This window comes from Manis pentadactyla, chromosome 5 (genome assembly GCF_030020395.1).
Source record: "Manis pentadactyla isolate mManPen7 chromosome 5, mManPen7.hap1, whole genome shotgun sequence".
Taxonomy (NCBI): Eukaryota; Metazoa; Chordata; class Mammalia; order Pholidota; family Manidae; genus Manis; species Manis pentadactyla.
Window position 1 is genome coordinate 62,274,127 of NC_080023.1, and position 113,160 is coordinate 62,387,286.

The 113,160-nt window shown below is 38.7% G+C and overlaps 2 protein-coding genes and 1 long non-coding RNA gene across 28 annotated transcripts; 2 read left to right on the forward strand and 1 right to left on the reverse strand.

The window, feature by feature from the left end:
- The first annotated feature begins 31,622 nt into the window (after positions 1-31,622).
- On the forward strand, positions 31,623-66,991 carry ART3 (ADP-ribosyltransferase 3 (inactive)). Of its 20 annotated transcripts, XM_036927486.2 has the most exons (12): positions 31,623-31,767; positions 32,959-33,036; positions 40,720-41,431; positions 57,436-57,468; positions 58,292-58,324; positions 59,305-59,334; positions 61,071-61,103; positions 61,639-61,671; positions 62,290-62,322; positions 63,615-63,647; positions 64,966-64,998; positions 66,605-66,991. In XM_036927486.2, the coding sequence occupies exons 1-12, from the start codon at positions 31,687-31,689 to the stop codon at positions 66,736-66,738; spliced, it is 1,266 nt and encodes a 421-aa protein (XP_036783381.2). In that variant the 5' UTR covers positions 31,623-31,686; the 3' UTR covers positions 66,739-66,991. The 20 variants fall into 20 exon arrangements, with proteins under 20 accessions (XP_036783381.2, XP_036783382.2, XP_057358307.1 ...); XM_036927487.2 differs by lacking the exon at positions 63,615-63,647; XM_057502324.1 differs by lacking the exon at positions 61,071-61,103.
- Positions 62,329-96,464, reverse strand: NUP54 (nucleoporin 54). 7 transcript variants are annotated; one of them, XM_057502319.1, is made up of 14 exons: positions 96,288-96,464; positions 95,443-95,604; positions 92,484-92,567; positions 92,252-92,389; positions 88,987-89,213; positions 86,855-87,042; positions 85,657-85,853; positions 84,373-84,427; positions 83,856-83,949; positions 75,663-75,770; positions 71,791-71,910; positions 71,374-71,484; positions 70,746-70,862; positions 68,764-69,564 (listed from the first exon to the last, which is right to left on the reverse strand). In XM_057502319.1, the coding sequence occupies exons 1-13, from the start codon at positions 96,352-96,354 to the stop codon at positions 70,794-70,796; spliced, it is 1,620 nt and encodes a 539-aa protein (XP_057358302.1). In that variant the 5' UTR covers positions 96,355-96,464; the 3' UTR covers positions 68,764-69,564; positions 70,746-70,793. The 7 variants fall into 7 exon arrangements, 6 of the variants coding, with proteins under 6 accessions (XP_057358303.1, XP_057358302.1, XP_057358301.1 ...); XM_057502320.1 differs by lacking the exons at positions 68,764-69,564; positions 70,746-70,862 and adding an exon at positions 62,329-63,482; XM_057502318.1 differs by lacking the exon at positions 70,746-70,862 and having other exon boundaries at positions 96,288-96,461.
- Positions 77,151-95,436, forward strand: LOC118933327 (uncharacterized). Its single transcript, XR_005033084.2, has 3 exons — positions 77,151-77,944; positions 92,490-92,619; positions 93,310-95,436. It is a non-coding gene; the product is annotated as an uncharacterized LOC118933327 (long non-coding RNA).
- Positions 96,465-113,160: the final 16,696 nt, after the last annotated feature.

Consider the following 113,160-nt stretch of genomic DNA (forward strand, 5'->3'; position numbering starts at 1 on the left):
TGGAAAGGATTCACCATTCTAGAATGGTCCCATTAAGCACATTCATGTTTCATTGAGAGAGGTCAAAATATTAACATTAACAGGAGTTTGGAAGAAGATTCCTGTCCTCATAGATGACTTGGAGGGGTTCAAGACATCTGTGGAGGAAGTAACTGCAGATGAGGTAGAAATAGCAAGAGAACTAGTATTAGAAGTGGAGCTTGAAGATATAACCGAATTGCTGCAGTCTTATGATAAAACTTTAATGGAGGAGGAATTCCTTCTTATGAATGAGCAAAGAAAGTGATTTCTTGAGAAAATATCTACTCCTGGTGAAGATGCTGTGAAGATTGTTGAAATGACAACAAAGGATTTTAGATTATTGCATAAGCTTAGTTGGTAAAGCAGCAGCAGGGTTTGAGAGGACTGACTCCAATTTGAAAAGAAGTTCTGTGGGTAAAATGCTATCAAATAGCATCACAGAGAAATCATTGGTGAAAGGAGCATTTGAATTGATGTTGCAAACTTCATTGTTTTGTATGTGAAGAACTTGCCACAGCCACCCTAACCTTCAGCAGGCACCACCGTGATCAGTCAGCAACCATCAACGTCAAGGCAAGACCCTCCACCAGCAAAAAGGTTACAACTCTGTGAAAGCCGAGATGATAGTATTTTTTAACAATAAAGTGATTTTAGTTAACATATGCACATTGCTTTTTTTTTTAGACTTAATGCTGTTGCACACTTAATATACTACAGTATAGTGTAAACATAAACATATGTACTGGGAAACCAAAAAATTCATTTGACACACTTTTTTGTAATATTTGCTTCATTGTGGTAGTCTGGAACTGAACCAGTAGTATCTCTAAGGTATGACTATACATGGAAAATCTTCATTTATTCTAGTCCTACAAAAATTTAGGAAGGCAGCCTCTTAAATAAAAAATCTTAATTAACCATTTACCTCAGAGACTGGTGTACACAGTGTGAAACAACTAGGCTGTTTAAAAATGTAAAAAACACCCCCAAAACACCAAAACAAAAAAATACCCAGCAGCTGAGTTGAGATAATGCTTCAGTTTGAAAGGTGGCGTTATTCATTGGGAGCATGGAGTGAAGAGCAGGGTTTGGGTGGAAACTATAGAGATCTTCCCAGCCTATCTTGAGATGTCTTGACAGGATAGTTCTTCATGTAAAGTATTATGAGTCCCTAGATTATCAAATGAAATTCAGTTGTTAAAGTTATTTTCAAAATACTACTATTACTCCAACTATTGAAATAACACTCCAAAAACAAATGAGTTTTGTATTATCTACTATTGATTTTTTATGGAATATGTTTCCCTCCATTCAAAACACAATTTAGAATTGACTGCAGGGTACTCATAATAATTACCGTTACTGTCTCTGCCATGTAAAATCATGAATAAAGGAAGGGAAAGAGACTGTGTCCAATGTTCCTATCTTTCTACTAACTCTCCCTCCTTGTTTCTTTAATTTATCCTTCCCTCCATCCCTCTCTGTGGCTAAACTTTTATTTTTACCATGGCAGGAGGGGATGAATGAATATGCCAACTTGACAGTCAAATGTTCCAGGTGTTTCTTCCAATTTACTTCCTAGTTAAGCAGTTTTTCCCTTCAGTGCAAAGAGTGTAGGATGCTTGACTGAGATCCTGACGCTACAGCCATGGCTCAGGGTGGTGGAAGTGCAGGGGAGGGTGGCGGGTGGGGGAGTCAGGAGTGAGTGGTTTTCTTGTTTTCTGGCTGCAGCTCCAGATCAATCAGAAGCCTCATTTAGAGTTTGGTGAAGGCTTCTCTTAGAAGGGGAATATGACTGAAGGACTCTAGAGTCATAATGAAGAAGCTGCAGAAGTACGGCATTAAAATAGCCCTAGATTTGGTGAAAAACTGTGAAAGATGAAAGGAATAAAGCTGGTTTCATTTAAGAAGGAAAAGTTGAGTCAAGTACTAGTCATCAGACAAATGACTGTATGAAAAAAGTATTGGTTTATGCATTAGGAATTACATGTTTAATCTAGATTCTGCAGGCGAACTAGGGTATTCCCTGAATTTTTAATTCCATAATTTGGGAAATAATGGGACCCTGAATCCGGTGGTTTCAAAGGTCCTTTAAACTCTAATAGTCTGTGTGTTGGTGTTTGTCAACAGTATCCATTCTGTTAAACCCCCTTCTTGAAATTCTCTTCCTTTGGTTTCTGTGAAATTATGCTCATGGGTTTCCTCCTGCCTCCTCTGGCTGTTGCTTTTATGCAGACCCATCTTCCTTTCCCCATGAATTAAATGTTTATTTATTTTAAGGATTCAGATGTAGGCAGTTGTACTTTCTATACTATGTCCTCTATCACTAGCTATATCTTAGGCAGTGTAGCCAGTGATCATGCTTCAGTAATTATATATACATCAGTGGTTCCCAAATTATATTTCTAATCTAGACCTTTTCTCTGTGTCTGTGTATATATATATATACACATACACACATATATGTCTTTTGTGGTTCCATATGAAATTTAGAACTATTCTAGTTCATTGAAAAATGCCATTGGAATTTTTATAGAGATTGCATTGAATCTGTAGATTCCTTGGGGCAGGATGGTCATTTTGACAATATTAATTCTTCCTATACATGAGCACAGGATAGATTTCCATTTATTGGTGTCTTCTTTAATTTATCTCATGAGTATCTTACAGTTTTCAGAGTACAGGTCTTTTACTTCCTTGGTTAGGTTTCTTACTAGGTATTTTATTCTTCTTAATGCAATTGGAAATGGAAATTTTTTCCTGGTCTCTCTTTCTGCTAGTTCATCGTTAGTGTATAGGAATGCAACAGATTTCTGTGTATTAATTTTGTATCCTGCAACTTTGCTGAATCCAATTATTAGTTCTTATAGTTTTTTGGTAAAGTCTTTAGGGTTTTCTATGTATAATATCATGTCATCTGCAAATAGTGACAGTTTAATTTCTTCCTAATCAATTTGGATGCTTTTTATCTCTTTGTGTTGTCCGATTGCCGTGGCTAGGACCTCCAGTACTATGTTGAATAAAAGTGGGAAGATTGGACATCCTTGTCTTGTTCCTGAAACTTAGAGGAAAAGCTTTTGCTTTTCACAGTTGAATATGATGTTGGCTGGTGGTTTGTCATATATGGCCTTTATTATATTGAGGTGTGTACCCTCTGCCCATTTTGTTGAGAGTTTTTAATCATAAATAGATGTTGAATTTTGTCAAATGCTTTTTCAGCATCTATGGAGATGGTCATGTGGTTTTTACCCTTCTTTTTGTTGATGTGGTGTATCATATTGATTGAGTTACAAATATTGTACCATCCTTGCATCCCTGGAATAAATTCCACTTGGTTGTGTTGATGATCCTTTTCATGTATTTTTGGATTTGGTTTGTTAAAATTTTGTTGAGGATTTTTGCATCTACGTTCATCAGGGATATTGGTCTGTGATTTTCTTTTTTTGTAGTGTCTTTGCCTGGTTTTGGCATTAGAGTGATGCTGACTTAATAGACAGAGTTTGAAAGTATTCCCTCCTCTTCTTCTTTTTGGAATACATTAAGAAGGATGAGTATTAGCTCCTCTTTAAATATTTGGTAGAATTCAGCTGTGAAGCTATTTGGACCTGGTATTTTGTTTTGGGGGAGTTTTTGATTATCAATTCAATTTCATTGCTGGTGATTGCTCTATTCAGATTTTCTGTTTCTTCCTGGGTCAATCTTGGAAGGTTGTGTTTTTCTAGGAATTTGTCCATTTCTTCTAAACTGCCCAATTTTTTGTAGTAGCCTCTAATTTTTTGTATTTCTGTGGTATCCATTGTGATTATTTCTTCTTTGTTTCTTTGTTTCTGATTTTGTTCTTGTACTCTCTTCTTTTTTTCTTGGTAAGTCTGGCTAGGTGTTTATCTATTTTATTTTCTCAAAGGACCAGCTGTTGGTTTTGTTAACTTTTTTCTATTGTTTTATTCTTCTCGATTTCATTTCTTTCTGCTCTGATCTTTATTATGACCCTCCTTCTACTAACTTTGGGTTTCACTTGTTCTTCCATTTCTAGTTTCTTTAATTGTGACTTTAGACTGTTTATTTGGGATTGCTCTTGTTTCTTGATGTAGGCCTATATTGCAATGTACTCCCCTCTAGAACAGCCTTTGCAGCATCCCATATATATATTAGACTGTTGTATTTTTGTTTTCATTTATTTCCATGTATTGTTTGATTTCTGTTTTAATTTGTTCATTGATCCACTGATTATTTAGAAGCATGTTGTTTAGCCTCCATGTGTTTGTAAGCTTTTTTGTTTTCTTAATGTAACTTATTTCTAGTTTCATACCATTGTGGTCTGAGAAGCTGCTTGATGCAATTTAAATCTTTTTGAACTTACTTAGGCTCTTTTTGTGGCCTAGTATGTGATCTATCCTGGAGAACATTCCATGTACACTTGAGAAAAATGTTTATCCTGCTGCTTTTGGGTGGAGATTCTGTAGGTGTCTGTTAAGTCCATCTCATCTAATGTATTGTTCAGTGCCTCTGTTTGTTAATTTTCTGTGTGGTTGATCTGTTGATGTGAGTGATATGTTGAAATCTCCTACAATGAATGTGTTGTAATCTCTTTCCCCCTTTAATTCTGTTAGTATTTGTTTTACATATTTAGGTGTACCTATGTTGGATATGTAGATATTTATAATGGTTCTATCCTTTTCTTAGACTGACCCTTTTATTATTATATAATGTCCTTCTTTGTCTCTTGCTACTTTCTTTGATTTGAAGTCTACTTTGTCTCATATAAACTGCTATGCCTGCTTTTTTCTCCCTATTGTTTGCATTAAGTATCTTTTTCCATCCCTTCACCTTTAGTCTGTGTATGTCTTTGGGTCTGAAGTGAGTCTCCTATAGGCAGCATATGGTTGATTTTTGTTTCCGTAGCCATCCTGCCATCTTATGTCTTTTGATTGGTGCATTTAGTCCATTTGCATTTTAAGGTAATTATTGATAGATATGTACTTATTGCCAGTTTATTATTTTCTGGTTGTTTTTGTAGTTCTTCTCTTAACTCTTCTGTTGTTATTGATGGTTTTCTTTAGTGTTGTGGTTGTATTTCTCTATTTAAATTTTTTGTATGTATATTATAGGCTATAGATTTGTGGTTACCAAAGGTTCAACGATAGCTTCCTGACTATATAACAGTCTACTTATAAAAAAATAAAGTTGCTGATTATTCTATTTCAAACACAATCTAAAAGTACTTTTTTTCTTCTTCCTTCTCCTCCACACTTTATGTATTAGATGTCATAATCTGCACTTTTTATGTATCCCTTGATTGTTTTTGTGTGTAGTTGGTTTTGCTACTTTTGTTTTAATTTTGAAGTTGCTTGGTAATTGATTGGCCTAATACCTTTACTATGGGTTTATTTTCACTGGTGAAAACTATTTAGACTTAGGAACATTTCCATCTTCAGCAGTCCCTTTAACATCTCCTGTAATGCTGGTTTAGTTGTTATAAATTCTTTGAGCCTCCATTTATCTGGAAATTGTTTAATCCCTGCTTCAGATTTGAATGATAATCTTTCTGGGTAAAGGATCTTGGTTGAAGGTCCTTCTGTTTCAGTATATTAAATATCTCATGCCACTCTATTCTGGCCTGTAAAAGCTTCTGCTGAGAAGCCTGATGGGGTTTCCCTTAGAAATAATCCTTTTTCTCTCTCTGGCTGCTTTCAGTACTCTCCCCTTATCCTTTTTATTTTCCACTTTAATTATTATATCTCTTGGTGTTGTCTTGCTGGGGTTCCTCTTGTTAGGGGCTTCCTTGATGTGTGTGGGGGGGAGGCGGTTTCCATTTTGCCTTAGCCTCTCCCCTCTGCAGTAGTCTTTCAAATGAGCACCCTGCATCCATTGTTTTTTCCTCTAATCTAGTCTCCACAGTTGAGCCAGGGGGATCTTTTAAAAAGGCAACTCCAATCTTGTTTCTCTGTGGTATTCATAAAATTTTCCAACAGCCTGTAAGATTAAGATCAAATTCATTATCATGGTTGCCTCCCCATTCTGTTTTCCATCACTCTTCCCCTTGTTATCTGAGCATCAGGCACACTAAGCTTTTAGTTCCCCAAATCCGCTATAGTGCCCCCTGTTCCCCATCCCACAGGGCCTTTGTCTTGCTCTTCCCTATGCCCAGAATATTTCCCATCCCCTTCCTCATTGCACATATTACTCATCCTTCTGCTTTAAGCTCAGTGGTAAACTTTCTTTTAGAGTAGACTTCCTAACCCCTTCTAGTCTAGATGAAGTTTCTCTATTAAACATTTATTAAATGTTCTCATAAAAGTATGTTCTTTTGTTTCATACCACTTATGTCAGTTTGTTATTATATACTCCTTTATGATTACTTAATTAGTATGTATCTCTGCCATTAGACTGTAAATGTTATAAGTTTCTGCTTTTTGCTCACTGTCAAATGATCAGATTCTTGTACAGTGCCTGTCACATGATAAGTAGTTTAAAATGATTTGTAGAGAGAATGGTTTAAATAACTCTGCAATGCAATTTTTTCCCCCCAGTTTTCATCTAGATCAGGGCAGAAGCTTAAAATAAACTAGTAGAATCAATTTTCAATGTCCCTTTTCTGTGAGTTTTTTCCATTCAGGGTGTTAACTTGTTCAAGACATTTCTAGCTTTAGACTTATAAAATAAAGACAAAACCAGAGCAAAGAAAAAAACAACCCCAAAAAACAAAAAACTTCCTCATCTCTGTATTTCTCATCTGGCTGCTCTTTTGTTTCCTTTACATTACAACCGTTGAAAAAGTAGAGATAGCATAGTGGTTTGAGAACATGGGTTCAAGCTAAAAGGCTAAGATTCACATTTCAGCTCTTCTGCTTCCAGATGTATAAACTTGCTTCAACTCTTCAGGTGATTAATTGTGAAAAGGAATAGTGATAAGGTTTTTGAGGATCAAATGACACTATGTGTGAAGTGCGCTGCACTGTGCCTGGCATATATTTAGTGCTCAGTGAATGTTGGCAGTGATCATTGTTATTTTCTTATTGTCATCATCTTTGTTATAAACTGAATTGTATCCCCCTTAATTCATAGGTTGCAACCCTGATCCCCAATGTGGCTATATTTGGAGATGGGGCATTTAAGGATATAATTAAGATTAAATAAAGTCACAAGAGTGGCACCATAATCCAGTAAGACCGGTGTCCTTACAAGAGAGGAAGAGAGAGACCAGGGGCATGTACGTAGAAGAAAAAGGCCCTGTGAGGACAAGGTGGCCATCTGCAAGCCAAGGAGAGAGGCCTCAGGAGAAACCACATCTGCTGGCACCTTGCTCCAGCCTCTAGGACTGTGAGAAAATAAATTTCTGTAGTTTAAGACACTTAACCTGTAGTATTTGTTATGGCAGCCCTAGTGGACTAACACAACCATTATCATCACCATCATCTTCCTCCTCTTCCTCATCATCCTATCCTTTTAGTAATCTCTCTGCATAGTCTTTTCACAGTCTTTTACTTTACATAGTCCTATTTTCTCCTTAACCTACTGATGTCAGATGTTTTTTCTGTCATGGAATTATCATAAATTACTGATTATTCTTACATAACAAAGTTCAAAGGATTCTTTTTGTTTCTTATCTAGCTTAACTACTTTGCGTAGTCCTTGACAATTAACTGTTCTCTCTCTCATGAGAATCTCTTCTGAAATTTCTGCCTAGTCGCCTTCTTAATTTACTTATTGAACTTGTCTCCCTGTGTGCCTAAGTGCCAGTGTTCTCCAGGACACTATTACTCTGCATTCAAGCCCACCACACCTACTGGGTAATATGGCAGGCAGAATAATGGCCCCCCAAGGATGCCCATGCCCTAATCCCTGGGTCCACGGGAAAAGAAACCTTGCAAATGCAGTGAAGATGTTATGGACCTTAGAATTCATACATACATTAAGTGGAATCAGTGTGATCACATGGGCACTTAAGAGTGGAAGAGGAAGCCAGAGTAGTCAGAGAGAGAATAAAAGAAAAGGATTCGAGTGTGAGAAGAACTCTACCTGCAGTTACTGTCTTGGAAGATGGGAGAAGGGGACCACAAACCAAGGAATGTGCTGTCTTCTAGAATCTGTGAATACTTCTAAGCTGACAGCCAACAAGAAAGCAGGGATCTCAGTCCGACATCTTCAAGGAATTGTGTCAACAACCTGAATGCGTAAAGAAATGGTTTCTTCCCAAGAGTCCCTAGAGAAGAATTAGTTGTGCCAACACCTTGATTTTAGCCTTTGGAGACCTATGTGGGGCCTCTGACCTAGGAACTCAAAGATAATTTGTGTTGTTTTAAGTGTATGATAATTTGTTACAGCAACAATAGAAAACAACAATAGAAAACTAATGTAGTTAATGACTCCTAAATTTGAATCACTGTCTCAGATTTCTCTCTGAACCATAAATCCAACTGCCTACAGGATATCTTCTCTTTGATGTCCTGTAGGGACCTGAAATTCATTACATTGAAATGAAACTTCTCTTCTCCCTAAAGTCTGCTTCTTTTTCTTACCTTCATTGCTATTGCTCTTTTCCATGAAGTGCCTCAGTCAGAATCTGGGAATTGGCTTAAATTCGTTCCTTTCTCATATGCTGCTGCCTGTACATCCATTCCTACTCCATTTAATTTGTTACCAGACCTTTTTGGTTCTAAGTCTGTTTTATTGATTTAGATCAGGCTCCTGTCACTTCTCACTTGAAATTCTCAGATCTACCAGTGCATTTCCTTGCCTCTAGCTAAAATTTCTTGCTAATCCATATTCTTACTCTATGAAGATACAGGACCTTTCTGATATTGGATCATGTTCCTCCACTACTTGCATTGCCACTTCAGAAAAGTCCCAACTTCTAAGTGTTACACACAGGGCTTTTTTATGCTCATGGCCCCTGCTTTTCTCCCTAGCCTTGAACTTCTCTGTTTCTTAACACAAATAACGCTCTCCAGCTGTACTAAAGATCTTGCATTTTTTTCGAATATGTGTTACCTTTTTAGGCCATCAGTACTTTCTACATACTTTTAAATCCACCTGGAATCTTGTCTTTGTTTTCCTGACCACCTCCTATTTCCTCTCATTCATCTGAATTCTCACTCCCTTTCAGCATCGCTCTCCCATCCCAAGCTGAAGCCATCCATAGTCCTCCTTTGTTCACCTACAGCATCCTATGTGTATTTCTGACAAAGAATTTACCTCACTACTATAATTTTTGTTTATATGGTATCTTCTCCCTATAACTGTAAGTTCTTTGAAGATGGGGACTCTTTTTAATTTTTGTGTCTTAAGCACCTGTTTTAGTGTCTGATACTTAGGACCTTAGTAAGTGTTGGTTTAGAGAGTGAATGAGAAGAATGTGAAAGCCTAAGGATTGGGAGCCACAGAGGTGGGTTTCCACATGAATTTTTAGTTTCCCTGGATATTCTGAGGGCAGTGTTTCTGAGATACTTTAATGGTAGCCTTTACTAGTTTTATGTACAAGCTAATAGGAGAACATTTGAATTTGGCATTTGGGGTAGAAGTAGGCAGGAACTTACTAAAAAATTACTTTAGGAGAGAAAGCCTTTATGGATGACTGACACATGTCAAAAGTTACCATACCAATTCATATAGTCAGCTCCTCTCATCTACAAAGGGACTGTCCCTTTTAATTTTGCTTCCTTTTCTTTTTAAAGCAAAGATTTCCTGTTCCAGAAGGGAGTAAGCTTAAATTAAAAAGCATTAAGTTGTCTTCAGTTTTGTTTTAGGTTTGAATGATGTTCTGACTAGTTACCTCATGGGGATTTCCACCTTGAGAAAAGAGTTAATAATTTAACTATTGATTACCTTAGCCATGCCTAGAGACAGAGTTTTGATATATTCTTCATGTTACATAAAATGTTCAACTTTGTAATAGTGTTCTTCTATATATTTAAAAAAAAATGTACAGGGCTAAAAGTAAAAATTATTTTTCCTTCCCCCCTTACTTAGGAAGGCATAATTTCCACAGGGCTTTCCAATCAGTGTATCAGATCCTGCTTATTCTTGTTTTGTGCCCTTAATCCACAAGGCCTCATACAATTTTATACATCTTAAAAAAGCTTTTTTTCCATCCTATTTAAAGTCTTTTTTTCCCCTAAATCTATGTTAATTTTGTAGGAAGGAAAATGCAGATGAAAATATAGCTATTGCTTCAGCTGCTCTTAAAAAATAGTCTTAATAAAAATACATATATATGGCTATTGCATAAGATGATAATGATGGTAATTAAATTATCCAAGAAAATACAGGGAGCAGTTTTCTTGCTACCTGAAGAGAAACAACCTTGGACAGAAGGAGATAATGAACTAGAGGGGTGTGGGGAATAAATGAACAAAGGGTTGGGGGACTTGATCTCGCTTGACACTGCTAGAGTCTGTCTATAGGCCTGGCCTCACAGGAATTGGTTAACCTGTTCTGTAAAGGCTGAGCAGTCCTGCTTACTGCCAAGACCTTTAGGATGTTTAACTGGAACCCCCTTCTTAACCACCATCCTACCTTGTGGCATGTTATAGTGCATCAGCACTATAGGGCCCAATTGTAGAGCCAAATGATTTTCTAGAAATTTCTAACAAAAGAGGCAGTGGTTTCAGGTGTCAATTCCAACTTCAATCTTGCAATTTTAGTCATTGTCACTATTATAGAAAGGTTTAAGGGTTTGTGAGGACCTACATGACATGGATCTTTACCACTTCGACCTCATCTTTTCCATTCTCTTAGCCTCAGCCATATTTAACCTCTGAGCCATCCTCGTTTTCCTCACACGTAATGGGAAGGCTCCCTGTTCTACTCAGTGTTGTCCAGAAGAAATATAAAGCAATCCACATATGTAATTTAAAATTTTCTAGTAGTCACAGTAAAGAAGATAAAAAGAAACAAGTGAAATTAATTTCATTAATGTATCTTTCACCCAACATAACTAAATATGTTTTACTTTTTTTCCCCCTTACTGTGTGCTTGAAATCTGTGAGCATTTTACACTGACAACACACCTCACTGGATGCTGAATTTTCATTACAGATACTTGATCTGTATTTAGGTTTTATAAAATTTGCAGTTGAAATGTAGGTTCACATACCTGAGTTGCTCATAAATACTTCAAATTTTTCAAAATGAAATATCAGTTTTTAAATTTAAATTTAACTAAAATGTAATACAATTAAAAATTCAGTTTCTTATTCACCAAGTCACATCTTAGGTGCTCAGGAGCCCTAGGTGTTACTGGACAATGCAATTCTAGCTATTCCCTCTGTAAGGAATGCTTTCCTACAGTTAAGCACTTGGCTAACTCCCTTCAAGCTTTTGCTCACATCTCCCACTCTCGGTGAGGCCTATCTTGACTACTCTAGTTAATACTATAACTGCCCATAACTCCCTACACTCCATTCTTGTAGTCTGCCTTATTTCACTCTACTTCATCTCTCTTCAATGGAGAGTTGATAATTTATTCTTTTAACTGTCAGTTGCCTCCCTCCCGTTTCTCTACTGCTAGCTAAATGGAAGTGTCCTGAAGGCAAGGGTTTGTGTTTTGTTCACTGATATATCACAACACCTAGAGTAGTGCTTGGCTTGTAGCAGGTCCTCAATAAACATTTAGATTAAAATTATTAAATGAATGAATCACTACAAAAACCTGTTGAAATTATTAATAAATAGAAGATCCTAGATGTAATTCAGACAGTTAAAAGCACCATTGACCAAATCCTTCTTGAATGCATTCTCTGTACCTTATACTTGTTTTAATCTGGGAGTAGTGGGGAGAGAAAGGAGGAGTACAACAGAAGCTTATAATCTGGTTAGAAAGGCAAGAATCACAAAAAGAAGGGAAAATATGAAAAATGTTGACTTCTGTTGCAAACGCTAGAGAATTTTAACTTAAAATATGGTACATTGGTTGTACTGCATATATCCTTTGAGAATTTCACTTTTTAAGAATTATGTTAATCATTAACTATTTGACAGAGACTTATGGAACACAACAAGTAAGAAAACAAAATATTATGTATCCTGTACTTGAAAAATAGTTTAAAACAATGACATTGAGAGAGAATAATTTCAGTTCTGAGAAGTGAATTTAGCAAAAATAATCTTTAAGAAATGGTGCTGGAGCAACTGGACCTCCCCATGCAAAAGAATGAATCTAGTCACAGACTTTACACCCTTTGCAAAAATTAACTCAAACTATATCATAGACTTAAATGTAAAGTACAAAACTATAAAACTCTTAGAAGATAATGTAAGATAAAAAACATAAATGACCTTGGGTATAGTGATGATTTTTTTAGATAAAACACTAAAGACATTCATGAGAGACAATTTGGTAAGCTGGACTTCATTAAAATTAACCTGCTTTACAAAAGACATTGTTAAGAGAATGAGAAGACAAGCCACAGGCTGGGAGAAGATATTTGCAAAGACACATCTGATAAGGGACTATTATCCAGAATATACAAAGAACTTTTGAAACTCAGCAATAAGAAAGCAACAACATGATTTAAAAAATGGGCCAATGACCTGAACAGACATCTTACCAAAGAAGATATACAGATGGCAAATAAGGCATATGAAAAGATGTGCCACATCATATGTTATCATGAAAATGCCAACTAAAACAATAAAATTCCATTATACACCCATTAGAACAGCCCAATCCAGAACACTGTGACACCAAATTTTGTCATGAAAATATGGAGTAACAGGAACTCTCATTCAATGCTGGCAGGAATGCAAAATGGTGTAACTATTTTGGAAGAAAATTTTGGGGTTTCTTACAAAACTAAGTATACTCTTACCATGGTTGATCAGTCACACTTCTTGGTATTTACCGAAAGGAGCCAAAAACTTATGTCCATACCAAAACCTGCTTATGGATATTTGTAGCAGCTTTATTCATAACTGCCAAAAACTTGGAAGCAACCAAAATGTCCTTCAGTAGGTGATGAATCAGTAAACTGTGGTACATCCAGACAATGGAATGTTACTCAGCACTAAAAAGAAAGAACCTATCAAGCCATAAAAAGACATGGGGGAATCTTTTGTGCATATTACTAAGTGAAAGAAAGAAGTCTGAAAGAGCTACATACTGTATGATTCAACTCTGTGAGAGTCTGGAAACACAAAACTATGGAGACAGTAAGAGGGAGAGAGGAAGCACAGAGGAATTTTTTTTATTAAGGTATCATTGATATACACTCTTAAGAAGGTTTCACATGAAAAACTTTGTGGTTGCTACATTCACCCATATTATCGTGTCACCCCCATACTCCATTGCAGTCACTGTCCATCAGTGTAGTAAGATGCCACAGAGTCACTAAAGCATAGAGGATTTTTAAGGCAGGGAAACTATTCTGTATGATATTATAATGATGGATACATGTCATTATGCATTTGTCCAAACATTGAATGTACATCAAGATTGAGCCCAAATGTAAACGCTTCGGATAATTGTGATGGGTCAATGGAGGTTCACCAGTTGTAACAAATGTAATACTCTGGTGGGAGATATTGATACTGGGGGAGGCTATGCATGTATTGGAGCAGAGGATATATGGGAAATCTCTCCACCTTCCTCCCGGTGTTACTGTGAACCTAAAACTGCTCTCCAAAAAGAGTCTTTTTAAAAAGTTAAATTTATACAAATCTTCAAGAGATTCATCTACTATACAAAATTATGATGGAGAACTATTTTGAACCTAGAATTATATACCAGCCAAACTGTTAATTGTATTTGCATTTCAAAAATGAAACACTAAAAATGTTTTCTTCCATGCATCCATTCTGAGAAAATTATTTCAGAATGTATTGCCACAAAACAGAGATAAATTTGAAGAAAGAAGTTGTATAATACAGGAAATGGGAAAAATACCCAGGGATACATTTAAAAGATTTTCTAGTGTGGCATTTGGCCTGGAAAAAACAATTGGTTCAGATTGAAACTGGGCTTCAAGAATAAGCATTAAATGGATTCCAAACAATAGAATTGGAAATAAGAATACATTAGGGATATAATGGAGAAACATTTTTTCTTTTAACAGCAACAAAGGCACTTGGAAACTCAAGGAAATATAAAAAATCACAATGATCTAAATATGAGACAGACCTAAATGGAGCAAATTTCAAATAATTATTATAGTATATTCCACTAGGAAGGATTATTCATTTGATCTTGACATAAGAATGCTTTTCTTTGAGTGTGATAGTGATCATGACTTGGAAGAATAGAGATGAAATAGAATCCTAGCTTGCTTCTTGACTTCATACTAAACAGTATTTACATGGTTGCAGTATTAGAAGCCATATTTTTGGTATTTAATTTTAGAATAGACTTATATGCAAAACATGGGAGATTTTATTATGGCTGTAGAACAAAAAGCAAATGTTACTAAATTTTAACAATATAAAGAACTGACAGAAGTTGGAAGGAATAAAGCAGAAAGGAGTAAAAGGGAAGGGTGAGAGGGCTAATGCCCTCTTATTCCAAAATGAGTGCCGCAGAGAATGGTGAAAGCTGAGTCTTTTAAATAATACTTTTAAATAATACTGAAAACACTGTTATGATTGTCAATATTGGGAGGAAGAAGGGAATTGGAATAGTATGAGTAAAATCTTCATCTATAATAGTAAAAAGTCAGATTTGTTCTCAACTTGATATATGAGTACTATAGTGGTAGTATAAGCAAACACTAATAGTATCAACAAAACAACTTAAAATAGTTTAAAGTGATTATTTCTGGGAATGAATGGAGCAAGAGCCGTTGTTTATCATTGAAAGCCCTCTGAAATGCTTGATGTTTAAGCTATATGTAGTTTCACCTGTGTGACATAATTTAAAAAGTTAACTTTATGAGGTCTTCTAATAGACACTTTGGAATTAATGTATTCAGAAGACAGGACAGTTATATATGCCAATATCCTTTGAGGAAAATCAAAATTATGTATTTGTAAGAAAAGATTCCTATCAGGAATTCTCTACTCCTTCCTAGCAGTATCATGATGCCCAAACTTCCTCATCTTAAATCTGCCACCATCACCACACAGTATCTTGTGGCCAAGGACTCTGACTCTGTCTTAAGATTTTTAATATCCCTCACCAGACTTAACACATAGCACTCAATAAATGCTTGTGAGTTGCCTGTGTGAATCTTGTGGGCACTTACAGTTCAGGTTACCCTATTGAGATGAGAGTCCAGCTGAGTGCAGAGGTGTCACATTCACTTGGCCTTTAGTTTCCATCCAGCCCCTCAGAAAATAGCCACTGGATATAACTCAGTGCTTCCCACTTGTAAGTGTTCATATCACAATAGTGAAGAAAAGTTAATTTACAAATATTAGAACATTGGCATTGAACTCTATGGTCTGACACATAGTAGTCAACTAAAATTTTTTTTTTAATTATTTGAGTCAATGAATAAATGAAGGAATGAATTACTACCTTTGCAGAATCATACAGATACAGAGAATCCCACAAAAACCTAATCTCTGGAGTTGTCCAAATAATCAGCCACTCGAGAATTGGCCTTTGCCTGGAGAATTCTGATGTTGTTCATTCCTGCTTGCTGTGTTCTTGCATCTCTTTTTTCTAGGGAGTATCTTTTAAGTATCTTTTCTTAGATTATTGATACCTTTCCTTACTCTTTTAAAGTAATTCATTAGCACAAGGGAACCTCTGATTTTACTAATGGCATGTTTCAGTTTGTGTTTTCTACCTTATATAGTGTCAGTATTGTCCTCAGTCAGAAGTTCTGTTAACAGTCCACCATCCCAGAATCTTGGTTTGCAAGTTTTGAAAGTCTCCTTCTGAAAGGATGGAGTGCGAGGGGGAGTTACTTGTCATATGCTCTTCTTTGTTTCCCTCACAGGTGGTTTATTAGCCAGATCAATGATTAATGTATGAGAAACCAAATCCTCAACAGTTACCGTATCTCATTCAGATTTGGTTGAGTGGATGTCTGCCTGGAACCTTTTGGGTACTCAAGAAATGCTTCTCTAAGTAGTTTTTTTAGTTGAGCCACAGTAGTATGAGTGACTCAGTTTCAGTGGTGAATGTTCGTGGGTTGTACTCTGGAACTCTACTCCACAGAAAAGAGAATTGCTAATTTCATGGTCTTGGCCTAGATCTTGACAACCAATCAAATGATCTGATCTAAATATTAATATAAGGGCTGACTGTAGATTTCAAAGTAGTAAAAAATTTCTGGAGTGAAATATACAGCTGCAAAAGAGATTTGTAATACTGTGGTAGGTTAGCTAAAAACAGTTACAATTCATTTGGCTTTAGCCTGTGTCCACCATATAGGAAAGTAGTTACTGGATAACGTAGTGCTTCCCACCTACAAGAGCTCCTGTCATAGAGGTGAAGAAAATAAAATCAGTTTACAAATATTAGAACATTGACATTGAACACCATGGTCTGACACATAGTATATGTGACTTGTGACTGTGTCTGTGACTACAGAGTCCAAGAATAAAAAATTGCTGAGTCATAGAGGAATATGATTTCAAGTCATAGTTCATCTATGGGCAAGTTTGTTGTTCAGTGAGGCCAGAATTATACATCCAGGTGACCAGAAACGGGGAAAGTCACCACTTCCACTGGAAAGTCCCTCTGAGTAAACTTCTTCCCTACAAAGCGGACACATTAAATCTAGCTGCAAAAACTAAATTGTAAGGATGCTGATACTGTTCCTGCCAATGTTTATCCTGGAACTCTCAAGCCTAGTAAGACTACTGACTTTTTTACTCCCTCTTTCCATCCCTTCTTATTTCATAAACATTTATGAAGTGATTATAGTATGAAAGACATATATTAAGCATCATAAGGCATATGAAGATACACTGACATATGTGATGAAGAACATATGAGAAATTTCTGGAGTTTCTTTTGAAATATAACTTCTGCACTCTCATGTAACTCACTCCCCATATACACACACATGCTTTGAAATCATTGCAATGGAAACCATTGTCCTTGGTAAGAATGTGTGTTTATTGATGCAGTAGGAAAAAAGATGGCAATTAAAGCTTAAAGGCTTAAAATCTACCAACAGAGACATGTCCACAAATATAATAATATATTAGATCCTAATCATTATGTATTGAATATTATACAGACAATATTCTGAATTATTTTGAAAATACTAAGTAGATATGTTTTCCATTCTCTCTATAAAGTCTGTTCTGTCTGTACTCCAATTACCTTTAAGATTTAAGTAATTGGTAGTCCAAGGAAAGAAAAAGAGGTAGTCCAAGGAAAGAAAAAGAGGTAGTGCCAGAAAAAGGAGGTTCATAGGATAATGGAGGAGAAAATAGCATATAGGAAGTACCCCTAACAGGAATTGGGAGTAGAAGAGCTGATTCCAAAACAGAAAAGGAGAACGGGAAAGGATTAGACTCCTGTGTCCTGGTTTCTCTGCATTGAAACCATAGAAGGAATTTAGAAACAAGCTGATTTTCAGGGAATCCTTGAACACTGGAATTGTTTTCTTGCTTCTCCTTGGACAGACTGGTCCATTTTCAAGTTCTCTTAGAAATGCACCGTGTCTCCCATGGGACTACCCAAGCAATAAGTTGGAAATAGCAGGGTAGCAGAATGAGTTGGGATCAGACAAAGGTTCCTCTCTGGTTTTCTGCAAAATCAATGTTGTTGTGATAGAATTCCTAGGTTTCCCTTTGGGCCTAGTGAGGCTGGGGCAAAAACCAGCTGTGCTCTTCTGTGAGAAGATGCCAAGTAAGGCTAAGGAAGCCCTTCTAGGGTTTGTGGGAGGACTGTCTAATAAGGTTTGAGGACATAGAAATTGTTCTTTAGAATATCCAATACCAGGAGGCTGTGATGGGGGATTTACAAATGAGCACCCAAAATCTGTAGAAGATATTAAGTACTGAACCAGCAATTGGTGTTACCGTTGCCGGAAACCAGACTATCAGCTACAGCCAGCTGAGAACAGACTACAGGTTCCCCAACAGAGTGCCACAATGTAGATGGGGAACCATGTGCAAAAAGGAAACTGTATTTCTCTATACTGGGTTGGAAATCAGCTTAGTTCACAAACCTTCATGTCAACTAATGGTAGAAATAATTAAAATTTAGTCACTAATGAGTTGAAACTGTCTTCTTTGAATAAATACTTAGATTCAGAATTCTTTTCTCCCCTTCTCCCCTTCTTTCCCCCATTAAGTCCTGCCATTGGAGGGCAGTCATATTAGCTTATGCTGGTGCTGACCTCTAGTGGTCACTGACCTTCACCGAGGTGTCTGATCCTGCTTGGTCTTTGGAAGACGGTAACTTACAGTCACTGCTGTAATATCCTGCCTTCACCTGCAGCCTCTAGGACCATTACCTGATCACAACCCTACGTTCTTCTGGGAGCTTTCAACCTCTTCCATGGGCCACTGCACCATTACAGATGCTTTGTAGTAGTTGTCTTCAAACTGGGAAACATGTAGGGGGGTACATGAGGACATTCCAACGAATACATGACAAGTTTTTGTTGTTTGTTCTTTTAAAAAAACAGCTGTATTTAGGTACGATTTATATAAATAAAATACATACGTTTTAAGTGTACAATTCTATAACATTGACAAATGTGTATTGCCATGTAACCACCCACATAGTCCTAATAAAAAGCACTTCATCACCCCAGGAAAGTTCCTTCATGCCCTTTTTAGTTAGTCTGTTCCCTCTACCCAAGACCCTGAAAATCACTAATCTGCTTTCTGTCACTACAGTTTTGCCTTTTCTAGAATGTTGTTAAAGTATTATTATATAGTATGTAGTCTTTTGTGATTGGCTTCTCTGTTTAATGATTTTGAGATAGATGCATGTTGTTGTATGTTTCATTCCTTTAAAAAAATAGCTTGATTGGAATGTAATTCAGATACCACACAATTTATCCAGTTAAACTGTACAAACTATTGGCTTTTTGTATATTTGCAGAAACATACAACCATCACTGCAGTCAGTTTTAGAACTACTGATAACAGCACGGATGGATTTCAAAGTATTATGTCAAGTCAAGTCATCACAATCTTCCACCTTGGGGAGATTAGCCATCCTGGTTTGAGCCACCACAATCTCTGCTTGCATTATTATAATAACCTGTAGACTGGTCTTCCTACTTACACTCTACAGACTGTTTTCAGCACAACAGGGAGGGTGGATCTTATTTAAAAATAAGTTAGGTGGGGATTGGATTAAAGATGGTGGTGTGATAGGTGAGACAGAGGCTTCCTCCTAAAACTGCATATAATACGAAAATATAATTAATACAACTAATCCTGAAAAAGCAACAGGAAAGAGGACTGTGCCAGACTGCATATACCTGGAGAAAAGAGCAGATCTCACAGAACAGGGTAATGTACCAAAGCTGCAGCACGGTGGGATCCAAGCCCTTCCCCCAAACCAGCTCAATGGCTGGAAGAAGAGAAACAGAGCAGGGAGGGAGTGGAGGCCTGGAACTACTGAATACCTAACTCCAGAGATCTGCTCTGGGAACACAAACCTACATTTCATGGTGCTTTCATGATACTCTTGTGATTAGGGAATTGGAAAGCTAAGACAGCCAGAATTCCTGGAGAGACTGAGAGTTCCAGCCACTTGTGGAAAGCAGGGATCCATATCCGGCTGCTCTGGGACAAAAGAAACGCATGCAGTCTGAGAGACTTCCTAACAAGGAAGCCCTTAGTAAAAGGGCTGCTAAAGGGGCAAGGACTGCACAGAGCTTACTGCTCAGGAGAAAGGACAGGTAGACAAAATTTTCCAGGAGCACTCTGCCCAGCAGGTTGTGAGCTTTCATGATTTCCAGGTGCTCCAGCTTCCTGGCTGGCTACACAGCTCCAAGAATCCCTCCGTGATAGGCAACCTACTGCACCTTTCTTCTGACCAGCCCCACCTGGCTCGCAAACCGGCAAACCCTACCCTGGAGTTAGGCCAGCCATAGGGAAGATCTGTCTACAGCAACTACAAACACAAAGCATAGAGGCTTATACTTGTGTGCTTGGCCCACTGGTTTAGGCAGTTGAGACAGGCATAGTGACCGGGAAGCAGGAAACAGCTCTTTCCTCCCCCCAGGCACCAATACCACTCCCCTGCGATCCCCAACATTGCTTCAGGGGCTGGGCAGCTCCGGAGAGTAGAGCTTCTGGACACTAGAAGGCACCATATACAAATACAAAACACCAAAGGAACCTGATTCAGAGTAAAATTAATATAACTCCGGAGAAAGATGACATGGGCCTCATGACTCTTCCTGAAAGGGAGTTCAAAATAAAAATCATTAACATGCTCATGGAGGTACGGAAAGATATTCAAGAACTCAGGAATGAATTCTGGTCAAAGTTCCAATCATTGAAGGGCACAATGGAGAGTATTAAAAGAAGATTGAGTACGGTGGAGGAGACAATAAATGAAATAGAAACTAGAGAGGAGGAATACAAAGAAGCTGAGGCACAGAGAGAAAAAAGGATCTTTAAGAATGAAAGAATACTGAGAGAACTCTGTGACCAATCCAAAAGGAACAATATTCGCATTATAGGGGTACCAGAAGAAGAAGAGAGAGAAGAAGGGATAGAAAGTGTCTTTGAGGAGGTAATTGCTGAAAACTTCCCCAATCTAGGGACGGAGATAGTCTCTCAAGCCATGGAGGTGCACAGATCTCCTAACACAAGGGACCCAAGGAAGACAACACCAAGACATATAGTAATAAAATTGGCAAAGATCAAGGATAAGGACAGACTATTAAAAGCAGCCAGAGAGAGAAATAAGATCACATACAAAGGAAAGCCCATCAGGCTAACATCAGACTTCTCAGCAGAAACCTTACAGGCCAGAAGGGAGTGGCATGATGTATTTAATGCAATGAAGCAGAAGGGCCTGGAACCAAGATTACTTTACCATGCAAGATTATCATTTAAATTTGAAGGAGAGATTAAACAATTCCTAGATAAGCAAAAGCTGAGAGAATTTACCTCCCACAAACCATCTCTACAGTCTATTTTGGAGGGACTGCTGTAGATGGAAGTGTTCCTGAAGTTTAATAGCTGTCACCACAGGTAATAAAACCACAGGAAAGAAAGTACAACAGCCAATCACTAAGCAAATGCAAAATTAATTTAACTATCCCCAAAATCAATCAAGGGACAAAGAGTACAGAATATGATACCTAATATATAAAGAATGGAGGAGGAAGAAAAAGGAGGAGAAAGGAAAAGAACCTTTGATTGTGTTGGTAACAGCATATTAAGTGAGTTAAGTTAGACTCTTAGATAGGAAATTAACCTTGAACCTTTGGTAACCACAAATCTAAACTCTGCAATGGCAATAAGTACATACCTATCGATAATCACCCTAAATGTAAATGAACTGAATGCACCAATCAAAAGACATAGAGTCACTGAATGGATAAAAAAACAAGACCCATCTATATGATGCCTACAACAGACTCACTTTAAACCCAAAGACATACACAGACAAAAAGAGAAGGGATGGAAAAAGATATTTCATGCAACTAATAGATAGAAAAAAGCAGGAGTTTCAGTACTTGTATCAGACAAAATAGACTTCAAAACAAAGAGAGTCACAAGAGATAAAGAAGTACATTACATAATGATAAAGGGGTCAATCCAATAAGAAGATATAACCATTATAAATATCTATGCTCCCAACATAGGAGCACCTACATATGTGAAACAAATACTAACTAAATTAAAAGGGGAAATAGAATACAATACATTTATTCTAGGAAACTTCAACACTCCACTCACTCTGAAGGACAGATCAACCAGACAGAAAATAAGTAAGGAGACAGAGGCACTGAACAACACATTAGAACAGATGGACCTTACAGACATCTACAGAACTCTACACCCAAAAGCAGCAGAATACACCTTCTTCTCAAGTGCACATGGAACATTTTCAAGAATAGATCATATACTAGGCCACAAAAAGAGCCTCATTAAATTCAAAAAGATTGAAATTGTACCAACCAGTTTCTCAGTCCACAAAGGTATGTAACTAGAAATAAATTACCCAAAGAAAATGAAAAATCCCACAAACACATGGAGGCTTCACAACATGCTCCTAAATAACCAATGGATCAAAGACCAAATAAAAACAGAGATCAAGCAATATATGGAAACAAATGACAACAATAATTCGACACCACAAAATCTGTGGGACACAGCCAAGGCCATGCTAAGAAGAAAGTATATTGCAATACAGGCCTACCTCAGGAAAGAAGAACAATCCCATAAAAGTAGTCTAAACTCAAAACTAATGAAAGTAGAAAAAGAAGAAAAAATGAGGCCTAAAGTCAGTAGAAGGTGGGACATAATAAAGATTAGAGCAGAGATAAATAAAATTGAGAAGAATAAAACAATAGAAAGAATCAGTGAAAGCAAAAGCTGGTTCTTCAAGAAAATAAACAAAATAGATAAAACTCTAGCCAGACTTATCAAGAAAAAAGGAGAGTCTACACACATAAATAAAATCAGAAATGAGAAAGGAAAAATCACTACAGACACCACAGAAATACAAATAATTATGAGAGAATAATGTGAAAAATTATATGCTAACAAACTGAATAACCTAGAAGAAATGGACTTTCTAGGAAAATACAACCTTCCAAGGCTGACCAAGGAAGAAACAGAAAATCTGAACAGACCAATTACAACCTACAAAATTGAACTGGTAGTCAAAAACCTACCTAAGAACAAAATCCCAGAACCAGATGGCTTCACCACTGAATCTTATCAAACATTTAGTGAAGACCTAATACCCATCTTCCTTAAAGTTTTCTAAAGAGTAGAAGAAGAGGGAATACTTCTAAATTCATTCTATGAGGCCATCATCACTCTAATACCAAAACTAGGCAAAGACACCACAAAAAAGAAAATTACACACCTATATCCCTGATGAACATAGATGCAAAAATACTCAACAAAGTATTAGCAAACCGAATTCAAAAATACATCAAAAAGATAATCCATCATGATCAAGTAGGATTTATTCCAGGGATGCAAGGATGGTACAACATTCGAAAATCCATCAACATCATCCACCTCATCAACAAAAAGAAGGACAAAAACCACATGATCATCTCTATAGATGCTGAAAAAGCATTCGACAAAATTCAAAATCCATTCATGATAAAAATTCTCAACAAAATGGGTATAGAAGGCAAGTACCTCAACATAATAAAGACCATATATGACAAACCCATGGCCAACATTATTCTTAACAGCGAGAAGCTGAAAGCGTTTCCTTTAAGATCGGGAACAAGACAAGGATGCCCACTCTCCCCACTTCTATTCAACATAGTTATGAAGGTCCTAGCCATGGCAATCAGACAACACAAAGAAATAAAAGGCATCCAGATAGGCAAGGAAGAAGTTAAAGTGTCCCTGCATGCAGATGACATGATATTGTACATAAAAAACCCTAAGGAGTCCATTACAAAACTACTAGATGTAATATCTGAATTCAGCAAAGTTGCAGGATACAAAATTAATACACAGAAATCTGTGGCATTCCTATACACTAACAAGGAACTATCAAGGAGAGAAATCAGGAAACCAATTCCATTCACAATTGCATCAAAAAAATTAAATACCTAGGAATAAACCTAACCAAGGAAGTGAAAGATCTATACTCTGAAAACTGCAAGACACTCACGAGAGAAATTAAAGAAGATACCAGTAAATGGAAACACATCCCATGCTCATGGATAGGAAGAACTAATATTGTCTGAATGGCCATCCTGCCTAAAGCAATCTATAGACTCAATGCAATTCCTATCAAGATACCAACAGCATTCTTCAATGAACTAGAGAAAACTGTCCTAAAATTCATATGGAGTCACAGAAGACCCTGAATAGCCAAAGCAATCCTGAGAAGGAAGAATAAAGCAGGGGGATTGTGCTCCCCAACTTGAAGCTCTACTACAAAGCCACAGTAATCAAGACAATTTGGTACTGGCACAAGAACAGACCTATAGACTAATGGAACAGACTAGAGAGCCCTGATATAAACCAGACCATATATGGTCAATTAATATATGATAAAGGAGCCATGGATATACAATGGGGAAATGACAGCCTTTTCAGCAGCTGGTGTTGGCAAAACTGTACAGCTATATGCAAGAGAATGAAACTGAATTATTGTTTAACCCCATACACAAAAGTAAACTCAAAATGGATTAAAGACTTGAATGTAAGTTATGAAACCATAAAACTCATAGAAGACAACATAGGCAAACATCTCCTGAATATAAGCATGAGCAACTTCTTCCTGAATGCATCTCCCCAAGCAAGGGAAACAAAAGCAAAAATGAACTCATGGGACTACATCAAACTAAAAAGTTTCTTTACAGCAAAGGACACCATCAACAGAACAAAACGGCATCCTACAGTATGGGAGAATATATTTGTAAATGACATATCTGACAAGGGGTTAACATACAATACATATAAAGAACTTACACGCCTCAACACCCAAAAAGCAAATAACCCGATTAACAAATGGGCACAGGATATGAAGGGACAGTTCTCCAAAGAAAAATTCAGATGGCCAACAGACACATAAAAAGATACTCCACATCACTAATCATCAGGGAAGTGCAAATTAAAATCATGATGAGATATCAACTCATACCGGTAAGGATGGCCAGCATCGAAAAGCCTAAGAACAACAAAAGCTGGCGAGGATGTGGAGAAAGGGAAACCCTCCTACACTGTTGGTGGGAATGTAAACTAGTTCAACCATTGTGGAAAGCAGTATGGAGGTTCCTCAAAAAACTAAAAATAGAAATACCATTTGACCCGGGAATCCCACTCCTTGGAATTTACCCAAAGAGTACAACTTCTCAGATTCAAAATGACATATGCACTGCTATGTTTATCGCAGCACTTTTTACAATAGCCAAGATATGGAAGCAACCTAAGTGTCCATCTGTAGATGAATGGATAAAGAAGATGTACAGATACACAATAGAATACTATTCAGCCATAAGAAAGAAAGAAAGAAATCCTATCATTTGCAGCAGCATGGATGGAGCTGGAGGACATTATGCTCAGTGAAATAAGCCAGGCAGAGAAAGACAAATGCCAAATGATTTCCCTCATTTGTGGAGTATAACAATGAAGCAAAAGTGAAGGAACAAAACGGCAGCAGACTCAGAAACTCCAAGAATGAACTAGTGGTTTCCAAAGGGGAGGGGTGTGGGAGGGCGGGTGGGGAGGGAGGGAGAAGGGGATTGAGGGGTATTATGTTTAGTACACATGGTGTGGGACATCACATGGAGAACAGTGTAGCACAGAGAAGGTGCATAGTGGATCTGTGGCATCTTGCTGCACTGATGGACAGTGACTGCAATGGGGTATGGGTGGGGACTTGATAATATGGGTAAATGTAGTAACCACATTGTTTTTTCATGTGAAATCTTCATAAGAGTGTATATCAATCATACCTTAATAAAAAATTCAATAAATAAATAAATAAATAAATAAATAAAAATAAGTTAGATCATGCCATACCTTTGCTCAAACCTCATAGTATGTTCCCTTTCTTTTAGAGTAAATTCCAGCAAACATTCTTACACTGGCCTACAATGACTTACACTGTCTTCCCACCACCTCCTTTACTTCACTGACCTTATCTCCTTCTACTGTTCCCTTACCTACTACTCTTCTGTTCCAGTTAATATTGGCCTCATACTCCCTTGGACTGATCACTCTTCCACTATAACCTTCATGGCTCAATCTCCTTCAAGTCTTTGCTCAATTATTATCTTTTCAGTGAGTCTTTCCTAACCATCCAATTTAATTTGCAAACTCTTCCAGGATCTGGAAAGATAGGAGCAACAGGGAGAATCTTTACTGTCTGCTTTTTTTCCCCCCAATTTAATTAATCTTTATTTTTATTTTTTATTATTTTTATTTTGGTATCATTAATATACAATTACATGAGCAACACTGTGGTTATTAGATTCCCACCATTATCAAGTCCCCACTACATACCCCATTACAGTCACTGTCCATCAGCGTAGTAAGATGCTATAGAATCACTACTTGTCTTCTCTGTACTATACTGCCTTCCCCGTGCCCCCGCTCATTATGTGTACTAATCGTAATGCCCCTTATTCCCCTTCTCCCTCCCTTCCCCCCACCCTCCACAGTCCCTTTCCCTTTGGCAACTGTTAGTTCATTTTTGGGTTCTGTGAGTCTGCTGCTGTTTTGTTCCTTCAGTTTTTGCTTTGTTCTTATGCTCCACAGATGAGTGAAATAATTTGGTACTTGTCTTTCTCCACCTGGCTTATTTCACTGAGCATAACACCCTCTAGCTCCATCCATGTTGTTGCAAATGGTAGGATTTGTTTTCTTCTTATGACTGAATAGTATTCCATTATGTATATGTACCACATCATCTTTATCCATTATGTATATGTACCATTCATCTACAGATGGACACTTAGGTTGCTTCCATTTCTTGGCTATTGTAAACAGTGCTGCGATAAACATAGGGGTGCATACATCTTTTTCAAACTGGGATGATGCATTCTTAGAGTAAATTCCTAGGAGTGAAAATCCTGGGTCAAATGTTATTTCTATTTTTCATTTTTTGAGGAACCTCCATACTGCTTTCCACAATGGTTGAACTAGTTTACATTCCCACCAGTAGTGTAGGAGGGTTCCCCTTTCTCCACATCCTCACCAACATTTGTTGTTCCTTACTGTCTGCTTTGTCATACTTATGTTTAATTTTTTTGTATGATGTGAGTGTATTGACAATTCAAAAATGTAAATAAAAGAGGGCTTTGAAATAAATAAATTGTAATCTCTCCATGCATTCCCAATCTCCTCTGTAGTACTTTTTTAAAAAAACTGCAGTGCTTACTGTTTTCTAATATACTTACATAATTTACTTATATGAGTTGTTACTCTTCCTACAATAATATAAATTTGACAAGGGTAAGATACTTATCTATTTTGTTCACTGATGTGCCTAAAGCAGTGTCTGGAACATGGTATAGACTCAAGTATTTGCTGATTGAATGGATGGATGAAATCATGAGTTAAAAACTGGAGGTCCAGTTCAATGTGGTGATGTAGGAAGATCCTGAACTCATCTCCCTCTGTGGACACACCAGATCTCTGCATGAAACAGTTTCCTCTAAAAAAAAACCCTTAAAACTGGTAGAACAACCACTTCAAATTGGGCAAATGAGAGGGAAGCATCAGAGCAGGTAGAAAAGGCGGGGATACAATTTCACCATAAACCCCATCCCTGGCATTGCGGCCCACAATTTAAGAGAACTCAAAACCTGGAGCTTCCCTCTAAGGAACAAAGGGTTCATACCACATGTCAGCAGCCTAATTTTTAAGATTTCCACCTGAAAGACAAGCCCCCCCAAATTTTTGGTTTTGAAGAGCAGTGGGTCTTTTGCCCAACAGATCCATGGGGCTGTGGAAAACGGAGGTATACCTCTTAGCAGACCTCTGCACAGGCACCAGCTCCAGAGTGTAATGCAGAAGCAGCTTTCTGAAAAGCACCCAGATGTTATGTGAAAAAGATGTATTTGCTCATCTTAAAGTGTTGGTCTGAGATGCAGGGGCCTGCTAGTATACGTTCCAGGGATGGAAGCTCTGGGCTTCAAATAAAGTGGTATAGAGGGAATGCATTGCAACTTAATAAAGGCCATATATGACAGATCCACAGCCAACATCATACTCAGTGGTGTAAACTAAGAGCTTTTCCTTTAAGGAACAAGACAAGGATGCCCACTCTCACCACTTTTATTCAACATAGTATTGGAAGTCCTGGCCAGGGCAGTTAAGCAAAGAAAAGAAATAAATCCATCCAGATTGGAAAGGAATAAGTAAAGTTGTCACTATTTGCAGATGACATATATAGACAATGATAATTATGCCACCAAAAGAACCCAAAAACAAACCTATTAGAATATATGAATCCAGTAAAGTTGAAGGATACAAAATTAGTTTACAGAAATCTGTGTCATTTATATGCACTAATAATGACTTAGAGAAAGAAATCCCATATATGACTGCCTCAAAAAGAACACAATACCTAGGAATAAATTTAACCAAGGAGGTGAAAGATCTGTACACTGAACACTATAAGACACTGATGAAAGAAATTGCAGAAGACACAAATAAATACAAAGATATTCCATGTTTATGGATTGGATGAAATAGTATCTTTGAACTGTCCCATATAATGCAACAATCTACAGATTCAACACATTCCCTACCAAAATTCCAAAGGCATTTTTCACAGAAATAGAACAAACAATCCTAAAATTTGTATAGAACCACAAAAGGCCCCACATAGCCAACCCAATCTTAAGAAAGAAGAACAAAGCCAGATGTATCACAATCCCTAGTTCCAAACTATATTACAAAGCTATAATAATCAAAACAGTGTGATACTGACATTAAACAAACAGATCAATGGAACAGAACTGGCCAGAAATAAACCTGTGCTAGTATGATAAAATTTACAACAAAGGAACTAAGATTATACAACGAAAGAAAGGATAGTCTCTTCAATAAATGGTGGTGTTGAAAACTGGACAGCTACATGTAAAAGAATGAAACTCAATTACTGCCTTACACCATACACATAAAAAAAGACATAAATGTAAGACCTGAGACCATAAAGCTCCTAGAAGAAAACATAGGCTATAAGTTCCTTGCCATCAGTCTTGGCCATGAGTTTTTGAGTCTGACTCCAAAAGTAAAGGCAACAAAATAAAAATAAACAAGTGGGACTAAATCAAACTAAAAAATTTCTGTACAGCAACAAAATGGAAAGGCAACTTAATATATGGAAGAAAATGCTTGCAAATCATATATCTGGAGTTAATATCTAAAATACATAAAGGACTCATATAGTTCAATTACAAAAAATAAACAATCCAATTAAAAAATGAGCAGAGGATTTGAATTGACATTTTTTCCAAAGAAAGACATGCAGAAGGTCAGCAGGCACATGAAGTGATGCTCAACATCACTGATCGTCAGGGAAATGTGAATCAGAACCACGATGAGATATCACCTTACACCTCTTAGAATGGCTATAATAAAAAAGACAAGAAATAAAACGTGATGAAGAGGATGTAGAAAAAGGGAACCCTTGTGCACTGTTTGTGGGAATATAAATTGGTACAGCCACTAAAGAAAATAGTTTGGGGACTGCTAAAAAAATTAAAAGTGGAATTACCATATGATCCAGCAGTTCTACTTCTAGGTATTTATCTGAAGAAAATGAGAACACTTAACTGCAAGAGACAGGCGCACCCCCATGTTTACTGTAGCAGCATCTATAGTAGCCAAGATATGGAAACAACCTAAAAGTCTTTGATGAACGAATGAAGAAAATGTGGAGTATACATAGACATACACATACTGGAATGTCATTAAGCCATAAAAAAATGAAATATTGACATTTGCAACAATATGGAGGGACTTGGGGACATTATACTAAGCAAAGTAAGTCAAACAAATATGTTTATTTCACTTTTATATGGAATCTAAAAACAACAACAAAAAAAACCAAGTTCATAGATTCATAGATACAGATGATAGACTGGTGGCTGCCAAATGGCAGAGGGTGGAGGGAGTCAAAAGGGGCAAATTTACAGTTATAAAATAAATAAGTCATGGGGATGTAATGTACAGCATGGAGACTATAGTTAATAATACCGTATTGCATATTTGAACATTGCTGAGAGAATAAGTCTTAAAATTTCTCATCACCAAAATAAATTGTGTATATGTATGGTGATAGAAGTCAACTAGACTTATCATGGTGATCATTCTGTTGTACACCTGAAACTAATATAATGTATGTTAATTTTACCTCAATTTAAAAAAGTTAACTGGAAGGAAACAGTAATGGATCAAAAACATTGGGAATAAACAAGCCAAACTTGCCTTGAATTGCATGCAGCTAAATTCTTCTTGTTAGACTCCGTTTTTTGTGTGACATGTAGATGAATCTGGTAGGCTTTTAGAGAGCCAAAGACAGGAAAACCCCTCTACTGCATTCCTTGTAGACCAACATGCCTGGGATGTAAAAGCAGGTCATAGTGTGCATAAGGTCTGAAACCATGGGTAAATCCTTTTTTTCTTTTCTAACCAACTCGTTTTTATAAAATGATACTATTGTTGAGAGTCTGTCCACTACTGTATTTAATCATAAATTGCTTAGCTAATGAGGTGGGAAGGAGTTAGGAGAGGTTGAATAGTCTGAAGAGTAGAGATGAGTTTTATAAAAGTGGATGAACTTCATGATAAAATGTTCCAGTGAGTAATTATGTATGTACACACACACACAGGGAAGCACACATAAGTATATAGCTTGGTGAATTTTCACAAACCAAATACATCAGTGTAATTAACACCCACAACCAAAAACAGAACCTAGCATCCCAGAGGCTCCCTTTGTGTCTCTTTTGATTCGTCCCACTCAGAGTAACCACTATTCTGGCATCTAATGCCATAGATTTGCTTTGCTTGATTTTGTACTCCATATAAATTAAATCATGTAGTATATACATTTTGTGTCTCTTCTTTTGCTCAATATTTTTTTGAGACTTATCCACAATTGTTATATATGGTTAGAACTTACTCATTTTCAATGCTGTATAAAATTCCATTGTATGGTTACTCATGTGAAACCTTCTTAAGATTGTATATCAATGATACCTTAATAAAAAAAAAAAGATCATATATCAGTGATACCTTAAAAAAAAATTCCTTTGTGTGAATATACCACAATTTATCCATTCTACCTTTGCTAGGCATTTGCCTGGTTTCCAGGTTTTAGCTATTATGAATAGTGCTACTATCTAATACATTCTATTATTTTGATGTACATTTGCATAATATGTTCTAGTGTTTTGATGTGCATATGTATGAATTTCCTAGGACATTTCATTTTTCTATCCATGATTTCTGGTGAACTTGAACCCCGCACTTGTTTGGTGAGCTGTTACTCAGCCTTGCAGTCAGTGTATTGACTCCGTGTCCCTTATACCTGTGAGAGCTGGAGTTGCAGGTATTCCCAGATCCCTCCATTCTTAGTGTTCTCACTGGACTTTGTCTGCCCTTCAGATTCTTCACATGTATTCTGGCTAAGTATGCACATTCATGTTTTTTCTTAAATTGTGTGCTTTTCAATGCCTTGTTTTACCTGCTGTGTATTCCAGCCGCTGGCACATTCCCTGAAATACAGTAAGCTGGGTGAGTGAATGGCGAGAGCTGTCACCCTGCCAGCGATTAGCACAGCAAGTCCCTTAGCTATGTGCACCATGAAGCTCGGGTAAAATCCTTGCTTTAGTCTGCCATCTCAGAGTCAAAGGGTTAGGAATGGGAACTGATTGCTCTGTGAGAAGCCCAGAGCTGAGGGCTCAGAACTGAACATGCTGTGTGGTTAGAGGGAAGTGCTGTGGCTTTACAGGCCTCTTGGTGATTTCATGTGCTAACAGCAATGATTCCAAGGGATAGCGTGGGGGCCAGATATAAATAGCAGAACACAAATGGGGTAATGTGCCACTGCCAAGCTACTGCTGGGGGTGTTTATAAAAAGAAAAGCATTCCCTTCTTTGCTCTCACTGTCAACAACCTCCTGAAGACATGCTTACCACAACTGAGAGAGTGGGGAAACAGTTTGAGACCTGGCATCATTTAAACCTCCTCCACAGGCAGAAAAGCCAGGTAAATATTTTGACTTACTTACAATTAGACTACAAAAGTGAAGAATTTTCAAGAAAACCCTGATTCAGAGCTTGCTTGGCACATGCTGCCTTGTACAATTATCTGTTAAGTATTGAATTCCAAATCTTTTTAGAGAGGGAAGTTTAACACAAAAATGCCATTTTGGTACTGTATTTTAATATCTCTCATGAAAGACACTGTTCCTGAATAAAGGTGGGAATCTGGGTCCAAGGGAAGACTACCTCCTTTCCCCTCTACTGTTCATTCCCATTTTCAAATGCCAGAATACGGTGATTGGTAAGATAAAATAGAGATTTTAGTTCAGTTCCAGTAATGTCAGCTTTGTTGTAGGTATGTGGAAGGGACTATAGACCAACCTTTAATTGATTCCATTAATGGCTCTGGGACAGCTTCAGCCCTTGAGAGCCTCTTTCCCTCTTGTTTACTCCTTTCAGCCTCAAACATCGGGATGAATACTGGGCCTCCAGACAATAATGTTGTATAATGTTATTTCAATAGCTGCCTAAGCAGTTCTTTGTTATCCCCATTCCTACTGTCAGAAAGGTATGCAGGACATTTGTTTTATTCTTGGGCTTCTCTTGAATGTGAATATTTGGGGGAAGGAAGCCCTCTAGGATGACCTGGTTTATACCACTCCTGGCTTCATCATCTCCTCCAACCTGTCCAAATGGTCATGAGTCATGACTTGGTTTACAAAGAGGGTAGAAGAATGGGTGATGTGTGTGGAAATAACTTCTGGAGAATTATTGTAAACTAGGAGATAGGGGACCAATTTGAAATGGTTGCTTTTTAGTTTGTGTTATTTCCTGTGTATATTGAGGGGAAATTGAGATAGGAAGAAAATATGACTAGTAGAAAATATGACTACTAGTGACAATGGGTGGAGAAATAACAAGTCTGGGGAAGAATGGAAATGGGTAGATTTAATCTTAGCAAATTGCTGAAGTTCTGTGAGCTTTTGTTTCCTCATCAGTAGAATGAGGGTATTAGACCACCAAATAAAATCTAATGGCCCTTCCAGCCATAGGAAATTTATTGATAATCACTTCCTGACCATCATGATACCCACTCTCACCCAATGTGAAAATACATATAGCGTGTCATCCTACTCTACTTCCCTAAACCTCTTTTTTTAGTCTGCTAACTTGCAATTTCTTCCTTTTAATTTAGAAGAGAAAAATGAAGACAGGTCATTCTGATAAGGTCGCCATGCTGCTAGCAGCTGTGATTCTAATGGACATCTTCCAGGTAATGTTGGGAATGGGAAGCATGTGGTCTTTGGAATGGGAGCTCTTGATATAATTTTTTCTGAAGTATCTGTGTGGGTTGATGCTGGCAACGAGAGCAGATGAATAGGTAAATCCACTTCTTACAAGTAGCTTTCATCTTTTTGTTTTACGTGTTTGATACATGTTAACTGTAGAAACTTGAAAAATTAAAATTAAGCAAAAAGGAGAAAGTAAAAATCATCAGTGCACAATCCTTCCACTCAGAGGGAGACTCGTAATCTGTGGTCATATAGTGTTCTCTGCTTTTTTCCGTGTGTGTGTTTTTAATTTACAAAAATGGGTTCACACTATACAGAGTATTTTTTTTATCTTGCTTTTAAATTTAACACTGTGCTACAAATGTTCCTCCAGTCATTAGATATTCTTAAAATATCTATTTTTCTGCAAATAAGATGACATTGCAGTGTTCAGTTACCTGTTTTCTATTAAACTATGTAATGACCATTTTCACACATTCAGTATTTTTTTCTGATAGAACTTCTATGAGTTTATTTATTGAAGTTGAAGTTTTAAACATCCTGTAACATATGTAAAATGGAAGTCAGGTATGTCACTTGATTTCTCCCCTCTCCTTGTTAGCTATATCATCACTACTGGGTTAGTATTGTCCACTGATTTGAAGTGCTTTCGTTAAAGTACATTAAATTCTTAAAATTAAATCTGCTTTTGAATTTAATATTCTGATCCTAGAATGTCTCTAGAATTATTATGTATTCTGTTGCCTGTACTGCAGTTTGATTTTTGTTTACATTGAGGTATAATTCACATATAAAAATTCACTATTTTAAAGTGCATAATTCAGTGGTTTTGTACATCCACTATGTTGTGCAACCATCACCACTATGTCATTATAGAACATTCCCACCACCTCAAAAAGAAACCCTGTAGCTATCAACAGGGTGCCCCGGTTGCCTCTTTCCTGCATTCCCTGGTAATCACTAATCTATTTTCTGTCCTTGTGGATTTGCCTTTTCTAGATATTTCATCTGAATGGAACCATACAACATCTGGCCTTCTGTGTAGCTTCTTTCACTTAGCATTTTCACTTAGTCGTTTTCAAGGCTCACCCATATTGGAGCATTTATTAGTACTTCATCCTTTTTTCTTTTTTTTTTATTAAGGCATCCGTATACAATCTTATGAAGGTTTCACATGAGCAATATTGAATTGACAATGTTTTAAGCACTTAATATGTTAATACATTTAATGTTCATGACAAAGCTAAGTATGTATAATTATAATCTCTATTTACACAGGATAAAACTTAAGGCACCCTTAAGTTTAAGAAATATCCCAAAATCAAAAAGTCAGTCAGAGCAAATAGGCTCTTGCCTACATTCTTACATTCTTCACCACTCCAAAATTGTAATACAGGTTTCAAGGTTTGCTTAGAGTCCGTTTTTTTTTCCCTCTCTTAATATGGTGAATATGTCACACATTTAGCTATATATCTTCATCCCCATATATTTTTTTTAGTATCATTAATCTAAAATTACATGAGGAACATTATGTTTACTAGACTCCCCCATCACCAAGTCCCCCCCACATACCCCATTATAGTCACTGTCCATCAGTGTAGTAAGATGCTATAGAGTCACTACTTGTCTTCTCTGTGTTGTACAGCCCTCCCCGTACCCCTCCCCACATTATGTCTGCTAATAGTAATGCCCCTCTTTTTTCCCCCCTTATCCCTCTGTTCCCACCCATCCTCCCCAGTCCCTTTTCCTTTGGTAACTGTTAGTCCATTCTTGGGTTCTGTGAGTCTGCTGCTGTTTTGTTCCTTCAGTTTTTGCTTTGTTCTTATGCTCCACAGATGAGTGAAATCATTTGGTACTTGTCTTTTTCCACCTGTCTTTTTTCACTGAGCATAATACCCTCTAGCTCCATCCATGTTGTTGCAAATGGTAGGATTTGTTTTCTTCTTATGGCTGAATAATATTCCATTGTCTGTATGTACCACATCTTCATTACCCATTCATCTACTGATGGAAACTTAGGTTGCTTCCATTTCCTTGCTATTGTAAATGGTGCTGCGATAAACATAGGGGTACATATGTTTTTTCAAACTGGGCTGCTGCATTCTTAGGGTAAATTCCTAGGAGTGGAATTCCTGGGTCAAATGGTATTTCTATTTTTAGGTTTTTGAGGAACCTCCATACAGCTTTCCACAATGGTTGAATTAATTTACATTCCAACCAGCAGTGTAGGAGGGTTCCCCTTTCTCCACAACCTCGCCAACATTTGTTTTTGTTTGTCTTTTGGATGGTGGCGATCCTTACTGGTGTGAGGTGATATCTCATTGTGGTTTTAATTTGCATTTCTATGATGATTAGTGATGTGGAGCATCTTTTCATGTGCCTGTTGGCCGTCTGAATTTCTTCTTTGGAGAAGTGTCTGTTCAAATCCTGTGCCCATTTTTTAATTGGATTATTTGTTTTTTGTTTGTTGAGGTGTGTGAGCTCTTTATATATTTTGGATGTCAACCCTTTATCAAATCTATCATTTATGAATATATTCTCCCATATTGTAGGATGCCTTTTTGTTCTATTGGTGGTGTTCTTTGCTGTACAGAAGCTTTACAGTTTGATATAGTCCCAGTTGCTCATTTTTGCTTTTGTTTCCCTTGCCCGGGGAGATATGATCATGAAGAATTTGCTCATGTTACTTCATCTTTTTTAATTAAATAATGTTCCATCATATGGTTATGCCACATTTTGTTTATCCATTCACTAATTGATGGACATTTGGGTTGATCCCACTTTTCGGCTCTTATGAATGAATAGTCCTGCTCAGAACTCTCATGTGCCAGTTTTTGTATGAACATGTTGTCAGTTCTCTTGGGTGTATATCTATGAGTAGAACTGCTAGGTCACACAGTACTTTATGTTTAGCTTTTTGAGCAACTGCCTGTTTTCCACAGAGGCTACACCATTTTACATTCCTTCCAGCAATATATGAGGGTTCAATTTCCCTACATCCTTGCCAACACTTGTGTGTTTCTTTTTTTTAAATCATTATAGCCATCCTAAATGGCTTGTGTGTGAAGTGGTAGTTCACTGTGGTTTTGATTTGCATTTTTAATACTCTTTTGCACAATAATTTTAATGTGTTTGTTCTATGAATGTTCCATATTCTGTTTAACCAATTTCTTTTCTTAACATTTAGGTCATGTCCATAGTTTTGTAATTAATTGTTTGGTAATTGAACTTGTCAGTATGGACTTTGTTTTAGTAGATAAATCAGGAGAAGAAAATATCAATCAGTGTGTTCACTAACCTTTTGTACCTGTCCCTTAGTGTCCATTTAGTTGTCCCTGAATTGTAGTTACATTTGTGAGCTTTTGCACTGCTCGAGGTACTCACTGCACAGAACACACAATCATGATGTCCTTGGGCCAGAGAGACTTGATGTCTAAAATTGGACATGTGGAGAGTGGTTAGAGGCACAGTGAGAGGACAGGAACATATTGGCTCAACTCTGATATGATGTGAGGAATGTGGGAGGTGGTTTCAGGGTAGGATGTGTTATACTCTGTTAAAGTCTTGAAGATAAGTAGGTATTAGTGCTCAAGATGCACTCTGGTACATTCTGTGCTGCAGAGGAAAGTGCATTTCTTGGCCAGGAGACAGCAGTGATTCGATCTCCTGAGGCTCAAATTCACACTTCAGGGAACTGACCTACAGACCCAGGAGGTCAGGGGTCTCAATGACTTCCCCAAATTACCGGCAAAATATTCTGCGGCTGGTAATCAGGGCAGTTTCTGATGCTGGCACCATTCCTTCACTTGTAAAATGGTGGTATGAATTGTCTGCCCAGGCTTTCATAAAGGTTGTTATGAGGGCAAAATTAAATTCTTTTAAAAATGCTATGTAAGTATCAGAGATCTTCATCATTGGAAAGAGAACATTTTGATTATGAGGACAGACTCTGGAGCCAGATTGCCTGGGCTCAAATGTTAATTTCGGACAAGTTACTCAGTCTAATCTCTCTGTGTCTTAGTTTCCTCATCCTTAAAAACAGAGACTAATAGTAGAACCTACTGCATAGTGTTGCCATGATTAAATGAGTTAAGATATATAACCACTTAGTGCATGGTAAACAGAAAACACTCTGGAGAAGTTTGTTAGGCCTTAGTGATGGAGTGCTCACAGAGGATTATTGAGAAGGAGATATCTAGGAAAACTTCATAAATGAATAGATGTTTTATGTAAGGGCCAGGTTGTTGGGCATTGTAGGCAGTGATTATAAGTTTGGTCTTAAGACTGTTAACATTTGAAGGTTCTTTAAGCAATTCAAGTGGAGTTATTAAGTTAGGCAGTTGATACACTTACAGGATAGGTCAGAGGTATTTAGATGATAACTGAAACTATGGGCAGGTGTTAATTACCTACGGGTAGAGGGAAGAATTAGAAAGTAAGTAACTTTGAGAAACTCCAACATTTGATGACCAACTAGAAGTTGTTGAATCTGCAAAGGAGTCTAAGAAGAAATGTTCCCTTAGAACTGCTTGAGTGGAGGAAGGGGTTGGAAACCAGACTGAAGAGGCTTGAGATGTGAGTGGAAATGAGATGAAGGCAAGTACAGGCATCTCTTTCAGGAAGCTTGGGAGAGGAAGAGTGGTGGGAAGGCCATAGCTGGTGTGGTAAGTGGAATGAAGACTTACCCTGCTTTCTTACATTGGTTCTCTCTCTTCCTCTCCCTCTCCCCACCCCTCCCATATTCACACACACACACACTTTTGAAGAATCATTCAAATGGAGCCTTCAAGTTTGACAGCTCCTGGCTAAGTCTCTCTATAAAGTCTCCAACTGAGGTTGCAGCTTACTAGGCCAGTGGATACCATACAAGTATAGAATAGTGGAAAGACAGAATGATATGGAAGGCGCTATCCTTTTGTTTGTAGAAACCCTTAATGGTGTCCCTGGGCAGATTTGCTCATTGCATTTTTTGATCCATAGGTCAGAGTGCAGGGTTCTTATTTAGTTCATTTTACTATTTTTGCCAGTGGCTATGCTAGATGCTTGGAATTCAAAAAATAAATATGATACAGATTTTGCCCTTTAGGAACTTACAGTAAAATTCATATATTCCTATCATGAAATAATAGAAATAACAAGTTTGATGAAGACTTGATAGGTGCTAGGCATGGGGCTGAGGGCTCTGCATATATTTATTTATTTATTTATTTTAAAAAATTAAGATATCATTGATATACCGTCTTGTGAAGATTTCACACTAGCAACATTGTGGTTACTACATTCACCCATATTATCAAGGCCCCCTCCCACCCCATTGCAGTCACTGTCCATCAGTGTAGTAAGATTCTATAGAGTCACCACTTGTCTTCTCTGTGCTATACTGCCTTCCCCGTGACCCCCCTACATTATGTGTATTCATAATGCCCCTTAATACCCTTCTCCCTCCCTCCCCACGCCCCACCCCCACTCCTCCCCTTCGGTAACCGCTCATTCCTTCTTGGAGTCTGTGAGTCTGCTGCTGTTTTGTTCCTTCAGTTTTGCTTCGTTGTTATACTCCACAAATGAATAAAATCATTTGGTATTTGTCTTTCTCCTACTGGCTTATTTTACTGGACACAATACCCTTTAGCTCCATCCATGTTGTTGCAAATGGTAGGATTTGTTTTTTTCTTATGGCTGAATAATATCCCACTGTATATATGTCTTTATCCTTTCATCTACTGATGGACACTTAGGTTACTTCTATAGCTTGGCTATTGTAAATATTGCTGCGATAAACATCGGGGTGCATATGTCTTTATGAATCAGGTATCTTGTTTTCTTTGGGTGAATTCCTAGGAGTGGAATTCCTGGGTCAAACAGTATTTCTATGTTTATTTTTTTGAGGAACCTCCATACTGCTTTCCACAATGGTAGAACTAGTTTACATTCCCACCAGCAGTACAGGAGGGTTCCCCTTTCTCCACATCCTCACCAACATTTGTTGTTTCTAGTTTTTTCTATGTTGACCATCCTAACTGGTGTGAGGTGATATCTCATTGTGGTTTTAATTTGCATTTCCCTGATAATTAGTGATGTGGAGCATCTTTTCATGTGCCTGTTGGCCATCTGAATTTCTTCTTTGGAGAATTGTCTGTTCAGCTCCTTTTTAATTGGGTTATTTGTTTTTTGGTTGTTGAGGTATGTGAGTTCTTTATATATTTTGGATGTTAAATTAACCCCTTGTCAGATATATCATTTACAAATATATTCTCCCATACTGTAGGATGCCTTTTTGTTCTGATGATGGTGTCCTTTGCTGTACAGAAGCTTTTCAATTTGATGTAGTCCCCTCTGTTCATTTTTGCTTTTGTTTCCCTTGCCTGAGGAGATGTGTTCATGAAAAAGTTGCTCAAGTTTATATTCAAGATATGTTTGCCTATGTTTTCTTCTATGAGTTTTATGGTTTCATGACTTACATTCAGGTCTTTGATCCATTTTGAGTTTACTTTTGTGTATGGAGTTTGACAGTAATCCAGTTCCATTCTCTTACATGTAGCTGTCCAGGGCTCTGCATATATTTATTAATCCTCACAACATATGTTTATTAATCCTCACAATTAAGATATTGTATCTTCACTTCATTCTCATTTTTAGATGAAAACATTGAAACTCAGAACAACTAACTTCTCCATACCTTATTAGTAATTAACACCTACTTAATAACAGATGGAATTTGAACCCAGCTCTGTCGGCCTCCCAGCTGTTGATTACTTTATTCCATCTTGCTGCTTATGTTCTGTGTATCATTTAAAGATGCTTTAGGCTTTTTTCAGTTGTAAATGATAGAAGCACAATTCAAACTAGCTCAAGTAAATAGGAAATTTACTGATATAATAATATTATTGAGATAAGCTACAGTTTACAGGTACAGCCAGCCCCAGGGCCTTAAGCAATGTTATCAGGGCCTCAGCTCCTTCTCCACTTAGCTCTGCCAGGTTCTCTTTGTTGGCTTTATTTGCAGACAGGATTCTCCATGGGACTAAAAGAATAATAACTATTGGCTGTTCCAAACCAGTATAATCCTTAAAGCTTATGGTTGTAGAGGAAGAAATAGCCTTTCTTTTTTTTTTTTCGGGGAGTCCCCTGGTTTTTAAGCCTGTGTCATTGCTTATCATGGGGGCTGAAGGTACAGAGGAAGTCCTACGTAAGTCACATGGACCAGGGGGGGAGGCATCCTCAAAGAAAAAGGGGTGATACTTGCCATTGTGTGTTTGTCTATCAGGTAAAGTATTTCACACATGATACTTCAAATTAATTCAACAGTTGAGGGGTTGAGGAAATCTAGCTAAGAATATTGTTCAATGCCAAGACCACTACCCATTTCTTCAATTTCACATTCATTATTCTTTCCTCTGTACCACAGTTTCTGGTGAATGAGTTACAGGCATAATCATAATTCTCACCCATACTTCTCACCAACTAACATTTAGTCTTTCATACAAATAGGTCACAGCTGAGAAAAGTTATCAGTAGCAATGGGCTATGCTTCCAACATCCAGAGTTGGTTGCAAGCAAGGGAGAGATTCTTGGCAGGCACAAGGGGTGTGGAGGCAGTAATGTGTGAGAAAATGATATACGCCAAGTGTCTTATTTCAAAGCATTAATTTCCTTTTCCTTTGAAGGTGAAGGCTGAAATATTAGACATGGCAGATGATGCATTTGATGATGAATACCTGAAATGCATTGACAAGATGGAAATCAAGTATGTTCCCCAACTGCTCAAGGAGGAAAAAGCAAGCCATCAGCTCTTGAAGGATGTGTGGGAAAATGCAAAAGCCAAATGGGAAGCCCAGAAGACGCAGCTCTCTGTCCCTGTAAATTTTAAGGATAACCACGGAATAGCCCTGATGGCATACATTTCTGAAGCCCAAGCGCAAACTCCCTTCTACCATATGTTCAGTGAAGCGGTGAAGGTGGCCGGCCAGTCTCGAAAGGATTATATCTATGGCTTCCAGTTCAAAGCTCTTCATTTCTACTTGAGCACAGCCCTGCAGCTGCTGAGAAGACCTTGTGAGGACAGTCACAAGAATGTGGTGTACAGCCTGAGCCAGCGTGCTTCATTTCCCCCTGGAAAGCCAGCCCAAGCCCGATTTGGCCACTTCGCCCTGGCATATACAGTCCAACCTCAAACTGCCAGCGACCAAGACATTCTGTTAACTATCCACACGTGCTTTGCAGTTGCCGTTGATAACTTTTTTGATAAAGAAAGTGAAAGAATTGTTTTAATACCTCTAAATGAGGTTTTTCATGTGTCACAGGGTGGGACTGGCAACAATCTTATCCTTCAGAGCACGAACAAGACCTGCAGTCATTACGACTGTGCATTTCTAGGTGGTAAGTGTCTCTGTGCCATCTGTGCTTGTCTGGAGGGGAGGAGTGGCATTATGAGGCCCAGGGAGTTGTCAAGGAAGAACCTCAGAGGTGTGTGAGATGAGAAATGACATTGGAGATCTCCAGTCCAGCTCCTTTCATACTGTTACTTTCTTCTTCCATAATTTAATTTTATTAAATAATACATTTACAATAGTATTGTAACGATTGTATTGTAAATAGTATTGTTTTCTTTTAAAAAAAAAAAAAACCTCTCTAGAAGACAATGATTTTCAACCAGGGGCAATTTTGCCCTGTAGGGTCATTTGGCAGCAGCTAAAAACATTTTCAGTTGTCACAACTATCCCTAGTCGCTACTAGCATCCAGTGGTAGAGGCCGAAGACACCACTAAGTAATGCACAGGAGGGCCTCCGTAACGAACCCTATTCCAAGGCTTACAATGAAAAATAGCACTCCCTGCCCCACCCCTTCCCATGCCCAATTCCCACTCCTCAGTGGCATCCATTGTATTTTTTTTTTCAGGTACTTACTGTTGAGTTTCTAAGTAAACAACATGTCCTTGGTTTTTAAATTTTTAGATATCATCTGTTGACTTCTCTCTATAGAGAATGAGTATTTAGCTCTCATGTACCCTGTGTTAGGAATTCTTTATTGCGTTCAGCTATAATGGGAAACCTGCCTGATAGCTCTTGACGGAATTTAAGTCTAGGCTGTCCCAAATTGGTACAGTGGCTCCACCACACCATCAGTAACTCAGGCTCTTTCTGTCTTTCTGTCCCACCAGTCTTAGTGTGTGTTTTGCTGATGCACGTCTGCAGGGTGACTGTTGCAGCTGTAGGCAATCAGTCTGCATTCAAGACAAAAGAAGGGGAAGGGGAAAGGCCACTAAATCTGCCCATTTAATCAGGAAACTAAAAGCTTTCCCAAATCTCGTATTAGACTTGTGATTTACATATCATTGGCTGGAACCTACTTGTCATAACTACAAGAAAAGCTTGGAAAGGGGGTGATTAGCTCTTCTAGTCTCTATAGTGTATGGAGGCAAGGGAGAAGGGAACTAGAGAGTTGTTAGGTCAGAAACCAGAAGTACCTGATAACCACCACTCTCCTCCTCAATGCTTGCACATTTCCCCCTGCCCACTCTCCCACTGGAATAAAGACTGGTGCCTTTTCTATCCCAGGGTTATTAGTTCTAGTATGGTTTTTTTTGTTTCCTTAGTTTTTATATATCATCAGTATTCCAGCCCCAAATCCATAGAAACATAAATCTCCTTTAATACATTCAGACATGTCAGATACATTTCTTTTTCTGGATGTACTCCTGGATTCCCCCATCACCTGCTTTATGCTCTGCTCTCTAGGTCTGCTGAATGTCCTGAAATCGCTCCTCTGAAGCTTTCTTTTCCTTTCTCCCTGTGAGGAATCTCCTATATCTTGGATTTCCTCCTCTTACTTGAATTACTTCATTGTTGGCAGTGGGGGTGGGGGTGGGGGGTGGGGTAAGGGTAGTCAGATGTTTTGTGAGAAAAGGAACATTGAGGCATATTTTCTAAGACTTTGTCTGAAAATCTACCTTTAGGCTTGAATGATAGTTTATAAAGATTTGTATTTGTTTTGGCAGTTATTTTCCTTGGAATTTTGGAGATACTGCTCCACTGTCTTCTGGTTTCTAGCATTGCTGAAAAGGGTGAAGCCTTTCTAGTTACTAAAACTTTGAATGAGACCTGTTTTTTTTCTCTGCAAGATTTTATGATGTTTTCTTTATCCCCAACTTTCCGAAATTTTACAATGTTGTGCCTTAGTTATGTGAGTAAAGAGTTAACAAAACCCTTTCTCTTTCCTCCTATGAGAATGGCCTCCTGTTGATCTTCTAGCACTGTTTCTATGTAATCTATCAAAGGTGGAAGGACAACTGTGTAACCATGCAACGCTGCCTATGGTAAACATAACCCTGGCATGGTAAAGTGCATCTGAGCTGGGAGGATTGTGAATGAACTATAAATACTTGGGAGGAAGCTGTAGCGTGGACATTCCAAATGTGCTGTGTTCTTCCTGCTGAGCTCTGGACTGGTTGGTGTAAGAGATGGACTAGTATAAGAGATGGTGGCATGAGGATGATGGCATAAGCTAGGATGGTTCCTGCACCCCCTGTGTCCTCTTGTTTCTTTGTACCCGTGTTGTAATTCTGGGGGCTAGAAAACAGCTTTGCGTTGAAGGGATTTATCTGATGCTGCCCTGTTGCTGGACAGTATGCTATATTCCCTGCCTTGCATTCTCAGCAAAACTGAGGCAACTGGTAAGGGGATGGCCTTTTTGGATCTTGTGAGTGTGAATGTCTAGCTCTAGATCCCAAAATGCGTGACTGCTGGTCAAGCAGAGTAAGTATTGCAGTAGGGCTTCAGCAAAGTGAGATAGACTTTTCAACCTTGACTCACTGCGGTCAATGCACGATAAGACAAAACAAGAACAGGTGGGGAAGTGCTCATGAGGCATCTTGCCTGGGTGGGGGCTGATCCACTAATGACTTCATGGCAGAGGCTTTATGGCCCTTGAGGTGCCTGGGACACAGAATTGAAGGAAGTCCTCACTCTCAGAGTAGTACACTTGCACCATCTCCACTTACGTAATCCTAAGAGTGAGGGCCACCTTATATTTTGTGCTCTAGACACTTCAGTTGCCTCAGTCTAGTCCTGGCCCAGAGGTGCAAGTGGGTGAGACTAACCACCTTGAGGGGGCAGATGAAGACTGAGTGGTAAATTTGTGTTGAGGGGGAAAATGCACATTCCCCTCGCAACCATATGTTGGACTTGACCAAAAACCAAGTCATTTGGAGCTGGTTAATACCAGCTCATGGGAGCTGATCGTGGATATGCATCTTTCAATTTCCTTGTATAGTAGCTTGAAATTGGCCATGGTTGAGAGTTACACCATGGAAATCATCAAACACCACAGCAGGTCAGGAGACCTACTCCCCCAAACCCATTCAGCTTTACCCGCACGTAACAGCCAGAAACCCAGGTGCAGCTGGGCTGGCAGTGATACCACTTTTGGCACTCCTAATGCATTTAGCCAAACACTGAATTCTGGGTTATACCAAAACCCAGTCTGCAGTCCAGGCCAAATCAATCACTGGTATCTGGCTGATGGACAGAATGGGCAGGGGAGCCCACAGAGTCCATGTTTGTGAGTGTGATTATGATGAACAAAAGGGGTGGAGCCATTGGGTTGATAGAGCAGGAGCCAGGACTCAGACCTGCACGGAGGCGTGGCATTGGGAGCCGGGGTGAGGAAGTAGGGGAGGGAATGGGCACACCTCTGTGGGCCTCTTTCAGGTCAGGCAGAAGCTCCACAGCAGGTTACCGTGGAGACCAGCCACAAGGGGAAATCTCTTTGTGAGCTCTCGTGTGCTCTTTGTTTGGCAAGCTCTGACCGGTTAACGCCACACGCTTCGTGTTGAATCAGCGCCACTACAGGGACTAACCAATGTCCTCTGCTGCCATCTAGTGATGACTAATGGGGACTCAGGGTCAAAAATTCCCTGCAGTGAGCATTAAAAGCTAGGCTGTTAGAAACACTGTGAAGGATAGTAAGCAGGGGTTTTAAAAGCTCAAAATAATCAGAACCTTGATGCATTGTGACTGAATATAACTCTGGATGAAAAAAAGGCTTTTTCTAAAGGGGATAAAAAAATTATACTGTGCTAAATTTAATCCTAACACAGACCTGTTTTACTGTTTCAAACTTGCTTATGATATCCAAGATAAAAAATTGGGGATCTTATAAAAAAACTAGTTAGCTAAAAAAAATAGTTCAGTTGGTTAGGAAGTAGAGAGAGATCAATGTCCCATTAGAAAATACAATCCTTTAATTGTGGTGGTCTAAGATACTAGTGTTGGTATTAATTCAAGATCATGTAAACGAACTGTGAGTAAATGGTAACAAAATCCTTTTTCCTTCCTCATGGGAAAATTACCACAGGCTCATCTTCTTCTGTGCTCTTTTTCTAGGAAATTTGATTAAGGTGGAATGTCAGCTGGTAATCAGGCTACATTCTTTATCTTTAAAAATGACCCCATAGGAAAACTGTACCTGGATTGGGAAGACCATAGATGAATTATAAATACCTGATGGGAAGCCATACCTTTGGGGTTCCTTGAACCTTATAGTGCAGATATGATAGAAGGTTTATTGGAAGAAAACTTGTAAATAGAGAAACGGTAAAGCAGACATCATCCCCTGAACTCTCATTATTTCACTGAGCTGGCTGGGCATTGATCTTCTGGCATTTTGGACAGTGTTCCTGTAGAGAGGGGCCAGGCAGTGTATAAGTAAATATGCTCTACATATTAATTAATAGAGTCATGGAGGCAGGGAATATCAAGGTTCCCTGGTTGGAAAATGACCTTGTTAGAAAGGAGGAGCCCCTGAACTCCAGTGGCTGGTATTAGTCTTTTTTGTTGAGCTTACATAGAACTGTTGAGCCAGGTTTCTGCTAAGCTTAATCAAAAGGGAGAAAGAAGATGAACCTACAAAACTATATTTTTTAAAGATAAATCTATCCCTAGACCTTGAGGGCTCATTAAATATAAGTATCTCCACTGGTTCTGACTGACACTCTTTTTTAGCCTTCCCTGGCAGGAGCTAAGTTCCTGTGCTGTTGGAATTGTCTGGGACTATGGGGCACTGGTAAGACACTATATGTACATAGGCCAGATAGGAAGTGACATATCCATCACCATGAGAAATTCACATTATGAGTCAATGCCTAGAACAATTCGGAAGGCTGTTCAGACTGTTCATCCATATTTGTAGGAAAAGGGAGAACACTTTACCACCAACTCCTTCCAAACTTTCACCCACCAGACTCGTTCATCTCTATTGTATCAGTCAGCATTCAGCCAGAGAAATAGAATCAGCAGGAAATACATATTAAGTCACTAATGGCAAGGCATTGGCTTACGCAATTGTGGCTGGCAAGGCAAGTCTGGAATCGGTAGAGCAGGAAGGGCAGGCTGCAGCTCATGGCCATGAGTTGAAGCTACTGTCCACAGGCAGAATTTCTTCCTCTGGAAAGCCCCAATTATCCTCTTATGGCCTTTCAACTGATTCAGTCAGGTCAACTAGATTATTTTATATAATCTCCCGTAATTAAAGTTTGCTGATTATATACTTTAATCACACCTACAAAATACCTTCAAGGCAACAGCTAGATCAGTATTTGGTTTGAATCATTGGGGCCTGTATCCTGGATAAGCTGACACATAAAACTGACCCTCACGCCTGTATTAGTTATCCACCACAGCATAACAAATTACTCCAGAATATAGTAACTTCAAATAACGTTTATTATCTCACAGTTGCTGTGGGTCAGGAATCTGGGTGTGGTGTCGCTGGGTCTCCTGATGCTGGGTCTCTTACAAGGCTGCAGCCATCCTAAGACTTGGCAGAAAAAGATCTGTTTCCTGGCTCACTCTCATGGCTGTTGGCAGGATGCGGCTCCTTGTGGGTTGCTGGCGGGAGGCCTCCCTTGTTTCTAGCCACAGTAGGTCTCGCCATAGACTGTCCCACAGCATGGCAGCTTGCTTTATCAAAAGGCAAGAGAGCACACCAGCAAGTCAATCTTTTGCAGCCTAATCACAGAACTGAACATCGCATCACTTCTGCTGTATTTGTTTGCTAGAAGCAAATCACTAGGTTAAATCCACACTCAAGAGGAGATGATCACATCTGGAGGTGGGATCCAGGGAGCCATGTTAGAAGCTGCCTACCATAATCCCACCCATTATAGTCTGTCACCTCCTCTTGGGAATGATCTACACTGGCTCTCCTTTTTGCACGATGATGATGAATTCCATGGTGATGTCTGTGGGCAGAGGAGAAGAGCCACAGAACCACTGGAAGCAAAGTCAGCATCCAGTGATTCATTATCGCTGCTTTGGATGTGACCAATGTGAACTGTCTGTTTGCCAAGGTGGTATGAAATACATGTTCATATACTCAAGTAAAAACAGGTATTACATGAATGTCCATACATCCACTGAAGTCAGAACGAGCAAACACACACAAAGGAGAGGAATATATCCTTCCTCCCATTCCCCTTATCCTCCAACCCCAAATTCCTTGGTGTTTGGCAGCTCAGCTAGGGCAGAAGTTAGTACAGTTGTGTGCAATTTATAAACAGCTGAAGACAGCCGGGTCAGTCAGCCCTACAGAAATCTTCATCAGGGAGACTGGTAGAATTTTTCATTTGAAGTCCTATTAAATTCCTTACTGAGGTAGATTTGCTTATAGAGCCAGAAGCTATAGTAGAGACCATGGCCACAAGTTTGGTTTGTTTTGTCAGTCTCCAGATACTTTTCTTTAGGTGCAGTTGCTTCACATGAGCACATGTGTGTGTGACATAGGAAGACTGAATGCATGGGTTGTATTGACTGTATTCTTTCCAAGAAGAGGGACCATATATAGGCTTATCTTTAGTAATCCAGTTCTAGGTGTCTCAGTGGGCTGAACACACAACTGGGGCATTAGTGTGTGCACATCAGTGTAGTAAAGGTGTATTTCAGTCAGTACCAAGGTGGTGTGCTCCCTGCCAGGATCACAGTGGAAGTTCGGCTTCTCACGTGTAGCAATGAACAGGTTATAGCACTGTTACAGTGGATGGATGCAGCATTCTATTCGGTTGGCCAACCTGGGGCAGGCTGTTTTATTCAAGAATTGTACTCTCTTTCAGATGAAGTCTTATAAATAAAACCCCCCATCGAGTTAGTGGATGGGTAAAGTAGTGGGAAAGGCTTTTGTGTGTCTAATGCAGGGGTTCTCAGGCTTTCTTGATTCATGGTGTCCTTAGTGTTGTCATCACTTTTTCCAGTGTCCCTAAGCTAAAACAAATGCCTAAAAGTTCCATTTTTTAAGTAAAGTCAAACAACTCAATAAATGTTTATGTCCTAACATCTTAGTAGCTTTTAAAAAAAGTAATACACATACATTTTTAAGTACTATTATTTCATTCTTAACCACAATAACTTGCTAATGGGATGTTTGTGCCTATTGGACATTGCACAGCTTCTCAAAGCTTGGAATGAATTAGACACCACCTCATTTCCTGATTCACATTGATTTTCACACTTTTGGTTTTATGGCAACAATTGGTGAAAACACAGCTTTGCAAATGTATGATCTCATCAAACAGAATGTACTGTGATACAACTTGAAACTGCATTCCGCCTCAGGCTCCTTGTAGTCAGTCATGTGCTGTCTGGGAGATAGTGGGTGTGGCTGTGTTTGTCCTGAAATTTTTAAACACCCCTTAGCGCCCCTGTGAATTTGCCACAGCATTCAGGGACGCCTCTGCACTGTGTGGAAACTGCAGATCTATTCGATGGACAGCCACTTGTTGGTGCAAGTGGATAATAAGGCCTTTGGAGCCAGGTTTGGCCCTTAATTGGAGGTAAATTTCCATGTGACAATGGAACTTCTGGGGGTTTATCCTGCCTCATGGTAATTTAGTTCTGTGAGAACCCATTATATAATAAGGTACTGGGTGGGAGAGTCATGACTTCCTTTCAGTAAGACAGGCCCAGCATGGACTAGCAGCATCCTCCCCGCAGATCTGGGATGTCCTTGTGTTCAAATGCCCAGAGGCCGCAAATACTGCTGGACTGTTCTTGCCAGGAATTCCAGTCAACCAGGAGTTTGGTCAAAGCTGTCTGTAATTTCTTGGGACCTGAAGGAGAAAGGGAAGTCCTGGAAGGGCTTTATTTACTCTTGGCTAGACTGCTTCTTGGGCTTCCTTCCGGAGAGTTCCCTGCTAAAGTTACAGCTTTCACAAGGTTTTCCAGTGTAGCTGATGGGAATAGGCCCTCGTCTTGATCCTGTGCGTTCTGTCTGGGGCCTTGGGTAGCTAGCTTCCTAACACATAGAAGCTGATCAGTACTTTGCTGAATTCTTGAGGGAAACCCTTTGAAGATCTCTAGAGTTCTCCATGCAGCTCCCTTTCTTCAGTACTCTGGAAAAAACTAGTTGTCCTGGAATTTTCTTTGTGGGAAAAATTTTAATTACTCAGTTAAAATACCACTTGAGTTTTCTGTTTATTCTTGTTATTTTTGATAAGTTATATTTTTCTAGGCATTTGTCTTACATTTCAAATTTACAGGAATAAAGTTAGTCATAGTAATCTCATGTCTTTTTACACCTGCTGAACCTGCAGGTATATTCTCTTTTCTCATTCCATATATACGTGCACCTTCTGCCATTATTTCCAGATCAGTATCCTATCCATGTCCAATTGTGCTACTTCTTTAGTGACTCAAAATAGTTTTGATACTTTCCTGCTGAAAAGCTAATGGAAAATTAAGTCCAGAGTCAAATAGGGTGGAGAAATGCAGTCTTGAATAAATGGATTGATGTTAGCATTAAAAAAGATACCTCAGAGGGAGCCAAGATGGCGGCATGAGTAGAGCAGCAGAAATCTCCTCCCAAAACCATATATATATTTTGAAAATACAACAAAAACAACTATCTCTAAAAGAGAGACAAGAAGATACAGGACAATAGCCAGGCTACATCTACACCTGCAAGGACCCAGCACCTCGCAAAGGGGGTAAGATACAAGGCCCGGCCCCGCGGGAGCCGAGCGCCCCTCCCCCCAGCTCCCGGCGGGAGGAGAGGAGTCAGAGCGGGAGGGAGACGGAGCCCAGGACTGCCGAACACCCAGCCCCAGCCATACGCACCGGAGCGCAGACACACAGTGCGTGGACTGCTGGATACTAGGGAAATGGGAAAGTAAAATCTGCGAGTGGGTCCCTGCAGCCGGTGCCCCTGGGACAAAGAAAAGAGAGCAGGGACCCCACAGCTGGACAGAAACATCCCAGAACACTTAGCCCAGCATCTGGGAATCCTGGGGAACTCCAGGTGCCCTAACCCCCTGGGTGGCAGCGCGGCACTGAGGCCCCTCATGGAGATAAATAGTCTCCTACCCGTTTCCCCTCGGATGCCGCTCCGCCATAGTGGAGCAGCAGCCTGAGGCTGGCCATGCCCACAGCAGCAGGGTAGAGATTATTTCACAGCAGCCAGGCAAGATTTAGAACCCTGTCTGTGCACAGCTGCTCAGCACAAGCCGCTAGGGGTCGCCGTTCTCCCAGGAGAGGAAGGCCACAAACCAACAAGAAGGGATGTTCCCCCAGCCAACACATGCGCCAGCTCCGCACAACCACATCTATCGCCGTGAGAAGGCAGAAGAATTTGATACAAACCAGACTAACGCAGACATCCTCTCCTGAGAAGAAATCTGGGGAGATAGACCTAACCAATCTCCCTAAAAAAGAATTCAAAATAAAGGTCATAACCATGCTGATGGATCTTCAGAGAAATATGCAAGAGCTAAGGGATGAATTCTGGAAGGAGATTACAGAAATGAAACAATCTCTGGAAGGATTTATAAGCAGAATGGATAAGATGCAACAGGCCATTGATGGAATAGAAACCAGAGAACAGGAAATCATAGAAGCTGAAGCAGAGAGAGATAAAAAGATCTCCAGGAATGAAACAATGTTAAGAGAACTTTGTGACCAATCCAAAAGGAACAATATCTGCATTGTAGGGGTACCAGAAGAAGAAGAGAGAGAAAAAGGGATAGAAAGTGTATTTGAAGAAATAATTGCTGAAAACTTCCCCAAACTGGGGGAGGAAATAATGGAAAAGACCACTGAAGTACACAGAACTCCCAACAGAAGGGACCCAAGGAGGACAACACCAAGACACATAATAATTAAAATGGCAAAGATCAAGGACAAGGACAGAGTTTTAAAGGCAGCTAGAGAGAGGAAAATGGTCACCTACAAAGGAAAACCCATCAGGCTGTATCATTAAACTTCTCAACAGAAATCTTATAGGCCAGAAGAGAATGGCATGATATATTTAATGCAATGAAACAGAAGGGCCTTGAGCCAAGAATACTGTATCCAGCACGATTATCATTTAAATATGAAGGAGGGATTAAACAATTCCCAAGCAAGCAAAAGTTGAGGGAATTTGCCTCCCACAAACCACCTCTACAGGGTATTTTAGAGGGACTGCTCTAGATGGAAGCACTTCTAAGGCTAAACAGATGTCAACAGAGAAAATAAAATCACAGCGAAGAAAGCAGACCAACCAAATACTAATTAAAGGCAAAAAATAAAATCAAATACCCACAAAAGCAGTTAAAGGAAATACAAAAGAGCACAGAATAAAACACCCAACATATAAAGAATGGAGGAGGAGGAATAAGAAGGGAGAGAAATAAAGAATCACCACACAGTGTCTATAATAGCAAGTTAAGTTAGGCAGTAAGATACTAAAGAAGCTAACCTTGAACCTTTGGTAACCATGAATCTAAAGCCTGCAATGGCAATAAGTAGATATCTTTCAATAATCACCCTAAATGTAAATGGACTGAATGCACCAATCAAAAGACACAGAGTAAGAGAATGTATAAAAAAGCCAGACCCATCTATGTGCTGCTTACAAGAGACCTATCTCAAACCAAAAGACATGCACAGACTAAAAGTCAAGGGATGGAAAAAGATATTCCATGCAAACAACAGGGAGAAAAAAGCGGGTGTTGCAGTACTAGTATCAGACAAAATAGACTTCAAAACAAAGAAAGTAACAAGAGATAAAGAAGGACATTACATAATGATAAAGGGCTCAGACCAACAAGAGGATATAACCATTCTAAATATATATGCACCCAACACAGGAGCACCAGCATATGTGAAACAAATACGAACAGAATTAAAGGAGGAAATACAATGCAATGCATTCATTTTAGGAGACTTCAACACACCACTAACTCCAAAGGATAGATCCACCAGACAGAAAATTGGTAAGGACACAGAGGCACCGAACAACACACTAGAACAGATGGACCTAATAGACATCTATAGAACTCTACATCCAAAAGCAACAGGATACGCATTCTTCTCAAGTGCACATGGAACATTCTCCAGAATAGACCACATACTAGGCCACAAAAAGACCTCAGTAAATTCAAAAAGATTGAAATTCTACCAACCAACTTTTCAGACCACAAAGATATAAAACTAGAACTAAATTGTACAAAGAAAGCAAAAAGGCTCACAAACACATGGAGGCTTAACAACATGCTCCTAAATAATCAATGGATCAATGACCAAATCAAAATAGAGATCAAGCAATATATGGAAACAAATGACAAAACAACACAAAGCCCCAACTTCTGTGGGACACAGCAAAATCAGTCTTAAGAGGAAAGTATGTAGCAATCCAGGCATATTTAAAGGAGGAAGAACAAACCCAAATGAATAGTCTAACATCACAATTATCAAAATTGGAAAAAGATGAACAAATGAGGCCTAAAGTCAGCAGAAGGAGGGACATAATAAAGACCAGAGAAGAAATAAATAAAATTGAGAAGAATAAAACAATAGAATAAATCAATGAAACCAAGAGCTGGCTTTTGAGAAAATAAACAATATAGATAAGCCTCTAGCCAGACTTATTAAGACAAAAAGAGAATCAACACACATCAACAGAATCAGAAATGAGAAAAGAAAAATCACGATGGAACCCATAGAAATACAAAGAGTTATTAGAGAATAAAATGAAAACCTATATGCTAACAAACTGGAAAACCTAGAAGAAATGGACAACTTCTTACAAAAATACAACCTTACAAGACTGACCAAGGAAGAAACATAAAATCTAAACAAACCAATTACCAGCAAAGAAATTGAAGTGGTAATCAAAAAACTACCCAGGAACAAAACCACCAGGCCAGATGGATTTACCTCAGAATTTTATCAGACATACAGAGAAGACATAATACCCATTCTCCTTAAAGTTTTCCAAAAAATAGAAGAGGAGGGAATACTCCCAAACTCATTCTATGAAGCCAACATTACCCTAAGACCAAAACCAGGCAAAAAACCCACCAAAAAAGAAAATTACAGACAGATATCCCTGATGAACCTAGATGCAACAATACTCAACAAAATATTAGCAAACTGAATTCAAAAATATATCAAAAGGATCATACACCATGACCAAGTGAGATTCATCCCAGGGATGCAAGGATGGCACAACATTCGAAAATCAATCAACATCAGCCACCACATCAACAAAAAGAAGGACAAAAACCACATGATCATCTCCATAGATGCTGAAAAAGCATTCGACAAACTTCAACATCCCTTCATGATAAAAACTCTCAGCAAAATGGGTATAAAGGGCAAGTATCCTCAACATAATAAAGGCCATATATGATAAGCCCACAGCCAATATCACACTGAACAGTGAGAAGCTGAAAGCTTTTCTTCTGAGATCGGGAACAAGACAGGGATGCCCACTCTCCCCACTGTTATTCAACATAGTACTGGAGGTCCTAGCCATGGCAATTAGACAAAACAAAGAAATACAACCAATCCAAATTGGCAAAAAAAGAAGTTAAACTGGCACTATTTGCAGATGACATGATATTGTACATAAAAAACCCTAAAGACTCCACTCCAAAACTACTAGAACTGATATCAGAATACAGCAAAGTTGCAGGATACAAAATTAACACACAGAAATCTGTGGCTTTCCTATACACTAACAATGAACTAATAGAAAGAGAAATCAGGAAAATAATTCCATTCACAATTGCATCAAAAAGAATAAAATACCTAGGAATAAACCTAACCAAGGAATGAAAGGCCTATACCCTGAAAACTATAAGACACTCTTAAAAGAAATTAAAAAGGACACTAACAAATGTAAACACATCCCATGCTCTTGGCTAGGAAGAATTAATATCATCAAAATGGCCATCCTGCCCAAAGCAATATACAGATTTGATGCAATCCCTATCAAATTACCAGCAACATTCTTCCACGAACTGGAACAAATAGTTCAAAAATTCATATGGAACAACCAAAGACCCCGAATAGCCAAAGCAATCCTGAGAAAGAATAATAAAGTGGGGGGGGTTCGTGCTCCTCAACTTTAAGCTCTACTACAAAGCCACAGTAATCAAGACAATTTGGTACTGGCACAAGAACAAAGCCACAGACCAGTGGAACAGAATAGAGACTCCAGACATTAACCCAAACATATATGGCCAATTAATATACGATAAAGGAGCCATGGACATACAATGGGGAAATGACAGTCTCTTCAACAGATGGTGCTGGCAAAACTGGACAGCTACATGTGAGAGAATGAAACTGGATCACTGTCTAACCCCATACACAAAAGTAAATTTAAAATGGATCAAAGACCTGAATGTAAGCCATGAAACCATAAAACTCCTAGAAAAATCATAGACAAAAATCTTTTGGACACAAACTTGAGCGACTTCTTCATGAACATACCTCCCCGGGCAAGGGAAACAAAAGCAAAAATGAACAAGTGGGACTATATCAAGCTGAAAAGCTTCTGTACAGCAAAGGACACCATCAATAGAACAAAAAGGTACCCTACAGTATGTATTCATAAATGACAGATCCGATAAAGGGTTGACATCCAAAATATATAAAGAGCTCATGCACCTCAACAAACAAAAACTAAATAATCCAATCAAAAAATGGGCAGAGGAGCTGAACAGACAGTTCTCCAAAGAAGAAATTCAGATGGCAAACAGACACATGAAAAGATGCTCCACATCGCTAGTCATCAGAGAAATGCAAATTAAAACCACAACGGGATATCACCTCACACCAGTAAGGATCGCCACCATCCAAAAGACAAAACAACAACACATGCTGGTGAGATTGGGGAGAAAGAGGAACCCTCCAACACTGCTGGTGGGAATGTAAATTATTTCAACCATTGTGGAAAGCAGTTTGGAGTTTCCTCAAAAAGCTCAAAATAGACATACCATTTGACCCAGGAATTCCACTTCTAGGAATTTACCCTAAGAATGCAGCAGCCCTGTTTGAAAAAGACAGATGCACCCCTGTTTATCGCAGCACTATATACAATAGCCAAGAAATGGAAGCAACCTAAATGTCCATCATTAAATGAATGGATAAAGAAGATGTGGTACATATACACAATGGAATATTATTCAGCCATAAAAAGAAAACAAATCCTGCCATTTGCAACAACATGGATGGAGCTAGAGGGTATTATGCTCAGTGAAATAAGCCAGGCAGAGAAAGACAAGTATCAAATGATTTCACTCATCTGTGGAGTATAAGAACAAAGAAAAACTGAAGGAACAAAACAGCAGCAGAATCACAGAACCCAAGAATGGACTAACAGTTACCATAGGGAAAGTGACTGGGGAGGATGGGTGGGAAGGGAGGGATAAGGGCAGGTAAACAGAAAGGGGGCATTACGATTAGCATGTATAACGTAGGGGGGGGGCATGGGGAGAGCTGTGCAACACAGTGAAGAGAAGTAGTGATTCTACAGCATCTTACTACGCTGATGGACAGTGACTCTAATGGTGTGGGGGGGGGGACTTGTTGAAGGGGGGAGCCTAGTAAACATAGTGTTCTTCATGTAATTGTAGATTAATGATAACAAAATAAAATAAAAATTAAAAAAAAGATATCTATCCCCTACTTCTGGGGAGTTGGTCAAAAATTTTGTGCATAAAGATCACTTAGAGTCTTTGCTTAAAATGCATATTACCAGGCATGAGCCCCCAGAAATTCTCTATCAATAGTCCTGGCAGGGTCCTGGAATCTGCAATTTTAATAAATACCCAGGTGATTCTGAAGTATGTGATTGTAAGACTACACTTTAAGAACCATGCTCTAATTTGTGCTATAGACAAAAGATAAAGGCTTTTAAAATCCCCCTTTCTGGTCACCAGGCTAAATCTCTCTATTACACTGTAGCTCTTCATCCCAACTCCCCTCACCCTCATGTAAGCCCTTCGGGTGAGGCTTGCGCTCACTCATCAGCTGCTGAGGCAGTATTGTGTATTAGTTTCTAGAACTGTTTTTTACATATTTAGCCCAGCCAAACACCTGAGGTTAGCCTCAGGGTACCACCCCGAGTCTAACAGATCTTTACCATTTCCTGAACTAGTAGAAACTGGAGCAAGTTATCTGGATTCTTGGTTCAAAGTTCACAAATAGAATAAGATTAGAGAGCAGCTTACAAAAGAGCACATCTGTCATAGTGAAGCCAGGCCCCCATCTTAGATGGAGTGGTTCATCCTCAGGTAGTTGAACATCCAGATTGGGCCAGTGAGTTAGCAGGACATGGAGAAGAGATCATAGGACACTAGGCCTTCAGGTGGCATTCTGAGAAGCCCTCCCTGGCTCAGGCTGGCCCCAAATCTAAACACCCTCTCGCTGCCGTTTTTGCCTTACTTGCTGTGGGCTGGCTAGCAGACCTTCCTTTTTATTAAGCCTCAGGGGAATCACTGCGCCCCTGATGACTCTAGGGCATCACCAGGAGGAGGATCTAGGGCCTTACTGTTAGGTGCCCTGTTCCTGTTCTCCAGAAGTTGTGGATTTCTTTACATCTAGAACAGTTTTCTGGGGCAGCCCATCTCTGTTTCTCTATATGAATATGAAGGGTCTTTATTTATATGGTCAAGGATGCCAGAGATGTGATTAGAATTCTTTCTCCAGTGCATAGGAATTGTCATAGTAAAGGAGATTTGCTCAAGGACATTTAGTATCTGAATAGAGGATTAATTGAACAGACAGGTAAATTTTCCCTTGACTTACACAGACTAATCACAGAACAGAGTCATAAAGTGTAACTTTGGATGGGCCTATGTCGGTCATTTGAAGCAGTCTCCCAGTAAAAGACACAGATGAGGAAATTAAGTTCTAGAAATGTTAGCTGTCTTACCTAAGGTCATACCTCCTTTGTACAATGAATACAAAAATGTAGTTGTTCTGCAGTTTGAATCCCACTAAAGTATGGGTCTGATAGGTGAGGAGTTTGCCGATTAGGTTACTGAGTAGCCACAGGCCAATCTGAAATCTTTACTAGGGTAGATTGTGTCTGACTAATAAAGCTTTCTGTCTTTATGTTTCAGGACTAAAGACTGCACATTGTGTTGAGAACACAGGTAAGCTATGCTTTAAAGTATTCTCTGTAGTGGGAGTTTTACCAGCATTATTTCTCACAGCTCTGGGCTGGGGCCCCCCACCAGGGTCCCACTGTCAGTCAGCATTCTCTCAAGGAGGAGCACTGCTGCCACTTGCTTGTTACCTCAGCCCCAGGCAGGGATGCGCATCTCTCGCTCCAGCCTGTTCACGCCCCTATATGACCCTTCTGCATGGAGTTAGACTTGTGGCCTGTGTTTTGATACCTTAGGAAATAACATTCGGGAGACTAATGAAGGAATAGAGTGACTATGGCTCAGGGGGCTGAGGGGAGACTGGCAGGGACGGAATGGTAGGTAATTCGGTCTATCTCAGCTTCTTCAGAGAAGAACAGAAGGATGTGACAAAAAAACGATTCTTTCTTAGAAAACCATAGGAAAGATTTGGGAAGGTGAACAGGAACTCTTAGTGTATTCAGGAACAGCAAAATCACACAAGCCCAGCAGATTTGAACCAAAGTTGCCAGAATATGCCTTGGGCTCATGCATACTTTGAGTGGATCTTTTTGAAGACATCCTTATTTAAAAGTTTGAAAATAAGGGTCTGTTTCTAGCTGTCTTCCTGACTAGTTTTTCTATGAATTTTTCTTCATATAATTAAAATAAATCCACATCCATTTGTTTTTGAGACTGAAATCTTATATTTTTCATATTACCATATTTTCTATTATCTTAAATGTAAGCCAACTCAAATCTTTATTATTAATAAGCATTTAAAAATAAGCTGAACCTGACATTCACATCTGAGCATATAGTACTGTGTAACAAAAACATGTTTGTGTTTCAGAATATTTTCAACCCATCTATATCTACAAGCCTGGTAAGAGTTATAATTTAAGAAAATAATCCTTAATGGATGTTTTGTAGCTCTTTCCTATTTAGTAAATTGAATTCTTAGCTGAAGAGAAGGAGTACTCTGTAGCTGTGAATGAGTAACATGGCAGATACAAGGAGTGGGGAATGGGTGGGGAGGAATCTATTCTGGGGAAATTTACCTCCCTGCATATGAGAGGGTTGGCTATCTGGGTTCTGAATAATATGGGAACATTCTTAGGAACAGGTTGGTGGCACTTGAAGAGCTAGTTGCCCCTGACAGGTCTGAGAGTCTCTGTGTTCGGTCATGAGATTAGCCTGTGTGATACCAAACATCCAGATGAAAGCAGAAGTTGGTCATTTGTAAATCTCAAATATGCTGACGTTTGGCATCAATTTGACTAAAATATATGAGTAATTAGATGCTTTTTCCCCAAGTTTCCATTTATGATGATGTGGCCCAAATCACTTCTTTGCATTTAACTTCCTTATTAGGTGTTTGGCTCACGAAGCTACAGTAAGTTTTTCTTTATTGAAGAGATAAGAGTACCTGGCCCTTCCTTAAGTATGCAGTTTCTGATGTTTGGAAGATATTACTAGTCTTGGTGGGAGTATTTGATGACCCAGAGGAGCTGCTTAACAACACTTCTGATTGGCCCATTACAGTCAGAAATTTTATGGGCCACTTCACAGGGACCTCAGCTGACTCTTCAAGACAGACATTTTTCTAGCTCAGTGAGATCCCCAGGAGAATTGCTAGATGTGATGGTTTTTCTTAGTAGGGTGGGCCAGAAGAATGTTCCAGCCCAGTTAGCCAAGGTGCATTTAAACTCTGGTTGACATTTAAATTTAGTAGCATTCACTTATTGGATATACCAAATCATTCTTCATGGCCATAGTACCTGAAAATAGTTTTGCTATAACAATAGTAACTCCCAATTATTTTGTCCAGTCGTTAAAACTGACAAGTTTCTTATTGTAACTTAGGTGAGAAAAATCAGAAGCTTGAAGACCCTGGTAAGGCGTTGTCATAAACTCTGGGGCTTTACATTTGCAAGGCCACACCCTCAGGGATGGGAGCAGGTGGGCATGGCGTGGTAAAGGAAACTGAGAAGGCAGAACCCATCTTAGCTTACTAGTTGGTGTATCAGAGCCTCCTAAGTTTCAGATATACTTCATTATAATGATGACACAGCAGCTTTCTGAGCCTATCTGACAACTCTTAGGTCCTCCTGCTGAGTGGTTAGACATGACATGGGGAACCAGTTCTAGAGAACGTATTTTCTGCATTATGCTGGCTGTTTATATAGATAGAGGAAGGTGTGACTAATTATTTCACAGACTCTTGGGACCTAAAGTGTTGAGAGGGGCATTAAACAATGGCAGTATCTTTTTTCAAATTCAGGTGATGATTTTGTATATTTATTTCTGCTTCTAGCAATCTGAGTAACAGATGGTATTAGCTATATCCATTTGATTATTAAATATATTTCAAAGTTCAACTTATTCCCAAGTTTCTGTTTTTGTCTTTTTTTTTAAAATGGTATTAATTAAATGTCCTTGAAGGTGCTGGGATAGGAACACTCTCATGAATTACTGGGGAGATTATAAACTGGAACTTTTCTGGAGGACAATTTGATAGTATGTATTACCAGCCTTAAAAGTGTCCATACCTTTTAACCCAGTAAAAACACTTTGTTATTTGTCCTAAGGACATAAACATAAAGATTTGTGTACAAAAATGTTTACACAGTATTATGGTAGCTAAAATTTGTAAGTAACCTTAGTGTCCAATAGTTGGGTATTGTTAAAGAAGTTAAATTATATCCATATTATGAAACACTAAACAACTTAAAAGTCCTATTTTTGTATTTAAAGATATGAGAAAGTACTTAAAATACAGTGGCAAATAGGATCTAAACAACATGTAGAATAAAATACCAACTTTATTATAAAATATCAAAAGGTTCAAACTTTTAGTTACAAGATAAGTAGGTACTGGATGTAATGTGCAGCTTGGTGATGATACTTACACTGCCCTAAGACTGTATTTAAAAGTTGTTAATAGACTAGATCCTAAGAGTTCTCAAAACAAGAAAAAGAACATTTTTCTTGTTTATATGTGTCTATGTGAGATCCAGGATGTTAACTAATTGTGGTAATCTTTTCACAATATATGTAAGTCCAATCGGTATGCTACATACTATAAACTTATACAGTGCTGTATGTCAGTTATATCTCAATAAAACTGGAAACAATTTAAAAAAATGTATACACGCATACAGACACACATACACAGCAAAGAGATTAAAAGGAAATATGCCAAAAATGTTAAGAATGAGTAGTTTTGAGATCTGGGATTATGAGCAATTTTTAATAATTTCCTGTATTTTTCCAAAGTATCTGTAATTATAATGGATTACTTAGATAATCTTATTTTTACAAAGAAATGTTTTTGAAAATATATTATGACATATGTTGGTCTGTCTTTGGACTGAATAAAACCAAATCAACAAGAGCTGTTTTGCTTTTAGGAGGATCCTGGATCAGAGGCCATTGTTTCACATAAGTCAGTCATGCTCCCGTGGATCAGACTGTCTCCCCTTTTACCTTGTCCCTTGCCATCTTCCAAAGCTTTTAGAGTTTTCCACTGTAAATAGCCATGTAAATATAAAGTTAAATTAATTTTCAAGCCAGTTGCATTTTTAATAGTTCTTACTGCATAATTTCATAGTTTCTATTCTCACCTTTAGGAGTGAAAAGCCAGGAGTTCACTGTCTTACCCAGTGAGTGATCTTTTTACTTACTCTTTGAAACTAGCTACAAGATTACGAAGAGACGTGAGGACTCCTAGGACTAAGCACATTACCTGGCATGTAGCAGTTGAAGAATGAGTTAAATCGGAATAGAGGGACTCCTTCCATTGAGTGCTTATTACCTTCCACATAATGTACTAAACATTTTTATATGTACCTCCTTTAATCATCACTTACTACAAATCTACAAAGTATTTTTTTTACATAAATAAGGAATTGAAGCTCAGAGGGATTAAGAAGGCTGCCCAATCATAGAGCTAAAAGTAGAACTAAACCAAGCAAAGTCTTAACCCACTACTGTTTCATGTAAAAACCGACATACTAGGACTACCTTAAGATAAGGTTGGAGAGATATGGGCCAGATCATGGAAATTCTTGAAGTCTAGGCTACAGAGTTTGGGCTTTGTCCAGTTAGAGAATGAAGTGCCATTGAATGAGCAAAAGGGAGCATTAACAATGCATGATAATTGAGTTAATACTAACCAATGTTCATTTCTGTCTTTAGGTGTGGAGAACCATGAACCCACTCAAATACCTGGTAAGATAGCTTTCTGTTTACTTTCTATGTCCAAGTGTAAGGTGAGGAGGATTCCCCCAGGCATTAAAGAGAATACTGTCATGAAACTGTTTTTCATTAATATTTCCCTTAGAGCTGCCTGCCAGCCATTCTACAAAGAGTTAGCTGAAGAGAGTCGAGAAAGTGCCTTTTTTTCCTAGTGCCATGCATTCCTGGTGCAGAAAAGTTAGCTTCACTGGGGCATAGCTGAAGGCAAGGCTGCTGGGCCCTGAAGGCAGGCAGTCCAGCACATTCCAAGTTCTACAGTTGAAGTTATTCAGGGGAAACTTTAACTTTATGCAAAAGCTGACCGTTAGCTTTCACTAGTATCTCAGCATCTGGGACTCCAAGCATAGTATTTTCCTGGCATGGAGACAGGCTTGGAGGGTAACGATGACAGAAGGCTCTCTTAGGCTCCCTTAAGCTTGGTGGGGATTTGCACAGTGAGGGTTCATGTAGCCAGAATTTTCACATAAAAAGTCAGAAACCACAGTGCAGTGGGACCTCTGGCGCATGTGTCACTTGAGCTAATGACAAGAATTTGGAAATTGTACTCACTGGAACAAATTGCAAGTCACTGAAAACTTCTTTCTCATTTAGGAATGAAAATTCCAGAACCTTTTTCACTACCTGGTAAGCAATGGTAGGCATGTCAGAGAGGAAGCTGCCACTTTGGAGGTTATCGATGTAATTGGCACCATTAGACATGCAGGGGAGCCTATGTACTTACCACAAGATCTCATAAGTTAGTGAAGGACCAGGTGTCTTTAACTAAGGATCAAGTACCTGTTCCTTAAGACTTGGGGTTCCTCAAGTGTTTTTCCAGTATATTTACATTGGCAGATGTAACCTACCTCTAAGATATGACCATGAAAATGGACATTTAAAAAGTGTGAGGCTATTGCTCTGAGGCCAAGGCCATCGCGGGGCCATGGGTTTCTGAGACCAGAGAAACTTCACAGTGTGCTGCTCCTGTCAGGTGCCTCAGAAAGGGTTCGGAACCTATTCTTACAGAAGAAGAAGAAAATAGAAACTTAATTTTAAAATACTTTTTTCCAGAGACAAGGAGGAAAAATAAATTAAAAAACAAAAAGTGGACATGATATTTTGCCAGAGAGCTATGGACAATAAGACTTCTCTAGGCCTCCAAACTGCCATATTTCAAATGTGGCTAATGCTTGTCATGTTTACCTTGTGCAGATATCTGTAAAGACTATAAAACACAAAACCTCAGCGTGCATGTCTTGAATCCTTTCTTCTGAGCTCATGTAGTGTTTTGAAACAATTTTTGGTCAGTTTTGTTATTATGGAATGATCATTTGTTAAAGAAATTAGATTTTTAGCCTCTTTACAGCCATCCACACAGTACTGAGCTTTTGCCTAACATTGCTGTTTATGGAAACTGCATGCTGTGTACAGGAACAGCATGCTCACAGTTAATCACTGAAAGCACAGACATAGGCCTGGAGAGATGGTCCAGCAACTTTCATATTCACCCAGATTTTCGGTGTTGGATTTATTTGGCCACAACTTTGAAATGAACCTCTAATGACACTATGACACACCTGTGTGTCCTCAACTCTTCAGCTTGCTGGACCTGAGTTTGCACAGTCCCCTTGTTGGCGCCTTACTAGGCACACTGCTTACATGAAAGGCAGCCACTGTGCTGGGTGTGGGATGAACATGGGCTGTGTAGACACACAGACCCAGCTTCATTGAGTCTTTCCTCTGCCATTTCTCTCTGGGTAATTTTGTGCAAGTTACTTCATTTTTCTGCACCTCTCTTTTCACATCTGTAAAATGAAGAAAATATCAGCAGGACTAATTAAAGCCCTAATAAGATAAAGTACAGGCAAAATGAATGAGAATTTTATAATAGTAGTAAATGGTAGCTGTTGTCTGTTACCTGAAAATCTCTCATTTAGGAATAAAAATGTTACAACCGGAAAGAAGACCTGGTAATAAACTCTTGACTGGGGGTAGAGGCCTCATGGGGCTCTGAGTCCTTTCCCATAATCATCCAGTTCAATTTTAAGGGGTTTGGGGAGGACACCTGGACTCCCCAGCTTCTGACATCTCAGTCTGCAAGCCAGACGGGGAAAATGTTGAGAACGCTTTTCAGTGTAAACAGAAGGCTGCTGTTAAGGCTTTCTGGGCCAAGCAGAGGGAAAGGTGCTTGACCTAACGCCAGAACAGTTGGCTTCCAGCTCCTCCTGTCTGTTCCCTAATGGGGTCAGAGGCTTCCCATGGTGGGTTGGCTACTGTGATGGAATCTGTAATCACAGGAATAGCATCATCCACGTGTGTATGAGAGCCATACAGCATGAGGCCAGTCATTCTGTGCTCCTCACTACTCTCACCATGTCCTCCAACAGGCTGCTAGGTCCTGCTGGGACTGTTTGTATAGTGCCCTCTCCTGGAAGGCTTGTATAGTGCAGGCATTTTTAAAGGCAGTGTGAAAACATTTACACAGATCTCATTTAAATCCAGGACAATAAATACTGTTACTGCCATTTCAGAGATAAAAACACATGGAACATAGGAAGGTTAAGAAACCTGTAGAAGGCTATAAGGAGAAAACCAGGACTCAAACTTTTCAAATTTTGTTCATTTTCTATAAAATGACACGTCTTGCAGCCAGATTTAATTATAGAAAATACACCTCTGTGCTGGACTCCTAGAATTGGCATTTGGCATCTTAAGCCATCCAAATATGGCAACATTGTAATATATCAATGCTTCCAACACATTTGGAGTTAGCACAGCATAGTAATAAAGAGCAAAGGCTTTGCAATCAGGCAGTGTTGCACTGATGACCTCTGTGGCTTCGTGCAAGTCTTGAGGAACATCTGTATAATACCAGTAACTATGCCTACCTTCTCGGACTCTAATAAACATGAGTGTATGCAAAGCATTTGCACAGTATGTTGACACATAGTAAGCATTCAGTGAATGGTAGGTATTAATGTTGTTCTTGGGAATCTTAGGTCAGAGTGTAGAATAAATACTTTTTTGTAAACATAATTTTAATCTTTTTTTAATGGAAACATAAAATTTAATCTTTTAATGGAAACACATGGTTGAAAAATTCAGAACACAAAAGTTAGTAAAAAATAAACCTTTCTCCCAACTCCACACATACCTCTATATCTAACACCCTGCCCCTCAGACCCACTCCCAGAGACAGCCAAGTTTGCTTAATTATTTAGTCAGACTTTTCTCTTGGGGATAAATAAGTGTACAATGCAACTAACTCAAAATCTCTTTATATTTTAGAATACAAAAGTCAAGAAGATATCGACAATCCTAGTAAGAAATATCTCATTTTGTTAATTGATAAATATCTGATCTGCAGTGTAGAAAAGTAAATTTTTTTCCTCAATAATTAAGGAACAATTTAAAGAGTTTGAGATATCACAATAGAATAAAATGTCATATGCTTATATGTGCATATGTGGTGGGGATAATTTGGGGTAATCAATCATTTTCAACTGTCTGTACACACCCTGTGCTGTTTACAACAGTGGTTCTCAACCCTATCAACCTAGTTTTTGCTTTTTTAACTAACACTTTATAAAGCCCTTATACTATCCTGAAGATTCAGATAAAACCCACCCACACCCATAAAAACCAATATAATGTCCTATGATTTATAACAAAATTATATTTCAATATATAAATGCCTAGATTATATGAGAAGACATAATGAGGTGAACAGATGATTGTATTTACTTATGCAAATAAATTTGGATTTAGAAGACTGGAAGCTGCTCTATGCAAGTATAAGAAAATCAGAGTGAAGAAATAAAGCAGGTACTAGGTAGAAACTAATGTTTATTAAAACTATCCAGAAATATTTTGTTGATATGTAAAACTGACTCAGGTTCTGGGTTTGAACATCTGAAATAGATTTTTAACTTATGTCTAGCAGCACATTTAAGATTTGTGCAGAAGTGGGGTCAACTTTTCATTGTGAAAAACTGTCTAGAGCATTGCAGCATATCTAGCTCTCTACTTCCACTCTGCTGTTGTGACCATCAACAAGTAGCTGGACAGATTCCTAGACTCCCTCTAATGGGGCGGTACTGTCCCCTTGAGAACCATGCTCTGTAGTAATAAATGTGTCAGTGCACTTCATTTGCCTATCCATTTCCTCATCTGTATACCTGTAACTGTATCCCCAGTTATGGCAAGCAAATTGATATGCATTGAAGGCTTTTAGATAATTTACTATTTCTGTTTCACTTATGAAACCTGAATGGTAATCCCATTTGGATACTTCTAGTCAAGGCTCCTTTGTGCAGCCCAAACCAAAACACAGCTGTCAGTCAGTTATCTCAGTTAAGGGCAGAGTGAGACAGTTCATCTGAGATGAATTCAACTGTTCTCCACTAGTTTAGATGAAAGGGTAACAGTTCCAGAGCAGTGTTTTGGATGGAGGAAAACAGTCATTTTTTTGTATATATGGAGGAAGAGATTCATTTTTTACATTAGCTTACAGGACTTGGTGTTTAAAAATGAAGCTATATTCAGTTTGTATATTGGTAGCTATTCAAGTATGTATATGAAAACTTGAAATAGAAGATACTGAATTAAAACTTTACATGAACATACAGAAAATGAAAAAAAAAATGCTAAAGTAATTCTAGAGAACTTGAACAAAAATTTTCTTTGTACTTATTTAAAAAACTGTGGAATTCCAGCTAAAACCTAGATCAGTACACCCTGAGGACATTTATGAAAATATAGTTTGGTATCTGTAATGAACTCTTTGAAAATTGTTCTCAGTTACAGAAGTATCTCAGGAAAGTTTCTAACTCAACCTGAATGTTCACATACTCACAAAGTATGGTATAGGTGGATGAAACTTGGTATCAAAAATGGTATGTCAGTAACTGTGTGTTCTCATTAACAGGTCCAGGTCCTGTGCCAGTTCCAGGTCCCAAAACCCATCCCTCTGCATCCTCTGGCACAATGCTCCTTCCACCGTTTGGGACATTTATCATTTCAATTGGTGCTTCTGCTATTAATCTCTTTGTGGCTCTGTAACCTGACATTCTTTATTACCTGAAATATTCTTATATGGATCGCAAAAGGAATGTTTTTTTCCACTTGTTAGCCAAAAGTCACTTGATAAAATGAAAACTGCATTTTTGTTATGTACTTTCCAAATCCAGAAAGTTAATCTTTTAATGGAAACACATGGTTGAAAAGTTGGTCCAGAAATGTCATACATTGATTTTGCACTTATTTCTGTATTCATCTTACGATTGCAAAAAAAAAACCCACAAAAAAAACCAAACTGTATACTTCTGACTGAATTCAATTAAACATTTTAAGATTAGATAAAATATCTGAATTGCCCATTACCAAACAATGTTAGTGGGTATCATGAATTCCTGAATTAGAATTTTAAAGATGTTCTGGTTGTCTCTTAAGGATTTAACTTTGGCTTCAAATAGGATCATTCTTCAGTCTCATCTTCCCTTGATACATGAATTTTATATTTTTTGTAAACACAGTTTACCAAGTTTCACATAGACCCCCTAACTTGAATCTTTATTTTTACCCAGTAGACAGTACTGAATATACATATCTAAATAAGCAGGGAAAAACAAGATTCTACTTTATATATAGTACCCTTTTCCTGAAGTACTGTGACGGTTGATTAATGACTAATTTAGTCTTTGGTAACTGACACTTTTGCCATGTTTCGAGAAGGGTTTAAGGCCACTTACAAAGATACAAAAAAAGTAAATCTAAATTAGGCATTAGGGGTTCAGTGTGCTTTAATTCTGCTTACCTCATTTCATGTTTAGAATTTTAGACTATCCACAAGAACTGTGGCCAGATAAAGATTAAACACAGAACTTATGTAAATTATGCTGGAGAACATAACTTAGTTCTGAGGCCACTGTGGGTCTTTCCTTCTCCTTCTCGCCCAGATCTAGAACTTGGTCATTGTTTGTGTGGACCGAGTCCACTTATCTATCCAGCTGCATGAACAAGGACCACAGGCCCTCACAGCTGCAGTCACCAGCAGGATCAAACTTAGGAAGCTGACTGGACCTGGCTTTAAAAGGCAGACCTAGGCCCAACCTAGGGATATTTTATCTTGTGAATTTAGGAACCTGATAATATCAGAGCACAAAAAAATGAAAGGCTAGGCAACAGAGCATAGTATGTATGATTAGAGAACCGTCTACTAGATAATGTGGCTCAATGAGTAACAATTCTCATCAGATCAACAACTCTGCCTACTGTTAGAGAATATACAGAGGGACAGAAACTCCTTCCACACTCAACAATATGGATGAAAGTGCCTATCTTCTAGCCCAAGGAGAAAACAGACAAGAGAAATTCTTCTGACGCTGCTGGAAGTGTGACAAGTAGGAAAGTGCTGAAGGGGGGTGGCGGGATAGGGAATAGAGTAACAAGTTTCTGGGCCATCAACTTGGCAGAAGTGACTGCGAGCTTCTAGTGCTAGTTTGGAAAGAAACAGTTTCAAAGTTCCAAGTCTCCTATACAATTAACAACTGGGGAGAAAGTCCTTCAGTGGGATCTGAGGATAGCCTTTGAACACAGAGCGCACCACACGCCTCACCATGCCCCATAATATGCACAGTGGCAGGCATCTCCCACCACAGGCCAAAGCACCCACAGAAACAGAGGCGAAGCGGTCCGGGAGGGGCCAATGTGACACAGCCCGGGTGTGCATTTATAGTCAGAAAAATGTACAATTACCTGCTTAAAAGAATCACTGTTCCATACTGCTGTCAATTCAGATTTTCTAGTGTTTTCAGATACTGATGCTGTATTGGGGAATTCTTTATTCTAGATGATATCTGAAATGAGTTTATTTGCCATACCCTACTCAAAATATATTAGCACTGATATATTTTTCTTAGGAGGGAAAAATCAGATGTTAGAAAAAACTGAAATGCTTGAATTATGATTTAATACTTGTGTTGGCATGAGTAGTCATTCTGCCCAAGACAAAGCATCAGACAAAATTCTCTCAAAGTAATGACAATCAAGAATTTATTTAAAGCATCAGACAAAATTCTCTCAAAGTAATGAAAATCAAGAATTTATTTAGTTTTCATCTTTAAGAAATGAAAAGGTTTAAACAAAAAAATTGCTAAAATGATAAAATGTAATTTTGTTATACCCTAATTGCTTAGATGTATTCAGTAAGTTCAAATAAGTAAAATAATATAAAAATATATTCTCAAATCTTTTAGAATGGAAACAAAACCACATTAATCATTAAATACTCTTGGATTATCTTTACTCCTCCCACAGATGAATTCACAAATATAAAACTGACATACATTTACATTTTGAAGTACAAACCTCGAACAGCCAAGTAGTTTATTCATTAGGTGCAAAGTAGATAATTTGTGTTTGCTATGGAAAGCAGAACACAGGCTCAATGGAGAATAATCATTAAACACTGATTTCTGAGAACAATGCTGTCATACAATAGTACATATTTTTGGTAATTATGTACTCCCTTTAAAGAAGTAACAGCTTTTAGATATAAATCTTTTAAAAGCTATCTTTGAAGAGCTGTGAAATGACTTATTTCAGATATGATGAACAATAACTGGTCAGTAACCTCCTCAAAAAAAAGCCAGGAGAACATTTTTCTTTTTCCTCCATGTAGTCAGTTTCATTCTTAAGGAAGGCCTGATGTAGCAAGAAGACATATTTTTCAAACCTTTGACAGAAGTTTGTGAAATGTCAACTAAATACACCACCTCTGATGTGGATAGTTTCATTCAATCCATGTTCTACCAACTTTATATCTTCTAAATCATCTTTTATGATGCTAATCAAGTGGCTAAGGCCTTCCTGTTGTTGTTTCAAATGCTAGAAGGAATTTAAAAATTCATGTGTTACTCTACTGAAGCACAAGTAAATCATAGGTAAAATTACTTTTTCATTACTTTACTAGCAATAGAGCATTTAGTAGCTGCTCTAAATACACAGCAGACATGCATATTTAAGCACTGTTGGTCTATGTTCTGCTAACACTTTTATATGACCTATAGTAAAATATACAAAGCAATCAAATAAATACAATGAAATAAATATTTCATCTTTAAAAGAAATTTTACGTAAGATGAAGATGCTTTATCGATGCCTTTTATAAATCTTTGATAAAAAAGGGTATTACATTAAAACAATGTAAGAAAGTACTCAAAATATAGAGGATCAGCAGAATCATTCTGAAAATAGAATTTTCATGTTTTGAAGTTTAAAGTATATGGTGATGACAGTGATAACTCCAACTGCTAACATTTTTAAGAGTCCTTCCCAGGGGTTAAGGCAGTTTTAACAGCTCATGAATATAAACTAACAATGCATTTAAAAATCCTCTTGAGCACGTTTTGGGGTACCACTATTATCTCTTTATAGATAAAGAAACTGATACACAAGTAAGTGATCTACAATAGGTCATATGGTAGGTGGTAAGAGCTGAGATTAAATCCCAAAACAATATATTGCTAACACAGAGAAGACAAGTAGTAATTCTATAGCATCTTACTACGCTGATGGACAGTGACTGTAATGGAGTATGTGGTAGGGACTTGATAATGGGGGGAGTGTAGTAACCATAATGTTGCTCATGTAATTGCACATTAATGATACCAAAATTCAAAAAAAAAAGAAAAGCATTGGTGGTATAGTGGTGAGTATAGCTGCCTTCCAAAACAATATACTGCTTTTCATTTTTTTAGGTTGGTGTTAATATTATTCCCAATTTCATTGCATAAACTTTTAATATAGTTCTTTATTACGTTAGAACCTTATCTTCTAGTTATGTTAGAACTTTAGTTAATTTTGTTGCAGATATTTACAATAATGTAAAGTATATGTATGCCCTCCAAGAACCAAGGAGAGCCAAACTAGTTTTTAGTTCCATTAAATGGCAATATCCACTCTAATAAAAACGGATTTGTTGATGACATTTATAACCATCTAAAATCCTCAGGGCCATCCCAGCAGTCCTTTCTAGTATGTTCCACAAAGTTTACCATATCACTTACTTTAGGCACAGTCCGTAGTTGGACAGCTTTCATTAAATCAATCTGCATTTACATCAGTGACAGTAAGCAAAAGCAGTGAGCCTTAGACAAGTGGTTGGAGGTTCTGGCCACCACAAACTCCATCCAGGTCCCAGTTAAAATTTGTATGTGACATGCAGGTTGGGAAGATAGGATACAGAGCAGTTACTTCTCAAGCTTTGCTGTGCAAACAAATTACTGTGTGACCCTGGCAAAATGTAGTTAGGTAGTCTGGACAGAGTGGGACTGAGGTCCTACATCCTAGTGACCTCCCAGGTGCTGCTGCAGCCTTCATGCTGAAGGCAGGGTCCAGGGAACTTTGGTGCCTCTACTACCTCTGAATTCATCTTTTTTGGGGGTGAGAGGAGAGAATGGTTTTTTTTCTGGTAAAATAACTGCTGGATTATACAGTAATTCTATGTTTAATTTTTCTTGGAACTGTTTTCCACAGCAGCTGTACCACTTTACATTGCCACCAGCAATGTACAAGGGTTCCATTTTCTTCACATCCTAGTCAACACTTGTTGTTATCTGGCTTTTTTTTGTATAATAGATGGATGTGAAGTGGTGAATTCATCTTTTTAGAAGTGCACTCCAGTGCAATACTTACCTGCTTGATTTCTTGTAACAGATCTGCATCTATGTAGTATCTTTCTTCCGATTTGACTGCTCCAAAATGATTCTGCATTCTGATTTGAGACATCAGTTCATTTAGTCGGCCCTAAAAATAAGACGAGTCAAATTACAATTGCTAACAGCAACATTCTAAAAGAGAATGTTTTCTTTTAAAAGGATGTATATACTACTCTATTCAAATGTCTAGTTCTCCCTCTGTACATTATTTGAAACATTAATACAAGCCAAAAAACATCATGATGAAGAATCTACCTTAGAAAGGAAGTTTGATTAAAGAGAACAAAATGCTTAAAAACAAGTATACAAAATTCCTCTTTTTGAAGACCAAGTAACATTTTTCTGCAGACCCACCAGAAACAAATTCTAGCTTTATGGCCTTAAAAGCATTTACCTTAAACTGAGTAGGTGCATTTAGTTCACACTGAATTGTATCTAGTTGAACTCGCAACTGCTCTTCATCAGCTTGGATAGCATACCCACTCTTCCTCTGAATTTCCTGTTTGATTAGGACCTAAACAGAGAAAACCCACTAATACCAACAGAATCATCTCTTTTTAGTTATGCAAGTAATTTTATTACAATTGATTGTTGAAAGAAATCAGCTGAAAAATAATATTGTAGGAATCTTAACAGTTCAAGATTTGATTGTCCATTTTTATTAGGCAAATTATATTAGTACATTGATAAGACTCCTCTATTTTTTTTTAATGGCCACATATTTTTCATGCAATTAACCAATAATTTATACAATTAGTTCACTACTGAGAGTCATATGTTTTTAGTTTTGATATTATGAACAATGCTTTAATAAGCATTTTTGTGTATATATCTTTACTGGTACAGGCCCCTAAGAAGGACTGGGTTTAAGTGTTTACATTGTTAACAGAAGCTGCTAGACTGTTTTCCTAAAAGACTTTAACAATTTAAATTCATAAGCCACATATGATAGTACCCATTTCCCCACATTCCTATCGGCAGTAGGTGGTGCTGGTGAAATTTTTCCCAATCTGATGAGTGTAAAGGGAGCTCACATTTTTACTTTAGTCTGCATTTCTCTTACAGTTAAAGGAGCACCTTTTAATGGTTAAGAACTACTTTGCATTTGCTGTGCCTCCACACATTCTTTGCCCATATTTTAGTTGGGGTTTGTCAAATTATAGATCTCTGTATATTATGAACATTAATGCTACAGCTAAAAACAGTGCTGTTTGAAAACTCAAATTCTTTTTTTTTAATCTACCACTTGACTATTGACAAATGGCTTCTGGTATCTTTTGCTATACAAAATTTTCTAATTTTTATGTAGCCAATTTTATTTTATAGTTACCACTTTTCCTGCTGAAAGTCTCTTCAGTCCTTTGGTTGTACATGTAGCCTTTTAAGTTTCTTAAAGCCTTTAATTCACTTTTGTATGTGGTATGATACAGTGGTCCAATTTTGTTTTTTTCCACATAGCCAGTTAATCCAGCCTCACTAAATAAACCCACTGAATTGAAATACCACCTCTGTCATATTAAAATTTAAGATACACTTGCATCTATTTCTGGATTCTCTGTTCTATTCAGTGGATTTTTATGTCCAATCCTATGCCAATTCCAAATTGATTTGATTATAAGAGCTTTAAAAAAGGTTCTAAAATTTGGTGAGGCAAGTCTCCATCACTCTTTTGTTCTCTCAGAAGCCATTCTCAAAATGTTTATCCTTTATGAACTGAAAGATACTAATTTTTTTAAACTTCTAATTTTTAAATTTCATAAAATGGATATTGTCTTCTCATGTAAGACTATGGCTTATTTGTTAAGACCTTGATTCAGATGTTATACTTTCTTCATAAACTTATTCTGAACTACTTAGTTTTTTCATCATAGTAAATGGAATATTGCCCTATTTCCATTAATACAGTATAAAGAAATGTTTATTTTTGTACTTTTATCTTGTATCTAACCATCTTACCACATTAATTCTAGAGCTTATTCCCTTGGGTTTTCTAGATATACAATCATGTCAGTAAAGAGAGAGAATTTAATCTCTTTTTCAATGTTTCTATTAGTATTAGTTACTTAATGACCTTGCACATTATATATATGAGGTAACCTCCAAGACAGCATTGTAGTAATACTATAGTAGATCAGGGGCTAGTTTCTGAATTTGATTTCAGTGCTTTGCTCCTTTGTGTACTTGCTGTTTGTTTTTGGTAACAGCTTTTATTATACATTTTTCCTTGAATGTGCTGACATAAATTATGTTGATAGATTTCCTGTAGAATTTGTGTGGTTTTTTTTTTTTTTTGGTCAGATTTATTGAGGTATAATCCACATAACAAAATGCACTGTTTAGCTGTATAGTTCCGTGAATTTTGACAAACACAGTAATGTTACCATCACACAATCAAGATATAGAACATTTCTATCAGCCCAAAAAGTTCCTTCCTGCCCCCTGCAGTCATTCCTCTCTTCTCCCTAGCAAGTGACCTGTTACCTGTTCCTAGTTTTGGCTTTTGCATAATGTCATATAAATGGAATCATGCCATATGTAGCATTCAAGTCTGGCTTTTTTTCACATCACAATTTGCATCTCTATTTCTAATATCTGTCTGCAGATACTGTTTAGGGGTGCTAAAAAGCAAATATAAAATGGTACAGCTGCTTTGGAAAACAGGCAGTTTCTCAAAACACTAAACAGAGTTATCATATGACCAAGTAATTCCAATTCTAGGTTTATATACTCAAGAGAAATGAAGGCGTTCATCCAAACACACACTTGTATACAAGTGTTAACAGCAAGACTCATAATAACTGGAAAGTGGGAAAACCAAAATATTCACCAATAAATAAAACTCTGCTTTTCTCATACAATGGAATATTACTCAGCAATAAAAAGGAATGAAATACTCTCCATGCTACAACATGCATGAACTTTGAAAATATTAAGGTTCATGAAGGAAGCCTGTCACGTAAGACCTCATACTAAATGAAGTACCCAAAACAGGAAAACTGAGAGACAGAAAGTGGTTGTGTTACGGCTGGGGAGGATTTGGGATGAAATAGAAAATGATAGTTAATGGGCATGGAGTCTCTTTATGAAAATGTTCTGAAATTGAGTGTGGTAATGGTTGCATAAGACTGAATTGTACACTTTAAATGGGTGAATTGTATAGGATATGAATTATATCTCAATCTGTTTTTGAAAAAATGGGGAGGCTATCTATATTTTTCCCTTTGGGATGATTTAACTTTGGAATTAGCTCTTCAGTAGTCAGAATTCAGCAATGAAACTATCTGGGCTTCATGCTTTTTCCGTGGTTGATCTTTAATAACTTTCTAAAGTGTTCCTATGGTTATTTGTCTATTTAAGATTTTTACTTCTCTGCAGATTAATTTTGATAATTTCAGTTTGACTGGAAAACCATCTGTTCTGCTAGCTTCCAAATTTGTTGTCCTCCATTGCATGCAGTATTTTCTTAGTCCATTTTGTGTATCAGTGGTAATCTCTCTTTTCATTGCCAGTTTTCTTTCCATTCTTCAGACTCATGATGTAAGTCTCTTTTTTCTTTCTCAATAGATGTTCCGGCATTTTTATGGTCTTTTCAAAGAAACAGCTTTTCAATTTATTTATGATTTTTTTTCTTTCACTCATTTCACATCATCTCTATTTCTCTCATTGGTTTCTTTTGGCAAATCTAATCTTTTAAGATGAGTATTAAGTTATTTACTTTTGCATTTGTATTTTAGAAGTGAAGGTTTTTTTTAAGGATATAAATTTTTCCTGAGTACAGATTTTGCTATTTCCTACTGACTCTGGTATATAGTATTTCTATTTTTCATGATAGTTTATCACTTCAGTTTTTGTTGCTATTCTTTTATTTCTTCTTGTTAATTTTGAAGTTCTATTGTTCTTCATCCCTTAAAGATTACCCACTCCTTTACTAGTATTCAACATAAAAAATGTATTTTTCTACTGTTTTTATGAAAACCAGGTATTAATTATCTGACACATGCTTTTCGTGCACCAAGATGACTTATTTCTTCACTGCTTCCCCCACCACGCTCTCATTAAGATGTGAATTTTAGAATATTTTAACGTTTTCCACCCAATCCTGGAAGACCTCTCTTCCAACTTCTAGATTTTACTGAGAAAGTTTGGTACTTTCAGTTTCAGGCTTTTATTTCCTTTTAGTCTGTTTGTGGTATTGCAAAAATCCCTATTTAGAGTTACTATGACATATAGTCTTACAAATATTGAAAAAAAATTCCAAACTACCACCTGTAAGGTTCTGTGGGAAAGGTCCATGAGTTTCCTCTTGTATTGTGCAATTTTGGCCATAGTTGTAGTTTGATTCTTCTGCAGTTCACTAATATCTTCAGATATGATCTGTTAAAAAAAAATCTTAAGGTAAATCAAGAATAGCTATCACAACTATTTATCAGTTTTGCCTACATACCAAGTCTAATTGTAAGATGGCCTCTACAGTCATCTCTCAAAATAGAAACTTCCCCTTTAAATCTGGCTTTGTATTTCTTCCCTTGGAAACACCTAAAAATTATGAAGACCATTTAAAGATTTCTTTGGAGCTCTAGAACCAACAACCAGGCCATGAATGGAAAAAGTTAAGATCTATAAAGTGACTCCAGGAGGGGCTTTTGTAGACAATTAAATGTAACTACATCTGGAAAGTACAGTATGATTCAGTATTAATTATTACAGAATATTTTGGAATGACCAGAGTGGAGGGAAAAATGAAGGACATTAATTATACAATCGAATACATTTTTAAGCTACTGGATCTTTGACTTGCTTTTTGCCTGACCTGAAGTGCCACTGTTCTGCCTTATGAAGTTAACCTTATAGACTGTGAGATAATATCCCATTTTATTAAAGCTTCCCAATCAGAATTCTATCATAGTTCCTTTCCTAATTCTATGGCATTGGCTTCTGTTGAGATGTTATAAGAAAGAGTATAAAGAAGATGGTACAAGACATTTCAACATGCCCATTTGCACATGCTATCTTTTAAAAGGAAGTTTCCAGTGGCAGGCCATGCTGATGGGACAAAATTATGTGGCCATGTTTTTTACATTATGTAACCTAGGCACTACCCCATTCCAGTCTGTGAAGAGTCAGAAGGGCTTCCAGGTACAATAATTATATAGTGTTCTTCTATACCAGCAATAGCTAAGAAAAAAAGAAACATTACTATTCACAGTACTACTTATGAACACTAAAACAACATAGGAATTAAAATCCAAGAAAACAAGATTTTAAAACTTACAGAGGATATAAAAGATCTAAATGAGTAAAGAAACATAACACATTGTGAAGACTTCAATATTAAGATGTAATTCTCTACAAGTTATACATTTAATGGACTTGCAACTAAAATTCTAGCATTTGGGCAACCTGACTCTCAAACTACATTACAGAAGAGTAAAGATCCATAAAGAGCTTAAAAACTCTGAAAAGAACAACAAAGACTGGCAATTCTTTCTCTCTACCATATATTAAGATATAAAGTCATGAAAGTAAAAAACTGATTTAAAGAATAGACTATACCATCATATATATATGGGAACTTGGATTAATAAATGTTTTGATAAATCATTAAGGAAAATACCAGTATTTTTGTGGATGACTTTAGAAAAATTGACCCACTATTTAGAGAAGAATAAAATTGGGTTCATACCACTTACAATATACAAAGTTGAATTCCATGAGGACAGAAGATCCAAATGTGAAAGGTTATACTCTAAAATATTAGAAAAATAATGCATGCAGACCTTGGGCTGAAAAATGGCTTCTTGAGTAAATTCCCAAAAAGAAAACACAAGGCAAAAAAACTGATGGAATATCATTACATTAAAATTAAAATGTATTTTTCTATTGTTTTTATGAAAACATACCTTAATATATGGTTTCTGTTCAACTAAGGACACCAAAGACAGAGTTAGCAGACAGATGAGGAGGTAAATATTTGTAATAAAAAGTAGGGATTAAAATCTAGAGTAAATAATGAACTCTTGAAATTCAATGAAGAAAAGATATGGAACCCAATAGGAAAACTGGCAAAAGATATAAACAATTTTGTAAAGGGTCAAAAGTACAGCTGACCCTGGAACAAAGTGGGGATGAAGGGACAGCAAACCCCAACATGCTAAAAAACCCACCTATTAGCTTTGACTCCTCAAAAACTAGACTAATAGCCTACCGTTGACTGAAGCCTTAACTGTAACAGTTGATTAACACATATTTTGTATATTATATGTATTATATACTGTATTCTTACAGTCAAATAACCTAGAGAATAGAGAATGTTTTTTCAAATTGTCATAAACCTCTAAAAATTTTTCAAATATATTTACTGCAAAGACTCTCTGACTAAGTGTACCCACACAGTTTAGACCCATGCTCAAGGGTCAACTGTACATGCCACTCTTTCTCTCCCAGTGAATATAGCTATGGAAATTGAACAGACTGCATGGGCAGCCATCTGAAAAACAGTGGCAAGAGGATCAGGGAAGAAGACGTGAATTTGAAGTACCACTGAATTGGTGAGTTTACCCATTTTTTCCCCTCAGGCACCTATCTCCCTGTCTGTTTTCAGCAGAGCCCCAAACCTGGAAGGGAGAATAATGCTGACAGCTCCAAGAAAAGCCTATAAGCTCTGGTTAAGGAAATACATTATAATATCTAGAGAAGAATTTCTCAACTTTAGCACTACTGTAGTCTCCCCTTATCCACAGCAGGTATGACCTAATACCTTCAGGGGACACTGAAACTGCAGATAGTACCAAACCCTATACATGTACACACATTGTTTTCTCCTATATACATACCTATGATAAAATTTATAAAAAATTAGGCACAGTAAGAGATTAACAATAATTCTAAAATAGAATATTATAACAACATAATGTAACAAAAGTGAATGTGGTATTTACAAAATATCTTATTATACCCACACTTCTTGTAATAATGTGAGATGATAAGATGCCTGGTTGATGAGATGAAGTGAGGTGGCTGACACAGGCACTGTGACATAGCATTAGGCTATTGCTGACCTGAGGATGTCAGAAGGAAGATCAGCTGTTCTAGACCACTGCTGACTGCAGGTAACTGAAACTGCAGAATACAAAATCATGGCTAAGGGCAGACTACTACATTAATTTGGGGCAGATAATTTTTTGTTGCAGGGAAACTGTCCTGTACATTGTAAGCTTATTATCAGCATCCTGGCCTCTACCTGCACAATGCCCGTAGCACTCCCTGGCAATCAAGTCTCCAGACATTGACAAATGTGCCCCAAGGGGTAAAATCACCACCATTACCACAACCCAGCACTGAGAAGTACTGCCCTAGAGCAAACACTAAAAAAATGGATAGTTGGATTGACAATAACTTAAATGCTAAAAAATGTCCAAATAACTCAAAAGCAGAAAAAAACAAAAAAACACAGGAAACATACCACCATTAAAATGGTAGACCTAAATCCAAACTCACTCCAAAAACCCACTAAAAATATGATACAAGAACAACAAATGCTGGCAAGGATGTGGAGAAATGGGAACCCTCCTACACTGCTGGTGGGAATGTAAAATAGTTCAACCATTGTGGAAAGCAGTATGGAGGTTACTCAAAAAACTAAAAACTAGAAATATCATTTGAGCCAGGAATTCCACTGCTAGGAATTTACCCTAAGAATACAGCAGCCCAGTTTGAAAAAGACATATGCACCCCTATGTTTACCGCAGCACTATTTACAATAACCAATAAATGGAAGCAACCTACGTGTCCATCAGTAGATGAATGGATAAAGAAGATGTGGTACATATATACATATACACAATGGAATATTATTCAGCCATAAAAAGAAAACAAATCCTACCATTTGCAACATGGATGGAGCTAGAGGGTATTATGCTCAGTGAAATAAGCCAGACCAAGAAAGACAAGTACCAAATGATTTCACTCATCTGTGGAATATAAGAACAAAGAAAAACTGAAGGGACAAAACAGCAGCAAAGTCACAGAACCCAAGAATGGACTAACAGTTGCCAAAGGGAAAGGGACTCTGGAGAGTAGGTAGGAAGGGAGGGCTCATGGGGAAGGTATAGCAAGGAGAAGACAAGTAGTGACTCTATAGCATCTTACTAAGCTGATAGGCAGTGACTGTAATGGAGTATGTGGTGAGGACTTGATAATGGGGGAAATCTAGTAACCACAATGTTGCTCATGTGTTTTTATATACCAAATATATATATATATATATATATATATATATATATATATATATGATACAGGTAGTTCAGAAGTAAAAAGGATAGAAAAATATATACAAACACTAGTCATATGAAAGCTAAAGTGGCTTTATGTTAATATCACAGAAAGTGGACTTCAGAAAGAAAACTATCAGGGATAAAGAAGGACAGTATATAATAATAAAAATTAAATTTTCTAAGAAAATGTAGTTATCCTAGATACATATGGAACTCACAACAGACCTTCAAAATACATGAGACAAAAACTGACAGAACTGAAAGGAGAAAAAGACAAATTCACAATTATAGCTACAAACTTCAGTTTTCTCTTTTTTGTTCAATTTATTTTTATTTTTTTGAAGAACATTATGTTTACTAGGCTCTCCCCTACCCCAAGTTCCCCCTACAAACCCCATTATAGTCACTGTCCATCAGCATAGTAAGATGTTGTAGAATCACTACTTGTCTTCTCTGGGTTGCAAAGCCCTCCCCTTTTCCCCACCCCCCACATTATACATGCTAATCATAATACCCCCTTTCTTCTTCCCCACTCTTATCCCTCCCTACCCTCCCATTCTCCCCAGTCTCTTTCCCTTTGGTAACTGTTAGTCCATTGTTGGGTTCTGTGATTCTGCTGCTGTTTTGTTCCTTCAGTTTTTCTTTTGTTCTTATACTCCACAGATGAGTGAAATCATTTGGTATTTGTCTTTCTCCGCTTGGCTTATTTCACTGAGCATAATACCCTCTAGCTCCATCCATGTTGTTGCAAACGGTAGGATTTGTTTTCTTCTTATGGCTGAATAATATTCCATTGTGTATATGTACCACATCTTCTTTATCCATTCATCTACTGATGGACACTTAGGTTGCTTCCATTTCTTGGCTACTGTAAATAGTGCAGCAATAAACATAGGGGTGCATCTGTCTTTTTCAAACTGGAGTGCTGCATCCTTAGGGTAAATTCCTAGAAGTGGAATTCCTGATTCAAATGGTAAGTCTATTTTGAGCATTTTGAGGAACCTCCATATTGCTTTCCACAATAGTTGAACTAATTTACATTCCCACCAGCAGTGTAGGAGGGTTCCCCTTTCTCCGCAACCTTGCCAATATTTGTTGTTGTTTGTCTTTTGGATGGTGGCGATCCTTACTGGTGTGAGGTGATATCTCATTGTGGTTTTAATTTGCATTTCTCTGATAACTAGAAATGTGGAGCATCTTTTCATGTGTTTGTTGGCCATCTGAATTTCTTCTTTGGAGAACTGTCTGTTCAGCTCCTCTGCCCAATTTTTAATTGGATTATTTGCTTTTTGTTTGTTGAGGAGCATGAGCTCTTTATATATTTTGGATGTCAAGCCTTTATTGGATCTGTCATTTACGAAAATATTCTCCCATACTGTAGGGTACCTTTTTGTTCTATTGATGGTGTCCTTTGCTGTACAGAAGCTTTTCAGCTTGATATAGTCCCACTTGTTCATTTTTGCTTTTGTTTTCCTTGCCTGGGGAGATACATTCATGAAGAAGTTGCTAATGTTCACATCCAAGAGATTTTTGCCTATGTTTTTTTCTAAGAGTTTTATGGTTTCATGACTTACATTCAGGTCTTTGATCCATTTTGAATTTACTTTTGTGTATAGGGTTAGACAGTGATCCAGTTTCATTCTCTTACATGTAGCTGTCCAGTTTTGCCAGCACCGTCTGTTGAAGAGACTGTCATTTCCCCATTGTATGTCCATGGCTCCTTTATCGAATATTAATTGACCATATATGTTTGGGTTAATGTATAGAGTCTGTAATCTGTTCCACTGGTCTGTGGCTCTGTTCTTGTGCCAGTACCAAATTGTCTTGATTACTATGGCTTTGTAGTAGAGCTTGAAGTTGGGGAGTGAGATCCCTGCCACTTTATTATTCTTTCTCAGGATTGCTTTGGCTATTCGGGGTCTTTGGTGTTTCCATATGAATTTTTGAACTATTTGTTCCATTCAGTTCTCTTTTTGCAAAAGAACTAGTAGACACCAACTTCAAGCTCTACTACAAAGCCACAGTAATCAAGACAAGTTGATACTGGCTCAAGAACAGACCCATAGACCAGTGGAACAGAATAGAGAGTCCAGATATTAACCCAAGCATATAGTCAATTAATATATGATAAAGGAGCCATGGATAAACAGTGGGAAAATGACAGCCTCTTCAACAGCTAGTGTAGGCAAAACTGGACAGCTACATGTAAGTGAATGAAACTGGATTACTAACTCCATACACAAAAGTAAACCCAAAATGGATCAAAGACCTGAATGTAAGTCATGAAACCATTAAACTCTAAGAAGAAAACATAGGCAAAACTTTCTTGAATACAAAGATGAGTAACTTCTTCATGAGCATATCTCCCCGGGTCAAGGGAAACAAAAGCAAAAATGAACAAGTGGTACTACATCAAACTGAAAAGCTTCTAACAGAACCCAAGAATGGACTAATAGTTACCAAAGGGAAAGGGACCAGGGAGGATGAGTGGGAAGGGAGAGATAAGGGGGATGGGGGGGAAATAAAGGGGGCCTTAAACGATTAGCATGCATAATGTGTGTGTGGGGGGCATGGGGAAGGCTGTACAGCACAGAGAGGACAGGTAGTGATTCTACAGCATCTTACTCTGCTGATGGACAGTGACTACAATGGATTATGTGGTGGGGACTTGGTGATGGGGGGAATCTAGTAACGACAATGTTGTTCATGCTCATGTGATTGTATATTAATGATAACAATAAAAAAGAAAAAAAGAACTAGTAGACAGAAAAATAAAAAATATAGAAAAACTGAACAATCTACCAACTGGATCTCACTGACATTAACAGAAAACTTCACCAAAGAACAGCAAAATACACATCACTTTCAAAGGCAAGTGGGCTAAAAATATTAACAAAGTTAAAAGATCATACAAAGTTCTCTGACCATAATAGAATTAGACTAGAAATCAACAACATAACAGGATTAACTCCCAACAATTGATTCTTTGACTAATGGATTATTTAGAAGTTGTATTTCCAATAATCAAATATAACTCTCAAGGGAAATTAGGAAATATTTTGAATGGATCAAAGATGAAAATACATTATCAAAATTTGTGGAATTCAAGTAAAGCAGTGCTTAGATGGAAATTAACAGCATTAAGAAACTAGAAAAAGAAGGAAAAACCCAAGCAAGCAAGTAGAATAAAGTAAGTGGTTAGGAACTCAAGTTAATGAAATTATAAACCGAAAACTAGAAGAAAAATCAACGACATCAAAGGCTTGTTTGAAAAGGTCAGTAAAACCCACAAACCTCTATGAAGACTGACAAAAATCAAGAGAAGTAGTAACTTCTTTGGCCAGGCCTCATTTATACCAACTCATTTAAAGAGTGATGCTTATAAATGCAGTGTGTCTAGCCTAAGATAATGAAGAGTCTGGAGATCATGTCACATGCAAAACCATGCTGGAATTTTTAGCTAGAGAACACTAAAAAGGAAGAATTATTATGATGTTCATGTATCTGTAGGGCTGTCATAAGAAGCAGTGATTACCTACAAAGCAATACTAAAGAGAATGACAGTAAATTATAGCAAGGCAGATACTGGATCAAATGTAAGAAAGAGAATTTTTATCAATTAGAGCTGACAATGAAATGGGCTGCTTCATAAAACAGTGAACTTCTCACTACTCAAGAGTCTGAATGAGTATCTCATCAGGAATTCCATATAAGAGAATCTGGAGGTGACCTTCAAGAACCTTTAGGTATTTGATTACAAAAGTCTACTTTATAAAACATTAAGTAGACTTAAGCACTAAATAATTAAAATTTGCTTTATTAACTTTTATAACAATATAGTATGACAACATAAAGAATTCTAATTATAGTGTTCATTTTCATAACGCTCCATAAATAAAAGTCTTTAATAAAGAAAATAATCATTCTCTGGCTGGAAGTGGAAATGGTAGTCTAATTAATATGCTAAGCCGACAACTCTAAATTCATTGTTAAAATATATCAACCGTACATGATTTTGGAAGCTCTATAATAAAGTACTTGTATAAAACGTTAATAACTGCTAATTTGCAGTGCACACTATATTGTTTCCCTGTAAGACAAAATAGTAACACATATGGTAAAAAAAAACAATGTCAATAATCACTTTTACCACTCCCAGGGACAGAGAATGGAGCTAAATGCTTACTTCTAATCTGGTTTGATGCTGCTTAGTCATCTGATCTTGAACCTTCAGTCTTCGAAGGAGTTCTTTGAAACCCACCATTGGTACAGGAATTAACCTGAAGAAATGCAAGTGGTCAATTTTCAGACCTGAAGCCTATTACTACAAAATGCAAGAAGTTAAGGTTTTCATAGTAACAGTCATATATCTTCAATTAAATTTCTAGGGTTTGAAGGCAGATCTAAGACTATGAAATCAGCAATGTTACACCACAGAGATTTTACTCAACCTCCCTAGTTTACAAAGGAGGAAATACAGTTCAGTCAAAAACTGCGTTACTAAACGCAAGTACAATTAGGGGACTGGTACTCAGATTTCAATGTTTCCACACTATGCCACCTTGCAACAGTCAACACTCTTTAGAAACCAGTTAAACTGAAAGTAAACCCACCTCAAATTTAAGAATTATAATTTACATCTGTTTGCCTCCCTTGGAGCCAATATTAGTTCTTATATGAAAATGAAATGAAGATACACTTACTTTTCAGAATCAGGGTTATCCACCTTGGCTTGTTCCCAGATAATAGGATCAACACCTACCACAAAGAAGAAATATTTTTTCTGTAAGAAATTTTTTCTATTTTTCTATTGTATGGAAAGGCCTTCCTAAAGTAGGACACAAAACCCAGACTGTAATGAAAAATGACTGTCAAATATGTCTACTACAAAAATAAAATTTTTTATAGAATAAAGCTAAAAAGTGGAGACTGAAAAGAAATACCTATAACATAGAAGATAATAGATTAACCTCCAGAATATAGGAAGAGCTCCTATAGATCAGAAAGAAAGACAAAAAAACAGGCAAACACATGAATAGGTAATTCACAAAAAATATAAACACATGGCTAATAAACATAGGAAAACATTCCCAACTTTACTAGTAATCAAGGAAATGCAAATGAAAGTAAGTATTAATTTGTGGCTGGAGTGGCAAAATTAAAAAGACTGATAATCTCCATTGTTGGCAGAAACAGAGTACAATGACAAAGTATTAAAAAAAAAAAGATAAAAGTAACACATTCCTGTTATGAATGTAAATGGTAGAACTTGCACTGGAGAGCAGTTCCGCAGTATCTAACAATACAAAGAGTACACATAATCTTGACTCAAAAATTTCATTACCAGAGATCACTTCTACAAAAATACACACCCATGTGTTCTAAGACACAAGGATGTTAATTGTTGCATAGTTTATAATAGCAAAAAGGTGGAACTGCATAGTTTATAATAGCGAAAAGGTGGAACTGACCTAGAAGTTAAGTAAAGAAAGGTTCATCCATGGTATTCATGTAGTTTTTAAAAACAGTAAGACTTAACCTTCATGTACTAAGACACGGATAGTATTAAGAAATATGGTAAGTAAAAAGGCAAGTTGCAGTAAATGCATAGTGCAGAATACTTTTTTTAAGGACTTCCATGTACATATAACAACAGAAAAAGGACTAATAGAGTACAATAAATTAACAGTAGTTACTTCGGTGGGAGATAAAAAAAATATTGAGTGAATTACCTTTGGGCAAATGGATTATGGACTATTTTCTTTAGTTCATCATTTCTCAAAATTTCTAACAAACACAGCTACATAATAAAAACACGAAATGAGTAAGAATACAGTAAGATGCAGTACTATGCCCCAAATAAGCAGGCACATTATAGCTGATACTAGTTTTATTAACATTAATAACCAACAAACACCTCCCACAACAGAGGAAGCATGCATTCCTAAATTTTTCATTTCCTCAACTCTTTGACTTGATAAACATACCAGCAGGAGGATTCTGTAAAAGCTGTTTGATCTGTGCAGGAGAAAGTTCTGTTCTAGTCATAGAAAGGGTTACACCAAGTTGCTGCAACTGTGTTTTTATATTGGTTTGTTCAAAATGGGCATATAATGTTGTAGTTGGGACTCTTCTTGAAGTACCATTTGGAGAACGCTCAACAACATAAATGACCACTTCCGTCCTGAGGGAGAAATAACCAAGTTATAAAATATGGATCACATTAACTCATAGCCCAAATATCAATGCAGCATGTGATTTTAGAAGGGTGCTAGCTGAATCCAGAAATGGTTGTTTTAGAAGGGAATTAAAATATTTTTACCCTTAAATCTTGGAAAATAAAGAATTGTTTATTTAATGTTACGTTCACTTGCAAATCAGCTTAAATGATAGAAGTTAAAATGAGATCGGCAAATAAGGTAATACCTGTAAAAGATTTGCTTAGCTGCAAAGTCCTATGTAAACAAATACGATTTTTTTCTGGAATAGTGTAGTACTTTGAAGAATCTGTTGAAGCTTGTGGGTTGTTTCATTGCAATTAAGACCAAGAAGTAAAATTGGGTTTCAGTTATTATATCTCACTAATAATTATTCTATCCTCAAATATCCGCAAATGTAACACAATTATAAAGAGAAACTATTTTATCCAAGAATAACAAACCTCTAGACTGAAATTAAACTTTCTTCTTCAACACAAAACTAAAAAGCTTTCTCCTCTTAAAAATTTTGATACCATTATTGTTGGGTGTTTCTGAACACTGGTGATACAACTTAGCAAGGCACTATAAAAATGACTGCAAGAGTCATGGACTGTTGCATACTTGCCACTAAGTATGAAAATTACACATAGGACATCAATCATATTTATCCATGAACGAACAAAAATAGTAATCAGTTTAAACTTTCTAATAATTTCTTTGTGGCCTTTGATTTGCACAGTCATGATTAATGTTTAATGTTTCTTCCTGTTTCTGACTGAAACATCTAAGAAATTATTAGCATCTAATAAACTGAAGATTAAGAAAAAACCTTTTAAATAAATATTTTTATAAATACTGAATAATTACTAGCTGAGAAATAACATTCTGTCTGGAGATTTAATTTGTGCTTTATCAATTAAACACTGTTGATCACTTTTTGGACCAAGGTACACAGGAATAAATGGTTTATTTAATGTATACTTACTGGTCATCTGGCAATGTTTTAATACCTTCTACATTTACAGTAAGGGTCTGGTTTCCTCCCAAAACCTTATGCAATGATTCTACCAACTGCTGTTGCTGGCTTCGAATATCTGTTTCTTTTTTGTTGAAAACTAAAACCACTAGCCCATCTTCTTCTTTGTTATTGGGCATACAACTATAACCTACTGCCTGTGGAATGACAAAATAAATGGTATCAGAAATATGTACAGACCTAAAATCAGATGTTTAATATTAACAGCTTAGTGTCCACTAAAATAGGGAAAACAACTTGATGTCTGGTAAATGAAGAGAATAATGATCTTTCTCTCTACTCTGTGCCCTAAGGGGTCACATAATTATAAAAAGAAACTATATTATCCAAGAATAACATAAACTTACAGAGTGAAATTAAACTTCCCTCCTCAGTAGAAAACGAAACAGCTTTCTCCTCTGAAAAATCCTGATATCCATTATTGTTGGGTGTTTCTGAACACTGTTGATACAGCTATGCATGTCACTGCAAGAATGACTACATAAGTCATGGACCAAAATGTAATTAATTTTACTGTAAGTATGACTCATGGAATCGTAAGTTTCAGATATATAAAAAAATGATTCCTACCATTTGCAACAACATGGATGGAGCTAGAGGGTATTACGCTCAGTGAAATAAGCCAGGCGGAGAAAGACAAATACCAAATGACTTCACTCATATGTGGAGTATAAGAACAAAGAAAAACTCAAGGAACAAAACAGCACCAGAATCACAGAACCCAAGAATGGACTAACAGTTACCAAAGGGAAAGGGACTGGGGAGGATGGGAGGGAAGGGAGGGATAAGGGCAGGGCAAAAGAAAGGGGGTATTATGATTAGCATGTATAATGTTGGAGGGAGGCATGGGGAGGGCTGTGCAACACAGAGAAGACAAGTAGTGATTCTACAGCATCTTACTACACTGATGGACAGTACTGGAATGGGGTTTGTGGAGGGGAGTTGGTGAAGGGGGGACCCTAGTAAACATAATGTTCTTCATGTAATTGTAGATTAATAACAAAATTAAAAAAAAATGATTTACTAAAATAATACTTACAAAGTACAGTAATTAGAAATACTATAAAGAATGTCTGCATCATTTTATGATTCAGGTAATAGAAAACTATACCTTTCTGAAGAATTGCTTTTAGATAGAAGCCTTTTCTCTATTGTCATCACTTAAAAAAGAATTTAAATTTACTCTAGATTAATTCTTTACATATTTTACCATATGTATGTTATATATCAACTTAAAAAAAATTAAATTCTTATATTCAACCTAGGTCTACTGTATATCTCTCAGTCACTAAACAGAAATATTAAAATTTCACCTATATATACTCATAAGTTATGCTGCTTTCATTTTGTTAGAGTGATAAGATAAAGATATGTTCTCTAACACGACAGGCTGGTCACTTTTGTTGTTTAACCATGCTCAAGGGTCTGATCCTCAGCCCTGCAGCTCCAAACCTGGGCTTATGTACACATTGATTAGGTTTAAGAGACTGATGACATAGGCCAACAAAACTCAAAAGAGGCTGAAGTATAAACTGGATTGCAATACATTAATTTGTTATTAAAAAAACACATTGTCAAGCTGACCTACTCTTGCTGGCTGATGAATAGAATCTCTGAGAAGTCAAATTCAAATAAGAAGGTTGTTTGGTAGGCATGGAATCACAAAAAAACAGACTATACTGTTTTAACAGCTTTCCCATCCAGCTACAATAGTGACAACAGAATTATATGTGCCAAGCAGAACAGATACTCCTACCTGCAGTAAGGGTATAATTTCCCAGACAATGTTAAGATGATTACCACTAAATTCTGCTTTCGGGTCTTGCCTTTACAGGTACCAAGCAGACCACTCCCGTTCTGTTAACATTTTTTCCCCAGGTATAAATTTTATTCTAGTCACACCTTCCTTCCATCATATTCTGGTCACCTTTAATCATACATATGTTAGAAATCACTTCAATTTCATAATTTCCATACTTTTTAAAACAAAAAGTATAACTGTACCATGTTTAAGGAGTACTAAAAACCACACAATTGCTCTTACACATATTTTAAGTGAAAATCAAAAGCAGTATTAATACCTTAAATCGGCAAAAAGGATTTTCTTGTGTGAAGTCCACTGGTGGAATGTTATTGTTAAAGTATCCTTTTCCTGTTCCCCAAAAGGCCTGTAGCTGATTCCATTTTGCCAAAATAGCATCTCTCTCATCTCCCAATAACGTTGGAGCAGAAAGAGCACTTGCAGTATTTATCAGTTGGTTGGACTGGGTAGGAGCTTGTGCAGGCTGACTGAAGAGACCACCTAATGCTAAAAACGTACCCAAAAATTAGTACTTCAGAAAGAGAATCAATCAATTCAGATCTTAGGTACAGGAGGCAGAATAATGCCCTCATCAAGAATGCCCACATCCTAATAATCCCTAGAACCTGTATATATGTTACCGTACACAGCAAAAGGGACTTTGCAGATATAATTAAATTAAGAGATTACATTTAGATTGCCCTGGATTATTAGAGTGGGTTCACCATAATCACAAGGGTCCTTAAAAGACAAGAGGGAGGTCAGAGTCAAAGTGAGATTTGAAGATGCCTATGCTGCTGGCTTTGAAAATGGGAGGAAAGGGCTACAGGCCAAGAAATGCAGACTCTAGAAGATGAACGAAGCAAGAGAATAGATTTTTCCCTTAGCACCTCTAGAAGTAACACAGCCCTGCCATTAACTTGATTTTAGCCCAAGGAAACCCATTTATGAATTTCTTATCTGGAGAACTGTAAGATAATAAATATTTGTTGTCCTAAGCCACTAAGTTTGTGACACTTTGTTATGGCAACATGAGGAAACTAATACACTAGGACAGTCCTCATAATGTTAAGCTTGCTTTTCTAATGATACCATCTTAATATTAATTTCATGACCAGAACACAAACTTCTTCTGTTGTTAGGCACGTGCCCATACACGCGTGCACACACACACACACACACTCACACAATGCATATGGATATGGAAAAGTAAAGTTTGTGAAGTTGCAGAATTGTTTTTAAACAACCTTTGTTGCTGTTATATTTGTGTAATAAATACGAATTGGAGGACACAAAATAAGTAAAAGAATCATTATAACAATTTTATATCAACATCAGTTTAAAAAACACTTTCCTTCTATTATAAAGAAATATATGGTAAAAAAGAACAACAAATGGACTAAACATCAGGATTCTAAACTAAAGCTTTAGCTGGCTATGTAACATTGGGCAAGTTACTTAGCCTCTCTGTGCTACGATTTCCCCAACAGAGTGTGAGAAGTTGTTAGATCAGATCAGTATTTCCCAGGTCAAGACAAATAAGTACCCCTGAGACATGAAAGTACAGCTTTCAAGCAACAGCTGAATCACTAAATGAACTAATTCACAGAGCAAAAAGCACTCTTTAAATTGTCTAATATTTTATAAAATGTCTCAGTTTGAGGCTACTATGTCTTTAAGGCTTTATGACACTTGTTATCTCATTTTCTAACAAAGGAAAGAACAAGCCTATGTAGCTTAAGACAAAAATTTTATCTAGCTAGGATTTATTAATATTGTGGTTTTTTTGTACTTAATTTTGATTATCTTGTCTTTATAATAAGTGATTAACTAGTTTTCCATTTATAGCAGTGGTACAAATTGTTCTTTTAAAGTAAATGTAGTTAATGTTTAAAAGTAAATTGATTTACAGAAAATTCTTAAACAATAATACAAATAGTACATAAGTAAGAGAAAAATCATGAAGCTATACCAAATAACCTGAGTTTTAGGACCACTGTATTAAATGGTATTTAAATTTTCTTTCAGCTGTTAAGATTGCTAAATACACAGGTCAAAGGGGCTTCTACAGGTCTGGAGAGGGGCTCCTATTACCCTCCAGAGGAGGAGTATTAATTCCCCAACAGGCATATATGAAAATTGCAAAGAACTGGACTGAAATAGAAGCCAGAAGACTTGAATCCTGGTTTAGTAGAAGCTCCCTCTGTAGCCCTGGCCAGGAAAGTCCTAGGCTTCATCTTCCTCAACTTTTAAATGAGATTAACTATGATTTACACTGATTTGGATTCGGCTTCCCTTTTACCTTTCACACTTCACACTGGATTACAACCACAACAGTCTACTCAAAGTTCACTAGCAGGAAGGCACTAAGGAACTCAAATTCTTCAACTTTCACTGAACACACATTCTCCTTGAAAAGATCTTCTCAGATTTCTTGACAATACAGTCTCTTCCGGTTTTATATATCATACACGTATAGATACATACTTTAAATTCATTTACTTACCATGTATTAATTCAACAAATATTTATTGAGCATCCACTAAGAGTCAGACATAGAGCTAAATACTAAGGATATAGTAGCAAACAAGAAAGGTTCTTTCAACAGATGGAGCTCTTCAAACAAACATTAAATATTGTAATAAGTGCCTCAGAGAAGTACAGAGACTTTTAGAGTACTAACTGGGGGAACTAATCAAGCCTGAGGGAGGGAGGTTAAAAGAAGGCTGCCCCATCAGAGCTTCAGCTAAGGCCTAAAGGAAGTAGTCAGAACACAGAAGGGGAAAAGATAAACAGCATGTGCAAAATCTCTGGGGCAAAGACAGGGGAAGATGAGCTGCAAAGCAATTAGTACTACTAAATAATAAGGTAGGGGAAAAAAGTGGACTGGGGTATAATCCAAGTTAGAAGAAATACAAAACACAAAGGAATATGCTGAACTATACCATAGGAGTGCAATCAGTAAGTCCACACTGAACTCTACAGAACAAATTACCTGAATTCTTCAACAAATTGAAAAAAAAAGCTAATAAAAGAACTTGCAGAGATGTAAGACAAGACAATACTGTTAATACACTTGAGTGATAAAACTATAAAAGAGTGAGGAGGTGATCACCAGAAGAGACAGGCCCATGTAGTTCCTGTGATGGGGAAGTGACGGGGAGGGGAATGCGGAGGGCCTCAGAAGTGGCTGGCCGGGGCCCACACCATGGCATGGGCCGTGCTTACAAGGGCATTCACTTTATATGTAATTCTTTAAGCTGTCCTTCTGTGCAGTTTTCTGTATTTGTACTATTTTTAGCAACAAATAATTTTTAATGGGATGGTACTAAACACAAAGGCCTTATAACTCTAATCATGCCAACCAGTCTTCTCCCCAGTTCCTATGATCACATATAAACATGAGAAGTAGCTCTTGAAATCCTGTATTTATAATTCTTAAAACAAAAGGTAACCACTGAACTGCTGGAACAGTGCACTCAACAACTTTAGCTATACTGTTAGGGCTGTATGTTTGAAAAAAGATGAAGACCTCTTATACTTACTAGTTTGCTGCTGCTGTGTGTTAAATCCTCCAAATCCCAGTCCAGTTCCCAAACCAGTACCCAAACCAGTACTAGTTCCAGTTGTGCCAAAACCAGTACCAAATCCAAAACCCTTGTTCTGAGTGCCACCAAAGAGTCCTTTGAATGAAAAATCGAAGTTGCTCAAGTTAAAAAAAGCCAAACTAACCTTTAGCTCATTTACTTCTACAAATGACTGAAAATGTCCTCTTACCTGTAGTGCCTGTGTTGGTTGGAGCAGAAAAGCTGAATGCAGAACCTGCTGTGGTAGATGTTGTCCCGAATCCTCCAAATCCACCTAATTAAAAAAGGACAAATAAAATAGAAGGAATCTGTTATACACATAACAGGTAATTTCTTTTATATGTAGCAATTACTTACAAAATAATCTGAAAAACAAAATATATTGATCTAATTTTTCCTTTCTCTACTTTCAATGTCAGTATTTTAAAAACTGTAGTACTAATTAAGAAATCAATATGTTGCAAGAAATCAGTGACTAAGTATTTAAAATAGAAACACCACAATGCAGTATTTAAAACAGAAATACCACAATGAAGTATATACCCTTCAACTAATGGGTGATTAACAGTTACAGCTGAGAAAACACATTAAGCCTATTGCCATGTTTAACAAACTCTAAAATGACTATATGTGTACTTAGAGAGTGGGGGTTGTAAATTCAAATGCCTAAAAGATTTATGTTGGTAACATTAAGAAGTGAACAGACTGGGTGTTTACCAACTGGTGAAATTGTTTAGTGTGAACAGTTTTAAAAATGGCAACTGTTCCTAAATTCCAGCACATTACTGCTACAGGAGAATGGTAGTTTAGTAGTAGTATACAATCCCATTTTTCCCAAGAGAAAGAGGAGATCTAGATTTCCTATGTGAGATTTACAGAATTTAAAACCCTAATTCAATTGTTTGCAACTCATTTGAACACTTTTAAAATAGTGTGCCAAAGATCATTTAGACAGACTGTGTCACCAGCTTTGATGGATTAGTTTATATTCTACTTTATCTTATATTTCTACTTAGTGTCCATCAAGACTAAGCAACTTTTCAAAGGAAACGCACCAAAACAACTCACCTCTTTACAACAAGAATGTGTTTCTTGAAGGAAGAAATGAGGGGAAAAAACCCTAGTGGAAAGCAGTGGCAGGGGAGCGCAGAGGTATCACAGGGCTCTGCAATACCATCTGGCAACTCCGACAGACATTCAAAGTTCACTTTTAGATAAGTCTAGAGATGAAATTAATCTTAACCTTATCTAACTTGATATTGGAATGGAATGGAATGCTGCCAGTCTAAAATTGTTTTATGGTTGTTTGCTTATTGTCAGTCCACCTGATTACCAGTGTGGTGCCAAAAAGACTTCTATGACAAATGTTTGAACCATTAGTGAGTGCTCTCTTGGTTATGCTATAGGATTTCTCAGTTTTTAATTTTTAATCTCATTTCTGATATAAGAGACAGATATGCAACAATACTGTAACATACAAGTGCAAGAAGAAAAAAAACCCAATACTCTGATATTAATTATATATTTCTGATTTGAAAAATTACTCAAGAATAGGCTGCATGATTGTATGCAGGCACAACCAAGTACTTATTTACTTGTAGACTGTATTGCAGTACTGCAAACTACAAACATTTTGATAAAAATCACCTAAAGTATTAAACATTGTTCTTACTCCTTCTCATCACTCTTCATATCCAGAGAACAACTAAGATATATTGTGAATTGGCTACACAATAAAAACAGTATCTTATCATGCTCCATAATACCAAAAATGTTCATTAACAGTAGTGGATCTGCAAGGATACAAAAGGATATAAAAGTAAACAAGAATTTCTATCAGCTTTTGCTGAAGCCAAAGTTAACAAACATTTATAGAAGTAGTTAAAACAGTTATCACAACTCAAAACAGTGGTAACTCCAAATGAACATGAAATCAAGCAAAACCAACATGTTTATTTACTGTTACTGAATTATGAGCTGGGTGCCTTTGCTCGGATACACAAGTTTTGAAATGTTTGTTTTACCCAGTGCCAATTTTAAGCAAACAGGGAAAAGTAAACATACCAAACAGTGATATGTGATCACTTAAAATATATCTTAAAGATAATGGATTATTTTATCTTTGGAATTTTCAAGTATTCTTCAAAATGTTTTGAAATCAGATGCCAAGGTGACATTCATACTGTAGTAACTAATCACTGCACAAAATACGAGACGTCCCAAATATGTCTTAGGAAATAATGTTTACCAAATGCATATAATTGGCATGGGCATAAGTAGCATAATGTAAGAGAATATGGACCATAAATTCATATACGAGCAGCAGCAGAACAAGACTTTTCTATAGGGTCATTGTATGTAAAGCACACATAGACCAGTTTTAAATTTTTATATATGCACATGAATTTTAGTTTGTGATTTGCAAAATTTCCAGTGAGCTTCAAACAGTCCAGATTCCAAAATCTTCCTAATTATCTTTTGAATGCAAAGATATTTAGCCCACCAGTCACATCTCAATGCCACCTGACAATAAATTAAACTGCTCTCTCTGGTCATTTCTGAAAAAATCCAGGGAAGAATTGGGGGTTCTTTCTATAATTAATATCTTGTAGAAATGTATCCTAGTCAGCTGAGTTGATCAAAGAAATATATTAGTATTATTGCTGTTATTACACAGATGAAAAAACAATATGTTACTGCTGTTCGTATAAGACTTGTTTCTCTTGGGAAACACAAGGACAATCCAATTAAATTCCAATGAAAGATGAAGGAAAATGAAAAAATGCAGGAGTCCAAGAATCCCAGCAAAATGGGACTGACTGCTGAGCTTATACTTTGGAAGTACCTAATAATTTGGAAGATATATTCAACTCAAAATAATAATCCATTCCAAGTTCTTATCACTTCTAAGGTATATTCTATTCAATTAAATGCAAATTTAACATTCTAACTTGTAAGACTTCCCCAAACCAAATCCTTCAAGAGAGAGAGTCAAATCTTGAGACAAATGTTTTTGATAAGACGTTAGGAAATGAGTTTCCTTGTCTTATTAAGCCAAGTTGGTGTTCTTTCCCAAACTCTAGGAACCACAAAATATTCTTGGACTCCAGCTCCCAACACTAGTTACACATACAACCCGCAGTATCTACCTGCACTTGCCAGACTGTTACCAAAATTGAAAGGAGTCGCCGAGGTAGTAGAAACACCGAAATTCCCAATATTAAAGTTCACTGCAGGATTAGCAGTTAATCCGAAACCCCCAAAATTAAACCCACTGGCGGTGGAGTTGGCAGTCTCAAGCCCACCAAATCCTGATAGGCGTGTAGGTAAAGAAACAAACAAAATTTTAAAAGGGGATGGGTGAAGAAAGAAGAAAAAGAAAGCAAGATAAGGATTAGAAGAGTCAGCAGGAGATTTCACAGAAGTGAACAAAGACAAACCTTGACTTTGCTTGAAACCAGTTAAGAAAAAGGAGGAGGTGGGGTCAGTACAAAGGAGCAGGAGCGTGAAGTCCCGAAACAAGGACCAAAGGGTCAGGGCCAGAGCTACCGACCCTCCGGGGCTGGGATCCAGTGGGACCCAGGGAGCAGCGAGGCAGCGGCCCGGGCCGCCCCAGCCCTATCCTCCCAGCAGCGGGCACCACGCGAGCGTTCCCGCCGGTCCCGGAGCCTGCTTGGGGAGCGGAGGGCGGGTCTCCAGCAAGGGAAGGGGGCAGCCGCGCTCCGGTCTCTCCCGGCCCGACTCCCCGGCGAGGGGAGCGAACCCGAGGATAAGCCTCTGCGGGGACCCAAGCGCGGCGTGCGAGCTCCGGGACGGGCCTCGAGCGCCCCTCCGGCCTCCTCGCAGCCGCCTCGGCCCGCTCTGCAGCCGCCCGCCCTTTTCCGATGCCCCGAAAGTCTCCGCGCCGGCATGAGATCCAAGCTGGAAAGTCTGGGCCGAGGGGGCGAACCAGAGGCCTTTCCTCCCCGGGAGAAGGTCCAAGGGGATCACTCACCCGCGGGGGCCGCGGAGGCTGCAGCGGTGCCCGAGGTACCCGACGGAGCCCCAAAGTTGAAGGCCATGTCGCGGGAGCAGGGGACACCGAAACGCTGCTCCCGCGACACTCGGTGCACTCAGCCTTTCGATCCGGCGGGGAAACCGGCCCCAGCTCACTGCATTCCGCTTCTTTTAGGCCGGTCTAATAGGCCGGAACGCCCGAGAGGCGTAGGGGGTGGAGGGGAGAGGGAACGCCCCTTCCGGCTGGCTTCCGGGTGCTGTAGGGCTACGCGGGGCGTGGAGCGTCACAATCGCGGGAAGACGTGGGAAAGCTCTCGGGGGCGTGCCGCCTGAAATGCCTAGAAAACCGCTTTGCGGAACCCCCTCGGAAAGGTGTACACGAGGCTGAATACGTGTGTGTCAGGAGGTCAGGGAAGGAAAGAAAGAGAAATCCTTATCTTCCATAGTGGAGAGCCGATGGATAATGCTAAAACTGAAAATTCACGAAGCAGCCTGTTTACAGAGTCATAGGGGTAAATTTAAAAAAAAAAAGGCTAAAAGAGGTGCCTCGAGGATAATGTTAGGTGTCTTTATATAACTAACCGTGTGGAATTGAATCTTTTTTGGTATCATTAATATACAATCACATGAGCAGCATTGTGGTTACTAGATTCCCCCCATTATCAAGTCCCCACCACGTACCTCATTACAGTCACTGTCCATCAGTGTAGTAAGATGCTATAGAATCACTACTTGTCTTCTCTGTGCTGTACTGCTTTTCCTGTACCCCCCAACCCCCACTACATTATGTGTACTGATCGTAATGCCCCTTATTCCCCTTATCCCTCCCTTCCCACTCCCTTTCTCTTTGGTAACTGTTAGTCCATTCTTGGCTTCTGTGAGTCTACTGCTGTTTTTTTCCTTCCGTTTTTTGCTTTGTTCTTACACTCCACAGATGAGTGAAATCATTTGGTACTTGTCTTTCTCCACCTGGCTTATTTCACTGAGCATAATACCCTCTAGCTCCAGCCATGTTGTTGCAAATGGTAGGATTTGTTTTCTTCTTATGGCTGAATAATATTCCATTGTGTATATAATGTAACACATCTTCTTTATACATTCATCTACTGATGGACACTTAGGTTGCTTCCATATCTTGGCTATTGTAAATAGTGCTGCAATAAACATAGGGGTGCATCGGTCTTTTTCAAACTGGGCTGCTGCATTCTTAGGGTAAATTCTTAGAAGTGGAATTCCTGGGTCAAATGGTATGTCTATTTTGAGCTTTTTGAGGAACCTCCATACTGCTTTCCATAATGGTTGAACTAATTTACATTCCGACCAGCAGTGTAGGAGGGTTCCCATTTCTCCACATCCTCGCCAACATTTGTTGTTTGTCTTTTGGATGTTGGTCATCCGAGCTGGTGTGAGGTAATACCTCAATGTGGTTTTAATTTGCATTTCTCTGATGATTAGCAATGTGGAGCATCTTTTCATGTGTCTGTTGGCCATCTGAATTTCTTCTTTGGAGAAGTGTCTGTTCAGATCCTCTGCCCATTTTTTAATTGGATTATTTGCTTATTGTTTGTTGAGGTGCATGAGCTCTTTATATATTTTGAATGTCAACCCCTTATCAGATATGTCATTTATGAATATATTATCCCATACTGTAGGATGCCTTTTTGTTCTACTGGTGGTGTCCTTTGCTGTACAGAAGCATTTTAGTTTGATATAGTCCCACTTGTTCATTTTTGCTTTTGTTTCCCCTGTCTGGGGAGATATGTTCATGAGAAAGTACTCATCTTTATATTCAAGAGAGTTTTGCCTATGTTTTCTTCTAAGAGTTTTATGGTTTCATGACTTACATTCAGGTCTTTGATCCATTTTGAGTTTACTTTTGTGTATGTTACATTCTCTTACAAGTAACTGTCCAGTTTTGCCTACACCAGCTGTTGAAGAGGCTGTCATTTCCCCACTGTATATCTGTGGCTCCTTTATCATATATTAATTGACCATATATGCTTGGGTTAATATCTGGACTCTCTATTCTGTTCCACTGGTCTGTGGCTCTGTTCTTGTGCCAGTACCAAATTGTCTTGATTATTGTGGCTTTGTAGTAGAGCTTGAAGTTGGGAAGCAAGATACCCCCTGCTTTATTCTTCCTTCTCAGGATTACTTTGGCTATTTGGGGTCTTTTATGGTTCCATATGAATTTTAGAACTATTTGTTCCAGTTTGTTGAATAATGCTGCAGGTATTTTGATGGGGATTGCATTGAATCTGTAGATCGCTTTAGGCAGGATGGCCATTCTAACAATATTAATTCTTCCTACCCAAGAGCATGGGATGAATTTCCATTTATTAGTGTCCTCTTTAATTTCTCTTAAGAGTGTCTTGTAGTTTTCAAGGTATAGGTCTTTCACTTCCTTGCTTAGGTTTATTCCTAGGTATTTTATTCTTTTTGATGCTATTGTGAATGAAATTGTTTTCCTGATTTCTCTTTCTGCTAGTTCATTGTTAGTGTATAGTAATGCAACAGATTTCTGTATATTGATTTTGTATCCTGCAACTTTGTGAATTCAGATATTCATTCCAGTAGTTTTGGAGTGGATTCTTTAGGGTTTTTATGTATAATATCATGTCATCTGCATGCAGGGACAGTTTAACTTCTTCCTCACCAATCTGGATGCCTTTTATTTCTTTGTGTTGTATGATTGCCGTGGCTAAGACCTCCAGTACTATGTTGAAAGGAAGTGGGGAGAGTGGGCATCCTTGTCTTGTTCCTGATCTTAGAGGAGAAGCTTTCAGCTTTTCACTGTTAAGTATGATGTTTGCTGTGGGTTTGTCATTTATGGCCTATATTATGTTGAGGTATTTGTCCTCTATACCCATTTTGTTAAAGAGTTATCATGGATGGGTGTTGAATTTTGTCAAATGCTTTTTCAGCATCTATGGAGATTATCATGTGGTTTTTGTCCTTCTTTTTGTTGATATGGTGGATGATATTGATGGATTTTTGAATTTTGTACCATCCTTGCATCCCTGAGATGAATCCCACCTGATCATGGTGTATGATCCTCTTGATGTATTTTTGAATTTGGTTTGCTAATATTTTGTTGAGTGTTTTTGCATTTGTGTTCATCAGGGATATTGGTATGTAATTTTCTTTTTTTGTGGGGTGTTTGCCTGGTTTTGGTATTAGAGTGATGCTGGCTTCATAGAATGAGTTTGGAAGTATTCCCTCCTCTTCTATTTTTTGGAAAACTTTAAGGAGAATGGTATTATGTTTTCTCTAAATGTCTGATTAAATTCAGTGGTGAATCCATTTGGACTGGGGTTTTTTTCTTGGGTAGTTTTTTTATTCAATTTCATTGCTGGTAATTGGTCTGTTTAGATTTTCTGTTTCTTCCTGGGTCAGCCTTGGAAGGGTGTATTTTTCTAGAAAGTTGTCCACTTCTTCTAGGTTGTCCAGTTTGTTAGCATATAATTTTTCATAGTATTCTCTAATAATTCTTGATTCTTAAATCAATGTTTGTATAACTTTAATAAAAAATCAAAACAGTAACAAAAGCCATTGTATCTATCAAAACTACAAATGCCCTTGGAACTGGCAACGCTACTTCTATAAATTTTCATAAAAATGATTTGGCAAAATTATGGAATACAAAGTTGTTTGTTACAGCGTTGTTTTGATAAAAGTGATGGGAAAATAAACAGGTTTGCTTCAACAGCTGCATTTATGAAAAGAATACTATTCAGACATGAAATGAGAACAGCAAAGTTCTTTACTGAAAAGGTTCTCAAAGACTAATTAGAGGAAAAACACATTTAGAACACTGTATACGGTATGCTACAATTGGGGTGGGGGGAAAACCAGGGCTAGAATATAAAAATACACATACTTGTGTAAAATATTCCTGGAAATATATATTTTAAAAATGGATAATATTACCCCTGGGAAGATGAGTGGCTAGGAGATGAGTGTAGGAACTTTTCACTACAAACTGCTTAATGCTTTTTGAAAATGTTAAGTATTACCTATTTAAAATACTAAGTAATATTAATACTGGTGATTGCCCGGAGCCCCAGTGAGAGCCCTGAAAAATGGATAAGGAGCAGATGGACTTGATGATTGATGGGCTTAGGAAAGGAGGGAATGGAAGAGTCTTGCAAGAGTCCCTATTTTCTGGCTTATATAGTGTCTTGCCATTGGGCTTCAGCCCTGAACCCATTCACTACAGATTCAATGAGACCAAAAAAACCACAGTGGAATGTTCTTGGGGTCAAAGGGTTTGTGGATAAAATGAGAGTTCCTGTGGCCAGGATTCTCACCTGGCCCTGGTTGACTAGCTCACTGCACACCTGTGGGCAATACATGGCTGTTGACTCTATAAAGAGCTCTTCCCAGTGCTCTGGGCGCGACATGGTGGCAGGGCTGCAACGCTGCAGGAGAGCAGAGCAGAGGCTGGAGTGGTGGCAGTGCCAAGGACAGAGGCCCAGAGGACAGCTGTGTGGGACGACTGTGCAGAGAAGCCCAGAGGACGGCTGTGCGGGACGACTGTGCAGACAGAGAGGCCCAGAGCAGAGACTGGCTTGCTGCATAAAGACTCGCTGAGTGAATGGGATTCTAGTGACTGACCTACCACCTGGAAATAAAGTTGGGTATAACCCTTTCACCCCAAGAACGTTTTGCTGTCAATTTCTTTGGTCACACTGAATCCATAGCGAACTTGCCCAGAGCTGAAACCCATTGGCAAGGCAGGGTTTATACCCAACTTTATTCCCACATTGGCAGGTCAGTCACTAGAATCTGGTCCAACTTAGAGCAAGTCTGTATGCAGCAAGCCAGTCTCTGCCTCCTGGTCTCTGTGCCCGCTGCAGCCATCTCCGTCTGTCCTCAGGGCTGCCACAACTCCAGTCTCTGCTCTCCTGCAGCCTTGCAGCTGTATTGCCCAGAGCACTGGGCAGGGCTCATTATATAGAGTTAATAATGTATTGCCCACACATGTGTAGTGAGCAAGCCAACCAGGGCCAGGTCAGAATCCTGGCCATAGGAACCTTCACTTTCTCCACATACAGTTCGGTAGATTGTGATGCCATTCCCTAGTAGTGGGAATTTAGGAAGACAAGAAAAAAAACCCAATTTCTTTCTTTACCTACTGTATTTGAAGATAACCTGACTGTAGATATCCAGCAGGGTTTGGATAAGTGGGGCTGAGGTTGAACAGACAGACCCATGGAAGCCTTCCCTGACCTCCTTTCTGGATTAGCACACTCTAGTCCTGCCACTTTGGCTACTTTAATAGTCTAAGCACTTACCACCACCTATTATCTTGCCTCTCCTTTTCCCTTCTCCTGTTCCTCCATTTAATATAAGCTGCACAAGGGAAGGGAACTTTATTTCCTGATTGTATTCCTAGTGCTAGCAGAGTGCCAGCCCCCATGATCAGACCCTTATGCAATCCTGTGGAATGAATGAGTTCCTTGTTATGTCCCATTCCTTTGCCTTTCCCATACTCATCTCCAAGTCCTACCTATTTTATCTTTTAAATATTGCTAAAATACTTCATATCCACTGCCATCTCCCTGATTCAAATTACCATGATCTCTTCCCTAGACTAGGGATCAGCAAACAATAGCCCACAGGGCCCAATGTGAGTTGCCACCTGTTCTTGCTGTCTTGCCAATGGGTTTCAGCCCTGGGCAAGTTCGCTATGGATTCAGTGTGACCAAAGAAATTGACAGCAAAACGTTCTTTGGGGTGAAAGGGTTTATTACCTGGCTTGTTCTCCAGTGGTAGGTCGAGCACTAGCGTCTCTGCCTCCGCCCAGAGCACTGGGCCAAGCTCTCTATATAGTGCCTAAAGGTGTGGGAGCAGCAGCCCATCAACAGGCCAGTTACATCATCAGGTGGTTTAAGTTCAGTGAGGGTCCTGGCCATAGGAACCCCAATTTCCCCACATTGTAAATAGTTTTAATGGAATACAGACACATCCATTTGTTAACATGTTGCCTATGACTGCTTTCGTGATAGCAGGGCAGAGCAGAGTAGCTTTGACAGAGAGGTTCACAAAGCCAGAACAATTTTCTATCTGGCCCTTTACAGAAAGTTTGCCAACGCCTACCCAGACACAGTAGTTCCTGCAGTGCAGTGAGCAGGACTGTTGTTCTATGACTTTGGCAGTTCATTCTGAGATGCCTGGAGAATGAGCTAGCTGTAGAAGGGCTGCACCCAAGTTCAGGTCCAGTGGAGCAATGTCTTCACCCTGAAGGGCCCCCACCAGTAAGATGGCGAACTTCTGGCTTCTCTTCCGGGTCCTCGGTTCCCACCGGCACCACCTGAAGCCCAATCACCCCTCACCCCCTCTAATCCCAGCACCTAGCCAATAGCCACCAGCCCCGTAGAAGTGACACCTCAATCACCCCATGCCCCTTCCTATATAACCCAGCACCTTTCCCCAATAAAGCGGAATTCTCCGGTGAATTGCTGCTGTGTGTCGCTCCCTTCCTTTCATTGGTGCCGAAACCCGGGAGACGGGACACCCCAACTGGGCCCCGTCTTCCCCCCGACACCAGCAGCAGCTTGCCCTTGTCCTCTTTTTCCACCGCTGGCTCCTCACACTCACCACTCCTCTTTGGCCTTTGGGTAAGTCTTCCCCCAGAGTGGGCCACTCTTCCCCGAGCTATCACAGTGCCATTGACTGTGATCGTCCGGCAAGGCCCTGACGCTCGGGGACGAGGAGGGAACTCTCCCCGCCTTAGGCCTTCACGGCTGCGGCGGACCCTCAGGCCCCTCCTCCAACAGCCATAAACGAGGTGACTCCTTTGTGGATGAGAACGCTCCCTTTTCCACTCCTTCCTTCCGTTTTACCTGCTGAAATCCATTCCGTCCACCGAAAACTCCTAGTACTAGGTACCTTGGACTCCGGCACTCTGCCTTCTTAGAGAAGTCTGGGTGACGACCCACACTTCCTAAGAAACCGACTCGTATACGAGTTTCCGCAGACCCCCAAGGATCATCGGGGACGCCCTTTGTCTCCTTGCGGTCTGTTCCCAGTCCGAGGATCTCCGTTCGTCTTCCCCCGTTTGTCTCCTTCTCTGTCCTTTAGCCATGGGAGCCTCCTCATCCCTCCCTGAAAGTTCACCTCTTGAATGCCTGCTCAAGCATCTAGCTACCCTCTCCCTGACGCCTGATATAAAACCAAAACTTCTCCGTAAATACTGCTCCCAAGATTGGCCGACATACCCCCTAGACAATAACAGCCAATGGCCCTCAGGGGGAACTCTTGATCCTAACATCACTTGCGATCTCTTTAACTACTGCCAGCGCCTGAAAAAATGGAAGGAGATTCCCTATACGGAAGCTTTCCGCCTCCTCCTCCCGCCCCCCCTCCAAGTTCTCCTAGCCTGCAAGCCGTCTCCCCCGCAGAAGCCTCCCGTTCACTCCCTTTCCCCTTAAGAGATTTAGCCCAACTTGAGAAATGCCTAAGTTCCTTTTCCACTGATCCCACAACATATATCAGAGAGTTTCAATAGACCCTCCAGTCATACAGCCTCACACATCATGACATTTCAGTCATACAGCCTCACACATCATGACATTTTCATGCTCCTGGCCAATACCCTCCTTCCTGAAGAGCATAGATGAGTTTGAGACTTTGCCCAAATGCACGCCACCTAAACCCACAGGACTGACCCCACCTATCCCCCTGGCCCCACCGCTGTCCCCAAACAAGACCCACACTGAGATTATAACACCACCGTGAGTCTCCACTCTCGAGATATCTTCGCCTGCTGCTTAATAGCAAGTCTGAAAAAAACAGCTCGTAAATAATCAATTTTCAAAAGCTCCTTCCGAGTTCTTAGGCAGACTCACTCAAGCCCTATTACAGTATACCAGCCTAGACCCAGAAACGCCTGACGGGAGGCATGTCCTTATGACATATTTCCTAGCTCAAAGCTACTCCGACATTAAAGCTAAACTCAAAAAGTTAGAACAGGGCCCCGCTACCCCACAGACTGAGATCCTAACAGTGGCCTTTAAAGTCTTCCATAACCGGGAGGAGGAGAAGGAACGCCGTAAACAAAAGGCTGATCAGGCCAATTTCCAAATGTTGGCCCAGCTGATAAAACCACAACCTGGGCGCCCCTCTGCAAACAAGCCCCCCCAGGAGCTTGTTTCAAGTGCAGACAAGAAGGACATTGGTCAAGGGCGTGCCCCTCCCCCAGATCTCCTACCACCCCATGCCCCAGATGCCAAAAATAGGGCCACTGGAGGTCTGATTGCCCAGCCACCCGAAGGGGAGGCTGGACGAACAACCCCCATCCTAAGCCCGCCGTAGTGGGGCTGGCAGAAGAGGATTGACGGGGCCTGGGGGCTTCTCGCCCGACCATTTCCATCACCAAACAGGAGCCCAGGGTTACTGTAATAGTAGACGGTCGCCCCATCTCCTTCCTCCTAGATACAGGAGCCACCTTCTCAGTCTTGCGGGAATACCAGGGCCCTACCACGCCTGCCATTACTCCTATAGTCGGGGTAGGAGGTAAGCAGATTTTCCCGTTAAAACCCCCCTCCTTTTATGCACAATCCAAGACAATCCCATACCTTTCTCCCACTCCTTCCTAGTTATGCCCCAGTGTCCCATCCCTTTACTAGGACGAGACATCCTTTCTCTCCTCCATGTTTCCATAACTATATCCACTCCCACAGCCCCCAGTGCTCCCTTTCTGATGGCCCTCATAGCCGACGACCCCCCTCTACCCAATGAAAGCTCCAGTTTCGCCCTCATACACCCTGTAAATCCCAAAGTTTGGGACATTACAAGCCCCTCCGTGGCTCTATGTCCTCCTGCCTCTATCAAATTACGTGACCCCTCTCAGTATATCTGTCAGGCCCAATACCCCCTAACCACTTCAGCCCTCATAGGCCTCCAACCCATCATCCAAGATCTCTTAAACAAAAATTACCTCAGACCCACTCACTCCCCGTTTAATACCCCCATATTAGCTGTTAAAAAAACCAACGGATCTTTCCGCCTCGTCCAAGACCTTCTCCTCATCAATATGGCCGTTGTCCCTATCCATCCCTTAGTTCCAAATCCATACACCCTTTTATCGCGGATCCCTGCCTCAGCCTCCCACTTCTCAGTCCTAGATCTCAAGGACACATTTTTTTCTATCCCTCTGGACCCCTCCTCCCAAGATTTCTTCACCTTCACCTGGACGGACCCATACACAAGACATTCTGAACAACTCACTTGGACAGTTTTGCCACAAAGCTTCCGAGTCCACCTTATTACAATACGTGGACGATCTTCTACTCTGCAGTCCCTCGTGGGAACAGTCTCAACGTGACACTGCCTCCCTACTTAACCTTCTAGCTTCCAGAAGTTACCGAGTATCCCCTGTCAAAGCTCAAATCTCTTCCCCTTCTGTCACTTACCTCCGATTTCTTCTATCTCAACAAAGAAAGTCCATTACCTTAGACAGAAAACAGCTCCTCTCTGACCTGCCCATTCCCAAAACCAAGACAGAAATCCTTTCCTTTCTAGGCCTGGCTAAGTATTTTAGAGCGTGGATCCCTAACTTCTCCCTGTTGGCAAGACCCCTATACGACCTCAGCAAGGGCCCCCCTGAAGAACCATTATCCTTCTCACCCCGACACTCCTTCATTAAGCTCCGTCGAGCCCTTGTGGAAGCCCCAGCTCTCCATCTTCCTGATTTGTCGAAGCCCTTCTCATTATACATTCATGAGAAGTCCAGTCAAGCTCTGGGAGTCCTAGGCCAATATTATGGTCCATCCTTTGCCCCAGTAGCTTATCTTTCCAAGCAATTAGATCCCACAGTTCGGGGATGAGCCCCCTGCCTACGGGCATTAGCCGCTGGACAGCTCTTGCAGAAGGAAGCTCGTAAACTGACATTCGGGGCACCCCTTACCATTCTGTCCCCACATCACCTAGAAGATCTCTTAACCTACAAAAGTTTACAGACTTTCCCTCCCTCCAGACTCCTGACCTTACTGTCCTCTTTCCTCCAAAATCCCGTTCACCCCCTTTGCCATCCATACCCGAATCATGACTTTTTCCTCCTTTACCGCTCTCTTGTTTTTTCTCCTCATTCCTATTGTCTTCCCTGCCACCCCAGCCTCCTTTGTATGGCGAATCAAAGTAAGACAGACTTACATGCAGCATCAAACAAAAGTTACTGCCCTCATTGCCACATCAGACTGCCCTCTGAAAGGCTGCTCCGAGCCTTTATACCTCCACTTTCCTCCCTCCACCGAAGTGTTCACTAGCAGCTACCTTTAGTCTCCCTACCTCTGCTTCCTCTATGACCAAAAACAAGCCTGTTGCAGGCAATGGCAAGACACCTACGGGGGATGTCCCTACAGGTCTTGCGCCATTCACTACATGAGTAACTCCCAGTACCCACAGTATTACTCCTCCAACCATTTCATGAGATACCCCAACGACTCATTCTCCTTATCAATCCCAGATCCCTGGGACTCTCGATGAGCCGCCGGGGTCACAGCTTCAGTTTACTATGGGGGGTCCTCGACCCCCCACGGTACCCTTCATATCTCTTGAGAGTATGTTCCCTCTCACTCCCAGATCTCTCAAGTTGCATCAGATATCGGACATTCCGAAAAAGTCATTATCCAAACTCTTGACGGCACTTCTTCATCTTCCTACTCTTGGTTACAGCTTGTTCAAGACACCACCATCTTTCTCAATCACACCCTCAACACTGCCAATTGTTTCTTGTGCGCATCACTACAGCGCCCATTGCTAGCTGCCGTGCCCCTTAATATTTCCAACTACTCCTTCCATGCAGAAGGACAACCCCTCCGCCCCCTGGCAGACATACCCCTATGGGAACCAGAATACGCAGATAATCTCACCATCCACCACTGTGTAGGCCCAGCTCCACCCCCCTCCAGCGCACTTCACTGCCTCTCTATCTACACCCCTACCTCCGGCTCTAAGACTTTTATGCAACCAGGACACTTCTTTTGGTGTAATGGCAGTCTTTTCAACTCACTGCCTCCCAACTCCGATATACCCTGCATTCTTGTCACCCTAATCCCACAGCTTACACTTTACAGCATGGCAGAATTTCTTGAGCTCCAACCTCCCTTGCCCTCGCGCACCAAAAGGGCTGCTTTCCTTCCCATCATGGTCGGTATCTCTTTGACCACCTCAGCCATTGGGGCAGGGTTTTCGGGAGGAGCCTTGGGTCACTCTCTGTGGGCAATTAAAGATCTCAACGCCAAACTTGAGGGAGCCCTGACATCCACTGCCAATTCCCTGGCCTCTCTCCAAAGACAGGTCACTTCGCTAGCTAAAGTCACCCTTCAAAACCGGCGGGCCTTAGATCTGCTTACAGTCGAGAAGGGATGCACCTGCGTCTTCCTTCGGGAAGAGTGCTGCTATTACATCAACGAATCCGGCATTGTAGAAACTGACATTACCAAACTCACTGACCTTGCCTCCAGCCTCCACTCTGCTTCCAATTCCAATCCATTCTCTTCAATACTAACAAACATCCTCCTTTCCTGGCTCTGGCCCATTGCAGGCCCCATAATAATCATTCTTCTCACCTGTCTCTTCTTACCCTGTATAATGAAGTTCATCAAATCCCAAGTCGGAAAAATCTCTAATCAAACTTTCAACCAGCTTTTACTTAGAAACTTATCAGCTTCTGGCCACAGAAGATCCCTCACCCTCACGTAACCTCCTCACCACACGCTGAGATGGACCCCTCTATCTGCTAAAAACTGTTCCTGGAAACAATGGCCGCAGACGCCTGGCTTCTGGCACCCGTATCCTCTTGGCACCATTAAAATCAACAAGTCCTCGACCTATAGTTACATGGAACCTTCATTGATTTCCAACCTGAAGAAGTCCACATCTACTCGTCCTTACTGTGGGGAGTCCTATCAACCCTTTCCCCCAATCCTCAAGCCCTCACTCCCTTCTCCGCCCCAGTTCAGCAGGAAGCAGTCAGAAAGAAAGCAACGTCCACAACCCCATAGAGGAGAAAGGGGGGAATGAAGGGCCCCCACCAGTAAGATGGCGAACTTCCGGCTTCTCTTCCGGGTCCTCAGTTCCCCACGGCCCACCTAAAGACCAATCACCTCTCTCCCCCCTAATCCCAGCACCTAGCCAATAGCCACCAGCCCTGTAGAAGTAACACCACAATCACCCCATGCCCCTTCCTATATAACCCAGCACCTTTCCCCAATAAAGCGGAATTCTCCGGTGAATTGCTGCTGTGTGTAGCTCCCTTCCTTTCACACCCCAACAATACAAATTGTAATGTTCCCTGGGCAGCTGGCATTCCCAGACAACTTCCGTAAAGCACTGGCATCCCAAATCCAAAGTGCCTGTTGCTCGCCGCAGGTGTACTCGCCCGCTGATGAGACTGCTTCTTCATGCTTGTTCTACAGAAGGGACTACAAGGTGAATATATTCTCCTTACTGAAACCAAACTGCTTTGGTGCTTGGCTTGCCTCTCCATGGGGCAACAGGAGGAAACAGTCTATGCCTTCCTTTTTCTGGCTGTCCAGGCCCTATAAATTTTAATTTTACCCATAAAGTCCGTTACTTAATCCATGTTATGTGGCTTTGTGGCATTCACCCTTGAGGCTGGTGCCTGACACCCAGACAGGATCCATCTTGCATGCCAATGGGGACCCCAAAGGGACCCACCTAACACAACAGCCTCTTAAGAAAAGGAGCAGACCCACTCTTGCACCTAGAGTGGGTCTTCCTAGACAAATCTGTCATGTCTCTCACTTTCCCTCCACAATCCAGCACTTACATGGCTTCTAAAAATAGTCTAAAATCTTGAACATGGCTTAATAAGACTAGACATTGATCTGGCCCCTGCCTTTCTCTCCAGCTTTCTCTCCCACTATTCTTCCCTCTCTGAACTCCTGCCAAACATGCTCATTTTCTCTGTCATTTGTAAACATGCTCCTTCCTGCTCCTGGGCACAACCTGTTTCTTCTATCTGAAAGGCCTTTCTTAATTAACCCTTGCTCTTCAGTCTCAATCAAATGCTCCTTCCTCAGGGAAGCCTTCCCTCAACTCAAGCTATGTTCCCAGAGAATCACTAAATTTAGTTGACTAATTTTACATTTATGATTATTTGGTTACTATGTTTCCCCTAGACCATAAGTTCCATGTCTCTTTTAGTTACCAGTAGCCTAGTTTATAGTGCCTGGCATAAAGTGGCTGCTCAGTAATATTGGTTGAACTCATTAAGTATAACATAGAAAGAAGCCAGGCCTTAAAAAACACATATTGTATTCTATTTATATGAAATGCTCAAAAAAGGCATATCTATAGAGACAGAAAGTAGGTATAATGGTTGCCTAGGGCTGTGGGTGGGAAAGGGGATTAATTATAAACTGGTGTGGGGGATTTTTTAGAGGCAATAATTTCCTAAAACTACACAACTCAGTTAATTTACTAAATTTATCATATTGTACATTTAAAGATGTGTGAATTTTGTGGTATATAAATATATCACATAAAGGTTTAAAAATTTTTTAAATTAGTTGAATACATGAAGACTACAGTTATTACTGGGCATGGAACCTTTTTTATATTAAATATATATACATGTTGCTAGACTTTTTATTCTGTATCACTCATCCAATACCACACTTTAATTATTGTGCATGGGTATGTTTTAATACCTGGCAGTACATATCACCCTTGTTAGTATTCTTTTAAATGTACTTTCTGGATTTTTCTTACTCTTTGATTTGAAATAATTAGGGTTGGTATGTTAAAGAGTTCTAAGTATCCCCCTAAATACCTTTGAGTAAACAGAAATAGGTGCAAGGAGCTTCCCTTATGACATAGCCAACTAAAATCAGGTTTGGGGTTCCCAGGAAACACATGTGCTTGAGATCATGTCCTTAATGCATAAGAATGTTTGTAATACCACGTTAAATATTTTATAACTTATCTGGATTTGCTATTACAGGAATAAGATGCAGGATTATTGGGATGGGAAAGGTTTTAAATGTAACCTAAATTTTTGGACTAATAACTTTAGTTCAGAGTCCACAGAAACAAAGGCCCAGTACCTCTCCAACAGCTCTCTGATACTACTGAACCCTTCTGGGTGGACTTGTCTGCATTTAGCTAACATCTACCTGGAAGCCGATCTGAATAAGCATGTTAATGCAGACAAATTATTTGGGAGGAAGCAGCAGTAAGGGGGTGCAGAGAGTGAGACAGGAATGAAGAAATGCAATAGGAAGCAGTTTTCACTGTGGTCAACCCTAGCTGAACTATGCAGAATGAGCCGGAGAACTGTCCCTCCAAGAATTGGAACACTGCTCAGCTGATTCCTGCTCCCAGGAGCATTAACCCCTGAACTCTGAAGGGTTTCCAGGGCTATGGAGAAAACCCTGAGGCAGAAAAGCAGAGCCTGGGGCCTGCTGGAAGTGGGACTTGTCAGGCTGCCTATAATGGTCTACCACAACTGAGCTGAAATCAGAGGTGGCCCAAGGTTGTGTGATTCAAGCCTGTATCTGTCAAGAAGTCAAAGAGCATCTTTCAAATCAAACAGCATAGATAACTGGACATCTGATGACATAACAATTTCCGTGCTTCATATGAAGTTTTTATTAGTGAAATACTTCATTGCATTAGGGTAGAAATAACATGTCAAAATCACATGAAATGAACCAACTCTATAAGCTACATGAAGAATATTCTGGTCAGTATACTCTTTAATAGCCACAAGCAATTGATTCCAGTAATAATGACCAGAGGGCCAAGTATAAAGGGCACTTTTTGAAGCACTCATATCTCAAACAATTTAAATAAAAAATTAGCCTCTCTTAAATAACCCCCAAAAGGGTTAGTTGTATAGTACTTGCTCCACTTGACACAAGGAAATAAATTCAGTAGGGAAAGCCTAGAGCTCAAAGTGGCAAAGCCCATTTCCTGGCCTGTGTTCAACTCCCAGTTTCCCCTGAGAGAAGTGAGGTAACCTCTCTGTTTGGTTTCTCCCTAAGTTGAGTATCATAGTATAGGATTCTGTGATTGTGACAATCACCAAGACTTTGGAGGCTTTTCCAGGATAATGGCTCCAAGAGAACGAGCATGAGAGTCTGTTATTTTCAACCTACAAATAGGTACATACATTCTTAACCAACCTTGACTGAAGTTTAAGGGTTTGGCACAGACTTTTCAGAAGGAAAATAATCAAATGTGATTTTAAGCCAAGTAACTGTTACAAATCATATGGAAATAATATGTTTTAGGTCTCCCTGCCTATGTGCAATTCAGTCTAAAGATGAACATCATCCACTGTTATCATTCATAGTATTTAAATTTTTCCTATTTTCCTCCTCACAGATGATATCCTGATAATTGGATGAAACCAATGAGTATGTACTGGTTTTTTATTACTGTAGATAAATGGATGCATAAAATAATAATAATTAAATATTGGTAACTTCAAAAGCTCTAGGTATTTTGACGTGATTTGAGGTATCTATAGGTTCCATCCTAATAGGGAAGAAGAGAGTTTAATGACTTGCCCCTTTAAGAAGAGAAACATATCACATGTTGCTTTAATGTACAGAAAGGGAAAATTTCAGCAAGTAAACTAAAACAATTTATTACCTCCATGTAGGGACCAGGAGCTATATTTGTGAAATCCATGGTGTGGGATTAATACATAAATCAAGTATAGAAATAGAATGTATAATCATATCTGAGTTGATTATTTTTCTTGTAATTCATGATGCATGATCAAGACCAAAACAGTTTCTGTAACATGACTGCCCTTGCATTGCTCACCATGTAAGAACTTGTTCACCAAGACACTGGAGACAGCTGAGAATTAATGACTATGTATTGGATCCCCTACACAAAATTCTATTGTTGCTAATATTTATTGGCTCAATAAATATGAGGGGTGCCCTCTCAGCATCACTCTTGCACTGTTAAGCCTCGAGTCCCCTGGCTGGTCCTTTCAGATCTTTGATATTTCATCATGTCTCCTCCCTTATCTGCAGGTCAGAAGCAGGGAGGGACTGACACATGGCTTTTTTCCTCATTTGCTCACACTGAAATCCAGTTTTAAACAAAAAAAATCCTGTAGAATGATTTAGTTAAGAAATTCTATGTGCATTTTTCCAGAGAACTATGTAGGTTTCCCAATCAAAAATGAATAGTGAGCTTTGAAAATCAAAGAAAATGTCCTTAAATATACTTGAATCTTACGACCTATGATGATGTCTCCCAATCCTTACTTAAGTTACATTGAAAATCTATACAGTCTCATGAAGAGAGGTGGCCCTGCTTCTGGTCCCAAGGGCCCTTTCTTTAAAGCACTTCCTGTGCAATATTTTAAAACACCATAACTCTGTCAGCAAAATGATTGTCACAGGAAGTGTGGAGCACATTCTTCTCTATTCAGTGAGTGACAATGAGCCACAAAACACTGGACAGAACTGAATCTGAGAAAAGAAAAACAACTCATAAAAACAATTTCAATTATCAAGAAGACTGCCCCAGAAGAAATGTCTCTTTAGTGTTAGTCAGACTTCCTGAAATTTATGTGTAACTTAGGCTGTAGATGAACAGATTTCCTATATTCATAAGCCATTTTATAAATAATCACTCAACAGTACTGTAATTAATAGAATCAGTTGACAAGGGTAATGAAAAAAATAGTAGTTACTGATTACATAGATGCACCTTTCCACATCAAGATTTTTGCTAAAAAATAAACTATTCATAAATGTCCTAACTAGCATTTAGTTTCACTCTATATGAAGTATCTGCACCTGACCTAACATTATTTGAGCGTTTTCTCAATTCACAAAAGTACAAGTAACAAATCTGCAGGTGCTCATCAC

Coding starts and splice junctions, on each gene's coding strand:
- ART3 (XM_036927486.2), top strand. CDS start 31,687: ATGCTTACCACAACTGAGAGAGTGGGGAAACAGTTTGAGACCTGGCAT. Junction 62,323..63,614: donor AGAACCTTTTTCACTACCTG/GTAAGCAATGGT, acceptor TCTCTCATTTAG/GAATAAAAATGTTACAACCG. Junction 63,648..64,965: donor ACAACCGGAAAGAAGACCTG/GTAATAAACTCT, acceptor TTTATATTTTAG/AATACAAAAGTCAAGAAGAT.
- NUP54 (XM_057502318.1), bottom strand. CDS start 96,354: ATGGCCTTCAACTTTGGGGCTCCGTCGGGTACCTCGGGCACCGCTGCA. Junction 92,390..92,483: donor AACCAACACAGGCACTACAG/GTAAGAGGACAT, acceptor TTTCATTCAAAG/GACTCTTTGGTGGCACTCAG. Junction 84,428..85,656: donor TTTACAGAATCCTCCTGCTG/GTATGTTTATCA, acceptor TCTTTGTGGTAG/GTGTTGATCCTATTATCTGG.